Source organism: Bombina bombina, chromosome 7 (genome assembly GCF_027579735.1).
Source record: "Bombina bombina isolate aBomBom1 chromosome 7, aBomBom1.pri, whole genome shotgun sequence".
Taxonomy (NCBI): domain Eukaryota; kingdom Metazoa; phylum Chordata; class Amphibia; order Anura; family Bombinatoridae; genus Bombina; species Bombina bombina.
Window position 1 is genome coordinate 587,467,759 of NC_069505.1, and position 144,179 is coordinate 587,611,937.

Genomic DNA, 144,179 nt, shown 5'->3' on the forward strand with positions numbered 1-144,179 from the left:
ACGAGCACGTTTTTGAGGCTGGCCGCGTCCGTAAGCAACTCTGGTATCGAGAGTTGCAGTTACGTTAAAAATGCTCTACGCTCCTTTTTTGGAGCCTAACGCAGCCATTCTGTGGAGTCTCAATACCAGAGTTATTTTAGAGGTGCGGCCAGAAAAAAGCCGGCGTTAGCTACGCGGGTCGTTACCGACAAAACTCTAAATCTAGCCGCTAGGAATTTATACAGATTTGAAGCCGCCTCTGTGAGCCATAACAGGGGCAATAGAGTCTTTATGAATTCCTTGAAATTACCCTCACATTTTCCAATTTTTTGTTTTGTTTTGTTTTTTATAAACATACACCTTGTCGGCATGTAGACGTATATAACCTATTTTTTAGCATACAGAGAGTCAAAAAGTTAAATATAGTGTATATACTGAAATATGGTTGTAAATGCGGTATTTTGCAAGAGAAACCGTGCAGAACACTCTGGACATATGGGGGTAGGAGACCAGCCATATAACAATAAAAAAAGAGGAAAAAAGTTAACTTATATAGTGCCTATTCACAAGAGGGATACTGTATGCCTGTGATATTGTTTATATTTGAATACTGCAAATTAATAGGAATTGATCAAAGCGAAAGTGACCTCCAAATAAATTGGTATAGTATTAATGCAACCTTCCCTGTGTCTTCTGCAACTGTGTGTCATGTACTGTGTATTGTGTGTTATGTACTGTGTATTGTGTGTTATGTACTGTGTGTTATGTACTGTGTGTTGTGTACTGTGTGTTATGTACTGTGTTATGTACTGTGTGTTATATGTTGTGTAATGTGTGTTATGTACTGTGTATTGTTTACTGTGTGTTTTGTACTGTGTATTGTGTGTTATGTACTGTGTATTGTGTGTTATGTACTGTGTACTGTGTGTTATGTACTGTGTTATGTACTGTGTGTTATGTACTGTGTACTGTGTATTGTGTGTTATGTACTGTGTATTGTGTGTTATGTACTGTGTATTGTGTGTTATGTACTGTGTACTGTGTACTGTGTGTTATGTACTGTGTGTTATCTTAAAAAAGATAAGGAATAGGGCTCAATGGGATATGTCATGAATTGATCAAAGCGAAAGTGACCTCCAAATAAATTGGTATAGTATTAATGCAACCTTCCCTGTGTCTTCTGCAACTGTGTGTCATGTACTGTGTATTGTGTGTAATGTACTGTGTATTGTGTGTTATGTACTGTGTGTTATGTACTGTGTGTTGTGCACTGTGTGTTATGTACTGTGTTATGTACTGTGTGTTATATGTTGTGTAATGTGTGTTATGTACTGTGTATTGTTTACTGTGTGTTTTGTACTGTGTATTGTGTGTTATGTACTGTGTATCGTGTGTTATGTACTGTGTACTGTGTGTTATGTACTGTGTATTGTGTGTTATGTACTGTGTATTGTGTACTGTGTGTTATGTACTGTGTATTGTGTGTTATGTACTGTGTACTGTGTACTGTGTGTTATGTACTGTGTGTTATCTTAAAAAAGATAAGGAATAGGGCTCAATGGGATATGTCAACCTCTGGAAGAGTGAAATACATTAAGCCTGTGCTATTGTTATATAGAGAATGCATTTGAATCTTTAACTATAAAACAGAAACATATTTTCTTCTCTCTTAGTCCAACCCTGCCAACTGGGCATGGGCCCTATGCCCAGCAAAAGGAGACTATTTCAATTACTAAGGAACTACCACAATGAAAACAACGCAAACCTTGCAGAGGCGACTTTATATAGTATTAGAAGTAATTGTGTTCAAAACATTGGGTCATAGTTAATGGGCACTTTTGGTTTATGTATTTGTTAACGATCATAGTAGATTATTTATATATATAAGGGAGGTATATCTGTATCTTATCACAGTATAAAGAGTATTTTCGCAAATAATTAATAACCCACTACTTATATTGTATGGCTAATTGGGGTGTAGCAGAATGGGTATTGTGGGCATTTAATTCTAAAATAAGGCTTAGGATCATCACTGTGTAGTAAACAGGTAAGCTGTGTAAACATATCAAACTTGGAGCTAGAATTCCACTATGTTAGTGAAACTGTGTTGAACAACAAAAATAAAGGGAAAAGTCCTAGGCATAGAATGATTGTTGCTTCTACTTCTAACCTACTCCAACTTTACCAAAGTTCCCATAATGTTTTGGAAATACTGATATTTTACTGACAGGAAAAACTATATATAGTGTCCAACTGGACTAGCAAAAAGATAGTGAATACTAAAAAGAGTATAAAGTAAATTAAATCTCCCTGCTCTAACTTAATTTTAAAAAAATGTGTGCTAAATAGAAATATAGGTTAGTGGCTTTCATACAATCTGGTAAATGTGTGAGTAAGAGCTGTCATAGAGATATATTAGTATAATAGACTGGAGAGGCTAGCCTATAAGTATAGAGTAAAATAGTCCTATTTCTCATGGGACTTGCCATCCTAAAGGATCATTAGTGTCAGCTAATTGGAATAATATAGTTCAGGCTTAGCTGATGGACATAAATTCCCCTGTATGTCATATAATCAATAATCATATTGCCCTCCAAAGCCATAGTAATACATTCTCCCTGATATATATATGGCTATGACTAAGCTCAGACTTCCATCCAATGGTGAGAGTTGGGAATTATATTAACGAAGAGGTGATGGTCCTGGCAGCTTCCGTATCTCACAGTGCTATACCGGAAGTGAACTGGTGAGTAAAGGTCAATCCCTCCAGGGAAACGGAGAGCCGTAGCCGCGGCGAAACCAAGCCACCAAGCAGAGAAAACAGAGAGAACAAAGAGGCAGGCTCTGCACACAGGAATCCAGAGTACAAATGATTCTTTAATGAAAAAAGTTAAAAGCTAAAAAATACAATAGCAGCCACATACGCTGAGTGCACAAAAAATGATGAACAAGGCACGTAGACAAACTGACACTGATGTCTAACTATTTTCACGCATTCTCACAACGATTATTCATAGACATATGGTATGTGATAGGTAGGTACTTTAAATAGGGGAAGCCAGCCTATGATTGGTTAATCAATATATTGGATTTCAACAAAAGATAGCTGCTTCTTTCATGAAAGACCTTAAACAAACAACCTATACTACATACTCACAAACATATATTAAAAACAAAACAAACCTAACCTTAAAGGGACACTGTACCCAATTTTTTTCTTTTGTGATTCAGATAGAGCATGCAATTTTAAGCAACTTTCTAATTTACTCCAATTTAAAATGCTCTTTATTCTCTTGGTATCTTTATTTGAAATGCAAGAATGTAAGTTTAGATGCCGGCCCATTTTTGGTGAACAACCTAGGTTGTCCTTGCTGATTGGTGGATAAATGCATCCACCAATCAAAAACTGCTGTCCAGAGTTCTGAACCTAGAAAAAAGCTTAGATGCCTTCTTTTTCATATAAAGATAGCAAGAGAACGAAGAAAAATTGATAATAGGAGTAAATTAGAAAGTTGCTTAAAATTGCATGCTCTATCTGAATCACTAAAGAAAATTTTTGGGTACAGTGTCCCTTTAATAAACATTACAAAATATATTACAGTGAGACATAATATAGATGTTAATACATATCTCAAATAGGTGAATTTGCAAAATTATATAAATAAATAAATAAATAAATAAGAAAATACCACCTATATATGTGTATGTTGTTATATGTGAAAAGGGGGCAAAATAAACTAAATGAAAGACATAATATGACATTAAGTCCAAATAATCAAAATATCAAAAAATATATAAAAAAATATGTATATGTATATTATATTAATACAAGACCTATTAGATGTCAATGAAATAGTTGATGTCACAATCACGATTCATACTAGATGGGGAACAAGTATGCAACTTAAGCATCCAAAACAGCTCTTTCTTTTCCAGCATTTTAAATGTATTTCCTCCTCTGATAGGAATAGTGGCAACATCAATTATATTTATATTCATATTTGCTACATTAGTAAAGGGATATCCATTAAAATGATTGGCAACTGCTGAACTCTTATTATAATTCTTGACATCTCTATTATGTTCATTAAACCTTTTGCGGATCTCCCTAGAGGTTTGACCTGTATATTGTGACTGACATAAATTACAGGTAAGCAGGTAAACCACGAATGTGGTACCACAGTTTGCATAGAAATGTATGTCATAGACATTCCCTGTGCTGCTGCTAGAAAACTGATTACCCTCCTGTATATGTGCACACATATGGCAATTACGTTTTCCACATCTGAAATTGCCAGTTTTATACAACCAATTTTGTTTGTTAGTATTAGCTCTAGTTACTAAACTTGACGATAGTTTTTGTCCTAGAGTCATGGATTTCTTAGGCACAAATCTGATATTATTAATAAATGGTTTTAAAACCTCATCCAAATATGCAAATGTTTTTTTTTTTAAATTTTGACCACCTCATCATATTGTTTAGAATAGGCGGTTGTAAACACTATAGCATCTTTAAAGCTGGAGTTAGAGTTTTTATCCTCGCTATGGGCTTTTGATAGTGACTTATATTTTTTTACTTCTCTTCGACATTTTTCAAGGGTATTGGCATTATAACCTCTATTTATTAGCCTATTTTTCAGTTCTAAAGATTGAGACTCATAAATTTCATCTGACTGCGTATTTCTATGAAGTCTGATGAATTGGCCACGGTATATTGCTTTTACCACATGTTTAGGATGCTGAGAAGCAGCGTGCAAAATACTATTGCCTGCTGTTTCTTTTCGGTAGGTCCTAGTAACTATAGTATTGTTGCTAGCCTGTAGGGTTAAGTCAAGGTAATTGACACTGCTGGTACTATATGTACCAGTAAATTGAAGGTTAAACAGATTCTTATTAATATAGCCTAAAAATTTCTCAAACTCCCTTTCATCCAAAGGCTTTTTGACGATGACCAGCAGGTCATCAATATAGCGGACATATATAAGAATGTCCTCTAACCATGGATTTTGAATACTGTAGATATGTGAAAGCTCCCACCAAGAGACATATAAGTTAGCAAAGGCGGGGGCAAATTTTGCCCCCATGGCGGTGCCACAGATTTGGTTGTAAAACACACCGTCAAACCAAAAATAATTATGGGAGAGAAGAAACATCAAAACATCTCCCACATATTGTTTGACGTTGTCAACCAGATCCATCTCTCTGTTCAGAAAAAAACTCTACAGCTTTTATGCCCAAGTGTTGTGGGATACAAGTGTCGAGGGCACATACATCAATGACTGCCCACGAAAAATTGTCATTCCACATGACAGTATCCAAAATTTTGATAAGTTGTGAACTGTCTTTAAGATAAGACAATTGTTTTTGTGCCAAGGGTTGTAAAACTCCATCTAACCATGCCCCCAAAGGTTCAAATAAGGAACCCACCCCTGAGACGATGGGTCTACCCGGGGGGGGGGAAACAGAGTTCTTATGAATCTTGGGGACATGGTAGAACACTGGTGTATGGGGGTGAGCAGGTATAAGGTTATAAATATCATTCTCCCTAAAAACACCCAAAGTGACACCTTCTAAAACCAGTTTTTCCAACTTTTTCTTGTAGACATAAATAGGGTTTCCAGACAATTGCCCATAAACATTGGTGTCCCTAAGTTGCCTATGGGCCTCTGAAAAATAGGCATCTTTATCAAGAATAACTATGCTACCACCCTTATCCACATTTTTAATCACTATATCAGTGTTATCTTGAAGACTTTTGATAGCTTTATTTTCCTTGAACGACAGATTATGGGTGGTAGCATCGCTATTTACTCGTTTTTCCAAGTTAAATATATCCTCCTCTACCATCTTCTGATACACATTAATAATGGCCCCTCTATATTGTATCAGATAAAAATCCGATTTGATCTTTTGCGGATGCACAAGCTTGTTAGACAAAGTGGATTCATTCTCCCCACTATAAAGATCAGTCAAAGTGACCAGTGCCTGAGCATCCACAAAAGACAAATGTGAATTATCAACAAAGGGCTCAGAGGATGTGTCCTGTGTATTGATGTAACTTCTCTGTGTATTGTCAGACTCTGTGAGAGCAAAAAACCTTTTTAAGGCTAATTTTCGGATAAATTTGTTTGTATCTAGGAGAGTATTAAAGCTTGAAAAATTCCCTGATGGGGCGAAACCTAATCCCATAGATAACACTTTAATTTCCTCTTTATTGAGGCTATATTTAGACAAATTAATTATACTAAAATTGGCATGATTAGTATGGATAGAGTTAACAGAGTCCTCACAGTTAGGGTAACTACTGTTGATTAATGTCCCTTCTTTGTTTGCTTTCCTTTCCCTTTTGTTCCTCCATCTTTGTCGTTTCCATTTTGTTGAGGTGCTCCTTGTCGCGTTTTCAGACTGACCGTTGGTGGTATATCTTGTATATCCTCCACCTCCCCAGTCTCCTGTAAAAAATCACAAGAAGAGGAGGGAGAGATAGAGGGAGAAGAGAGAAGAGAAGAACAGTTGGAAGAATAAGAGGTGCCAGAGAAGCAAGATTCCGAATCAGTGATCTCTCCTTCTGAATCATTAAAGACAACTTTTCTCTTTTACTTTTCCACTTTTTTAAGGATGGATTTTGGTACATTCTTGCCATCTTCCTCTACTATTTGGGGAGACTTGTAATTCTTTCCCTTTGACTTCTTATTTTTATTTACTCGCTGTTGTCAGCAAGTGGCTGCCCAGTTATAAACTTTCTGCTGCTCATAGTCCTCCTTATTCCTCTGGAATTTTGCTCCCTTTCTTTCTGCTTGTTCTCTGTCATGTTTGGCAATAGACTCAATCATCCTTTTATTTAGTGATGAAAACTCTGAATGGTTTTTAAATTGTGCCAATTCTTCTTTTTGTATAAAAATAGTTTCTTCCATTTTATTTCGTTTTTTATTTTTAACTTTTACAAGGATATTCAGGAGTGTGAAAGAACATTTGTTTAGGGCATCATTCCATTCATCCATGTCCTCTATCAGGGCCATTTTTAGGGGCGGGCGAAGCGGGCAGCTGCCCGGGGCGCTAGCCACACTGCAGGGCTCCTCCCGAGCACTGAGCCTAAATGCTGATTTTCCTTAAAGAAATAGTACAGTTCGTATGCTATTAGTATAGCTTACCTCCCCTTAAATAATAATAATTAAAAAAGTTTCCTTTATTTCTTTCTGCCCCCGTGTCTGCTCTGCCAGAGGGTGCTGCTGTTTTTTTTTCTGCAACCCTTGTTGGTAGACACGGGGTTAACTGTGCTCTCTTCCTCTGCCTGCTAAAACTCAGATTAAGTATAACGGAGCAGGAGGTCACGTGGGCGGCTGCTCCGTGCTAGTTGCTATTGTTCTGTGTGAGCTGCTTGCCGGGGAGTAGTTTATAGCTCTCCTAAAGCAGGAAATGGTAGATGATCAGTAATATGGGATCTTCAAGTGCACTTTGCATACTGGTGGCAAGGCTGAGCTGCTAAAAAATTTAATGTTTTTTTTTTTTTAGACTTCTCTCTTCTATATTAGCTAAAACCAGTTATCAGCAATGTGAGATATATACAGTATATATATATATATATATATATATATATATATATATATATATATATATATATATATATATATATATACACACACTTATATATGCTAAAATGAGTTATCAGCAATGTGATATACAGTGGGGCAAAAAAGTATTTAGTCAGCCACCAATTGTGCAAGTTCTCCCACTTAAGAAGATGAGAGAGGCCTGTAATTTTCATCATAGGTATACCTCAACTATGAGAGACAAAATGTGGAAACAAATCCAGACAATCACATTGTCTGATTTGGAAAGAATTTATTTGCATATTATGGTGGAAAATAAGTATTTGGTCAATATCAATAGTTCATCTCAATACTTTGTTATATATCCTTTGTTGGCAATGACAGAGGTCAAACGTTTTCTGTAAGTCTTCCCAAGGTTGTCACACACTGTTGCTGGTATCTTGGCCTATCCCTGCATGCAGATCTCCTCTAAAGCAGTGATGTTTTGGGGCTGTCACTGGGCAACACAGACTTTCAACTCCCTCCAAAGGTTTTCTATGGGGTTGAGATCTGGAGACTGGCTAGGCCACTCCAGGGCCTTGAAATGCTTCTTACGAAGCCACTCCTTCATTACCCGGGCGGTGTGTTTGGGATCATTGTCATGCTGAAAGACCCAGCCACGTTTCATCTTCAATGCCCTTGCTGATGGAAGGAGGTTTGCACTCAAAATCTCACGATACCCGCCCCATTCATTCTTTCATGTACACGGATCAGTCGTCCTGATCCCTTTGCAGAGAAACAGCCCCAAAGCATGATGTTGCCACCCCCATGCTTCACAGTAGGTATGGTGTTCCTTGGTTGCAACTCAGCATTCTCTCTCCTCCAAACACGATGAGTTGTGTTTCTCCCAAACAGTTCTACTTTGGTTTCATCCGACCATATGACATTCTCCCAATCCACTTCTGGATCATCCAAATGCTCTCTAGCATACTACAGACGGGCCCGGACATGTACTGGCTTAAGCAGGGGGACACGTCTGGCACTGCAGGATCTGAGTCCCTGGCGGCGTAGTGTGTTACTGATGGTAGCCTTTGTTACGTTGGTCCCAGCTCTCTGCAGGTCATTCACTAGGTCCCCCCGTGTGGTTCTGGGATGTTTGCTCACCGTTCTTGTGATCATTTTGACCCCACGGGGTGAGATCTTGCGTGGAGCCCCAGATCGAGGGAGATTATCAGTGGTCTTGTATGTCTTCCATTTTCTAATTATTGCTCCCACAGTTGATTTCTTCACACCAAGCTGCTTGCCTATTGCAGATTCATTCTTCCCAGCCTGGTGCAGGTCTACAATTTTGTTTCTGGTGTCCTTCGACAGCTCTTTGGTCTTCACCATAGTGGAGTTTGGAGTGTGACTGTTTGAGGTTGTGGACAGGTGTCTTTTATACTGATAACAAGTTCAAACAGGTGCCATTAATACAGGTAATGAGTGGAGTACAGAGGAGCCTCTTAAAGAAGAAGATACAGGTCTTTGGGAGCCAGAAATCTTGCTTGTTTGTAGGTGACCAAATACTTATTTTCCACCATAATATGCAAATAAATTCTTTCCAAATCAGACAATGTGATTGCCTGGATTTGTTTCCACATTTTGTCTCTCATAGTTGAGGTATACCTATGATGAAAATTACAGGCCTCTCTCATCTTCTTAAGTGGGAGAACATGCACAATTGGTGGCTGACTAAATACTTTTTTGCCCCACTATATATATATATATATATATATATATATATATATATATATATATATATATATACAGTATGCTACAATGGGTTATCAGAAATGTGATATATAAATATATATAAATATATATATATATATATATATATATATATATATATATATATATATATATATATATGCTAAAATTAGTTATCAGCAAGGGGCCTGTTTTTTCACATGGACTTGTGATTTTCAAGAATTGTGTGTGTGTATGAATGTATATATATATATATATATATATATATATATATTTACACACACATATACTATTCCAGCAAAATATTCTCACACCCCAGGTCTCAGGGTTATAATCCCCCTATAACAACTATAACAACATTTACTGTCTCCCAGGTTTATTTCATTATGCTGTATATATGTGTATAATATATAAATATATAAATATATATATATATATATATATATATATATATATACACACATATATACACATACAGGAGCTGTAAAATGTGTGTGAGTTCCCGTAAGATGAAACTCTACCTCTTTGTGAATAGCTTAGAATGCGATATTCAGCTTTTACTCTAAATATGACAGATATTTTATAGGAAGACATGAGGCCTTACTTTTGTTTTTAGCAGTTTATATTTTAAAGCAGGAATATTTTATGTTAGGATATTTTTATAAACGTGCTTAAAGTAGAACCGGTGTAAAAAGACTGAAATATTTTTTCAAAATCTAGAATATATAATAATCTATATATGTCTAGCACTGTTTGTATATGTAGGTATATACATATATATTCCAATATGGAACTAAATAGAAATTACATCTATGAGTCTTCAAAGCAAACAGTAGCACCAGGGTAAAAAAATTACAAAGTCAATTATATTTAAAAATCATAAAGAAGCTCAGGCATTACACTTGACACTGTTTAGCTTCATAGTGCTCCTACTGATATTTAGAGTATATGCAGTTGCAAAGGCTTCTGCACCCTACTTACTTCTGGGACTTATAGTAACACTGTTATATATAGTTAGGTCAAAACTATTAGAATTAAATTATAAGGTGTATATGCATCTATTTTACATGGATAGCATTTTTTTAGTCCATTTGAGGGTCAGTATACTGTAAAATTGCTTTTCCCTTAAAGGGATACTGCACTGTAAAATCGTTATCCATTTACAAGAACACTATATGACAGCACTATTTCCTGCCATGTTGTGCTTCAGATGCCTACCTAGGTATCTCTTTAACAAATAATATAATGGGAACAATGCAAATTTGATAATAGAAGTAAATTGGAAACTTTTTTTAAATTGTATGCTCTGTCTGAATCACTAAATTACATTTTTGGGCTTCATATTACTATTAATGTTCTTGGAAAAAATTGGGGACTTATCAGCCTGGTGCTTATACATTAATTTAAATGTGCAATTAAATGGGAATGTATGAAAATCCTTAGCTGATGATTTATAGACACAAGGAGATTAAATGCATTTTACTAAAATATAAAAATATTGGGAGCCATATTGCACTTTAGAATAGGGGGGGCGCATTTTGGAATTTTGCCCTGGGAGCCACGTTCCCTAGAAATGGCCCTGTCCTCTATATCATCAAATTAAAAGGAGGGGAATTTTTTTATTCGCAAGCCTCTTGGTATTCGCCTAGTTTCAATGTACTTGTTAAAGGCTATAGTATACCACATTAATCTTAAATCTGTGATCAGGGAGTTATGAATAATCTTTTCACCTCTGGGTTTTCAACAACCACATCCTCCGTAGAAAATATTGCGTTAAAATATTCTTGTCTGGTTTTTATGTCAAAAAAATCCTCATGGTTAGAGGCTACACATATAAGTGGATAGTCTGTAAGGTTAGGTTCGACAGTGTCAGTGTCTATTCCTGCCATGTTAGAAATATGTATATATGTCTATGTGCACACAACAGCAATTGAGCCTGCCAGGTAAAGATATCTTGTGAAGACGTTTCAAATGGAGCAGATAAGACAAAAGCACATATTATTAAGCCGTGCTGATTCTAAATTGTCTTGAGGACTGATGTCAAAAAACGTGTAAGGCCACAGTAAGCACCACAATATTTACAGCATATATATAAAACGCCCAGCAAAGACCATAGATGGTGATTGACAGTGTATACTTTAAGCTGAAACAACGTAGCGGTTACTAAATGCGGCTTATCTTACATAACAAGAATTCAACTGAAGTCCACAGGTTATAAGTTAAAGCACTTACTTCAAGTCCTAAGAGATACAGGGCAGGATCGTCTGGAGCGGTTTCAAAATCAGGACACTGATACAAACAAAGAGGTGACGGTCCTGGCAGCTTCCGTATCTCACATAGCTATACCGGAAGTGAAGCCGGTGAGTAAAGGTGAATCTCTCCAGGGAAATGGAGAGCCGTAGCCGTGGCAAAACCAAGCCACCAAGCAGTGAAAACAGAGAGAACAAAGAGGCAGGCTCTGCACACAGGAATCCAGAGTACAAATGATTCTTTAATGAAAAAAGTTAAAAGTTAAAAAATACAATAGCAGCCACATACGCTGAGTGCACAAAAAATGATGAACAAGGCAGGTAAACAAACTGACACTGATGTCTGAATATTTTCACGCCTTCTCACGACGCTTATTCATAGACATATGGTATGTGATAGGTAGGTACTTTAAATAGGGGAAGCCAGCCTATGATTGGTTAATCAATATATTGGATTTCAATAAAAAGGTAGCTGCTTCTTTCATGAAAGACCTTAAAAAAACAACCTATACTACACACTCACAAACATATATTAAAAACAAAACAAACCTAACCTTAATAAACATTACAATATATATTACAGTGAGACATAATATAGATGTTAATACATATCTCAAATAGGTGAATTTGCAAAATTAAATAAATAAATAAGAAAATACCACCTATATATGTGTATGTTGTTATATGTGAAAAGGGGGCAAAATAAACTAAATGAAAGACATAATATGACATTAAGTCCAAATAATCAAAAGATCAAAAAATATATCAAAAAGTATGTATATGCATATTATATAAATACAAGACCTATTAGATGTCAATGAAATAATTGATGTCACAATCACGATTCATACCAGATGGGGAACAAGTATGCAACTTAAGCATCCAAAACAGCTCTTTCTTTTCCAGCATTTTAAATTTATTTCCTCCTCTGATAGGAATAGTGGCAACATCAATTCTATTTATATTCATATTTGCTACATTTGTGAAATGATATCCATTAAAATGATTGGCAACTGCTGAACTCTTATTATAATTCTTGACATCCCTAGTATGTTCATTAAACCTTAGAAATGTATGTCTATGACATACATTGACATTGACATGAAATACATTTCTATGCAAACTGTGGTACCACATTTGTGGTTTACCTGCTTACCTGTAATTTATGTCAGTCACAATATACAGGTCAAACCTCTAGGGAGATCCGCAAAAGGTTTAATGAACATATTAGGGATGTCAAGAATTATAATAAGAGTTCAGCAGTTGCCAATCATTTTAATGGATATCATTTCACAAATGTAGCAAATATGAATATAAATAGAATTGATGTTGCCACTATTCCTATCAGATGAGGAAATACATTTAAAATGCTGGAAAAGAAAGAGCTGTTTTGGATGCTTAAGTTGCATACTTGTTCCCTATCTGGTATGAATCGTGATTGTGACATCAATTATTTCATTGACATCTAATAGGTCTTGTATTAATACAATATACATATACATATTTTTTGATAAATTTTTTGATCTTTTGATTATTTGGACTTAATGTCATATTATGTCTTTCATTTAGTTTATTTTTCCCCCTTTTCACATATAACAACATACACATATAGAAGTGGTATTTTCTTATTTATTTATTTAATTTTGCAAATTCACCTATTTGAGATACAGTGGGGCAAAAAAGTATTTAGTCAGCCACCAATTGTGCATGTTCTCCCACTTAAGAAGATGACAGAGGCCTGTAATTTTCATCATAGGTATACCTCAACTATGAGAGACAAAATATGGAAACAAATCCAGACAATCACATTGTCTGATTTGGAAATAATTTATTTGCATATTATGGTGGAAAATAAGTATTTGGTCACCTACAAACAAGCAAGATTTCTGGCTCTCACAGACCTGTATCTTCTTCTTTAAGTGGCTCTTCTGTCCTCCACTCATTACCTGTATTAATGGCACCTGTTTGAACTTGTTATCAGTATAAAAGACACCTGTCCAAAACCTCAAACAGTCACACTCCAAACTCCACTATGGTGAAGACCAAAGAGCTGTCGAAGGACACCAGAAACAAAATTGTAGACCTGCACCAGGCTGGGAAGACTGAATCTGCAATAGGCAAGCAGCTTGGTGTGAAGAAATCAACTGTGGGAGTAATAATTAGAAAATGGAAGACATACAAGACCACTGATAATCTCCCTCGATCTGGGGCTCCATGCAAGATCTCACTCCGTGGGGTCAAAATGATCACAAGAACGGTGTGCAAACATCCCAGAGCCACACGGGGGGACCTAGTGAATGACCTGCAGAGAGCTGGGACCAACGTAAAAAAGGCTACCATCAGTAAAACACTACGCTGCCAGGGACTCAGATCCTGCAGTGCCAGACGTGTCCCCCTGCTTAAGCCAGTACATGTCCGGGCCCGTCTGAAGTATGCTAGAGAGCATTTGGATGATCCAGAAGCGGATTGGGAGAATGTCATATGGTCAGATGAAACCAAAGTAAAACTGTTTGGTAGAAACACAACTCGTCGTGTTTGGAGGAGAGAGAATGCTGAGTTGCAACCAAAGAACACAATACCTACTGTGAAGCATGGGGGTGGCAACATCATGCTTTGGAGCTGTTTCTCTGCAAAGGGAACAGGACGACTGATCCATGTACATGAAAGAATGAATGGGGCCATGTATCATGAGATTTTGAGTGCAAACCTCCTTCCATCAGCAAGGGCATTGAAGATGAAACGTGGCTGGGTCTTTCAGCATGACAATGATCCCAAACACATTGCCCGGGCAACAAAGGAGTGGCTTCGTAAGAAGCATTTCAAGGTCCTGGAGTGGCCTAGCCAGTCTCCAGATCTCAACCCCATAGAAAACCTTTGGAGTGAGTTGAAAGTCTGTGTTGCCCAGCGACAGCCCCAAAAGATCACTGCTCTAGAGGAGATATGCATGCAGGAATGGGCCAACATACTAGCAAAAGTGTGTGACAACCTTGGGAAGACTTACAGAAAAACGTTTGACATCTGTCATTGCCAACAAAGGATATATAACAAAGAATTGAGATGAACTTTAGATATTGACCAAATACTTATTTTCCACCATAATTTGCAAATAAATTCTTTCCAAATTATACAATGTGATTGTCTGGATTTGTTTCCACATTTTGTCTCTCATAGTTGAGGTATACCTATGATGAAAATTACAGGCCTCTCTCATCTTCTTAAGTGGGAGAACTTGCACAATTGGTGGCTGAATAAATACTTTTTTGCCCCACTGTATGTATTAACATGTCTATTATGTCTCACTGTAATATATTTTGTAATGTTTATAAGGTTAGGTTTGTTTTGTTTTTAATATATGTTTGTGAGTATGTAGTATAGGTTGTTTGTTTAAGGTCTTTCATGAAAGAAGCAGCTACCTTTTGTTGAAATCCAATATATTGATTAACCAATCATAGGCTGGCTTCCCCTATTTAAAGTGCCTGCCTCGTTGTTCTCTCTGTTTTCACTGCCTGGGAATTATATTGAATCTCCAAATAGTTCACTATAGAGCCACTTAACCTGTCTAATAAAATATCAAAGTAAGGGAGATTCTTATAAGGAATTAGAAAAATTGAACATACATTCCTTAGCATGTCGTATGATCAAAAGTCATATTGCCCTCCAAAGACATAGTAATAGTTGGGATTTATATTGAATCTCAACATAATTCACTGTAGAGCCACTTAACAAATTAAAGAAAATTAGGTAGGTTCTTATAAGGATTTAGGTATGTTGAACAAGACTTCAGCAAAACACCATCTAACCTTACAGTCACATATATATGTAAATATTGGTAAGAACATACATATCTTAATATATAGCTTACTAAGTGGAAGTCTTCTAAATAGCACTAGCGCATGTCCAAGACAAATCTTAAAGTAGCTTTAAACCTGTATTGACCTTATAGCCATATATAAACAAAGCGCAGATAAGTCCCATATGGAGCAATATTTATATGTAGTTTGGACCATTTGTCAATATGGGAGTACACATATTAATAATATAGTTACAAAACATTGTAAAACTGAATGCTGTAGGTAGAAGTATATAACTATAAACATTGTTCAACTAAAACTGTCCCATTAGCCGGTATAAGATACTAGAAGTTCAGACCTGGCTTAGTCCTCATACATACTGTATATATCATTCTTTCCAAATAGTTGAGTGAAGCAGAATGATAAGCAGTGTAGTATGCAGATAGAATTATGATCTACAAAGCATATCGCCCTCAGTTGCCTAAAATATCACCCAATTCCAGACTTATTGCTCTGCGTCTTCTGATGAAATTCCCCATGCTCCTTCCAATTGTCCTGAGACTCAATCACAGCAAACGGTGAATGGAGTCTCCCCAAAGTTGGCATTAAGATATAGATCAAAGACCGGTGGATCCGCTGGTTGAGAACTTTTGCCCGTTTTATAGGAGTGGTCATGTCGAAGGCCATCATACCTCTCTGTTGCCCTGAGTAGCACACCGATCCCCACTGAACATCAAAATCCCGCTCAAGGTTTAGTTGGTTAGCTGTGGAGATCTCACCTTTCGATCTATCCTCCGACCCTAAGTCTAATGCACTTTCTGAAGCTTGCAATACAGCACACTGTATGTCAACATGCCTGGTTCCCTCCCATGCCACCATCACACTCGCTCCAAGCTGCATGAAGTGGTTACACAACAGGCGGTCCAGTAGTTCTATGAAGAAGAGTTCGAGGGTTCCATTGTATAACTGCTTAACTTCTCAAGTATCCCCACCGGGTCACCTGCTCCTTGTATGGGGAAGTTTTTGGTAGTTATTAGCTGATCCGCAGTTAGGCTGTTACAGAAGCTGGAAGATGGCTGCTCTTCAAAAGCCCCGACAAAAGTCGCCATAAAATATGTCAAAATTCTTTGCAGGAAAGTTTCTATGTTTCTCAAGCAAATTTCACTGGTCCTTGGTCACTCAAATTTTATAAATTGAGCTGGGTTGAGCGGTCAGAAAAATGTTTAAAGATAATATATAGCCGGAGCTATGCTGGCATGCAACCGCTCAGTTCCAGAACTTGCTCCGCCCCCTTCCTACTTTTTAACAAAAAATACAAATAAAACAAAGAACATTTGATAATAGAAGTACTTTGGAAAGTTGTTTAAAATGTTATGCTCTAATCTAATCATGAAAGAATGTTTGGGGGTTTTATGTCCCTATAAGGTAAAGATTATTAGAGAAACTACATGCTTTCCCTTCTTAAACTGTATCACTATAGTGCACTGATTTCTTTATGTGAGTTATGTTAGTCTCAGATTGTTCAGTATGGTTACAAATTAAAAAAAAGAGCATTGTACATGTTCTGTAAGATTAACATATTAGACAGGTGCTTTTCGATTGGGATAAATGCAAAACATCACTAATTTTGCTGTATTCTTTGCATTAATTTTAAAAATGCAAACAAAAGGCCTCTTTAAAAAATGAACACATGCATGAGACATACAAATTTAATTGATTTGCTGAAGCCGTTAAAACTAAACATAATCATTCAGATCCTTCATTAGGAACTGAATGCGAAAAAGGGAACTGAGCGTAGCACCTACCACTACTAGGAGAGCTGCCTTGTAAGTCTATTGACCATAATTCGGACCATAATTTGGTGATATTATCAAATTTCAAAGTAATTTGTGGACTGAATCAATATTTTTGTTTTGTGTTATCTATTGCCAATAGTAGTCATTAACAGCAAGTGTATCTTTTGTTCTTAACAATCTTGACACCATTAAACAAATAGCTGCTTTTTATTAAAGGTACAGGAATCATAAGTACAAATTTGACATTATTGTGCAGAGTGTGCACAATTATAGAGGCTTACTGGACAATCACTTCTCTAAACTTTATTTTTCAACAAGATTTTAGCCCCTGAAACCATCAGGGAATTAAAATATTCCAAAACGGGGAGTGGAGCCAACTTCTGAAGTGGCAGGACGCGTCTCAGTGAAGCTTCTGGTATTTGAATTATTTTAATTTGTGTTTTGAGATAATTAACCAGTAAATTTCTTTGCATTCGACAGAGAGCGGATCTGACGTCAGCAGCCCTGACGCACGCAGCTGACGTGTGTGAGCAGTGAGCACGGCTTGTAGGCCTCGAGCCTCCGGGAGTTTACCACTGCCAGCTTGTTTGTTCCAGCAGCCCACCGGGCTATCCTCTAGACAGCAGGAGGAGTACCCAGCGGGCAGAAGTCATCAGCGCTGTAACGACTCAAGCATCTCTGACCGGCTCACCCTGCACCTCAGCTTGGCGAGGACGACGTAGCTCGTGGCGGCCTGGTTCCGCCTGAGATAGCCGTGGTAGAAAGGAGTGGAGAAGCAGCAATGTGTCGTCCAAAGCACACTGCTATGTGCTTGATCCGGTAACTCTATATTGGCCCTGATTAAGTCCCCTGGCCAAGGACAGTTTGTTTCTGTCTGTTAAACAGGACTGTTGCCTTAAAAATTTATTACTGACCCTTTGGTAAATAGTGGTTGCCAGTGTGTTACAGCACAGGAGCGGGGCCAGGAAGGCTAAAAGTACTGTGGAGATCTTTTCCTTATCAGCAAAAGTGTATTGCGAAGAGTAACTTTTTTTAGTACACAAAGTTAAAAGTCCTAAAATTTATGTGTCTTGGAGTATAAGTCTAGGTGTGTAAGAGGGTAGGTGAAGTTTGTCTATGCTCCCTCAGAAAATTGGTAGAAAGGGGGAATAAAAAGAAATGAGAAGATAAAAACTTGCCATACAGCTATACAATCTGGAAACAGATTAACTGTGTAACTACCAAGTCCTCCCTCCCAAGCCCACATATCCCAGTGAAGATAATCAGGACTTTGCTGGTTTGAGTTTTAACAGCAATCTAGATAAAGCTTATATCCTTCCCCCCATCTGATATACTGCAATAACAGAAGTGGGTATCTATGTTCCTTTTTCTGAATGATATAAAAGGCTAATCCAGTCTGGGCCCTAGAGAAGGAGGGTGAAACTTAACTACATTTATGCATATATATGCAAATCAGCCGCATATCAAAGGCTACTGACCTGGTTAACCTGGAAAGCTAGGAAGCGGTGTGACCGTATGGACTTAAGTCCCCCCTTAGGGAGATTGTCATTCCAGTGAAGCTAGCCTCAAACCAGAAGGTCTGTGCTTGACTTAAGAGAAGAAAGGGGGAAGGAAGGATTGTGTTCTGGACAGATGGCTGCTCAGAGCAGTGATTTACTGCTTCTATTTGTTCTCACATGTTGATGCAATGATCAAAATGTATTAACCGACAGTTGGAATTGAATGCTTTTTCAAAATCATGTTGTTTTATACTCTATCTGCTTATATCATTGGAAAATATTCTGTGTGAAGCAAAGGTCTATAGCTATATAGAAAATATTGCGGCTGGTCAATCAAAGATAGATTTTTTCTATTTATTTTAGTAGGCACACTAAAGGTTATCTTCTAGGTTGAGGAAATATATCTACACCGTGATAGGTAGACATAGATTTATTTCATCCTGTATTTATTAGAACAAGTCTAGGTTGTCTTAGATAACATAACTGAATTTGTGCTAAAAACGTGAAATCAAGAAAAATTAACTAGTTGATCTGTGCTGTTTTTTTTCTGACTAATAGGTGGCTCACTATAAGTGGCAACTTTTGGCATAAGGTACTGTCTATATACTCTGGGAATATAGTCATTTGCAAAATAAGTCTCTCCAAAAGTGCTAATTCCTTGTTTTAATTTTAGTTACGTAGTAACTTTGGTTATGAAACATATTGTTTTCTGAATGTCAAGGTTTCCAGTTGGGTGATTGTATTAATTAAGAACTCCCTGAGTCAAAGAGTTTAGCTAACTTTCTGGGGCTTACATTAGAAGTGAACTGCCAAGCTTTCACACTAACACTCTGGTCTAAAGGTGGAATTTTCTCTGTTAGCATAAGTTTATAGAGTTCATCCCACACCTGTATACACATCCACTTAATTGCACCAATTTCCACTTGCGGATCTTCCTTTTTTTGCATTTCACATTTCACTTTTTTTTTTTTCTCTCCAAGTAAAACACTAAAACCTATACCTCACTTATATCCTTTTTAAATTTTTGCACCTCACCCCATTCTTCACCTTTTTGCACCTTTTTTTTTTTTTAACACCTTATATGGAGAAATTCCTACACATAGCTAAAAATAAATCACCCACAATGCCACCTAAAAAAGATAAACACAAAGTTAAAACCCACACTTCGTTATCCCAAGATAGCATAACAGAGGAACCCGCTATTCTTCAGACAAACTTAGACGTTCAACAGCTTTTAGAGCAGTTCTCACTATCAATGTTACCTCACTTAGAGTTGATTAGACAAGATGTAGCAACTCTGTCAATGGAAGTAAGGCAGTTCAATAATAGGTTAGATGAAGCAGAGGCTAGAATCTCTGAAATTGAAGATAGACTGAACTCACGAGAGCAAGATTCTAAACATTACGACTTTACAATTAAAAAATTACAGGATAGACTGGACGATCTAGAAGATCGATCCAGACGCAACAACTTGAGAATAGTAGGTGTCCCTGAAACCCAAGAATTTGCTGATCTTAATAATTTTATGGATGAAACTTTACCAAACTTATTGGAGATGCCTATTAGCCGAGCTAAAATAATGATTGAAAGAATTCACAGAATAGGACCCGAAAAAAAAGACCTGATGGTACTATAATAAATAGATCTATAATTGTGAAATTCTCGCACTTCCAAGACAAAGTTGCTATCATGAGTTATTACAGGAAGAAGAAAGCCACAGTTTTTGTAAACGATAAAAAAAAATTCTATTTCAAGATTACTCAATTGAGACTTCTAATCGCAGAAAGGAAATTGCTCCGTTCTGTTCTAAATTAATAGAGAAAGGCTTTAATGCTTTTCTATTATACCCAGCCAAGATTAAAGTACTGAAGTCTGGAACATGGTATGTTTTGTCTAACAAGGCGGAAGCCAATTCCTTTCTGGATAATATCCAGGATTAACTGGAGACACCTGATTAGGAATTAAACATATCCACTCTTAGGTAAATCCCTTGATGTAGGAAATGGCAATACCGAAGAGTCAGAATAAAAGGGTTTCAAAGAGCTTTTATTTGAAAGGAGGGTTTATTCCCCCTCCTTTTTTTTTTTTTTTTTTCTCTCTTTCCTCTTCCTGGCTTCCTCCCAGTTTTTACGAAAGGCCATTGGTTATCTTGTGTGTGGTACATAACTAAAATATGAGTGACCAAGTGATCAATTTGGTTTCGTGGAATGTTCGCGGAATAACAACTCCCATTAAGCGGAAAGCCATTTTAAAGCACTTAAAGGGATGTAATGCGCAAATTGCCTTTTTACAAGAAACATATCGCTTAGCCAATGAAGCCCTCAAACTTAAATCAGGCTGGGTCGGTGAAGTAGTGGCGTCCTCAGGTACCAAAAGGAAGAGGGGAGTAGCAATACTGTTTCACAAAAATTTAGACTATAAAATACTATACAAACATATAGATGAAGAGGGCAGAATGATTATAGTTCAGGCAGTTATAGCCAACCATAAATACACGCTCTGTAATATTTACGCTCCAAATAATGGAGACAAAGAATTCTGGAAGAGTCTAACAAGAAAATTAACAAATTATTTAGACGATGGTCTGATTATTGCAGGTGATCTAAACTTAATTATGCAATACCCCTTGGATCGCCTACATAGAGTTAATAGCATGAATAAAAAAAAAATAAATAAAAGTTATAAGGCTGAGACAAAGATCTTAAAAAAATTCAAAAAAACGCTAAACTTGGTGGACATCTGGAGATTGCAAAATCCTGATTTGAAAGAATATACATGTGAATCTAAAACTCATAAAACTTTCTCACGTATTGATTATTTTCTAATAGACAAAAAAATAGCAGGTAGGATACCAAGGGCAGATATTTCTGCAATCATTTTGTCAGACCATGCCCCTATCATATTACAATTGCAAACTAACCTGGTAAAAAGATCTTATCTTTCATTCAGCTTTCCAAAATACCTTATCAATAATTCTAAATTCAAAAACTGGCTAAATGAAAAATGGAAAGAATATATCCATATTAATCAAAATTCAGTACAAAATCCTGAAATTATATGGCAAGCCTCTAAAGTGGTGTTGCGGGGAGAAATAAAGGCATACCTGTGTCATTCTAAAAAAAAGAACAATGAGCGCAATACACAACTTGCTAATCAATTAGTTAACGCATATAATACTTATTTAAGGGATTTGTCAAGTGGAGGTTGGAGTGCATACCAGCAAGCAAAGAGGGAAAGGGAAATTTTCTTACAGCAGAACGCTGTGTCAGAAGTTGTAAAAACATCTGCAAAATATTACAGATATGGGGGGAAAATGGGCAAATGCCTCTCCAATTTGGTAAAAGCAACTAAGGGCTCAAGATCTATCTTGGCAATTAAAAGTGACAAGAAAAGACTAACCCAACTTAATGATATTAGCGCTGAATTCTTAAAATATTATAAGCAAATCTTCTCATCCTCCGTAAGTAATGAGGATAATAAGAAAAAGTTCTGGGAGTCATGTAATCTACCAAATCTAAGAGAGGAAGAGCTAATAGAAGTAAATAGTCCAATTTCACAGGAGGAAGTTGAGAAAATAATTAATCATTTAGCGTGTAATAAAGCAGCAGGGCCTGATGCACTCCTGAATGAATATTATAAAATTCTACATAATAATATTGTAATACATCTGGTTGATTTATTTAACTATTTTTACATTAAAGGGGTAAGTCCATCTAAAGAATTTACTAAGTCAACAATCATTTTAATTCCCATAAAAGGTAAAGACCCTGAATCTCTAGACGCTTATCGCCCAATTTCACTGCTTAATTCCGATTATAAGATATTAACAGCAATAATAGCAACAAGACTTCAGAAGTTATTACCAAGCTTAATACATAGTGACCAAACAGGTTTTATGAAGGGCAGGTCCTCTTTTACCAATTTAAGGAAACTGCTCCTAACAGTGGATTATTATAACGCTCAAGCGAAAGATAACACATTTTTAGGTGATGATAAGGCAGTGATCGCCATAGATGCCGAAAAAGCTTTCGATGCGATAGAATGGCAGCACCTTTTTAGTTCTCTAGCTTGTTTTGGCCTAATAGGTAATTTTCTTAAATTTATTTATAAATTATACGATAACCCATTTTCAGCTCTAGTGGTAAATGGTTTACTCTCTGAAAGTTTTCAACTGAACAGAGGGACTAGGCAAGGATGCCCGCTATCTCCACTGCTGTTTAATTTATGTATAGAATCATTAGCATCAGTGCTGAGGAACAACATGCAAGGTATTAAAGTAGGCTCCAAAGAGCTTAGAATATCCCTCTATGCGGATGACTTACTGGTGTTTATCAGTAAAGCAGATGAAAATATTCCAAAACTTATGAAATTTCTTGATAGTTTCAGTACTTTCTCAGGATATAAGGTAAACTTACAAAAATCTGAAATACTATGGGTTCAAAAATCAGGTAACTACAAAGGTGAACGCCTATTTAAGGAAGTGGAAAGTTTGAGGTACTTAGGGATTAATGTTAATATATCTCCAGAAAAATGGTAAGAGGAAAATTTTGTAGGATTAATCAACAAAGCGGAAAATGACTTATCAAGATGGACTAATTTCCCGCTTACACTAGCAGGTAAAATAAACCTAGTTAAAATGACTATTCTCCCTAAATTCCTATATATAATGCAGAACATGCCTTTGTTCATAAAATCTTCCGATCTTAAAAGAATGAATAAAGCTTTTAGGCTTTTTTTGTGGGGGAAAGATAAAGTCAAACTATCTCTAGATAAACTCGTTCTCGAGAGAGACTCGGCGGGATTTGGTTTTCCCTGTCTTCAAAAATATAACTGGGCTTGCCTGGTTAAAATTATCCCAGGCTGGCTAGTGGATGTGGGACATTTTCAAATAAAGGAGTTAGAACAGGACTTTTTCTGGCCTTTCTGCCTAAAAGCTCTTATACATTTAAATACACCTAAACTACCTACCATGTTGAAAAGGATGTGTACTTTTAAAAACCCTATTATCGCATGGCATAAGATATGCAAGTTTATAAAAAACGATTATAGCTACTCTAAATATCTACCTATTATAGGTAATCCTGAATTTACAGAGGGGATAAATAATAAGATCTTTAAAAACTGGCAGGTTAAGGGCCTGGCCTATTTTGATCAATGTATTAACCGAGAGTTTGGAAATCTTCACTCATATGAAAGTATTAAAACTAATTTTCAAGTTGATAACAAAGACTTCTTTGGATATTTACAAGTTAGACACTACTTGAATTCTAAGAAATCTAGTTTTGATAACATAAGTTGGGAGGGCTTGTATACAGGGATCGCCCTCTTCCGTGCAGATGTGCATTCCATCTCCTACTGGTATAAGCTGCTAATACAAAAAGAAGGAGAGAAGCATCTTACTTGCTTGGCACAAAGATGGTCATCCGATATGCCAGGGATTGATACTGATGCAATAAGCAAAAGTTTTTTGAGGGCCTGGCAAGCTACTCCGTTACTAGCTTGGAGAGAGTCGTAGCTAAAATTGATTAATCGTACATATGTAACGCCCCACGCATTAAATCTCTGGAATAAAAATCATTGTTATGCCTGCTGGAGATGTAATTTCCTAAAGGCTAACTTGATCCATTGTATTTGGAGTTGCCCAAAGGTTGCATCCTTTTGGGCTAAAATTTCATTTTGGCTCTCAAAAATATTCAGGCAACAGATTCACCTTAAACTAGATGACATCATTTTGTTACATGAAAAGACCCCCTTGATACCTAATCTGAATACAACGTTTATAAATTTTTCAGTTTTATGTGCCAGGAACACCATTTTTGCTTCCTGGAAATCGAAGAGTTCCCCAAGTTTTGTGCAATTTCTAAACAATTTGCATTTAAAATTAACTATTGAACAGCATGATACATCAATCGATTCAGAACAGGAGATTAAAAGATTCCTTAATAAATGGATTAATTTTTTACAAAGCTTACCTACAGGTATACAGAAACAATATATATTCCCGTTTAGAAACTCTGTTCCTGTTCTGGAAGCATGTCTTAGAGGTGAACTCCCTAACTGAGGCCCTGTGGGGTATTGGAGACGAGAGGCAAGGCTCAGAAGAGGAAAGTCCCCCCCCCCTCCTTTTTTTTTTTTTTTTTTTTTTTTTCTTTTTGTATTTTGTTTGGTTCTGTTTTGTTTTGTCTTGTTTTGTTTTGTTATGTTCTTTTGTGTTTCATTTTGTTTTGTCTAGTTTTGTTTAGTTGTTCTAAGCTTTGTTCTTTGATGAATTAGCTATGGTTCTGCTCTGGTCGGTTAGGACTTTAGCCGACCAGTTATGAGAATAACTGTGTAATATAACACAATATTTCTTTAGACCAGATCATACAAGAAGTAAAAAGTTTAAGAGACTGGATTACAGAGATTCTGTGTCTAATGTATTTTAGTTGAATCCTAGTCATATTTAATTGCGTCAAAGACAATGTATATTGTGTTTACAACCTCAGCCGCAGGAGCTGGGGTTACAAGTTTCTTTTTTCTTATTGTCTATTTTTTTTTATTGTACACCCTGTGTGGTGTTAATTGTGATTGTAATTAATTATGTATAAAACAATAAAAACAATGTTAAAAAAAAATAAAAAAATTAACCAGTAAATTCTACCTAATTGAGTAAAGATATCTATAGCTCAATATCTGCAATATACCGGAGTTGATTTCCAACAGCAATCCTGACCTATGCTCTTCAGAAAGCCACGTGGACCTGCATCTACCTAATCCCTGGAGATATAAACCATACGTTCAGTACCGTGTGTTTGGGGCTGCCACATGAATCCCCCCCCCCCCAGTTCTCTGGGTTACAAGGTAGTTTATAACTACCACATCTGAAACTATTTTTCTCTACCTAAAGAGGGAATCATCTATTCTGAAAACGTCCGTTAACAGCATTGAGCCACTGGATACTTGCCTTGAATATGGAGGCTCTGGACAAGTGGCAAAGCAGGATGGGGCAGTTACTAGAAAACCATTACCAAAGCTTAAAAATTGAGTTATGTAACCTTCTCCTAACATCACAACCCATGCAAAACGTCTAATCAGCAAGAATGAACAGGCCAATAGATAAATATGGCAACAGCACTCTGCCAACTTCAGCAGAACATCAACAGAAAGATCATGTGCCTTTGGGAACCTTGGCACATGAACCGTGGCCATATGCAGATCGAGAGCAGATCATACCCCAAAGTGTGATTGCAGTAGAGTCTTCACTTGACATCATGGAGGGGGATGCTCCTGCACACGACTCCTGCTCTATTGTGGTGTCTGACTTCAAGAAAAAGAGAGGGGAAATCGCTAAAACCCCAGAACCGATCTTGCCTAAATTAAAAGAAGCGTTTAACCCACTTCTGACTTTTGCTGGCACAAACAGTGCGGGTGGCAGTGAGCTCTGCTTCACTCCTGAGACTTGGGCGTGTGTACGGGATGATCGGTCCCTGGAGACTTTTAGACGGCGGAGATACCACATGGAACACTGTATTTCAGAAAGAGCCCATCTGGTCCTACGACTCAGAGTGGGATAGAGATTACCTGATTCCCAAGACTAACGTCTGTCTTACCCTAGCGCAACAGGAGAAGATATAGGGTGAGATATTGTAGAGTGAGATATTGTATGTCAGTGACACCCTTGCTAGTTTTAATCCTTAGAGCCTTATAAAGCCCTTGGCCCTGGAGAACTTTCTGAGATGTCTATCTGGATATAGTCTGCTCCTTTATCTCCTAGCCCAGGGGTGTAAGATGATCTGCAATATATTTGTTAAATGTTTAAACTACATATGCTTTGTTCTGCAGATGTTCTATGTTGTTATGTTTTTTTATGTTATGGCTTTGTTCTGCAGTCATTATACCCATTCAGAGAATCCAAGATGTTTATTATCTATGTTGCTACATTAGCGAACTACCACATATTTGTGGTATACTGTCTCCCTACAATCGTTTAGCCATTACAATTTGTGTAAGACTTTATATAGCTAAGTACCTTAGTGCCCAATTACAAGAGACACAGTATTGTTATTGCTTTAAGAACAGGAGAAGTGGACCAAGCGCTACACCCAGGGCCTTAAGCTTACTAACTATATAGCCTCCTAGTAGGCTAACAATACAAAGGTTAAAATGGGGAGAGAGTAAGCGCTAAAAAGCTTAAAAGGCTAGTAAAAGGTACATTTTAATACATATAAAAATTTACAAATGGCAATCAGACGCATGGATCCATGTCTGACTTAACAAAAAAAATATATATATCTATAATAAACAAATCTAAAAATATCTAAAAATATCCAATGGAGTATAGCATGTGACGCTGACTTAGTGAGCCAGTGATGAGGAGTTAGGACATGTACATTCAATAATATAAACAACCTAAGTGAGTGATTGAGTGCACACAATAGCTTTCAACAAAGAAAAATAGCATTCACAAAAAATAGTGTTCACAAAAATTGGCGTACATAAAAAATGTTCAAATGTTCAACCGGTTATATGTAAGTGAATCCAGTAGTGTTTCCTCCAAAGTGACGTGTAGAAATATAACGTGAAGTCAATAATAGTAGAATGTAAACGTTGAGTGGGTCAAATTATTGTGGTTCAGCTGCTAAATTAAAAAATTGTAAATCCGTGAGGTGTATAAAAATAAAAATAAAAATAACTTGTGAAAAAATCCACGTGGAAAACTTGAATTCAAATGATAAACAAAGGTCAAAAATCAAAAGACAAAAATCAAAAGACAAAAATATCAAAAGACAAAAATAGAAAATCAGTGATAATATTAAAAAGCACTAAAGATCTAGTGAAAACAAATCCTTAATTCAGATGTTAAAAATCCTTGGTAAGATCCATAACAAACAAATACATCGATAAAATACCTAAAAGGGAACAAAAGAGAAACAAATAGTGCAACACTGTATATGATATATAATATAGGTAATTAAAACCAAGCTCACCAGTATGCCAACACGTTTCGGCCTAGACTAGGCCTTTCTCAAGACTATCTTGAGAAAGGCCTAGTCTAGGCCGAAACGTGTTGGCATACTGGTGAGCTTGGTTTTAATTACCTATATTATATATCATATACAGTGTTGCACTATTTGTTTCTCTTTTGTTCCCTTTTAGGTATTTTATCGATGTATTTGTTTGTTATGGATCTTACCAAGGATTTTTAACATCTGAATTAAGGATTTGTTTTCACTAGATCTTTAGTGCTTTTTAATATTATCACTGATTTTCTATTTTTGTCTTTTGATATTTTTGTCTTTTGATTTTTGTCTTTTGATTTTTGACCTTTGTTTATCATTTGAATTCAAGTTTTCCACGTGGATTTTTTCACAAGTTATTTTTATTTTTATTTTTATACACTTCACGGATTTACAATTTTTTAATTTAGCAGCTGAACCACAATAATTTGACCCACTCAACGTTTACATTCTACTATTATTGACTTCACGTTATATTTCTACACGTCACTTTGGAGGAAACACTACTGGATTCACTTACATATAACCGGTTGAACATTTGAACATTTTTTATGTACGCCAATTTTTGTGAACACTATTTTTTGTGAATGCTATTTTTCTTTGTTGAAAGCTATTGTGTGCACTCAATCACTCACTTAGGTTGTTTATATTATTGAATGTACATGTCCTAACTCCTCATCACTGGCTCACTAAGTCAGCCTCACATGCTATACTCCATTGGATATTTTTAGATATTTTTAGATTTGTTTATTATAGATATATATATTTTTTTTGTTAAGTCAGACATGGATCCATGCGTCTGATTGCCATTTGTAAATTGTTATTGCTTTACCTTGGTCCCATAATTCCCGATAATTTATTATAGCGCCCTTTGGGTTTACCACATAACACCACACCAGCATATTGATCTCTATTACCATACCCCATATTCCCTAATGGGTCTATCCCCATAAAGCACAATACAGTCCTTGGTCCTGGAAAACTTTGTGAGACTTAAATCTGAGAAATAGCTTGCTCTTCTACATTCTTTTACATTTATTATCACATTTGGACCCTATACATCTCATCTATCTCTTAAGCCCAGGGGTGTAAGATGATTGGCGATATACCTGTTAAATGTTCAAATTAACTTAAAAATGCTTTGTGCTACAGATGTACTATATTGTTATGTTCTATTATGTTTTGGCTACATAGAGTGTGACGGACTGGTACCCCAAATGAGTACCTCCGTCAGAACACTTCCCTTGTCCTGGACATCCCTTTATCCCTTTATCAGTCTAAAGTTATAGAGGTGAACAGAACTGAGGCAACACTCAGGGGTCTGAACACAAAATAGAAACTTTATTTAAAAGCAGCACACAAATTTATACACCCTGGCATTCCAGAATCACAGAGCTTCAGGTTACAGAGGGCATTGGTTAAACAGTAAAGCAAACATATGAACAATACATCAAACCTCTAACAATTGTCTATTCGCAGGTAAAACAGATTAACATATCAAGTTAATTAACTGTGGAAGAAGGTTTACTCAGACAATCTGATGTTGGGCAGTCTAGTTAACATAATCACACAGGAACACAATCAGTTTACCCAGACAGACTCCTGAGACACAATCAGATCTGAAACATAAATAAAATACATCTTATTACAAAATATAAAAACAGCTCTTATTAACTTTTAAGCCCTTTATGCCCACTTGGTTTATAGAGTCACAATTGCTCCCACAAGTGGCACTCACACCCTGTACCCATCCTGTATTTATGGATACAGTGTGACATGGACATAAGACAGAGTTATGAACGTACATGGGGTGTCCAGCATATAAAATTCCACATTTCCATGCAGTCTCTGGGTATCCTTAAGCCCATGTACCCCCTGCCCAAAGAATGTTCCATAACAGGCCCTCAGATCTTATTGACTCACGTCACACAGAGAATCCTAGATGTTTGTTATTCAAGTTGTTAAATTAGTGAGCTACCACATTTTGGAGATATACTGTCTTCCTATAATTGTTTAGCCATTTCAATATGCGTAGGACCCTATATAGTTAAGTACCATGGTGTCTAATGACAATAGACACAGTATGGTTATAGCTCTATCTTGGTTCCATAGTTCTGATAATCTATTATAGGCCTTAGAGATACCACATAACACCACACCAGCACAGTGAACCCTATTACCATACCCATATTTCCTGATGGGCCCATCCCCATAGTACACCTTACCTTACAGTATTCCAACCATCTATAATCAGGGACCCACACTGTAATGAAGGCTGAAGGAGCTAAATCTCCAATTCTGTCCAGGTTTCTGGTTTATAAAGTTGGAGGGTGAGGCTAGAGTATATGTTAGTTGGTCCATCAAAAATACTCTTTTGGGGGAGTGTACTGTCTGCGGCACATCTTATCCCCTAATCAAAGACCACTCGCATTTCTGTTTGGAGGCAATTGATGGCCTACCAGAACATCCCTTATTAAGACTTCTCTTATCCCTTTTATAACTATTTTAGAATGTAAGGATATACAGTAGCCTGGAATTTTTATATCTGATTTAAACAACATGTATGACAGAGCTAGCCTTTTGAAGGATGAGTGCAGAGTCACCCTGTTTATAATATAAGGTCACTTTAATCTTTCTATAGCTCATTTGTCTCTTATGTCATATCTTGTTCGACGGTTCCCCACTTATCATTATTATTATATGTGTTATATATATATATATATATATATATATATATATATATATATATATATATATATATATATAAATAAAAAAAAAATATAGAGAAAATAACTCATTGTGTAAACCATTTACAAATCTAAACAAGTCAGAAGACTTGCTTTAAACCTAGAAACTCTCTGACTACACTGTTTCCAATGCAGCAAAGGAATCTGGGTAAGATATGCAAATGAGGTTCACAATGACTCACCTTTTTACTTTTAGCCTGCTTTTTAAGACAGACTTCCCTTTATACCATAGCACTGCTGCATTACACAGCTTTTATGCTTAGCTAGGGTTAGTACAGAGACTCAGACCAATCCCAGGACAGCTGTTTCGTGGTTATTGGCACTCATCAGCTGGGAGTAGGTTGAGTCACTGCTTGGTAAAGTTCATTTCTGGGGGAAATTCAACAACAATTAAAACTATGGGGAGGTGAAAAGTGATTTTAAAATCCTCCACTAAATACAAAATATAGAGAAAATAACTCATTGTGTAAACCATTTACAAATCTAAACAAGTCAGATGACTTGCTTTAAATCTAGAAATTCTCTGACTATACTGTTTCCAATGCAGCAAAGGAATCTGGGTAAGATATGCAAATGAGGTTCACAATGACTCACCTTTTTACTTTTAGCCTACTTTTTAAGACAGACTTCCCTTTATGCCATAGCACTGCTGCATTACACAGCTTTTATGCTTAGCTAGGGTTAGTACAGTGAAAAGCTGTTTCGTGGTTATTGCCACTCATCAGCTGGGAGTAGGTTGAGTCACTGCTTGGTAAAGTTCATTACTGACTGTGCCCCTGCTGGGTGGTCAATTCCCCCCCTAGTGACATTAGTGGGTGGATGGGTCTGGAGGGAACGATGGCCTAGCCTCAGAGAGCGCCCTTGGGGCCTAGGCGAAGGAGGTACTATATCAAGATCACTTATCTCTTTTTCCCCAGGTGTCCTGCGCCCTGGAGATGAAGCCCCATCCCTGAACCACAGTGGAGGAAGAGAAGATCTGCGAGACCTATCCATAATGAAGCAATGAAAATCTCTCAGCTACGTGAAGATCTGTGATGTTTCTGAACAGAAAGAGGGCCTCAATCTCCCAGAATCCCCTTCTTAACTGTGAGTAGAGACCCCTCCCTTAGATCTGCAACATTGTTGCAAATCTAACACTCAGCTCCACACACACTCCTCCTCCCTGAAACCTTAGGCTAAACTGGAGCCCTGCACTTTCATTAAGTACATAAATATTCAATGCAATGAACAGCATCGCATAGTAAAAATCAGTGACGTACCTAATGTCTACAGGGCCCCCGGTGCAAGAATTTATTTTGGGCCCCGTTAAAAGCATCTCACCAGTTTCGGGACATTCACTACATATTTACAGCAAAATTACCACTTTCATGAACACCAAGCGAATGCCTAACATAACAAACTCCCCTAACCCATATACACACACATTCTCCAGAGCATACACATATGCATGTAAACACACACTCTCTAGAGCATACACATATACATGTACACACAAACACAAACTCCTCAGAGCATACACATATACACACACACACACACACTCTCCAGCGCATACACATATACATGTACACACAAACACACACTCTCCAGAGCATACACATATAAATGTACACACAAACACACACTCCTCAGAGCATTCACATACACATGTACACACAAACACACACTACTCAGAGCATACACATACACATGTACACACACTCTCCAGAGCATACACATATACATATACACACAAACACACACTCCTCAGAGCATACACATACACATGTACACACAAACACACACTCCTCAGAGCATACACATATACATGTACACACAAACACACACTCTCCAGAGCATACACATATACATGTACACACAAACACACACTCTCCAGAGCATAAACATATACATGTACACACAAATACACACTCCTCAGAGCATACACATACACATGTACACACAAAACACACTCCTCAGAGCATACACATATACATGTACACATAAACACACACTCTCCAGAGCATACACATATATACACACACACACTCTCCAGAGCATACACATATACATGTACACACAAACACACACTCTCCAGAGCATACACATATACATGTACACACAAACACACACTCTCCAGAGCATTCACATATACATGTACACACAAACACACACTCTCCAGAGCATACACATATACATATACACACAAACACACACTCTCTAGAGCATACACATATACATGTACACACAAACACACACTCCTCAGAGCATACACATACACATGTACACACAAACACACACTCTCCAGAGCATTCACATATATATGTACACACAAACACACACTCTCCAGAGCATTCACATATACATGTACACACAAACACACACTCTCCAGAGCATACACATACACATGTACACACAAACACACACTCTCCAGAGCATTCACATATACATGTACACACAAACACACACTCTCCAGAGCATTCACATATACATGTACACACAAACACACACTCTCCAGAGCATACACATATACATGTACACACAAACACACACTCTCTAGAGCATACACATATACATGAACACACAAACACACACTCTCCAGCGCATACACATATACATGTACACACAAACACACACTCTCCAGAGCATACACATGTACATTTACAAACAAACACACACTACTCAGAGCATACACATATACATGTACACACAAACACACACTCTCCAGAGCATACACATATACATGTACACACAAACACACACTACTCAGAGCATACACATATATATGTACACACAAACACACACTCTCCAGAGCATACACATATACATGTACACACAAACACACACTCTCCAGAGCATACACATATACATGTACACACAAACACACACTCTCCAGAGCATACACATATACATGTACACACAAACACATACTCTCCAGAGCATACACATATACATGTACACACAAACACACACTCTCTAGAGCATACACATATACATGTACACACAAACACACACTCTCCAGAGCATACACATATACATGTACACACAAACACACACTCTCCAGAGCATACACAAATACATGTACACACAAACACACACTCCTCAGAGCATACACATATACATGTACACACAAACACACACTCTCCAGAGCATACACATGTACATGTACACACAAACACACACTCTCCAGAGCATTCACACATACACAATTACACACAAACACACCCTCTCCAGAGCATACACATGTACATACAAACACACACTCTCCAGAGCATACACATACACATGTACACACAAACACACACTCTCCAGAGCATACACATGTACACACAAACACACACTCTCCAGAGCATACACATATACATGTACACACAAACACACACTCTCCAGAGCATACACATGTACATGTACACACAAACACACACTCTCCAGATCATACACATACACATGTACACACAACACACACTCTCCAGAGTATACACATACACAATTACACACAAACACACACTCTCCAGAGCATACACATACACAATTACACACAAACACACACTCTCCAGAGCATACACATATACATGTACACAGAAACACACACTCTCCAGAGCATACACATATACATGAACACACAAACACACACTCTCCAGCGCATACACATATACATGTACACACAAACACACACTCTCCAGAGCATACACATATATATGTACACACAAACACACACTACTCAGAGTATACACATACACATGTACACACAAACATACACTCTCCAGAGCATACACATATACATGTACACACAAACACACACTCTCCAGCGCATACACATATACATGTACACACAAACACACACTCTCCAGAGCATACACATATACATGTACACACAAACACACACTACTCAGAGCATACACATGTACACACAAACACACACTCTCCAGAGCATACACATATACATGTACACACAAACACACACTACTCAGAGCATACACATACACATGTACACACAAACACACACTCTCCAGAGCATACACATATACATGTACACACAAACACACACTCTCCAGAGCATACACATATACATGTACACACAAACACACACTCTCCAGAGCATACACATATACATGTACACACAAACACACACTCTCCAGAGCATACACATATACATGTACACACAAACACACACTCTCTAGAGCATACACATATACATGTACACACAAACACACACTCTCCAGAGCATACACATATACATGTACACACAAACACACAGTCTCCAGAGCATACACATATACATGTACACACAAACACACACTCCTCAGAGCATACACATATACATGTACACACAAACACACACTCTCCAGAGCATACACATATACATGTACACACAAACACACAGTCTCCAGAGCATACACATATACATGTACACACAAACACACACTCCTCAGAGCATACACATATACATGTACACACAAACACACACTCTCCAGAGCATTCACACATACACAATTACACACAAACACACCCTCTCCAGAGCATACACATGTACATACAAACACACACTCTCCAGAGCATACACATACACATGTACACACAAACACACACTCTCCAGAGCATACACATACACAATTACACACAAAAACACACTCTCCAGAGCATACACATACACATGTACACACAACACACACTCTCCAGAGTATACACATACACAATTACACACAAACACACACTCTCCAGAGCATACACAATTACACACAAACACACACTCTCCAGAGCATACACATATACATGTACACACAAACACACACTCTCCAGATCATACACATATACATGAACACACAAACACACACTCTCCAGCGCATACACATATACATGTACACACAAACACACACTCTCCAGAGCATACACATATACATGTACACACAAACACACACTACTCAGAGCATACACATACACATGTACACACAAACACACACTCTCCAGAGCATACACATATACATGTACACACAAACACACACTCTCCAGAGCATAGACATATACATGTACACACAAACACACACTCTCCAGAGCATACACATATACATGTACACACAAACACACACTCTCCAGAGCATACACATATACATGTACACACAAACACACACTCTCCAGAGCATACACATATACATGTATACACAAACACACACTCTCCAGAGCATACACATGTACATGTACACACAAACACACACTCTCCAGAGCATACACATACACAATTACACACAAACACACACTCTCTAGAGCATACACATATACATGTACACACAAACACACAGTCTCCAGAGCATACACATATACATGTACACACAAACACACACTCTCCAGAGCATACACATATACATGTACACACAAACACACACTCTCTAGAGCATACACATATACATGTACACACAAACACACACTCTCCAGAGCATAAACATATACATGTACACACAAACACACACTACTCAGAGCATACACATACACATGTACACACAAACAAACACTCTCCAGAGCATACACATATACATGTACACACAAACACACACTCTCCAGAGCATAGACATATACATGTACACACAAACACACACTCCTCAGAGCATACACATTTACATGTACACACAAACACACACTCTCCAGAGCATACACATATACATGTACACACAAACACACACTCTCCAGAGCATACACATATACATGTACACACAAACACACACTCCTCAGAGCATACACATATACATGTACACACAAACACACAGTCTCCAGAGCATACACATATACATGTACACACAAACACACACTCTCCAGAGCATACACATGTACATGTACACACAAACACACACTCTCCAGATCATACACATATACATGTACACACAAACACACACTCTCCAGAGTATACACATACACATGTACACACAACACACACTCTCCAGAGTATACACATACACATGTACACACAAACACACACTCTCCAGAGCATACACATGTACACATAAACACACACTCTCCAGAGCATACACATACACATGTACACACAAACACACACTCTCCAGAGCATACACATATACATGTACACACAAACACACACTCTCCAGAGCATACACATACACATGTACACACAAACACACACTCTCCAGAGCATACACATATACATGTACACACAAACACACACTCTCCAGAGTATACACATACACATGTACACACAAACACACACTTTCCAGAGCATACACATACACAATTACACACAAACACACACTCTCCAGAGCATACACATGTACACACAAACACACACTCTCCAGAGCATACACATGTACACACAAACACACACTTTCCAGAGCATACACAAGTACACACACAAACACACACTCTCCAGAGCATATACATGTACACACAAACACACACTCTCTAGAGCATACACATGTACACACAAACACACACTTTCCAGAGCATACACAAGTACACACACAAACACACACTCTCCAGAGCATACACAAGTACACACAAACACACACTATAGAGCACACACAAATTTATGTACACACTCTATATAATCCTATACATGTATATATATATAAATATTACACACATACACACACATTCCCTCTTACACACAGCACATGGCACTAGCTTGGCATGTCACATGACACCGCCACGGTCTGGTACAGTTTCTCACAAATAAATATAAACAGAGAACTTTTGACTGTGACAGTATTAGGACTTTTGGGGCCTTTAATAAAGACTGGGCCCTGGGCAGCTGCCCCTTTTGTCCTGTGTTAAAGACGGCCCTGGTGGTATAGCTTTATATAGTTTTGCTATTTTTGCATAGTTGTATTTTTTTCTTCTTCAACATATTATTTGTAACACAATTTTTTTTACACTATATAATATAATTATCACTTGTGTAGGCTTGTCTACTTTGCTTCTTAGTAGTTGCTAAAATAGTACCGCTATACAAAAATTATAGGCAGCAATTTTTATGTAGTATTTCTTAAAGCTGTGTGTGCGTTTGTGTGTTTTCTAACTCAGTGTCAGGTTAGCACACATGAGAACAGTGAACAGTATTGCGCACAAGTAGGGTGGTAGGATTTTTCCACTTTTTTTTCTCTTCTATATGAGAATACATGAATGCGCACACGATATTCTAAGTTCGGCTTTTTGAATGCAACGGTTTAGAGAGTGAATGAAAAATTGTTTACTTCCAACTCATAATACAAGCGCAACCCGACACATGCAAAAAGCTTACTTCTAGCGCAGTTAATGCTCGAGCAGGAGCATTAATTTGAATGCCACTTGTAATCTTGCCCAATAGAGATAAGGATATGTGACAGATACAATGAATTGGCAGAGGTGTAACGCAGTAAGAGATATTGAGTGTAGGAAGACAGGAGTACAGTTAAGATTTGTGTGTGTTCATAGTGGTAGATTTTACAGGAAGAAGTATGGGAAATGCCTAGGGGCAAATTCTATAGACCACATCTGAGTAGGACTGAGAACCAACAGCAGAGAAGAATATAAGGTGAAAGTTTGGGTAAGAAGAGTTAACACAAAGGTTAAGTAAAGATCTGAAACCAGAGAAGTCACTAAACCCAGAACTAGGAAGGTTAAGAGAAAGAAGAATATATGTATTTCTGCTGTTCGTATATCAAATGACTCAACAAATCTGCAAAATTTGAATGCATTTTCATTCATCTGAAGCCTGAATACACATCTCTAACAAGCACCACTACATCACAAACATCTTATGCTATCTTCCCAATTATAATACCCCTTCAACACCCAAGAGACTATGACACGCCAATATCATATGCAACCCCTCTCCTGTATGATCCTTCTATAAGTAATCTTCCTCTATAGGTAAAACTCAGCTAAAATCTTTCCCTCTTTCCAATAGCGCTTACACATACTGCTAAAGTCTGTCTCCCTCCAAATGTCTAACCTCAAAAAATAAATAGAATTTTAATTATAAAAAAATAACTGCCCCTGAAAATGGACTAATCAGCAATCCAGTTGAAGCTAGCGTGGGGGAAGGGTCACACAGTGAAACCAAAGCAAGGCTAGTTGAAATTAAGGTTAGGTGACTTAGAGAAGGATGATCACATGATGGTTGATTGTGTTGGGGCCGGAGTAGTATTGCAGATACTGGAAGACTATACCTAGCAATATGGAACATAAAGGGTGGTTGCTACATTGACAAATATGTAAAACAGAGGTCTTGTTGGGTACATAAAACAGAGCAGATACAGTGCCTAATACCTATGACTGTTATTTACAACAGATAAGAATCTGCATTTGATAAAAAAAACAAAAAGGAATAGAATAAGCAAAGAAAAATTAACAAATTAAAATGAAATAATAAATATTGTAATAATGGTCTTCTTGATTTATTTAAATATCCACCCTTCCTTTGTTTGTTTGTTTGTTTTTTTAATTTCTTTATTAAGACTTCAAAAAGATGTACATATAAGGTCACAGAAATCAAAAACATTTTACAATGAAAAAATAAGTACCCATCCTTCCTTAGTAGTCATTGTATCCATAAACATGTAAATCTTTTTTTAAACATATATTTATCATTATCAAAAAGTTAAAAAAGGCTTTTGAGATAGTTACACATCTGTTTAGGGGTGTAGAAGCAAAAATTATATTTAAGAAGGTAGTGTTGGTATGTTGGTGTCTACTCATGAAAAAGTTTTAAAAGTATTCCATTTACGCCTCAGTGCTGACTTCACGTCGTTATTTTTTAGGGTGTATATCAATGGGTTCAGTAAGGGGACAATAGCAGTGTTAAATAGAGACAGCATCTTATTGTCATCCAAAATGTCCTTTGCAGAGGGCTTTATATATTGGCAGGTGAGAGACACATAGAGAAGAATAACGACTGTGAGGTGTGAAGAACAAGTGTAGAAGGCTTTACGTCTTCCAGAACTAGATCGTATCTTCAGGATGGCAGTGATGATAAAGACATAAGAGATAAAGGTGAGCATGAAGGGGGTCAAAACCATAACAAGTAAACCTTCAGTGTAAACAAAGATATAAAACAATGTTGTGTCATTGCAGGTGAGTTTCAGAAGTGGCATAACATCACAGAAGAAGTGATTAATTATATTGGATCTGTAACAAGTGTATTGTGCCAATAACAGAAGATATGGTACGCTTTCTAGGAAACTTAAAACCCAACAGAAAATGGCCAGCAAGACACAGACTGTACGGCTCATGGTCATGTGATAACTCAGCGGATTACAGATGGCCTCATAGCGATCATAACTCATAGCAGTCAGTATCAACAACTGATTAACTGCTAATGATCCAAACATATATACTTGCACAATGTAGGAAAGGTATGAAACACTATTTTGTTGAGATATAAAGGTTAAAAGAACCTTATGTAAGGTAAGAGTAGTGTAGGACATGTCAAGGACAGACAAGTTGCCCAGAAAGAAATACATGGGCGTATGCAGCTGAGGATCCTGGCAGACCAGCTGAAGAATAGTCATGTTACTGCCAAGTGTCGTGAGATAGATGAGCAGAACCACAAGAAAGATTGGAGCCTGGAGCTGAGGAACGCCTGAAATCCCCTTGATAATAAAATAAGTCATCTTTGTCTGATTCATCTCTTCTATATACAGTATGTTGATAAAACTGAATGACAACAAATAAAGGCATGATTTTTAGTAAAAGTGGATTTTGAATATAAAAACATTCGGCTAGATTACGAGTCTTGCGTTAGCCTTAAAAAGCAGCGTTGCTTTTTAACGCCCGCTGGAATTACGAGTCTTGCAGGTACAGGTGTACTGCTCACTTTTTCGTCCAGACTTGAAAATACAGCAAATCCATTTACGTCAATTGTGTATCCTATTTTTTCAATGGGACTTGTATAGCGCCAGTATTATGAGTCTGACAAAAAGTGAGCGGTAGACCCTCTCCTGTCAAGACTGATACCGCATTTTAAAGTCAGTAGTTAAGAGTTTTATGGTATAACGCCGTAGCATAAAACTCTTAACTAAAGTGCTAAAAAGTACACTAACACCCATAAACTACCTATTAACCCCTAAACTGAGCCCCCCCCCCACATCACAAACACTAATATAACATTTTTAACCTCTAATCTGCCGAACCGGACATCGCCGCCACTATAATAAATATATTAAACCCTAAACCACTGCACTCCCGCCTCACAAACACTACTTAAATTGTATTAACCCCTAATCTGTCATCCCTAACATCGCCGACACCTACCTACATTTATTAACCCCTAATCTGCTGCCCCCAACATCACCACCACTATATTAAAGTTATTAACCCCTAAATCTAAATCTAACCCTAACCCTAACACCCCCCTAACTTAAATATAATCGGCTAGATTACAAGTTTTTGTCGGTAAGGCTTGCGGTGCTAACGCTCAGTTTATGCTCACCGCTCACCTACAAACAACGCTGGTATTACAGGTTTTTTTAAACCCGGCATTAGCCGCAAAAAAGTGAGTGGAGAGCAAAATTTTGCTCCACATCTCACCTCAATACCAGCGTTGCTTACGGTAGCGGTGAGCTGGCAAAACGTGCTCGTGCACAATTTCCCATAGGAATCAATGGGGGAGAATCGGCTGAAAAAAAAACTAACACCTGCAAAAAAGCAGCGTTCAGCTCCTAACGCAGCCCCATTGATTCCTATGGGAAAATACTTTTTATGTCTACACCTAACACCCTAACATGAACCCCGAGTCTAAACACCCCTAATCTTACACTTATTAACCCCTAATCTGCCGCTCCGGACACCGCCGCCACCTACATTATCCCTATGAACCCCTCATCTGCTGCCCCCAACATCGCTGACACCTACTTTTTATTTATTAACCCCTAGTCTGCCACCCCCAATGTCACCGCCACCTAACTACACTTATTAACTCCTAAACCTAAGTCTAATCCTAACCCTAACAACCCTAATTTAAATATAATTTAAAATAATCTAAATAAAATTACTACAATTAATTAAATTATTCCTATTTAAAACTAAATACTTACCTATAAAATAAACCCTAAGCTAGCTACAATATAACTAATAGTTATATTGTAGCTAGTTTAGGGTTTATTTTTATTTTACATGCAACTTTGTATTTATTTTAACTAGGTACAATAGTTATTAAATAGTTATTAACTATTTAATAGCTACCTAGTTAAAATAAATACAAATTTACCCGTAAAATAAAACCTAACCTAAGTTACAATTACACCTAACACTACACTATGATTAAATTAATTCCCTAAACTAACTACAATTAAATAAAATTAAATACAATTAACTACAATTAAATACAATTAATTGCCCCAAAGTAATCAGCTCTTTTCCTGTAAAAATAAAATACAATACCCCCCACCATTAAAACCCACCACCCACACACCCAACCCTACTCTAAAACCCACCCAATACCCCCTTAATAAAACCTAACACTAACCCCTTGAAGATTACCTTACCTTGAGATGTCTTCACCCAACCGGGCAGAAGTGGTCTTCCAGATGACCAGAAGTCTTCATCCTATCCGGGCAGAAGAGGACCTCCAGACGGGCAGAAGTCTTCATCCAAGTGGCATCTTCTATCTTTATCCATCTGGAGCGGAGCGGGTCCATCTTCAAGACATCCGACGTGGAGCATACTCTTCATCCGATGGCCAACGACTAAATGACGGTACCTTTAAGTGACGTCATCCAAGATGGCGTCCCTTCAATTCCAATTGGCTGATAGAATTCTATCAGCCAATCGGAATTAAGGTAGAAAAAATTCTATTGGCTGATCCAATCAGTCAATAGGATTGAACTTGCATTCTTTTGGAACAGCCAATAGGATTGAGCTTGCATTCTATTGGCTGTTCCAATCAGCCAATAGGATTGAAGTTCAATCCTATTGGCTGATTGCATCAGCCAATAGGATTTTTTCTATCTTAATTCCGATTGGCTGATAGAATTCTATCAGCCAATCAGAATTGAAGGGACGCCATCTTGGATGAAGTCATTTAAAGGAACCTTCATTCAGTCATCGGATGAAGAAAGAAGAGGATGCTCTGCATCGGATGTCTTGAAGATGGACCCGCACCGCGCCGGATGGATGAAGATAGAAGATGCTGTCTGGATGAAGACTTCTGCCCATCTGGAGGACCACTTCTCCCGGCTTCGTTGAGGACTTCGGCCCGGTTGAGTGAAGACTTCTCAAGGTAGGGTGATCTTCACGGGGTTAGTGTTAGGTTTTATTAAAAGGGGATTGGGTGGGTTTTAGAGTAGGGTTGGGTGTGTGGGTGGTGGGTTTTAATGTTGGGGGGTATTGTACTTTTTTACAGGTAAAAGAGCTGATTACTTTGGGGCAATGCCCCGCAAAAGGCCCTTTTAAGGGCTATTTGTAATTTAGTATAGGGTAGGGCTTTTTATTATTTTGGGGGCTTTTTCATTTTGTTAGGGGGATTAGATTAGGCAAAGTAAGTTTTAAAGAGCTTGTAATTATTTTATTATTTTCTATAATTTAGTGTTTGTTTTTTTTGTACTTTAGATAATTGTATTTAATTGTATTTAATTATAGTGTAGTGTTAGGTGTAATTGTAACTTAGGTTTTATTTTACAGGTCTTTATTTTAACTAGGTAGCTATTAAATAGTTAATAACTATTTAATAACTATTCTACCTAGTTAAAATAAATACAAAGTTGCCTGTAAAATAAAAATAAATCCTAAGCTAGCTACAATGTAACTATTAGTTATATTGTAGCTAGCTTACGGTTTATTTTATAGGTAAGTATTTAGTTTTAAATAGGAATAATTTAGTTAATGATAGTAATTTTATTTAGATTTATTTAAATTACATTTAAGTTAGGGGGGTTAGACTTAGGTTTAGAGGTTAAGAACTTTAATATAGTGGCGGCGACGTTGGGGGCGGCAGATTAGGGGTTAAGAAGTGTAGGTAGGTGGCAGCGACATTGGGGCAGCAGGGTAGGGGTTAATAAATAAAATGTAGGTGTCGGCGATGTTGGGGGCAGCAGATTAGGGGTCCATAAGTAAAATGTAGGTGGCGGTGGTGTCCGGAGCGGCAGATTAGGGGTTAATAATATAATTCATGTGTCGGCAATGTTGGGGGCGGCACATTAGGGGTTAATAAGTGTAATATTAGGGGTGTTTAGACTCAGGGTTCATATTAGAGTGTTAGGTGTAGACATAAATGTATTTTCCCCATAGGAATGAATGGGGCTGCGTTAGAAGCTGAACGCTGCTTTTTTGCAAGTGTTAGGTTTTTTTTCAGCCGGCTCTCCCCCATTGATTCCTATGGGGAAATTGTGCACGAGCACATTTTACCAGCTCACCTTTAACGTAAGCAGCGCTGGTATTGAGGTGAGAGGTGGAGCAAAATTTTGCTCTCCGCTCACTTTTCCAAACCCATAATACCAGCATTGTCTGTAGGTGAGCATAAACTGCTCGTTAGCACCGCACACCATTACCGACAAAACTCGTAATCTAGGCGATTGATATTTAGAATAGCTGCTACTGACTGCTCATCATTTAATCTAGATAGATAGATAGAAAGATAGATAGATGATAGATAGATAGATAGATAGATAGATAGATAGATAGATACGATAATAAATACAGATGGATAGACAGACATATTATAGATAGATGATAGATAGATTATAGATAGATGATAAATAGATAGATAGAAAGAAAGAAATATAGCTATATAGATGATAGATGATAGATAGATAGATAGATAGATAGATAGATAGATGATAGATAGATAGATAGATAGATAGAAAGAAATATAGATAGATGATAGATGGAAATATAAATAGATAGATAGATAGATAGATAGAAAGAAAGAAATATAGATAGATGGATAGACAGAAATATAAATAGATAGATGATAGAAATCAAAAGGAAAATGAATAACTATAGTCTATTTTCCACTTGTAAACTTTGCAAATTGGCTGTAAAATAAAATATCTTTATATACTTTATTGGAGGTGCATGTTGTAAACGCCACTTAATACAGTTTATTACAGCAATGGAAATAAAGCTTATATTAATCGTTTTATGTAAGTTTATTCAAAAATGTAATTCAAGGAAGTAATTTAAATGTTTTAGTATTCTGACTTCATTGATAATATCAAACTAATGAGTTAATATGTTATGCAAAATAGTTCTGTATGAAAGTGTATAGGACAATAAAAAATACAAATAAAAAGTAAATTCACAGCCAACTGTATCAAGTAAATAAAATACAATGTAAACTACTAAATTAAATGATCTTATTTAACACATATAATAAAAAAAGAGTATGTACAACCTTTGAGACGTATATACTTAAAAACAAAAATTTTCAAATGATAATTTAGGATAATACGAATGGAATGCATGGAAAGAAAAACCTTTAAAATGAAAATGATAATGCACTTCAACTTGCTAAATTCTGGACTAAATGTGGACTCTGGTTTCTTAACCCATCAAATTTTTTTGTAATGTACTTTCATATACAGTAGTCAATTACATTGTATATTCTACACTCTCTATGCAAAGGTATGCAGGTAAGCCTATGCCCACACTTTTGTCATTATTCCCGTTTATTATCTCTTTCCCTTCTGCTTTTTTTAACTATCTTATATTCCCCTGTATACCTAATTTCCCATCTTTATTCATATTGATTCTATGTTGATATATAACTTTATGTCAGTATTATCTTTGTGTATAACTATATATTTCCCCTGCCTGTTATCTTTTTACTAACACTGTCTGCCTGTCTCCAAAACCCCATCATAATTTTTACAACACCCCCTCCTCCCCCTGCAATCAGACCTCTGTAACACTTTCTGTCTTTTTTGTCTGTGTTTTAAGATATAATCTGTAAATTCCATCAAATTGGTCAGTATTGCTTCAGACTTGAAAAAGGAAGACATTCTTCCGAAAGTTTGTCATCTTATAGTTAGTCCAATAAAAAAGTATCATTGCTCAATGCAATACTCTTGCTATTTTGATATCTAAATCTCTGGACTAACACGGCTACTCCAATCAACGTGTATATATATATATATATATATATATATATATATATATATATATATACAGTGGGGGGAAAAAGTATTTAGTCAGCCACCAATTGTGCAAGTTCTCCCACTTAAGAAGTTGAGAGAGGCCTGTAATTTTCATCATAGGTATACCTCAACTATAAGAGACAAAATGTGGAAACAAATCCAGACAATCACATTGTCTGATTTGGAAAGAATTTATTTGCAAATTATGGTGGAAAATAAGTATTTGGTCACCTACAAACAAGCAAGATTTCTGGCTCTCACAGACCTGTATCTTCTTCTTTAAGAAGCTCCTCTGTCCTCCACTCATTACCTGTATTAATGGCACCTGTTTGAACTTGTTATCAGTATAAAAGACACCTGTCCACAACCTCAAACAGTCACACTCCAAACTCCACTATGGTGAAGACCAAAGAGCTGTCGAAGGACACCAGAAACGAAATTGTAGACCTGCACCAGGCTGGGAAGACTAAATCTGCAATAGGCAAGCAGCTTGGTGGGAAGAAATCAACTGTGGGAGCAATAATTGAAAATTGAAGACATACAAGAACACTGATAATCTCCCTCGATCTGGGGCTCCATGCAAGATCTCACCCAGTGGGGTCAAAATGATCACAAGAACGGTGAGCAAACATCCCAGAACCACATGAGGGACCTAGTGAATGACCTGCAGAGAGCTGGGACCAATGTAACAAAGGCTACCATCAGTAACACACTACGCTGCCAGGGACTCAGATCCTGCAGTGCCAGATGTGTCCCCCTGCTTAAGCCAGTACATGTCCGGGCCAGTCTGAAGTATGCTAGAGAGCATTTGGATGATCCAGAAGTGGATTGGGAGAATGTCATATGGTCAGATGAAACCAAAGTAGAACTGTTCGGTAGAAACACAACTTGTCGTGTTTGGAGGACAGAGAACACCATAACTACTGTGAAGCATGGGGGTGGCAACATCATGCTTTGGGGCTGTTTCTCTGCAAAGGGAACAGGACGACTGATCCATGTACATGAAAGAATGAATGGGGCCATGTATCGTGAGATTTTGAGTGCAAACCTCCTTTCATCAGCAAGGGCATTGAAGATGAAAAGTGGCTGGGTCTTTCAGCATGACAATGATCCCAAACACACCGCCCGGGCAACGAAGGAGTGGCTTCGTAAGAAGCATTTCAAGGTCCTGGAGTGGCCTAGCCAGTCTCCAGATCTCAACCCCATAGAAAACCTTTGGAGGGAGTTGAAAGTCCGTATTGCCCAGCGACAGCCCCAAAACATCACTGCTCTAGAGGAGATCTGCATGCAGGAATGGGCCAACATACCAGCAACAGTGTGTGACAACCTTGTCAAGACTTACAGAAAACGTTTGACCTCTGTCATTGCCAACAAAGGATATATAACAAAGTATTGAGATGAACTTTTGATATTGACCAAATACTTATTTTCCACCATAATTTTCAAATAAATTCTTTCCAAATCAGACAATGTGATTGTCTGGATTTGTTTCCACATTTTGTCTCTCATAGTTGAGGTATACCTATGATGAAAATTACAGGCCTCTCTCATCTTCTTAAGTGGGAGAACTTGCATAATTGGTGGCTGACTAAATACTTTTTTTCCCCACTGTATATAGATATATATATATATATATATATATATATATATATATATATATATATATATATATTTATTCTAAAGCTATAATAATGTGTGACACACACAATATATTAATATAGAATGATAGCTGTGCACTCTATATGAAATCAATAAGTACAGGAATCAATAATAAATATTATGAAAAATTGTGAAAATGCAACAAATATGCTATGACATGCAATTAATATACTGTTATATTGACCCTGTGATGGTTAAAAACTGCAAAACAAAGATTAAGTCCCAAAATAAATAAATGTCTTATCCTTTGGAAGATTCTCTGTGGATTCCTTCTCACTGTGAGGCTAATGGCTGCTTGTTGGAACAAACTCTCAAGGATCCGATAGAGGGTAGTAGTATGGCAAATGATTTCAAGGAAAACAAGTGCACAGAAACACTCCTCATAGTGTAGAAAGGTTTAATCCAATTAAACAGATAACACAATCCCCCTGAGTAATCATGTGACGTAAGGTATACGTCCTATACGGTAAGTTTAAAGGTGTCCAGACCGGGCAAACCAGAACAGCAATCTGATGGATACATGATACTTGGTGTAGCTGCTCTCTCTCTCTTCTGAGATCATCCCCTTCTCAATTGATCTCAGAAGAGAGAGAGAGCGGCTACACCAGGAGGCAAGGGCTTTGCTAACGCAGACACAAGTATCCTGTATCCATCAGATTGCTGTTCTGGTTTGCCTGGTCTGGACATCTTTAAACCTACTGTATAGGATGGATACCTTACCTAACATGATTGAGATCCTATCTTGTGAGTAGTCATTACTCAGGGGGATTGTATTATCTGTTTTTTTATATGTGTAATTGGATTAAAACTTTGTACACTATGAGGAGTGTTTATGTGTGCTTGTTCCCCTAGATATATATTTTATATATATATATATATATATATATATATATATATACAGTACATATATATATATATATATATATATATATATGTTGATTGGAGTAGCCGTGTTAGTCCAGAGATTTAGATATCAAAATAACAAGAGTATTGCATTGAGCATTGATAGCTTTTTATTGGACTAACTATACATTTATAAGATTACAAGCTTTCGGAAGAATGTCTTCCTTTTTCAAGTCTGAAGCAAGTCTGACGCAATACTGACCAATTTGATGTAATTTACAGATTATATCTTAAAACACAGGATAAAAAGACAGAAATTGTTACAGCGGTCTGAATGTGTGGACATAGGCTTACCTGCGTACCTATGCATAGAGAGTGTGGAATATACAATGTAATTGACTACAGTATATGAAAGTACATTACAAAAAATGTTTATAATGGGTTAAGAAACCAGAGTCCACATTTAGTCCAGAATTTAGCAAGTGCATTATCATTTTCATTTCAAAGGTTTTTCTTTCCATGGTCTTTTTGAAGTTGCCTCTAAGAATCTTGATTTTGAGGTTTTGGATCAATCAAAAACCACTGTGAAAAAAATACTGTACCCCTGTTGGTCACCATTTCACCCAACCTGACCACTCCATCCAAAATGCACTGTGGTTTGATAGCTCCATCAGGGAAATGAAAAGAACAGGACGTAAACTCTAGAGAAAGTGGCACAGAACACATAATCCAGAGGATAAAGCCGCTCTTACCAAACATCTAAATAAATATCAATTAAGATAACTCAGAAAAATCTTCATTTTAATCACGCGAAATTGCATTCTCCCACAATAGACCCAGGCAACTGTTTCGTACAGTAGAAAGGCTCTGCAAACCAGCATGCATGCTTATCCCCACCAACTATTCTCAGGATAAATGTGAAGCATTTGCGAACTTCTTCAGAGACAAGATTTCCTCAATCCGAACCACTATCACAGCAGGCCAAACAGTTACTCACCAGAAAAGGAGATAGAGAAGTGCAACACGCATCTGAGTGTAGACGGTAAATACCAATTTATTAATAGCCCCTTCCCAGAGTTCTACTCACAGGATAAATATTAAAAAAGTACACATCAGTTGTATACAACCATGCAGCTTGCTTCAGCGTCTGACGTCTCCGCCTCTTTCTGAGTTGTCCAAACAGATCCACTCATCAGTGTGCTTCACATATTATTCATGCAAAAGTCCACCGTTGATAGTATGACACAGATCCAAATGGACACAGTGCTACACGTATTGTAAGTGAAATAGTAAACTGCAATGTAGCAATAAAAAATCACGGTCTCTCAGCTCACCAAAATGGTCACAGTATTGTGAACCTTTTTATTGCTACATTGCAGTTTACTATTGCCGCATAAACAGTTGCTTAACAGACCTCATAGAATGGATGAATGCTAGCTGTCTCAAAGTGAACCCGGACAAAACAGAGTTACTCTTGGTGAGGGGACCCGGGCATCAAAAATATCCCACGATTACCCAACTGGCCTGGAGCTTGGAGGCTCTGAACTTGTTAGTTCGGCAAAGATATGAAACCTTGATGTGCTGACGCTGGACTATCTTTTAAACAGCAGATTTCCTCCGTAATAAAATCTGCCTACTTTCATCTGAAAAACATAGCCAGGATACAACACTTAATTCCACCGGATGATATGCCAACATTAATCCATGCATTTGTATCCTCTAGGATAGATTACTACAATGCACTTTACTTGGGCCTCCCAAAAAACTCCATCGCCTTCAGACAGTACAAAACGCAGCAGCCAGACTATTGACCAATCAAACTCGCTCCTGCCACATAACACCTGTTCTCCACTCCCTGCATTGGCTTCCAATTAAATGGCGAACATATTTTAAAATTGGCCTGCTGACCTTCAAAGCCTTAAACAACCAAGGCCCACAGTACCTGAAAGAGCTCCTGACACCCTACATCCCATCCCGCTCACTTAGGTCAGCCAACACATCCCTCCTCTCAGTGCCAAGAATAAGGACAAACTCAGGCTCCAGAGGATTCGGCCATGCTGCCCCTACTTTCTGGAACTCTTTACTGTGCGCAATCAGAGAGGCACCGTCCTTACAGACTCTTTAAAAATATATAAAAACCCACCTCTTCCATTTGGCATTCAGTCCGCTTATCTGACCATCAGAAACTCCTAACCTTTATGTCTTTGTGTTGGTATATTTGTAAAGTGCTTTGAGTCTCAAAGGGAGAAAAGCGCTATATACATCGCAAATTATTATTATAATTATATAAATCGAAAGACAATTCTTTACTGCTTTTTCTCTTCTCCATGCTCCATGTGGCACACAGAGACACACAACAGAAAGGTTGAGTACATTTTTCACCATTTTAACTGGTTGCCGGTGTGATTTCTATATTGTCAGCATCTGTTAGTTAATACAGCTGAGTTTAATTACAAATTACAGGAGCATCACAAACTTGGAATGCAATTATTTCTTACAATTTTGAGAAGGTGCCAATAATTTTGTCCAGTCCATTTTTGGAGTTTTGCGTAGACTGTGTCAGATTTGGCTTTTTTTTCTCCACTTTTTTGTGTCATTCCAATACAAACAAAACAAATAAACATGAGAATGCCTAAAGATTTGTAATTGCAACAATTTTCTGGGTGAAGTGGTGCATTATCTGATAGAAATGCAGGGGTGCCAATATTTTTGGCCATGACTGTATACAGGGAGTGCAGAATTATTAGGCAAGTTGTATTTTTGAGGATTAATTTTATTATTGAACAACAACCATGTTCTCAATGAACCCAAAAAACTCATTAATTTCAAAGCTGAATAGTTTTGGAAGTAGTTTTTAGTTTGTTTTTAGTTATAGCTATTTTAGGGGGATATCTTTGTGTGCAGGTGACTATTACTGTGCATAATTATTAGGCAACTTAACAAAAAACAAATATATACCCATTTCAATTATTTATTTTTACCAGTGAAACCAATATAACATCTCAACATTCACAAATATACATTGCTGACATTCAAAAACAAAACAAAAACAAATCAGTGACCAATATAGCCACCTTTCTTTGCAAGGACACTCAAAAGCCTGCCATCCATGGATTCTGTCAGTGTTTTGATCTGTTCACCATCAACATTGCATGCAGCAGCAACCACAGCCTCCCAGACACTGTTCAGAGAGGTGTACTGTTTTCCCTTTTTGTAAATCTCACATTTGATGATGGACCAAAGGTTCTCAATGGGGTTCAGATCAGGTGAACAAGGAGGCCATGTCATTAGATTTTCTTCTTTTATACCCTTTCTTGCCAGCCACGCTGTGGAGTACTTGGACGCGTGTGATGGAGCATTGTCCTGCATGAAAATCATGTTTTTCTTGAAGGATGCAGACTTCTTCCTGTACCACTGCTTGAAGAAGGTGTCTTCCAGAAACTGGCAGTAGGACTGGGAGTTGAGCTTGACTCCATCCTCAACCCGAAAAGGCCCCACAAGCTCATCTTTGATGATACCAGCCCAAACCAGTACTCCACCTCCACCTTGCTGGCGTCTGAGTCGGACTGGAGCTCTCTGCCCTTTACCAATCCAGCCACGGGCCAATCCATCTGGCCCATCAAGACTCACTCTCGTTTCATCAGTCCATAAAACCTTAGAAAAATCAGTCTTGAGATATTTCTTGGCCCAGTCTTGACGTTTCAGCTTGTGTGTCTTGTTCAGTGGTGGTCGTCTTTCAGTCTTTCTTACCTTGGCCATGTCTCTGAGTATTGCACACCTTGTGCTTTTGGGCACTCCAGTGATGTTGCAGCTCTGAAATATGGCCAAACTGGTGGCAAGTGGCATCTTGGCAGCTGCACGCTTGACTTTTCTCAGTTCATGGGCAGTTATTTTGTGCCTTGGTTTTTCCACACGCTTCTTGCGACCCTGTTGATTATTTTGAAAGAAACGCTTGATTGTTCGATGATCAAGCTTCAGAAGCTTTGCAATTTTAAGAGTGCTGCATCCCTCTGCAAGATATCTCACTATTTTTGACTTTTCTGAGCCTGTCAAGTCCTTCTTTTGACCCATTTTGCCAAAGGAAAGGAAGTTGCCTAATAATTATGCACACCTGATATAGGGTGTTGATGTCATTAGACCACACCCCTTCTCATTACAGAGATGCACATCACCTAATATGCTTAATTGGTAGTAGGCTTTCGAGCCTATACAGCTTGGAGTAAGACAACATGCATAAAGAGGATGATGTGGTCAAAATACTCATTTGCCTAATAATTCTGCACTCCCTGTATATATATACACACACACATACATATACCGGTACATATTTATACATGAACAAATATATATGTTAAAGCCCTTTGCAGTGTTTTTTTTTAACTGAGGCCTCATATATTAATATATAATAATATTAAATATTTTTTATCAGACAGTGTTATTATGAGTATAGCTGTACTTTTAGATGTCATTTTTATGTTTTTTTCTCCACTTTACGTTCTGACTAATTTTAAAGTTGTACACGGTCAAAATGATCCTAACATTATAGAGATCTATTGCTTTTCTAAAAGAATATAAAATTATAATTTAGAGGAAATACCTGTAATGATAATATCAACAATTAGTGAAAAGAGTATTATTCTGAGACATTCATAATCCAAAAATAATAATAGGACCATACTCATAAATCATACAGGTAAAAGTGAACACTGCTGTTAAAACAGATTACAAATTGTCTCTACTGAACAAAAAGTTTATAAACCTTTTTGACTATGGACTTAAAAATATTGTACTTCTTAAGAGAAAGGATCTTGGGAATCTGTAAAAACATATTTATGCTAAAGATGAATCATTTTTTTTTCATGTTGTTAATATAAAAGCACCCAAGAAAAGTTTCTTACTAAATGTGATTAATATGGAAACATACATACAGACAGTAATTAAAGAATTCTATGTATTATACAGCATAATATACCTTGAATGAGATGCACACCTTCTCTACAATTTTGGTAAAATTTGGGGACAGTTTTTGCTTTGTGTTGCAGGGAGCTGGTAGGGATTTTTCTTTTATGTGAAAAAAAACAATGGGCAGACACTCACGTAGTTCAGATCAAATCCACTTTACTAAGGGCAGCAGTGCAATCAGAGCAACGTTTTGGGGATTGCACCCCCTCCTCAGGCTCTTTTAATCTGTCTTTAGAAAATTCCTTATTGATTGATAGTTGTTGGTAAAATGTAACTTGCAATTTAAATGTTGTGCAGAAAGAAAAAAAATGTATACAGTAAATGTAGTGCTGAACACACTCACCTGTTTCTGTATGTTTTAATCTACTTTTATGTCCCCTTTTAAGATCAGAGGTTTTAATAATCTCACATAAAGTCTGATAGCAGGTGCAAAAAATTAATGAAATCCCAGACGTTTTAATAATCTTTAATAGATCTGAGAGTTTATCCCAAGAGCGACCAAAACTCTAGAGTTTTATGAAGCATTTTTTTTTATGTTTAACATTTTTTCTATTGTGTTTTTTATACCTTAAAGGGGCAGTCTATACCAGAATTGTTATTTTTTTAAAAGATAGATACTGTGATCCCTTTATTACCCATTCCCTTGTTTTGCATAACCAACACAGTTATAATAATACACAATTTACATCTGTAATTACCTTGTATCTAAGCCTCTGTCGACCGAGTCCTTATTTCAGTTCTTTTGACAGACTTGCATTTTAGCAAATTGGTGTTGACTCCTAGGTAACTCCACATGCATGAGCACAATGTTATCTATATGACACACATGAACTAATGCCCTCTAGTGTTGAAAAATGCATTCCGATAAGAGGCGCCTTCAAGGTCTAAGAATTTAGCATATGAGCCTACCTAGGTTTAGCTTTCAACTAAGAATACTAAGTGAACAAAGCAAAATTGAGGATAAAAGTAAATTGGAAAGTTGTTTAAAATTACATGCCCTACCATGCGCCTAGATTACAAGTTGTGCGTTAGGGTTAAAAAGCAGCGCTGAGAGGTCCCAACGCTGCTTTTTAACGCCCGCTGGTATTACGAATCTTGCAGGTACAGGTGTACCGCTCACTTTTTTGGCCAGACTCGGAAATACTGCAAATCCACTTACGTCAATTGCGTATCCAATATTTTCAATAGGACTTGCATAGCGCCGGTATTACGAGTCTGCCAAAAAGTGAGCGGTAGACCCTTTCCTGTCAAGACTCGTAGCGCATTTAAAAGACAGTAGTTAAGACTTTTACACTACAACGCTGTAGCATAAAACTCTTAACAAAAGTGCTAAAAAGTACACTAACACCCATAAACTAGCTATTAACCGATAAAACGAGGCCCCCCCACATCTCAAACACTAAAATAAAAATTTGAACCCCTAATCTGCCGAACCAGACATTGCCGACACTATAAGAAATATATTAACCCCTAAACCGCCGCACTCTCGCATCGCAAACACTAGTTAAAAATTATTAACCCCTAATCTGCCGGCCCTAGCATCGCCGACACCTACCTACATTTTTTAACCCCTAATCTGCCGCCCCCAATGTCACCGCCACTATATTAAAGTTATTAACCCCTAAACCTAAGTCTAACCCTAACCCCCCCAAACTTAAATATAATTTAAATAAATCTAAATAAAATTACTATAAGCAACTAAATAATTCCTATTTAAAACTAAATACTTACCTATAAAATAAACCCTAAAATAGCTACAATATAACTAATAGTTACATTGTAGCTAGCTTAGGGTTTATTTGTATTTTACAGGCAACTTTGTATTTATTTTAACTAGGTACAATAGTTATTAAATAGTTATTAACTATTTAATAACTACCTAGTTAAAATAAAGACAAATTTACCTGTAAAATAAAACCAAACCTAAGTTACAATTACACCTAACACTACACTATAATTAAATAAATTAAATAAATGAATTACAATTAAATAAAATTATCTAAAGTACAACCCCCCCCCCCACTAAATTACAGAAAATAATAAAATAATTACAAGATTTTTAAACTAATTACAACTACTCTAATCCCCCTAACAAAATAAAAAAGCCCCCAAAATAAAAAAGCCCTACCCTACTCTAAAACCCACCCAATCCCCCCTTAAAAAACCTAACACTAACCCCCTGAAGATCACCTTACCGGGAGATGTCTTCACCCAACCGGGCCGAAGTCTTCAACGAAGCCGGGCGAAGTCTTCATCCAACCGGGCAGAAGTGGTCCTCCAGACAGGCAGAAGTCTTCATCCGGGCGGCATCTTCTATCTGCATCCATCCGGCGCGGAGCGGGTCCATCTTTAAGACATCCGACGTGGAGCATCCTCTTCTTTCCACGGCGACTGAAGAATGAAGGTTCCTTTAAATGACGTCATCCAAGAATTCTATCAGCCAATTGGAATTAAGGTAGAAAAAATCCTATTGGCTGATGCAATCAGCCAATAGGATTGAACTAGCATTCTATATAAATCTCTCTCTTTATGGCTAAGATTCATCGATGACGTGTTCCTCCTGTGGGAGGATACTGAGATGAAACTGATAGAATTCATGCAAAAATTAAACAACAATGAATGGAACCTAAAATTTACCTACACTTATAGTAAAAATGAGATTACATTCTTAGATTTACGCATCATTAATGATAACAACTGCCTAAAAACAGCCACATTTCGCAAAGATACTGCAGGAAATTCACTACTATCATTTGACAGTCATCACCCCAAAAAACTAATACAAAATATTCCCTATGGCCAATTTCTGAGACATAAAAGAAACTGCTCAGATATTGAACAATTTAAAATTGAAGCAGGGACTCTAAATAAAAGATTTAAAGCAAGAGGTTATACACAACAATGTTTAAAAAAAGCATTTAACAAGACCAAAAGCAAGAACAGGGACGACCTGCTATATGAAAAATCAGATGATACATCGGAATCATCTTTAGTTCGATTCATAGGAGCTTACAATCAAAAATGGCAGGACATTCGTTCAATCCTAAATAAACACTGGCACATATTGTGGATTGACAAATCAATTGGGAAATTTGTAGGAGAATCTCCACTAATGACTCCAAAAAGAGCACCTAACTTAAAAGATTTTCTGGTTCAGAGCCACTTTGAAAATAAAAATACAGGGAACTGGCTAACCAATAAAAAGAATGGGAATTTCAAGTGCTTACACTGCTCAGTTTGTACTAACATGCTAGTAGGCAAGAACTTTTGTGACAAATTTGGGTCCTTCCATACAATTAAGGGTCGTATAACTTGTAAAAGTGAAGGAGTAGTTTACATGGTCTCCTGTAACTGCCCCCAATATTACATAGGTAAAACCTATAGGGAGCTCAAAGAAAGAATAAAGGAACATAAAAGGGATATTAAAAACAAATGTACAAAAACTAGCAGTGTAGCACGTCACTTTGCAGAGTGTCATAATAGTGACAAAAGACTTTTAAAATTCAGAGGTTTGGAAATAGTGGACTTGAAAGGTAGAGGAGGAAATCTAGATAAGATTCTATTGTGCAAAGAAAGCAAATGGATCTTTAACCTAAAAAGTCTAAAACCAGATGGCTTAAATGAAGAGTTAAATTTTGGCTCATTTTTGGGAGACTGAAGCAATAACACAGAATATCAATATTTGGTATCTAACCGAAATATTACGAAAAATTCGCAAATTATATTAACAAAAATTTGATAAAAATTTAACAACAAGTCATTTCCTACAAAGGAATATAAAATAAAATATTAATGTTGTAGACCCTGTACTGTATGAACTAACAAAATTGGAATATCTTATATAGAAAATGTGTGATTTTATTAATTTGTATGAGTGTTAATAGCGTAGCAATATAGATAGTTACATTTGTCTAACATTTCACCTGAATGGCTTAAATATAGTGTTTTTCTAAAAAAGTCAATTGAAGGCGGAGCATATTGTTTAAATGTTATGGAGAGCAATCTCCAATCATGCACAGCCGGAAGAAGCCCGAATGGAACCCGGGTGAAACGCGCGTAGCTGCTTGTTTGTTTGGTTGGAGTGGTGCAGCAGCTGAGCACCGTCCAACAGCTGATTCCCCAAGATAATCATACTCCGGTGAAAGTTAAGGCGTGCGGATGCACTGAAAGAGCCAAGAAAGTACGGAGGAAAAAGAAAAGGTGATATCTCCAAACCCGATTTTTATCGAAACAATTGGAAGCAACGAGCAGGTAGATATGGCACCATAATATGTCACTATCGAAACATCGAGGAAGCAGGTACTTGTTTATTATGTCTCTACACGCAACATAGAACTGTCACAGCGAGTTAAATGTGGTATGGAAGAGTTGCCATTTTTTTGCTGAAAGTGATACAGTTACAAATTTGCATTGGGAGTAAGAAGATACAAGTTATACCTGCTGTGTTAGTGTTACACAATAATTGGTGCTGTCCTTGCATTAACGTTGGTTTTCCAATCCTGGGATTACAAATGTGCCATAACAAAGGCATTTGAAATTATCCAATACCGGTTAATTAACGGACTAACTTACTAACTTCCACTAACAACCCGGGTTGTGGACTTTGAACCTTATAATTTGGGGGTCATGCTTATGATTTATTGTAATGCTGATATTGATATATAAATCTTATAATTACGCATTTTCAAAGAGTATGTGAATTATTGATTCAATAATCTTTCCTTGTCTAAAAGTATATATATTTTTTCAGACATAGTTGGGTGCTGGAAAAATAAGGGTCTATTTCTTCTTGTTTAAATGTATATTAACTAAATACCCTTATCCGTGCACTATACTGAGAAGTGTGGTCCTATATAGGACACACAATATCTTATCTCAGTATATAGAACTGTGACATTTATTAAACTAGGGGTGCTGGCACAACTTATATAAATATATATATATATATATATATATATATGTGTGTGTGAGATTCTTGTGTGTATCATGGCGAGTGCCTCACCTGCCTCTGACCTCACCGCATGTCACTGCACCTTACAGTATTCCAACCATCTATAATCAGGGACCCACACTGTAATGAAGGCTGAAGGAGCTAAATCTCCAATTCTGTCCAAGTTTCTGGTTTATAAAGTTGGAGGGTGAGGCTAGAGTATATGTTAGTTGGTCCATCAAAAATACTCTTTTGGGGGGAGTGTACTGTCTGCGGCACATCTTATCCCCTAATCAAAGACCACTCGCATTTCTGTTTGGAGGCAATTGATGGCCTACCAGAACATCCCTTATTAAGACTTCTCTTATCCCTTTTATAACTATTTTAGAATGTAAGGATATACAGTAGCCTGGAATTTTTATATCTGATTTAAACAACATGTATGACAGAGCTAGCCTTTTGAAGGATGAGTGCAGAGTCACTCTGTTTATAATATAAGGTCACTTTAATCTTTCTATAGCTCATTTGTCTCTTATGTCATATCTTGTTCGACGGTTCCCCACTTATCATTATTATTATATGTGTTATATATATATATATATATATTTATATATAAAAATATATAGAGAAAATAACTCATTGTGTAAACCATTTACAAATCTAAACAAGTCAGAAGACTTGCTTAAACCTAGAAACTCTCTGACTACACTGTTTCCAATGCAGCAAAGGAATCTGGGTAAGATATGCAAATGAGGTTCACAATGACTCACCTTTTTACTTTTAGCCTGCTTTTTAAGACAGACTTCCCTTTATGCCATAGCACTGCGGCATTACACAGCTTTTATGCTTATCTCGGGTTAGTACAGAGACTCAGACCAATCCCAGGACAGCTGTTTCGTGGTTATTGCCACTCATCAGCTGGGAGTAGGTTGAGTCACTGCTTGGTAAAGTTCATTTCTGGGGGAAATTCAACAACAATTAAAATTATGGGGAGGTGAAAAGTGAGTTTAAAATCCTCCACTAAATACAAAATATAGAGAAAATAACTCATTGTGTAAACCATTTACAAATCTAAACAAGTCAGAAGACTTGCTTTAAATATAGAAATTCTCTGACTATACTGTTTCCAATGCAGCAAAGGAATCTGGGTAAGATATGCAAATGAGGTTCACAATGACTCACCTTTTTACTTTTAGCCTACTTTTTAAGACAGACTTCCCTTTATGCCATAGCACTGCTGCATTACACAGCTTTTATGCTTAGCTAGGGTTAGTACAGTGACTCAGACCAATCCCAGGAAAGCTGTTTCGTGGTTATTGCCACTCATCAGCTGGGGAGTAGGTTGAGTCACTGCTTGGTAAAGTTCATTACTGACTGTGCCCCTGCTGGGTGGTCGATTCCCCCCCTAGTGACATTAGTGGGTGGATGGGTCTGGAGGGAACTATGGCCTAGCCTCAGAGAGGGCCCTTGGGCCTAGGCGAAGGAGGTACTATATCAAGATCACTTATCTCTTTTTCCCCAGGTGTCCTGCACCCTGGAGATGAAGCCCCATCCCTGAACCACAGTGGAGGAAGAGAAGATCTGCGAGACCTATCCATAATGAAGCAATGAAAATCTCTCAGCTACGTGAAGATCTGTGATGTTTCTGAACAGAAAGAGTACCTTGTCATTTATTCTGTTCTTTTGTTCATCTAACAAGTTTATTGAACTTTGGTATTATGTTTATCTTAAGTATACATTGTTTAAAATTTAGAGTATACTGTTCAATGTTTACCGTATCTTTTACTTTCCTTGCATTTAACAAATTTCTGCCTAGTAGTTTTTAACACTTAGGGCTGTGTCTATCTACAAGATTTAAACAAGTTATTAACTTTCAATTATTAATAACCTAAGTCTAGATGGGGCCTCAATGTTTATAGGCACATACAGGGTTAAACACCCTTACAGCATATCTTGTTAATCAATTAGGTTTTTTAACCAATAGACTATCCTCATTTGCCTTAAATAGGTTGATTGAGTTTTAAACTGCAGCTATGATTACGCCCTGAGCGGCGAAACATGTCAGCAGCAGCCGTTTTTCAAGTATGCAGTGTGAACTTCACATGATCGTGTATTACATGGATTTTTAAAAGAAATAAAATCGAGTCTTGGATATTGGAGAAGTTGTCTGCATTCTTTTTGTTCTTTTTGTTCCTATATATATATATATATATATATATATATATATATATATATATATATATATATATATATATGTTGATTGGAGTAGACGTGTTAGTCCATAGATTTAGATATCAAAATAACAAGAGTATTGCATTGAACAATGATAGCTTTTTATTGGACTAACTATACATTTATAAGATGACAAGCTTTCGGAAGAATGTCTTCCTATTTCAAGTCTGAAGCAATACTGACCAATTTGATGTAATTTACAGATTATATCTTAAAACACAGGATAAAAAGACAGAAATTGTTACAGCGGTCTGAATGTGTGGACATAGGCTTACCTGCGTACCTATGCATAGAGAGTGTGGAATATACAATGTAATTGACTACAGTATATGAAAGTACATTACAAAAAATGTTGATAATGGGTTAAGAAACCAGAGTCCACATTTAGTCCAGAATTTAGCAAGTGCATTATCATTTTCATTTCAAAGGTTTTTCTTTCCATGGTCTTTTTGAAGTTGCCTCTAAGAATCTTGATTTTGAGGTTTTGGATCAATCAAAAACCACTGTGAAAAAATACTGTACCCCTGTTGGTCACCATTTCACCCAACCTGACCACTCCATCCAAAATGCACCGTAGTTTGATAGCTCCATTAGGGAAATGAAAAGAACAGGACGTAAACTCGAGAGAAAGTGGCACAGAACACATGATCCAGGGGATAAAGCCGCTCTTACCAAACATCTAAATAAATATCAATTAAGATAACTCAGAAAAATCTTCATTTTTATCACGTGAAATTGCATTCTCCCACAATAGACCCAGGCAACTGTTTCGTACAGTAGAAAGGCTCTGCAAACCAGCATGCATGCTTAGCCCCACCAACTATTCTCAGGATAATTGTGAAGCATTTGCGAACTTCTTCAGAGACAAGATTTCCTCAATCCGAACCACTATCACAGCAGGCCAAACAGTTACTCACCAGAAAAGGAGATAGAGAAGTGCAACACGCATCTGAGTGTAGACGGTAAATACCAATTTATTAATAGCCCCTTCCCAGAGTTCTACTCACAGGATAAATATTAAAAAAGTACACATCAGTTGTATACAACCATGCAGCTTGCTTTAGCGTCTGACGTGTCCGCCTCTTTCTGAGTTGTCCAAACAGATCTACTCGTCAGTGTGCTTCACATATCATTCATGCAAAAGTCCACCATTGATAGTATGACACAGATCCAAATAGACACAATGCTACACGTATTGTAAGTGAAATAGTAAACTGCAATGTAGCAATAAAAGTAGTGGCAACTCAACTGAAAGCCCATCTATCAGGCCTGAATATATTCGATCCTTTCCAGTCAGGCTTCAGATGCCGCCACAGCACTTAATCAGCACTAGTCTGAGTGCTAAATGATCTCCTCATGGCCAGAGACAAAGGTGATTACTCCATTCTAATCCTCCTGGATCTCTCAGCTGCATTCAACACCATTGACCATAGGATTCTAATAGAGCGCTTGCAGCACATCTGTGGTCTAGGAGGCACAGTCCTTAACTGGTTTAAATCTTTCCTCACTGGTAGATCACAGAGAGTAATATCAGGATCAAGCTCATCAGCACCAACAGAACTGGTTCCACAAGGATCCATCCTGTCTCCCATGCTATTCACAATTTACTTACTACCACTGAGAGACATCATTAACCGACATGGCCTAAGGTATCATTGTTACGCTAATGACACACAACTCTACTTCTCCTTTGCTCCAGATACTACAGACCCAGCATGTCGCATAAACAGTTGCTTAACAGACCTCATAGAATGGATAAATGCTAGCTGTCTCAAAGTGAGCTCGGACAAAACAGAGTTACTCTTGGTGAGGGGACCCGGGCATCAAAAATATCCCATGATTACCCAACTGGCCTGGAGCTTGGAGGCTCTGAACTCGTTAGTTCAGCCAAGGTACAAAACCTCGATGTGCTGATGCTGGACTATCTTTTAAACAGCAGATTTCCTCCGTAATAAAATCTGCCTACTTTCATCTGAAAAAAATAGCCAGGATACAACACTTAATTCCCCGGATGATATGCCAACATTAATCCATGCATATGTATCCTCTAGGCTAGATTACTGCAATGCACGCTACTTGGGCCTCCCAAAAAAGAACTCCATCGCCTTTAGACGGTACAAAATGCAGCAGCCAGACTACTGATCAATCAAACTCGCTACTGCCACATAACACCTGTTCTCCACTCCCTGCATTGGCTTCCAATTAATTGGCGAACATATTTTAAAATTGGCCTGCTGACCTTCAAAGCCTTAAATAACCAAGGCCCACAGTACCTGAAAGAGCTCCTGACACCCTACATCCCATCCCGTTCACTTAGGCTAGCCAACACATCCCTCCTCTCAGTGCCAAGAATAAGGACAAACTCAGGCTCCAGAGGATTCGGCCATGCTGCCCCTACTTTCTGGAACTCTTTACTGTGCACAATCAGAGAGGCACCGTCCTTACAGACTTTTTAAAAAAAGATAAAAACCCACCTCTTCTATCAGGCATTCAGTCCGCTTATCTGACCTTCAGAAAATCCTAACCTTTATGTCTTTGTGTTGGTATATTTGTAAAGTGCTTTGAGTCTCAAAGGGAGAAAAGCGCTATATACATCACAAATTATTATTATTATTATTATTATTATATAAATCCTCAGACAATTCTTTACTGGTCTTTCTCTTCTCCATGCTCCATGTGGCACACAGAGACACACAACAGAAAGGTTGAGCACATTTTTCACCATTTTAACTGGATGCCGGTGTGATTTCTATATTGTCAGCATCTGTTAGTTGATACAGGTGAGTTTAATTACAAATTACAGGAGCATCACAAACTTGGAATGCAATTATTTCTTACAATTCTGAGAAGGTGCCAATAATTTTGTCCAGTCCATTTTTGGAGTTTTGCGTAGAATGTGTCAGATTTGGCTTTTTTTTTCTCCACTTTTTTGTATCAATCAGGTTGAGTACATTTTTCACCATTTTAACTGGATGCCGGTGTGATTTCTATATTGTCAGCATCTGTTAGTTGATACAGGTGAGTTTAATAACAAATTACAGGAGCAGTGGCGTAGCGTGGGGGGGGCCACAGGGGCGGCTGCCCCGGGCGCATAATTCTTAGGGGCGCAAAATTTGCGCATTCAGTGCCTCACATTGTCCCTTCTGTACTGCAGGCAGATGCAGCACTAAGGGAGGAAACATTCAAGAAAGGTCTTCTTCTTTTTTTTTATAGATTAAAATGTATTTTATTGTTTGTTAACTTCAGAGGAGGGGCTGGGGGTGTAAGCGCTCTTTCGGCTCTCATGGCTCCGCGTGCGATGTAAGGAGTGAAGTGTGGACAAAGAGAGACTGCACTGTGCACACAGAAAGTGGTTAACAGCTTCCTGTGTGCACAGTGCAGTACAGCAGTTGAGCAGGAAGATCCGTCACCCACCTCTGAAACACAGTGAGTTACGAATCTCAGGCAGCTGAATTCTTTGGATTCCTGCATGGGCATACAACATGCAGATGTTTTGCTAGTATTATTGTGGAGGTTCATCATCCCCAACTATCCAGGTCATATGAACGCAGACTCAGTAGAGGCATTTCAGTAACAAGTCTCCTGACATTGTTCTGTTGTAGTCAGTGCACAAATCGTGCTGGTATTATTTGTTTCTTTGGTGCATGAAAAGGGAAGAAAACTTGTACTAAAGTTTAGCTTTGTTGACAAATAATCCTTTAATAATTAACGACTCATTTTTCAACAAAGCTGAACTTTAGTACAAGTTTTTTTCCCTTTCCATGCACCAAAGGAACAAATAATACCAGCACGATTTGTGCACTTGCTTATGAAAATAAGCTGTCAGGGTACGCAGCTACATAACACAGCACAGATCTTCTCACCCTGCACAGGTTACCACGGCAATCTATTAGCCTTTGGAGACAATGGCGCTAAAAAACTCTGACTTCTCACACTCTGCTCTGTGAAATATGATCCTGCTGCCTTCTACAAGATCACAGTGTGTGAGAACGACGTTATGTTTTTAGCTCCGGTGTCTGCAGAGGCTAATTGACTAGGAATCCTCTGGTTAACTGTTTAGTTACAGAGTAAGTTGTCTAAGTCTTGGCAACTGCTGAATCTTCATCTTTTAATTTTATTTCCCTTTGAGCGCTCTGCACGTACTGTAACTGTAATAGAAGTAAGCATAACCACATAGAAGTATATAGTGTATAAACTCTGATTATGCTTCCATTGTTAATGCTCAAGATTTGAATTGCCTACCTAAAAATGTTGTGAGACTCAAGTCACAGGCTACTCTAACACTTATACTCCACTATATGTCTGCTTGAGTGTATATAGGTTGCTGAGTATCACAGTGTATGCATGTGTGTGGGTATAGGTGTATGCATATGTGCATGTGTGTGGGTATAGGTGTATGCATATGTGTATGACTGTGTGGGTATAGGTGTATGCATATGTGCATGACTGTGTGGGTATAGGTGTATGCATATGTGCATGACTGTGTGGGTATAGGTGTATGCATATGTGCATGACTGTGTGGGTATAGGTGTATGCATATGTGTATGACTGTGTGGGTATAGGTGTATGCATATGTGCATGACTGTGTGGGTATAGGTGTATGCATATGTGCATGACTGTGTGGGTATAGGTGTATGCATATGTGCATGACTGTGTGGCTATAGGTGTATGCATATGTGCATGACTGTGTGGGTATAGGTGTATGCATATGTGTATGACTGTGTGGCTATAGGTGTATGCATATGTGCATGACTGTGTGGCTATAGGTGTATGCATATGTGCATGACTGTGTGGGTATAGGTGTATGCATATGTGCATGACTGTGTGGCTATAGGTGTATGCATATGTGCATGACTGTGTGGGTATAGGTGTATGCATATGTGCATGACTGTGTGGCTATAGGTGTATGCATATGTGCATGACTGTGTGGGTATAGGTGTATGCATATGTGTATGACTGTGTGGGTATAGGTGTATGCATATGTGCATGACTGTGTGGGTATAGGTGTATGCATATGTGCATGACTGTGTGGGTATAGGTGTATGCATATGTGCATGACTGTGTGGGTATAGGTGTATGCATATGTGCATGACTGTGTGGGTATAGGTGTATGCATATGTGCATGACTGTGTGGGTATAGGTGTATGCATATGTGCATGACTGTGTGGCTATAGGTGTATGCATATGTGCATGACTGTGTGGCTATAGGTGTATGCATATGTGCATGACTGTGTGGGTATAGGTGTATGCATATGTGCATGACTGTGTGGGTATAGGTGTATGCATATGTGCATGACTGTGTGGGTATAGGTGTATGCATATGTGCATGACTGTGTGGCTATAGGTGTATGCATATGTGTATGACTGTGTGGGTATAGGTGTATGCATATGTGTATGACTGTGTGGGTATAGGTGTATGCATATGTGCATGACTGTGTGGGTATAGGTGTAGGGGGCGCAATACTTGCCTTGCCCTGGGCGCTGGCAACCCACGCTACGCCACTGTACAGGAGCATCACAAACTTGGAATGCAATTATTTCTTACAATTTTGAGAAGGTGCCAATAATTTTGTCCAGTCCATTTTTGGAGTTTTGCGTAGAATGTGTCAGATTTGGCTTTTTTTCCTCCACTTTTTTGTGTCATACCAATACAAACAAAACAAATAAATATGAGAATGCCTAAACATTTGTAATTGCAACAATTTTCGGTTTGAAGTGGTGCATTATCTGATAGAAATGCAGGGGTGCCAATATTTTTGGCCATGACTGTATATATATGTACACACACACACATACATATACCTGTACATATTTATACATGAACAAATATATATGTTAAAGCCCTTTGCAGTGTTTTTTTTCTAACTGAGGCCTCATATCTTTGAGCCCTTATAACTTTGGCAAATTTGCATTTGTATTAAATATTTTTTTATCAGACAGTGTTATTATGAGTATAGCTGTACTTTTAGATGCCATTTTTATGTTTTTTTCTCCACTTTACGTTCTGACTAATTTTAATGTTGTACACGGTCAAAATGATCCTAACATTATAGAGATCTATTGCTTTTCTAAAAGAATATAAAATTATAATTCAGAGGAAATACCTGTAATGATAATAGCAACATTTAGTTCATGAAAAGAGTATTATTCTGAGTCATTCATAATCCAAAAATAATAATAGGACCATACTCATAAATCATACAGGTAAAAGTGAACACTGCTGTTAAAACAGATTACAAATCGTCTCTACTGAACAAAAAGTTTATAAACCTTTTTGACTATGGACTTAAAAATATTGTACTTCTTAAGAGAAAGGATCTTGGGAATCTGTAAAAACATATTTATGCTAAAGATGAATCATTTTTTTTTCATGTTGTTAATATAAAAGCACCCAAGAAAAGTTTCTTACTAAATGTGATTAATATGGAAACATACATACAGACAGTAATTAAAGAATTCTATGTATTATACAGCATAATATACCTTGAATGAGATGCACACCTTCTCTACAATTTTGGTAAAATTTGGGGACAGTTTTTGCTTTGTGTAGCAGGGAGCTGGTAGGGGTTTTTCTTTTATGTGAAAAAAAACAATGGGCAGACACTCACGTAGTTCAGATCAAATCCACTTTACTAAGGGCAGCAGTGCAATCAGAGCAACGTTTCGGGGATTGCACCCCCTCCTCAGGCTCTTTTAATCTGTCTTTAGAAAATTCCTTATTGATTGATAGTTGTTGGTAAAATGTAACTTGCAATTTAAATGTTGTGCAGAAAGAAAAAAAATGTATACAGTAAATGTAGTGCTGAACACACTCACCTGTTTCTGTATGTTTTAATCTACTTTTATGTCCCCTTTTAAGATCAGAGGTTTTAATCATCTCATATAAAGTCTGATAGCAGGTGCAAAAAATTAATGAAATCCCAGACGTTTTAATAATCTTTAATAGATCTGAGAGTTTATCCCAAGAGCTACCAAAACTCTAGAGTTTTATGAAGCATTTTTTTTATGTTTAACATTTTTTCTATTGTGTTTTTATACCTTAAAGGGGCAGTCTATACCAGAATTGTTATTGTTTTAAAAGATAGATACTGTAATCCCTTTATTACCCATTCCCTTGTTTTGCATAACCAACACAGTTATAATAATACACGTTTTACATCTGTAATTACCTTGTATCCAAGCCTCTGCAGACTGAGTCCTTATTTCAGTTCTTTTGACAGACTTGCATTTTAGCGAATCGGTGCTGACTCCTAGGTAACTTCACATGCATGAGCACAATGTTATCTATATGACACACATGAACTAATGCCCTCTAGTGTTGAAAAATGCATTCAGATAAGAGGCGCATTCAAGGTCTAAGAATTTAGCATATGAGCCTACCTAAGTTTAGCTTTCATCTAAGAATACTAAGAGAACAAAGCAAAATTGAGGATAAAAGTAAATTGGAAAGTTGTTTAAAATTACATGCCCTACCATGCGGCTAGATTACGAGTTGTGCGTTAGGGTTAAAAAGCAGCGCTGAGAGGTCCCAACGCTGCTTTTTAACGCCCGCTGGTATTACGAATCTTGCAGGTACAGGTGTACCGCTCACTTTTTTGGCCAGACTCGGAAATACTGCAAATCCACTTACGTCAATTGCGTATCCAATATTTTCAATGGGACTTGCATAGCGCCGGTATTACGAGTCTGCCAAAAAGTGAGCGGTAGACCCTTTCCTGTCAAGACTCGTAGCGCATTTAAAAGTCAGTAGTTAAGACTTTTACACTAGAACGCCGTAGCATAAAACTCTTAACTAAGTGCTAAAAAGTACACTAACACCCATAAACTAGCTATTAACCCATAAACCGAGGCCCTCCCCACATCTCAAACACTAAAATAAAAATTTGAACCCCTAATCTGCCGAACCAGACATCGCGACACTATAATAAATATATTAAGCCCTAAACCGCCACACTCCCGCATCCCAAACACTAGTTAAAAATTATTAACCCCTAATCTGCCGGCCCTAACATCGCCGCCACCTACATACATTTTTTAACCCCTAATCTGCCGCCCCCAATGTCACTGCCACTATATTAAAGTTATTAACCCCTAAGTCTAACCCTAACCCCCCCAAACTTAAATATAATTTAAATAAATCTAAATAAAATTACTATAAGCAACTAAATAATTCCTATTTAAAACTAAATACTTACCTATAAAATAAACCCTAAAATAGCTAAAATATAACTAATAGTTACATTGTAGCTAGCTTAGGGTTTATTTTTATTTTACAGGCAACTTTGTATTTATTTTAACTAGGTACAATAGTTATTAAATAGTTATTAACTATTTAATAACTACCTAGTTAAAATAAAGACAAATTTACCTGTAAGATAAAACCCAACCTAAGTTACAATTACACCTAACACTACACTATAATTAAATAAATTAAATAAATGAATTACAATTAAATAAAATTATCTAAAGTACAAAAAACCCCACAAAATTACAGAAAATAATAAAATAATTACAATATTTTTAAACTAATTACAACTACTCTAATTCCCCTAACAAAATAAAAAAGCCCCCAAAATAAAAAAGCCCTACCCTACACTAAATTACAAATAGCCGTTAAAAGGGCCTTTTGCGGGGCATTGCCCCAAAGTAATCAGCTCTTTTACCTGAAAAAAAATTACAATCCCCCCCAACATTAAAACCCACCACCCACACAACCAACCCAACCGGGCCGAAGTCCTCAACAAAGCCGGGCAAAGTCTTCATCCAACCGGGCAGAAGTGGTCCTCCAGACGGGCAGAATTCTTCATCCAGACGGCATCTTCTATCTGCATCCATCCGGCGCGGAGCGGGTCCATCTTTAAGACATCCGACGCGGAGCATCCTCTTCTTTCCACGGCGACTGAAGAATGAAGGTTCCTTTAATTGATGTCATCCAAGATGGCGTCCCTTCAATTCCGATTGGCTGATAGAATTCTATCAGCCAATTGAAATTAAGGTAGAAAAAATCCTATTGGCTGATGCAATCAGCCAATTGGATTGAAATTCAATCTTATTGGATGATCCAATCAGCCAATAGGATTTTTTCTACCTTAATTCCGATTGGCTGATAGAATTCTATCAGCCAATTGGAATTGAAGGGACGCCATCTTGGATTATGTCATTTAAAGGAACCTTCATTCTTCAGTCGCCGTGGAAAGAAGAGGATGCTCCGCGTCGAATGTCTTGAAGATGGACCTGCTCCGCGCCGGATGGATGAAGATAGAAAATGCCGTCTAGATGAAGACTTCTGCCCGTCTGGAGGACCACTCCTGCCTGGTTGGATGAAGACTTCGCCCTGCTTCGTTGAGGACTTTGGCCCGGTTGGGTGAAGACGTCGCCCGGTAAGGTGATTTCAGGGGGTTAGTGTTAGGTTTTTTTTAAGGGGGGATTGGGTGGGTTTTAGAGTAGGGTTGGGTGTGTGGGTGGTGGGTTTTAATGTTGGGGGGGTTGTAAAAAAAAATTAATGTAAAAGAGCTGATTACTTTGGGGCAATGCCCCGCAAAAGGCCCTTTTAAGGGTTATTTGTAATTTAGTGTAGGGTAGGGCTTTTTTTTATTTTGGGGGCTTTTTATTTTGTTAGTGGGATTAGAGTAGGTGTAATTAGTTTAAAAATCTTGTAATTATTTTATTTTTTCTGTAATTTAGTTGTTTTTTTTGTACTTTAGATAATTTTATTTAATTGTAATTAATTGTATTTAATTTAGGTAATTAATTTAATTGTAGTGTAATGTTAGGTGTAATTGTAACTTAGGTTTGGTTTTATTTTACAGGTAAATTTGCCTTTATTTTAACTAGGTAATAACTATTTAATAACTATTGTACCTAGTTAAAATAAATACAAAGTTGCCTGTAAAATAAAAATAAACCCTAATCTAGCTATAATGTAAGTATTAGTTATATTGTAGCTATTTTAGGGTTTATTTTATAGGTAAATATTTAGTTTTAAATAGGAATTATTTAGTTAATTGTAGTAATTTTATTTAGATTTATTTAAATTATATTTAAGTTAGGGGGGGTTAGGGTTAGACTTAGGTTGAGGGGTTAATAACTTTAATATAGTGGCGGCGACAATGGGGGGTAGATTAGGGGTTAATAAGTGTAGGTAGGTGGCGGCAACATTGGGGGTAGCAGATTAGGGGTTAATAAATATAATGTAGGGTTCAGCGATGTTGGGGGCAGCAGATTACAGGTTAATAATATAATGTAGGTGGCGGCGATGGCAGGGGCGGCAGATTAGGGGTTAATAAGTGTAAGATTAGGGGTGTTTAGACTCAGGGTTCATGTTAGGAGCTAAACGTTGCTTTTTTGCAGGTGTTAGGTATTTTTTCAGCCGACTCTCCCCCATTGATTCCTATGGGGAAATCGTGCACAAGTACGTTTAGCCAGCTCACCGCTAACGTAAGCAACGCTGGTATTAGAGTGAGATGTGGAGCTAAATTTTGCTCTACGCTCACTTTTTTTGCGGTCAACGCCGGGTTTCTAAAAACCCGTAATACCAGCATTGTCTGTAGGTGAGCGGTGAGCATAAACTGCTTGTTAGCAACGCACCCCTGTTACCGCAAAACTCGTAATCTAGGTGTAAATCATGAAAGTTTATTTTGGACTAGACTGTCCCTTTAAAGGAAAAAAAACAAAAAACTTTTTTGCTCTATTGACTTCTATAGGGGAATACGTGAACGTGCACGCTATAAGTTCGACTTTTTGCACTCGTCGGGTTAGCGTGAGAGCGGAAACAGTTTACTTTTGGCTCATAATATGAGCACAACCTGGCGCGCACAAAAACCTTACTTCTAGTGCAGTTAACGATCGTGCAGGAGTGTTAAATAGTGTACCACTCATAATTTTGCCGATTATATACCCATAATAAAGTTATAAGTGTATAAACTATAAAGAAAATTGAAACAAACATTTTAAATCCCTTCTATTCTCTATTTGTAATGTACAATATTGATGATGACCAATATATTTGAAATCTTTTCTTTCACATAAGCATTAATATACTTCATGACGTACAATTACAACTTAAGATTTTTATTAGTAAAACATATCAAATCAGTTAAAGGTTCAATAAACTCAGGCCAATTAGAGATTAATATATTCAAAGCAACAGCAGGAATAACTGTTAATACAGGTTGGGCTCTCTCTTATAAAGTTATCTGATGAAGCGATTAAGCGAAAGCCAGAATAGGGTTTTGTAGCAAGCCCCATAGATAGGGTGGCCATATTGCCACTTTAAAACAGGACACTTATGAAAAATATATATGTCAGGGTTGTTTAAAGAAATGTTTTGAATAATGTTGCATTATAAGAACCCTGACATATGTATTTTTCATATGTGTCCTGTTTTAAACTGCAATATTGCCACCCTACCCTTAGAAGTCTATTAGGAGAGGGGTTAGGCGCAACCTCTCTATCAGACCTCCAGATGTTGGCGCGCCTGAGGCTTTTACTCAAGGGATAACTTTTTACTTCAACATGTAATATGATGGCAAGAATAGGTAATAGAACAATATGTATTATTCATCTATTTAAGTGGATTTAACCTTTAATTTATCTTTTTACACTACAATTGTATTTCCTTTCAGAGCCTGCTCTGTCTGCAACAAACTCACAACCATTCACAGCCTGTTTGTTTCTAATACTTTTAAACTCTTAGCAATTACTGAAACCTGGATATCTTCTTCTGACACTAGTTTTCATCGCTACTCTCACACATGGTGGTCTTCACTTTAGCCATACCCCAAGGTCAGGGGAGAGACATGTTGGTGGATTAGGGATCCTGCTCTCCTGGTCTTGCTCTTTTTAGTACCTGGCTCCACTCCAATCTCTAGCCTTCTCCTCCTTTGAAGTTCACTGCATTTGCCTGTTCTCCCTCTCATTCAGAGTAGCAGTCATCAATCATCTTTCTGGACCAACTTTTCTTGACAAATTTGCCACCTGGCTTCCTCACTTTCTCTCTCCAAATTTACTGACTATAATACTTGAGGACTTCAACATCCCCATTGATAACCCATCTGCCCCTGCTGCCTCTAAACTTCATTCACATTCTTCAGTCTCTCACAATCCACCCTATCCCCTACTCACTATGACAGACACTCTATTGACATGGTATTTTTCTACCTCTCCCCTACATCTGACTTCGCCCGTTGCCCTTTTCCCATTTCAGATGACCACCTGCTCAGCTATAATCTCTATGTATGGGCAAAACCCACTTCTCCATCTCATCCCCCACACCTGTAGAAGTCTGCACGCTATGGATCTGCTCCAATGTTCCAAAATTTAATTAACATCTCCTCCCTCAAATTTCCACTATAATCTGCCCTAGTCTTGCTACACTATAACGATACTCTCTCCTCTGCAGTAGGCACTCTTGCTCCTCCCTAAATGTGCAAAACCCCACACCATATATTATAGCTACTTTCAAAAATGCTCCCACACTGCTAAGTGTGTGTGGAGGAAATCTCGCTCTGAACCAGATTTCTTTCACTATAAGTTAATTCTTCATTCATACAGGGAGTGCAGAATTATTAGGCAAGTTGTATTTTTAAGGATTAATTTTATTATTGAACAACAACCATGTTCTCAATGAACCCAAAAAACTCATTAATATCAAAGCTGAATATTTTTGGAAGTAGTTTTTAGTTTGTTTTTAGTTTTAGCTATTTTAGGGGGATATCTGTGTGTGCAGGTGACTATTACTGTGCATAATTATTAGGCAACTTAACAAAAAACAAATATATACCCATTTCAATTATTTATTTTTACCAGTGAAACCAATATAACATCTCAACATTCACAAATATACATTTCTGACATTCAAAAACAAAACAAAAACAAATCAGTGACCAATATAGCCACCTTTCTTTGCAAGGATACTCAAAAGCCTGCCATCCATGGATTCTGTCAGTGTTTTGATCTGTTCACATTGCGTGCAGCAGCAACCACAGCCTCCCAGACACTGTTCAGAGAGGTGTACTGTTTTCCCTCCTTGTAAATCTCACATTTGATGATGGACCACAGGTTCTCAATGGGGTTCAGATCAGGTGAACAAGGAGGCCATGTCATTAGATTTTCTTCTTTTATACCCTTTCTTGCCAGCCACGCTGTGGAGTACTTGGACGCGTGTGATGGAGCATTGTCCTGCATGAAAATCATGTTTTTCTTGAAGGATGCAGACTTCTTCCTGTACCACTGCTTGAAGAAGGTGTCTTCCAGAAACTGGCAGTAGGACTGGGAGTTGAGCTTGACTCCATCCTCAACCCGAAAAGGCCCCACAAGCTCATCTTTGATGATACCAGCCCAAACCAGTACTCCACCTCCACCTTGCTGGCGTCTGAGTCAGACTGGAGCTCTCTGCCCTTTACCAATCCAGCCATGGGCCATCCATCTGGCCCATCAAGACTCACTCTCATTTCATCAGTCCATAAAACCTTAGAAAAATCAGTCTTGAGATATTTCTTGGCCCAGTCTTGACGTTTCAGCTTGTGTGTCTTGTTCAGTGGTGGTCGTCTTTCAGCCTTTCTTACCTTGGCCATGTCTCTGAGTATTGCACACCTTGTGCTTTTGGGCACTCCAGTGATGTTGCAGCTCTGAAATATGGCCAAACTGGTGGCAAGTGGCATCTTGGCAGCTGCACGCTTGACTTTTCTCAGTTCATGGGCAGTTATTTTGCGCCTTGGTTTTTCCACACGCTTCTTGCGACCCTGTTGACTATTTTGAATGAAACGCTTGATTGTTTGATGATCACGCTTCAGAAGCTTTGCAATTTTAAGAGTGCTGCATCCCTCTGCAAGATATCTCCCTATTTTTGACTTTTCTGAGCCTGTCAAGTCCTTCTTTTGACCCATTTTGCCAAAGGAAAGGAAGTTGCCTAATAATTATGCACACCTGATATAGGGTGTTGATGTCATTAGACCACACCCCTTCTCATTACAGAGATGCACATCACCTAATATGCTTAATTGGTAGTAGGCTTTCGAGCCTATACAGCTTGGAGTAAGACAACATGCATAAAGAGGATGATGTGGTCAAAATACTCATTTGCCTAATAATTCCGCACTCCCTGTATACATCTGCCCTTTACTTAGTCAAGTAAACCTACTTCTATTCTCTTATATCTACTCTTCCTCCAAACCTAAATGACTCTTCTCTACTTTTAACTCACTTCTCTACCCACCTGCCCCACCCCTTTGTCTGTCTTTAGCTCTTAATACTGCACCAACTACTTTTTAAACAAAACACATACTATCCAAAGCAACATTCTGACACTAGCCTTCAATATTCCAACTCCACCCCCAGTCACCCCCTTTGCCATTTTACATGTTCCCCCCAGCCATTGAGAATTAAGTTTGTTCTTTACTGTCTTCCTTATGTCTCAATACTTGTCTGCTTGACCCTATCACTTCTCATTTAATACCTTCTCTGTCTTCCACCCTCAGTCCTGCCCTTACATCTTAAACCTATCCCTTTCTACCGGTTTATTCCCATCTTCTTTCAAACATGCAAAGGTCACTCCCATACTAAAAAACCTTCCCTTGACACTAATTCTTCTGCAAAGTACTTCCCCATATCTCCCCTTCATCTAACATCAAAATTCCTGCGGAAAAATAAAAAGGGTTAAATAAATATCTGAAGCCAGAGAAGTCATTAACCCCAGAATAAGGTTAAGCGCAAGAGGAATATTCAACACAAGAGAACAGATATAGGGGAAGTTCAGAAAACAATTTTTCATACTCAAACACATGTTCAAAGATAATCTCAGAAGAGACTAATTCTAATGCCATAACACCAGTGAGTTGATTAAAAACAAAGCACAGCTGGGCCAACAGGTGTGTGGTCTAAAGATATTATTTCATCAACAATAAGTTTTCTCTAACACAGTGTTTTTCAATTCCAGTCCTCAAGACCCACCAAAGGTAATATCTGATCTAAAGCACAGGTGAAATACACAACTAGTTGTTGACCATAGTTACTAAAACTGCTCCTTCCCATCAACCTTTAACTCCCTTCTCGGCCTGCCTCCACCTCCGCCCACTACCAAACTTACTGCTCAGAATATTGCTGATCACTTAAAAAGAAAATTGACACCATTAGCAAAGACATCTACACCTTACACCCCTCAAAACCAGCCCCACTACCCACCCCTTCTATTAAAAAAAACTCTCTGCTTCTTTCCTCCTGTCTCCATACTCCTATCTTCAGCTCATCTAACACCCTGTGCACTTGATCCTATTCCTTCACAACTTCTTACCTCTCTCTCTGCTTCACTAACCCCTATCCAAACGCACCTCTTTAAACAGTCTCTTACTGCTGGCACATTTCCTGATACATTCAAGCAGGCATCAATCACACCAATTCTAAAAAAGTCTTCTTCCCCCATTCCTCCACCTTTTTTGGTGTCAAACGGCATGACCAAATTATCAAATCAATTTTGTCAAGCAATCATTCATTTTTCATGCATTTCATCCAATTATGTATTCAGATGTTTGTATATCAAATGACTCAACAAATCTGCAAAACTCAGGCAAAATTTTTTATTCATCCAAAGCACCACTTCATGGCAAAAATCTTATAAAATCTTCCCAAATGTAATACCCCTTCAACACCTAAGAGACCATTACATGCCAACATCATATGCAACCCCTTTCCTGTATAATCATCCTATTAGTGATATCCAGCTATAAGTAAAACTCAGCTAAAATATTTCCCTCTTTCTTATAACACTGACATTACACATACTGCTAAAGTCTGTGTACTTCTAAATCTCTAATCCCAAAAATGAAATAGATTTCTTTTTAATTAAAAAAAAAATAAAAATTAACAGCCCCTTAAATTGGACTAATCAGTAATCCAGATGGAGCTAGCAGGGGGTGAGAGTCACAAGGTGGGTATGAAGCAATGCTAGTTGAAAATATGGTTAGGTGACTTAGAGAAGGATGATCAAAGGATGGTTGATTGTGTTGGGGCGGGATTAATAATTGGAACAGATACATGAAGACTATAGCTAGCAATAAGGGAACAAAAGTAGTGGTTGCTACATTGGCAAACATGTGAAACAGGGGTCTTGTTGGGTACATAAAGCAGAGCAGATACAGTATTACCAGGGAATGAAAAAATGCCCAAGATTGCTATTTACAACAGATAAGAATATGCATTTGATTAAAAAATATGGAATAGAATAAGCAAAATCTTCTTGATTCACTTCAATACCCATAATTCCTTAGTAGTCCTTGTTTCCATAAACATGTAAATCTTTTTAAAATATTTATTTGTAGTTATTAAAAAAGCTGATAGGCTTTTGAGATAGTTACAAAACTGTTTAGGGTGTAGAAACAAGAAGAAATATATTTAAAAAGTAGTGTTGGTCTGATAGAGTTTACTTATAATAAAGTTTTAGAAGATATTAATTTGCGCCTCAGAGCTGACTTCACATCGTTATTTTTTAAGCTGTATATCAATGGGTTTAGTAAGGGGACAACAGCAGTATTAAACAGAGACAGCATCTTATTATCATCCAAACTGTCCTTTGCAGATGGCCTCATATATTGGCAGGTGAGAGACACGTAGAGAAGAATAACGACTGTGAGGTGTGAAGAACATGTGTAGAACGCTTTACGTCTTCCAGAACTAGACCGTATTCTCAGGATGGCAGTGATGATAAATACATAAGAGATAAAGGTGAGCACAAAGGGGGTTAAAACCATAACAAAAAAACCTTCACTGTAAACAAAGATATTAAACAATGTTGTGTCATTGCAGGTGAGTTTAAGAAGAGGTATAACATCACAGAAGAAGTGATTTATTATATTGGATCTGTAACAAGTGTATTGTGCCAATATCACAAGATAAGGTAATCTTTCTAGAAAACTGAAAACCCAACAGAAAATGGCCAGCAGAACACAGACTGTATGGTTCATGGTCATGTGATAGCACAGCGGATTACAGATGGCCACATAGCGATCATAACTCATAACAGTGAGTATCAACAACTGATTACCTGCTAATGATGCAAATATATAAAATTGAAAAATGTAGGAAATGTATGAAACAGTATTTTGTCCTGATATAAAGGTGACAAGAACCTTATGTAAGGTGACAGTAATGTAGGACATGTCCAGAACAGACAAGTTGCCTAGAAAGAAATACATTGGCTTGTGCAGCTGAGGATCCTGGCTGACCAGATGAAGAATAGTCATGTTACCTCCAAGTGTCATGAGATAGAGGAACAGAACCACAATAAAGATTGGAGCCTGGAACTGAGGGACATCTGAAATCCCCTTAATAATAAAATAAGTCACTGTTGTCTGATTCATATCTTCCATATGTATAGATAAACCTGAATGATGTCAAAAAAGTAGATGATATATGTATTTTGGTTTTAGAATAAACATTAATATTTTTAGTAGCTGTATGGAAAGCTTAGCATTTAATTTATAATCTAATAGAATAGATGATTATGATAGATAGATAGATAGATAGATATAAAGATAAATAGATAGATAGATGATAGATAGATAGATAGATAGATAGATAGATATGGACAGATAGAAAGAAAGAAAGATAGATAGATAGATAGATAGATAGACAGATAGATATGGATAGATAGATAGATAGATAGATAGATAGATAGATAATAGATAGATAGATAGATAGATAGATAGATAGATAGATAGATGATAGATAGAAATATAGACAGATAAACAACCATACAACAAAATAAATTATTTATTTTACAGAAAAGGAATAACCAAGAAGCTATTTATAGAAATAAGTGTCAAATATAGACTTAGCAGATGGAAAATTAATAAATGTAATAGTCATTTTACATAATATATAAAAATATAAATCTATATTTATTTAAGTATATAGTAAATTTATATTAGAAAAGCAAAAGCATAAATTGTTTAGGACTTAATTGATATCTAAAAAGTTAATATAATAAAGAAAATAGTTAAGTATTAAGGTGTAAACAATAATAAAAATTAATAAATGAAAAAAGAATTGTACCAATTTATTTATAAAATGTCTGCTGTTGAATTAACTGACCAAATATTACAAAAATATCAAGTTTAAAAAAGAGAAAAATTAACCTTTAACAGTGAAATATTTAATAACAGAAAATATGACAAACAGGATATAAAATTATAATTTGAAGAAGCCGTGTGTCATACCAGTCTGTTGTATGCTGTATTGTTTTAAATTAAGATTTTATTACAATTAAGGATGGGCAAATATTTTGCAGCATTCGAAAAATGAAACAAATTTTAACACATTTGTTTTTTGTTTTGCATTTCAAATGTTTGTACAGTATTCTAACATTTGTTTAATGTAATAGTATTTCTAATGCTCTCTTTAAATTAAATATTTGAATTCTGCAATATTCAAAATAGAAAAATTTGACTCAATATATTTGTATCTATTTTGTATCAATTTACTAAAGTCCCTACCACATGAACTATTGAACTTCTGAATAGTATTTGTTAAATCAAAAGTTACATTCGAAATTTCAAATGTGGATATTTGATCCAATTATGAACATTAAAAAATGAAAGTAACATTCGAAAATCGGAAATAACATTTGACTAATGAATTTTAGTTTTTTTTTCATTCTTATAGACATTTGTTCATCCAAAATGAATGTCCATATGACTATTCATTCTACAAAGCACATTGTACTTTCGACACATTCACCCATCCTTAATTACAATACATATATTTTACCCTTCTCGTAATCAGCATTTGCCTGGTTGACTGCAAATGAGCCCTTAATCATACAGAACACCTTTTCAGTAGAACATGTGTTTGCTTAATAGTATGTGAGTATGAACAGTTATTTATATTATTTAATCAATTATTTAACAAACAACAGCATATATTTGTGTTTCTTTCTAATATTAGTCACAAAGTTAAAACTAAACACTGAGTGTACACTGTAGTTTTAAGAATATTGTTTTTAGATTCACATTGTTTTTTAGCACAATCATATTTTTTAATTATATTCGGTTGGTTGATCTAAATATTAATAATAATTTAAAAATAGGGAATAATATTAAGACATCCATAATTTAATAATAATAATGATAGGAATGCACTCATAAATCATGCAATCAGATGTGAGTACTGCTGTTAAAACAGATGACAAAATGTATATTACTTCTAAAATAACTTAAGGTATTAAATATTAAAAAAAAAGTCATATGTAAAGGTCATCGATAAAGCAAAATGTTTACATCAACATTTTGTTATTTAAATTATTGTTGATAATTTGGTTAAGATTTTACAATAAATTGAATTGGAGAGAAGATAAAAATCAATGGAAAACAACAATATAGACTTTATGATTTACAGAACTATCATATATTAGTGCTAGGGTGCATTTTTATTTTCAGAAATAACAATAAAAAATAACAATATATAAATAAGTGATATATTATAAAAAAATAAAGCTAATGAAATAAATCACCTTTCAGATAATATTTTTTATTGATCCCAAACATTATCTAAAATGGATTATCTGGTTTGAAATCTTTTTTTTATGTGTTTATATTTTTTATGCTGTTAGAAAAAACAAAATAAAATTGTCTTATTTATTGTGATCCAAAGTAAAACACTGATACTGTCAGTAATTGAAGAATTCCTTCTAATAAACAACATAATATACCTCAAATGAAATGAAACCTCCACAACAATTTCAGTCTAAATTGATGACAAATCGATCAGTTCTGTATCAGTTGTTGCTTTTGTGTGGCAAGGCACTGGTAAGGGTTTTTTTTTCTATGATCAGAAAGATAATTTTTTATTTATGATTGCTGGTAAAATATAACGTGCAATTTCCAAGTTTTGACAAAATAAAAAACAAAACAAATAACATTATAAAGTAAAAATAGAGTTGACCGCACTAACATGTTAATCAATTTTTCAGTCTACTTTTCTGTTCTCTTTTCAGTAAAGAGGTTTAAATAATCCCTTATCAAGTCTGGGAGCAGGTGCAGAGAGATGCATAAATCCCAGATGTTTAAATAATATTTGATACATCTCAGAGTGTCTAAAACTCTAGAGGTTTATGAAGCATTTATTTTATATTTGAAATGTCCCCAGAGAATGCTGAATTACCATAATACAAGTTATGAGTTTATTATTATTATTAACTATGTTGTGTAAACATATCACACAAATTGTTTACATTTTTTAAATTGTTTTCCTCTTTTTTTCCCCTAATGTTTTAGAAGGTACAGTATTGATGATGCCTAATATTATTATTTTTTTGGTTTAAAGTGACACTAAACCCAATATTTTTTTCTTTCATGATTCAGATAGAGCATCCAATTTTAAGCAACTTTCTAATTTACTCCTATTATCAATTTTTCTTCGTTCTCTTGCTATCTTTATGTAAAAAGCAGGAATGTGATGCATAGGAGACGGCCCATATTTGGTTGAGAACCTAAGTTATGCTTGCTTATTGGTGGGTAAATGTAAGTCTCCAATAAGCAAGCACTAAACATGGTGCTGAACCTAAAATGGGCTGGCTGCTAAGATTTACATGCCTGCTTTTAAAATAAAGATAGCAAGAGAACAAAGAAAAATTGATAATAGGAGTAAATTATAAAGTTGCTTAAAATGTCATGCTTTTTCTGAATCATGAAAGAAAAAAATTGGGTTCAGTGTCCCTTTAAGCATTAATATTAATTCATGATGTGTACGATTAAAATTTCTTATGAGTTTCATTTGTAAAATATATAACATTTGAATTTTGTTAAATGGACGATGTACTCAAGCAAGCAGATGATAAGAGTTTATTGAATTCAAAAAGTAACTACAAAGCAAAAATACAAAAACAGTGAAACTATACACTAAGGGTATGGATTTCTCAAAAATGGCACCATAACAAATTTGTTGCTATGGTAACCCAATCTTAGATTATAAAAAAACTAGTCCTAAAGCCTCCTCCACCTCTCTCTTTTGCTGTCTCTCTCCCCCCTCTCTTTTGCTGTCTCTCTCCCCTTCTCTCTTTTGCTGTCTCTCTCCCCCCTGTCTTTTGCTGTCTCTCTCCCCCTCTCTCTCTCCCCCCTCTCTATCTCTCTCCCCTCTCTCTATCGTGCAACTGCGCCCTGCCACGCCCCCTTCATGTCCGACCATGCCCCCTTCACGCTGGCCATGCCCCTTCATGGCCCTTCACGCCCAGCCACGCCCCCCGGTCACGCTCTGCCACGCCCACTTCTGCAGTGGCGCAGATCTTCAGTTAGGGACTCAAAGGCCAGGTGTGTTTGTCCTCGTGCTGTCTCTACTGCGCATGACAGCTTCGGACAAACACACTTTTATTATATAGGATATTCAAAGTTACCTGTAATTTGCTAGAAAGGAAAAAAAACACAGCAGTTAGTTGCAGTGTTAGGAGTTTGGTGAGCGAGGTTAACTAAGGTCACCCATTTTTTATTTTTAAAATATATTTTTATATTTCTCTCTATATTTAATATTTAGTGCTACCCCAGGCATAGGCTTAGTTGGAGTTATACACTTGGTTATATAATATTTGTAAGTAAAATAAAATTAAAAACATAACTCCAACTATGTCTATGTCTAGGGCAGCATTAAATATAACATATAAAACAATATAAAAGAGAAAGTCTTGCATTGTTTGCAAACTTTAATAATTCAATGGAAAAGAGGCTTCAAAAAGCGTATTTTTACTCTTTTACACCTAGCTGAGCATGCCGTAATATTTGAGACTTTAATGATAGCTTCCGACAGTCTTTTACCTGTTTGCACCTTGAATGGAAACTCGGTGTAAAATTTCCATTTTCGGCTTCTATTATTTTCTATGGGACACATATTTGTATTTAGCAGTTGGACCCCCGCTTTGCCAGCTTGCACAAACCAAATTGCAGCTCGATGGAAACGATCTCTGATTTGGTAGCCTGGTTTCTCAAGTGATCAAAATGCTATATCATTTTGTTTGTTAAAAAACTACTGCCGTGAACAAGTTTTCAACTGAAAATCTTCTAAAACAGGACCTTTTGTGTCTTAAACATTCTACACCAGAATTGTAATTGTTTTAAAAGATAGATAATCCCTTTATTACCCATTCCATAGTTTTGCATAACCAACACAGTTATATTAATACACATTTTACCTCTGTGATTATCTTGTATCTAAGCCTCTGCAAACTGCCCCCTTATTTCAGTTCTTTTGACAGACTTGCATTTTAGCCAATCAGTGCTTACACCTAGGTTACTCCACGTATGTGAGCTCAGTGTTATCTATTTGACTCACATGAACTAACACCCTCTAGTGGTGAAAAACTGTCAAAATTCATTCAGCTTAGAGGCGACGTTCAAGGTATAAGAAATTAGCATATGAACCTCCTAGGTTTAGCTTTCAACTAAGAATACCAAGAGAACAAAGCAAAATTGGTGATAAGTAAATAAAAGAAGTTTAAAATTGCATGCCCTATCTGAATCATGAAAGTATACTTGGGACTAGACTGTCCCTTTAACCCCTTAGTGACCACAGCACTTTTCAATTTTCTTACCGTTTGAGACCAGAGCTATTTTTACATTTCTGCGGTGTTTGTGTTTAGCTGTAAATTTCCTCTTATTCATTTACTGTACCCACACATATTATATACTGTGTTTCTCGCCATTAAATGGACTTTCTAAAGATACCATTATTTTAATCATATCTTATAATTTACTGTAATTTTTTTTATAAAATATGATTTTTTTTTTAAAAAACACACTCTAACTTTGACCCCCCAAATCTGTTACATATCTACAACCACCAAAGAACACCCATGCTACATAGTTTCAAAATGTTGTCCTGAGTTTAGAAATACACATTGTTTACATGTTCTTTGCTTTTTTTTGCCTCTACAATGTTCTGCACTACTCGTTTCAACAGGCAGAGCAATGTGCCAGAATGCGAGCAGCTCCATTTAATAAGCAAAAGGAGCGTTCTACTCTGTTCCCACACTACCCGACACAAATCTGTGATCCGGTGGTAAACCCGGTAGGATACCGCATGGAGACCTTGGCTAGCAACAAGAGACACTGTACTGTATTGACACTAGTACAGCATCTGAAAACCTACAGCACAAAGCAGGTCTTGATGGGAACCTTAGGTAGACTTTCTCATATCAATAACGTTTTTACCTATGATATGAGAACGGACATTGCCTTTTAACATAATCCAATTAGATTTCCCCTCATATGATGGACATTATTCCGGAGTTTACCTGAGGGTACAAGATGTAAAACATACTTGAGACTGATTGGTACAGAATGGGGTAAAATTTCATTGTGTATACGTATTATTATTATGCTCTATAATTATTGCATTTAAATATCTCTCTTATTGGGGGCTTCCTTGATGTGTGCTCTCACGTGAATGTTGATATAATTTTTCTTGTTTGTGGTTGACCGTTCATTAACTGAATATAGCCTATACTCCATTTTCTCTTGGGTTGTAAAGTTTTAGTTCTCAGGTATGTGTATTCCCTCATAATTCTATATAGGATGCCCAAGCCTCCCAAATGAGAAGGTAGAATAGAAAAGGCATTAGTGTGTGATAGAGGAGAGTAGATCCGGCAGCTCAAGCACGTTGAATGACCTCCGTCCGGTGATACCGGAAGTAAAAACTCAGCTGTGTGTACCCAGAGCCTGGAGTGCCATAGCCCGAGGTAGCGCAACCCAACTACCAAAGTATTATAGGAAGGAAAAAACGGCAGGCACTGCACACGAATATGATATGCAAATAAAAATCGTCCACTTTATTAGTGTTGTACATGGTAAATACCAATCCAAAGAGTACAATACTGTGCGGTACAGGTCCTTAAACAGGCATACAGACAGGTGGTGTGGACAAAGGCAACGATCTGACGCGTTTTGCGCCCCCTACAGGAGCTTACTCATAGATCAGTATCACCTGTTTGAGGACCTGTACCGCACAGTATTGTACTTTTTGGATTGGTATTTACCGTGTACAACACTAATAAAGTGGACGATTTTTATTTGCATATCATATTCGTGTGCAGTGCCTGCCGTTTTTTCCTTCCTATAATAGAAAAGGCATATTTCTAAAATTACATATATTTTTTATTTTTTTTGTGTACCATACTGCCCCTAAAGAGCTTAAAAGGTAGCGGGAAATGATTCTCCAACATAAGGTACAAGACACTGTGAGGGCAACAAATAACAAAAAGGTATTAGGAAAATACTATTCATGATCCTATTTGATTTCCCCTTTATATAGGTTTACCAGAATTTATCTTGGTACAGTCTCTTAGTTAAGCATACATCTGTGAAGGCACTTAAAGGGTAACATATTTATTTAGACATATCTCCTGGTTTTGCATACAGATTTTTTATGTCTTAGCTGATATTTATAGTCTCTTTAGTTATTGCCTTTTGTTCCTAATTGTCTTAGCTGATATTTATAGTCTCTTTAGTTATTGCCTTTTGTTCCTAAACTTAATCTAAGAGAGAATTGACTCTCAATCTGCTTTTTATAAGCCCTGTTATAGGTCCATACTCCTTCGGGTACGGTTACAGAATTTATAATAGTCTGGTATTTATCACTTCTAAATTGTTCCCAATTTTTGCACTTTGAAGGAATGGAACTACCTGAGTTTTCATTTTATGTCATTATGGTAGGCTTAATACAGATACCACAACCTATTTACCACATTTAAAAACTAACGCCGAGATTACGAGTTTGGCGTTAACAGGAGTGCGTGGCTAACGAGGCTTTTATTTCTAACGCTACCTTAAGCCAACGCTGGTATTACAGGTTTTTTTAAACCTGGCGTTAGCCGCAAAAAGGTGAGCATAGAGCAAAATTTAGCTCCACATCTCACCTCAATACCAGCATTGCTTACGGTAGCGGTAAGCTGGCTAAACGTGCTCATGCACAATTTCATAGGAAACAATGGGGCTGAGCTAGCTAAAAAAAAACCTAACACCTGCAAAAAAGCAGCGTCCAGCTTCTAACGCAGCCCTATTGTTTCCTATGGGGAAAGAAAAAATATGTCTGCACCTAACATGAACCCCGAGTCTAAACACCCCTAATCTTACACTTATTAACCCCTAATCTGCCACCCCGACATCGTCGCCACCTGCATTATACTATTAACCCCTAATCTGCCGCTCTGGACACCGCCGCCACCTACATTATAGTTATAAACCCCTAATCTGCTGCCCCCAACACCGCCGCCACCTACATTATAGTTATTAACCCCTAATCTGCCCCCCAACGTCGCCGCAACTATATTAATATTTTTACTCATCCATTTTTTACTCATTTTTTATCCATTTACTAAGGTATCCATTCATGTATCCACCATGAGAACTATCTATGTTTAATTATTCACCAGTTTTTCTCAGTAATCTTATCCCTAATTACTGTTATATTATATTAATGTTTAATTATTTTATTTATTGATGTGCGCCAATCAGTGTTACCGCAGAGTTAACAATATTAGCCTCTGTAACAAGTTGAATACACAAGAGTCAAACACACAATTGCTACAACTCACTGAAGCAACACTGATTGGTTTAGACCTCAGTCCTTCTAGGATTGGTGAAAATTTGGTTTAAAAGGCTCACACTGTTATACTCTATCAGCCTCCGATGAAGCGCATCCACGCATGCGCGAAACGCGTCAGGCGTTCCTAACTGTGACCCTGCATACCTGTACCTGTACCTGTTTGGTCTTCAAATAAATTTATGATTTCCAGCATTTCCACAGTGAGCAAGCGTACCTCTTTCTTTACCTGCTTAAATTAATTAACCCCTAATCTGACGACGCCAACGTCACCGCTACTATAATAAAGTTATTAACCCCTAAACCTAAGTCTAACCCTAACCCTAACACCCCCCTAACTTAAATATAATTTAAATAAATCTAAATTAAATAACTACAATTAAATAAATTATTCCTATTTAAAACTAAATACTTACCTATAAAATAAACCATAAGATAGCTACAATATAACTAATAGTTACATTGTAGCTAGCTTAGGATTTATATTTATTTCACAGGCAACTTTGTATTTATTTTAACTAGGTACAATAGTTATTAACTATTTAATAACTTCCTAGCTAAAATAAGTACAAAATCACCTGTAAAATAAAACCTAACCTAAGTTACAATTACAACTAACACTACACTAGCATTAAATAAATTACCTAAACTACCTACAATTAATTACAATTAAATACAATAAACTAAATTACGAAGAAAAACAAACACTAAATTACAGAAAAAAAATAACAAGTAGTTTAAGCTAATTACACCTAATCTAAGCCCCCTAATAAAATAAAAAAGCCCCCCAAAATAATTAAATTCCATACCCTATACTAAATTACAAACAGCCCTTAAAAGGGCCTTTTGCGGGGCATTGCCCCAAAGTAATCAGCTCTTTTACCTGTAAAAAAAAAATACAATACCCCCCCAACATTAAAACCCACCACACACACACCCACCCAAAACCCCCTTAAAAAACCTAACACTGCCCCATTAAAGATCACCCTACCTTGAGCCGTCTTCACCCAGCCAGGCACAAGTGGTCATCCGATCCGGCCAGAAGTCTTCATCCGATGGGGCAGAAGAGGTCCTCCAGGCCGGCAGAAGTCTTCATCCTATCCGGACAGAAGAGGACATCTGAACCGGGAGAAGGCTTCATCCAAGCGGCATCTTCTATCTTCATCCATCCTAGAGTAGGGTTGTGTGGGTGGTGGGTTTTAATGTTGGGGGGTATTGTATTTTTTTTTACAGGTAAAAGAGCTGATTACTTTGGGGCAATGCCCCGCAAAAGGCCCTTTTTTGAGGGCTATTTGTAATTTAGTATAGGGTAGGGCATTTTATTATTTTGGGGGGCTTTTTTATTTTATTAGGGGGCTTAGATTAGGTGTAATTAGCTTAAACTTATTGTGATTTTTTTTTCTGTAATTTAGTGTTTGTTTTTTTCCGTAATTTAGTTTCTTGTATTTAATTGTAATTAATTGTAGGTAGTTTAGGTAATTTATTTAATGATAGTGTAGTGTTAGATGTAATTGTAACTTAGGTTAGGTTGTATTTTACAGGTAATTTTGTACTTATTTTAGCTAGGTAGTTATTAAATAGTTAATAACTATTTAATAACTATTGTACCTAGTTAAAATAAATACAAAGTTGCCTGTGAAATAAATATAAATCCTAAACTAGCTGCAATGTAACTATTATTTATATTGTAGCTATCTTAGGGTTTATTTTATAGGTAAGTATTTAGTTTTAAATAGGAATAATTTATTTAATTTTGTTAAATGTATTTATTTTAATTTAAATTATATTTAAGTTAGGGGGGTTAGGGTTAGGTTTGGACTTAGGTTTATGGGTTAATACCTTTAATATAGTAGCGGCGACGTTGGGGGTGGCAGATTAGGGGTTAATAAATGTAAGTAGATGTCGGCGATGTTAGGGACAGCAGATTAGGGGTTAATAAAATTTAACTAGTGTTTGCGAGGCGGGAGTGCGGCGGCTTAGGGGTTAATACATTTATTAAAGTGGAGGTGATGTCCGGTCGGCAGATTAGGGGTTAATAATTGTAGGTAGGTGGCAGCGACGTTGGGGGCGGCAGATTAGGGGTTAATAAATATAATGTAGGTGTCAGCGATGTCCGGTTAGCAGATTAGGGGTTAAATTATTTTATTATAGTGTTTGCGATGTGGGGGGGGGGGCTCGGTTTAGGGGTTAATAGGTAGTTTATGGGTGTTAGTGTACTTTTTAGCACTTTAGTTAAGAGTTTTATGTTACGGCCTTAGCCCATAAAACTCTTAACTACTGACTTTTAAATGCGGCCGAAGTCTTGACAGGAGAGGGTCTACCGCTCACTTCTTCCAAGACTTGTAATACCAGCGTTAGGCAAGTCCCATTAAAAAGAAAGGATACGCAATTGACATAAGGCGATTTGCGGTAGCCTCGAGTCGCGGAAGAAAAGTGAGCGGTGAGCCTGTACCTGCCAGACTCGTAATACCAGCGTTAGGTAAAAAGCAGCGTTGGGACCTCTCAACGCTGCTTTTTAAGGCTAACGCCAAACTCGTAATCTTGCCAAATGTTAGGGCTGCCCCATTAGAAAAGGTATAAGAGCAAACTCCACTCTCTATCATCTATACATAGTGCACTACGCTTTTATATATTAACTAATTTGTAACTATGTACCCCTTGGCTATGGCATCCCCTTCTAGCTTGGTGCTCATTACAATGTCCCCAATTAGATATCTCATATTTACAAAATTTCCCTGTATGGGAACATCATCGAGTATGTAGTGTCATGACTAAGGGGTACATCTCAGTCATTAACTCTCTAATTAGTTCACAATCCTCTCTTCTAGTGGTACCTATATATGACACAAGGAGCGCCCCTTAAACCATCTAGCATGGGTATATGGCACATCTCCATTTTGAGAATCCACCCTAGTGATTATACTTTCTCCATTGGTTATGTTGTCCGTATACTGTTGTGTATATTGTTATGCATTGTAGTCTGGTAACGGCTTTGCATTTGTTTGTGGCTTTATCCCTTTGTTGCCCTTTCACTGCTCCATGTCTCCACTTATGCTTCCTAATGGTTGTAATGTTCAATATATCAATAGTCCATGAGTGACCACCCATAACATCAGAATTCCTCCTCTGTAGTGCCCAAAACTTTCTAGGGTCCATGAGTGGCCCCTTGTGTTACTGGAGGAAATTACACTTGCTAAAAAAAAAAAGGTTCTAACTTTAATATGTACTATAACATTTCTAAATTTTTTATTGTTAAGATATTTTCATAATGTAACAATCAGCAATATGTCACTTCCAATATTTGATGTACATGATTATATAATTGTACTAGTTAATAACCTCAATAAAAATATTAAAAAAAAAAAAAAAATAGTTAACTTTTTTACTAACTTTTTCACAAACTTTAGGTTTCTCACTGAAATTATTTACAAACAGCTTGTGTAATTATGGCACAAATGGTTGTAAATGCTTCTCTGGGATACCCTTTGTTCAGAAATAGCAGATATTTATGGCTTTGGCATTAATTTTTGGTAATTAGAAGGCCGCAAAATGCCGCTACGCACCACACTTTTATTTTGCTCAGCAGTGAAGGGGTTAATTAGGTAGCTTGTAGGGTTAATTTTAGCTTTGGTGTAGTGTAGTAGACAGTCCAAAGTATTGATCTAGGCCAATTTTGGAATATTTCATGCCACCATTTCACCGCCAAATGCGATCAAATAAAAGAAAAAAACGTTCACTTTTTCACAAACTTTAGGTTTCTCACTAAAATTATTTACAAACAGCTTGTGCAATTATAGCACAAATGGTTGCAAATGCTTCTTTAGGACCCACTTTGTTCAGAAATAGCAGACATATATGGCTTTGGCATTGCTTTTTGGTAATTATAAGGCCTCTAAATGCCGCTGCACACCACACTTGTATTATGCCCAGCAGTGAAGGGCTTAATTAGGTAGCTTGTAGGGAGCTTGAAGGGTTATTTTTAGCTTTAGTGTAGAGATAAGCCTCCCACCATCCCTCCTTGACCCCTCTCAAACAGCTCTTTTCCCTCTCCCACCTCACTATTGTCTACTCCATCTTTAGTACTGGCAGAAAGTCTGAAAGTATAAAAATAAAAGTTTTCATTATTATTTTTTTTTATTTTATTTTATATATTTTCTGCAGGGTAGGATCCCCCCTTACCACCCAAACTCCTTGAGCCCCAAGAACAGCTCTCTCCCCCTCTCACTATTTGCTGCCATTTTGGGTACCGTCAGCTGTCTGCCAGTACCCACTTTGCAATAAAACGTGCCCTTTTTTAAATCTTAATCCCACTTTGTCTGTAGTGTAGCTGCCCCCCTCAGTAAGCTACCTCCCTCCCCCTCTCAGATCCCTTTTCCAACATTATTCCACCCTCCCTCTCCCACCTTCCTCTCCCACCCTCCTCTACCACCAACATTTTTAGTGGTCATGCGCGCACATGTGCGAGGCACCCGTCCACACCCGTGAGTTAGATCCCCCACCAACCAGAAGTTCCCAGAGATGGGCCACCCACCTGCCTCTCTGCAATGGCTCCCACCCACCAACGACCAGCATCATCGCTGGCTGATGCAGAGAAGGCCATAGAGTGGCTTTCTCTGCATCGGATGCTTAAAAAAGGGTATTGCAGGATGCCTCAATATCAAGGCATCTCTGCAATACTCTAAAATCACGATCGCTTCAAACCCCTGATGAAGTACATGTTACATCCTTGGTCATTAAGTGACAGATTTTGTAGGACGTACCCTGTACGTCCTTGGTCCTTAAGGGTTTCAGTATCTATTTCATAAAAGTATGTTGGAGGTCATCTGAAACTGATACAATAACCAATTCACACCTCTTAAGGTTACTAGTCATTTATCCCCTTTGTTCAGTCTGCAACACAAATACTCATTTGCATGAGTGACTTTAACCTATTATCATCAGAATAAATCCCCAACACTGGTTAACAATATAAATGCTATATATATCTTGCCAGGATAGACATACATCTATAGTCACTTCAGAACAGCAACATCAACAAATGAAGTGATTTGATATTTAATTTGTAAATATGTATTGTAAGTCTCACTCGTACTATCGTGCTTGTTTCTAATAGTACTGGCATTATTAAAATTGTGTTTTTTTAAAGGAGATTACTTAATCATGATTTTTATCGTTAACTATTGCAATCTGTTTCCATCCGCTCCACTGCTAACCTATTTGAATGGATCTTTTCGGTTTTCAGGAGGGTCAGCATGTGCTCTGTCTTCCTATTGCAATATGTTTTCTTTGTAACTTTCACAAGTCTTGTGTTAAAGAATATTTATTTCTATAGTTTGTCTTTTGTTGTGACTGAAAACAAAATGGCAACAATGAGTTTCTATGCAAAACAGTTATAATATTTATTATTATAAATTGTTATCCTGCTGCCTGGCTACTTTGTATCTTCCTAAGAGACCCTTAAACAAGATTGAACCATTGTCACTGGGTTTTTACAGGGCAAGAGAGGGCCTTTCAAAGTGTATGTGTGTATGATACTGAACAGTCATGAATGGCCTGCTCGTTCCAATTTATAAGTTCAGTAATGTAGGCGCAGGCAGTTACACGTGGATCGCTATTTAACGAGCATTAACTGTTCTAGAAGTAAGCTTTTTGTGCCTGTCAGGTTGAGCTCGTATTACAAGTTCAAAGTAAAAGTTATCGCTTGCGCTCTAACTCGATGCATGTAAAAAGCTAAACTTACAATATCTCACGCTCGATAACCTATTGCCTTATAGAAGTCAATAAAGCAAAAAAAACACTCTACTCACGTGCAAACTTGATCACATATTCTCAATTGCACTAAACCAACATGAAAATATGAATATTTCCCATTCCTATGTTCCTCACATAGAAGAATACGTTCTATTTATACTTAAATAAATATTTCTACATATATGTGATGGTATTTTGGTACAATATATATCTATACCTATATATATATATATATATATATATATATATATATATATATATATATATATATATATATATATAGTATATATATATATATATATATATATACATATATATATATGTCATGCCGACCTGGCTGTTGCCAGGGACGCGGAGGTTGCTGCTATGGCTGTTGCCAGGGATGCAGCAGTTCCTGTGAGCGTGCGGCAATTACATCATCACCGCACGTCTCATCCTCTGAAGCCGGATCCTTTGAGCTGCTTGGCGTGAATCGGCGCCTATGTAAGTACCTGCAGGGCTTACATACACTGCCCAAGTATAGGTCTTGCTTCTTCTGCTCCTGGGTGCTGTGTTATTGAATTGCTGTATTGCTATACTGTTATTGAACTCTGCCTGTCTGACCACTCTGCTTGCTAAACCCCTGACTTGCTGGATTGCTATAATGTTACTGAACTCTGTCTGTCTGACCACTCTGCTTGCTTAATCCCTGAATTGCTGGATTGCTATACTGTTATTGAACTCTGCCTGTCTGACAACTCTGCTTGCTTAACCCCTAAACTACTGGATTGCCATATTGTTGCCAAACTCTGCCTGTCTGACCATTCTATTGGTTTACCCCTGAACTGTTACACTGCTGGATTTCCGTTGATGCTGATACCCGCTTGTTCCTGCTCTTTCTATTGGTTCACCCCTGAACTGCTTTACTGCGGGATTGCCTTCCTGTTGCCGGCCTCAGCCTGTCTTGAACATTCTCTATCTTCTTCTTATTGCCCTGAAAGACTACCCTGTCTACCGTAAGTATTGCTTACCTCATTTCACTAACTTACTCTGCTCTGGGATATTTCCTATCATTCCACTTGATTCCCGGGATAAGAAGACTACTAGCCAAGTTTGGTCTGATAGAGAGATATCCAACGAGCATTACAATATGCTTGGGCCATAGACCCAAATGAGGTCACAAGAGCAATCTCTCTTCAGGGACAGATACCTTGCACTAGAGGCTATAACCAGTATGCTCTCCTCACTGGTTGCAGAGAAGAACTCTGCTCCTGGTGTTACACAGCCGGTCCCTGCTGCTAGTGCTGCAGCTTCTTCCCCTGCTTCTGGAAGTATACCCCGAATACCATTACCTGACAAGTTTGGTGGTACTACCGACTGTAGGAGTATTCTCAACCAGTGCAGGCTGCACGTTAGCAATGATCCTCACACCTTCCAGTCCCATCAGTCAAAGGTCACTTTTATCATTTCATTATTGAAAGTCAAGGCCCTAGCCTGGGTCTCTCCCCTTTTAAAACAGATCACTGAACAATGCTGATGCCTTAATTTCTGCTTAATCTTCTGTGTTTGGGACCTCCGGCCGTGCTTCTGCTGCAGAGTACTCTCTCTTGGATCTCCGCCAGAGCAATAGATCTGGGGCACAATACGCCATCAAGTTTCGCACCTTGGCATTTGAGACCAGTTGGGATGGCAGTGCTCTCAAGGTGGCCTTTAGGAAAGGTTTGCATGAGTGCATCAAGGACGAGCTTGCTTATCGTGATGTTCCTTCTTCCCTGGATGAATTCATAAGACTTTGTATCAGTCTAGATTCTCAAGAGAGACAGAACTCGTAGAACCCTTCCCTCCCGTCCTTGTACTAATCCGGTCTCTAGACTATCCTCTTCCCCTTCAGCACATCCAGTTACCTTTGTTGAAGAACCCATGGATCTCTCCTCCCTCAAGCCCACATAATCTGAAGGACAGAGAAGGAGATTGAGACTGTGTTTTTACTGTGGTTCTAACTCACACCAGCTAAAGAACTGTGATATTGTGCCGGGAAAAGCCAATGCTTAGAGGATAAACCTGGGGTACCTCTATGCATGGTCTCTACTAAATCCCCTCACTCCTCTCGGATCCTGGTACCTGTTACCCTTATCTTCCTTCAGAATTCTGTCCACACTCAAGCCTTCATTGATTTAGGGGCAGATGGAAATTTTCTTGATCAACGTTTTATTATTTAGGCAGGGTTGACTCTTCTGCAGAAAAAAACAATGGCTCAAAATAACTACTCTGGATGGCACTCCCCATGGATCAGGTTTAATCCATTTCGAATCAGCACCCCTAACCCTGACTGTGGGAGTCCTTCATACCGAACAGTTGCAGTTCGATATCATTCATTCCCCAGCACATACTGTCATCCTTCATCTTCCTTGGCTTTGTATACACAACCCACAATTCGACTGGACCGATGGACAGTTGGCCTCCTGGGGTACATCCTGCTTCCACTCCTGCCTGGCTAAGGTTACTCCTCTGCACCACATCACCATAGCCAGTCTACTGACCCCTTCAGGTCTTCTCTCAGTATATGCAGATTTTATAGATGTGTTTGAAAAGAAAGAAGCTGATCAGCTGCCACCCCATTGTCCTTACGATTGCAAAATTTACCTTTTTCCTGGAGCCCCACTTCCTAAAGGGAGGACTTATCCTCTCTCCAAAGCTGAAACCAAGGCCATGGAGGATTATATACAAGAGAACCTAGCTAAAGGTTTTATTCACCCTTCCTCTTCTCCTGCCGGGGCTGGCTTCTTCAGTAAGAAGGATGGTGGACTCAGACCCAATATTGACTACAGAGCCTTAAACAACATTACTATCAAGAATCACTATCCTATTTCTTTAATCACTGAACTTTATGACTTGCTCCAAAATGCTCGCTACTTCACTAAGTTGGATTTACGTGGAGCGTACAATCTTATTCGTATCTTCCCAGGGCATGAATGGAAGACTGGAAGTAGTAATGCAGCATCTGTAGCAACTCCTCAAAACAAATGCAATATTTACTCCAAAGGGATAAAAAGCAAAGTTTTCATTGAACCATAACAAGCAGCTTAAGAACAGTAATTCATGTTTCACATGAATGGGGTATCCAAATGTGCAAAAACAGCAGACATGTTTTGTGCAGGGCTTCTGCACTTGTTCACCCATGAATGGAAGATCAGGGCATTATGAATACCTCGTAATGCCTTTTCGGCTGTTTAATGCCCCTGCAGTCTTCCAAGCATTTGTCAACAATGTTTTCCATGACCTCCTCAATCGCACTGTCATCATCTATCTGGATGACATCCTTATTTTCTCCTCTACCCTTGAGGAGCATCATGAATATGTGAAACAGGTACTTCTTCGCCTCAGAGACAAGTGTCTGTTAGCCAAACATCATAGGGCTTCTGTTCGTGCCTTTTCAGTAGGTGAACGTGTTTGGGTCTCTACTCGACATATTCGTCTACGTCAACCGAGTCACAAATTAGAGCCTAGGTTTATCGGCCCTTACAAATTCCTTAAAAGACTGTCTCCTGTTGTCTACAAAGTGGCATTGCCCAGAACCCTGTGCATACACCCAGCCATCCACATCTCACTACTCAAGCCCTACATCAAGAACAGATGCACTCAGCTCCGACCTCCTCCTCCTCTGTTCTTGATTCATGGTGACCCTGAGTATGAGGTTGCTAAGATCCTGGACTCCAGATACAGGCACAGGCAACTACAGTACCTCGTTCATTGGAAGGGTTACTCTATGGCAGATTGTTCATGGGTTCCTGCTTGTGATGTGCATGCTACATCTTTGGTCTTTAGATTCCATGCTGCTCATCCTTCAAAGCCGACTCTGGTTCCCGGAGGAAACCCTTGGGGGGGGGCTATGTCATGGCGGTTGCTGCTCTGGCTGTTGCCATGGATGCGGCAGTTCCTGTGAGCATGCGGCGATGACGTCATTCCGTGAGTACTGCTTATCTCATTTCACTAACTTACTCTGCTCTGGGATATTTCCTATCATCCCACTTGATGCCGGGATAAGAAGACTACTGGCCAAGTTTGGTCTGATAGAGAGATATCCCATGAGCATTGCAATATATATATATACACACCCACATACATATTTAAACATGTGTATGTATTTATTTCCATGTTAAAGCACATTGCCTGCATATAACATTTTTTGTGCAATATATTTTTTTAAAAATTTTATTAGATGGTGTTATTATGAGTGTAACTGTACTTTGTAATGTTTTTTTGATGTGTTTTGTGACACTTTTTTGGTTCGCAAAACAGTTAACCAGAACTCTGAGGGTGCGGTAAGCCGATACGTGTTAACTTTAATTGTACTCAAGTGTTTGCGTTTAATTTCAACACCTGCAATTGCATGAACATAACTGTTAGCACTTGACTCGTAATCTTAGTACCTTCCCCTCCAATGCACATAATCCTCTATCAAGCCATTGAACTTGATTATTGTATCTGTAGTATCTCTCATATAAAATCAAATACTTTTGACCAGCTGTAAATAGTGGCCTAAATGAAAAAGTTGCACGAAACAAATCAAAAATAATAAAAGATTATCAAAAAAAAATTGTATAAAAAAATTATAAGGTTTTAAAGTTATGAGGTCTCAGGTGTGTGTTAAGTATTTATAAGTAGATTTTCCTATATACATCTGTATCTATCATCTATCTATCTATCTATCTATCTATCTATCTATCTATCTACTTTACATATATATATATATATATATATATATATAAATCAAACCACTGCACTCCCTTGCTGTGCAAATCCGCAGGTGCTCAGTCCATAGAAATAGACACGCTGAGGTCTACTTATCAAGCCGTCAACTTACTTGCCTTCAACGGCACCAGTACACTCGCCTAAGATCGCCTAACATTGCTGCCGCGGACCTGAATACACTCTCCAAAGTTACCAAAAAAGCAGTCAAAAAGTTGTGCACCAAGTACGGGACGATGAGCAGCGGACTGTTGTTAACTAACAGTCATCGATCTCGCTGCTCTTTGGCTTTTTTCCAGCTTTATTGGTATACTGTCACTAAACACTGCCACTATACTAAACTGTATTACCCCTACACCGCCGCTCCCGGAGCCCACCGCCACTCTAATAAACTTATTAACCCCTATCCTGCCGCTCCCGGAGCTCACCGCCACCTACATTATGTTATTAACCCCTAATCTGCCACCCCCTACACCGCTGCCACCTATATTACACTTATTAACCCCTAATCTGCCGTCCCCAACATTGTGGACACTATATTAAATTTATTAACCCCTAACCCTAAGTCTAACCCTAACCCTAACACCCCCTAACTTAAATATAATTAAAATAAATCTAAATAAAACCTACAATTAATAACTAATTATTCCTATTTTAAACTAAATACTTACCTGTAAAATAAACCCTAAGCTAGCTACAATATAACTAATAGTTACATTGTAACTAGCTTAGGGTTTATTTTTATTTTACAGGTAAGTTTGTATTTATTTTAAATAGGTAGAATAGTTATTAAATAGTTATTAACTGTTTAATAACTACCTAGCTAAAATAGATACAAATTGATCTGTAAAATAAAACCTAACCTAAGTTACACTAACACCTAACACTACACTACAATTAAATAAATTATATACAATTATCTAAAGTATAAAAAAAAACCCACTAAATTACAGAAAATAAAAAACAAATTATCAGATATTTAAACTAATTACACCTAATCTAATAGCCCTATCAAAATAAAAAAGCCCCCCCTAATAAAAAAAAACCCTAGCCTAAATTAAACTACCAATAGCCCTTAAAAGGGCCTTTTGTGGGGCATTGCCCAAAGTAATCAGCTCTTTTACCTGTAAAAAAAAATACACACAATCCCCCCAACAGTAAAACCCACCAACCACACAACCAACCTCCCAAAAAAATTACTAACTAAAAAAACCTAAGCTCCCCATTGCCCTGAAAAGGGCATTTGGATGGGCATTGCCCTTAAAAGGGCAGTTAGCTCTTTTGCGGCCCAAAGCCCTAACCTAAAAATAAAACCCACCCAATAAACCCTTTGAAAAACCTAACACTAACCCCCTGAAGATCGACTTACTGGGAGACGTCTTCATCCAAGCCGGGCGAAGTGGTCCTCCAGACGGGCAGAAGTCTTCATCCAAGACGGGCAGAAGTGGTCCTCCAGATGGGCAGAAGTCTTCATCCAGACAGCATCTTCTATCTTCATCCTTCCGACGCGAAGCGGCTCCATCTTCAAGACATCCGACTCGGAGCATCCTCTTCTTCCGATGACTATCCGATGAATGAAGGTTCCTTTAAGTGATGTCATTCAAGATGGTGTCCCTTAGATTCCGTTTGGCTGCTAGAATTCTATCAGCCAATCGGAATTTAGGTAGAAAAAATCCTATTGGCTGATGCAATCAGCCAATAGGATTGAACTTCAATCCTATTGGCTGATCCAATCAGTCAATAGGATTGAGCTCGCATTCTATTGGCTGATTGGAACAGGGGGGTTAGGGTTAGACTTAGGTTTAGGGGTTAATAAATGTAATATAGTGGCGGCAACGTTGGGGATGGCAGATTAGGGGTTAATAAGTATTATGTAGGTGGCGGCGGTGTAGGTGGTGGTAGATTAGGGGTGTTAGGTGTAAACATAACTTTTTTTTCTCCCATAGAAATCAATGGGATTTCGGGCAGCAGCTAACATAAGCTTTCGCTGCTTTCAGACTCCCATTGATTCCTATGGCATCCGCTGCCTCCAGGGAGGTGGATTGAAAACCAGGTACGCTGGGCTGGAATAGTGCCGAGCGTACCTGGTAGGTATTTGATAACTAGCAAAATTAGTCAGATAGTGCCGAATTTGCATACGGAACATCTGTAGTGACGTAAGCATCGATCTGTGTCAGACTGAGACCGGTGGATCGTATGTTATGCCACAAAATTCTACTTTTGCCGGTCTGTAGGGTTTGATAACTAAGGGGAATCAGGTTCGCCACAAATACGCTGCGGAATTCCAGCGTATTTGCGGTTGACGGCTTGATAAATAGGGGCCACTGTATAGTAAACCAGACACTCTTATAGTAAACCAGGCCTTAAAGGCTTTGGTTAATGAAGGGGAAGTATGTGATAGCCGGACCCGGATCAGGTATGACATCACTTCTGTTTTGATGATTTGTTCTGTGTTTCCATGTGTGACATTGTAAATATTTAAGTAAAACTTTTTGAGATTACCTGTGTACCGTTTTGACAGATTCATACCCTTGACAAAGGTCCAATGTGAGGACTGAAACGTTCTGAATACCGGATTGTACCGGATAATAAAGAATTTATTCAAATTAAGCAAGAGTGCCTGGTTTACTATACAGTGTGTGTGTGTATATATATATATATATACAGGGAGTGCAGAATTATTAGGCAAGTTGTTTTTTTGAGGATTAATTTTATTATTGAACAACAACCATGTTCTCAATGAACCCAAAAAACTCATTAATATCAAAGCTGAATATTTTTGGAAGTAGTTTTTAGTTTGTTTTTAGTTTTAGCTATTTTAGGGGGATATCTATGTGTGCAGGTGACTATTACTGTGCATAATTTTTAGGCAACTTAACAAAAAACAAATATATACCCATTTCAATTATTTATTTTTACCAGTGAAACCAATATAACATCTCAACATTCACAAATATACATTTCTGACATTCAAAAACAAAACAAAAACAAATCAGTGACCAATATAGCCACCTTTCTTTGCAAGGACACTCAAAAGCCTGCCATCCATGGATTCTGTCAGTGTTTTGATCTGTTCACCATCAATATTGCGTGCAGCAGCAACCACAGCCTCCCAGACACTGTTCAGAGAGGTGTACTGTTTTCCCTCCTTGTAAATCTCACATTTGATGATGGACCACAGGTTCTCAATGGGGTTCAGATCAGGTGAACAAGGAGGTCATGTCATTAGATTTTCTTCTTTTATACCCTTTCTTGCCAGCCACGCTGTGGAGTACTTGGACGCGTGTGATGGAGCATTGTCCTGCATGAAAATCATGTTTTTCTTGAAGGATGCAGACTTCTTCCTGTACCACTGCTTGAAGAAGGTATCTTCCAGAAACTGGCAGTAGGACTGGGAGTTGAGCTTGACTCCATCCTCAACCCGAAAAGGCCCCACAAACTCATCTTTGATGATACCAGCCCAAACCAGTACTCCACCTTGCTGGCGTCTGGGTCAGACTGGAGCTCTCTGCCCTTTACCAATCCAGCCACGGGCCCATCCATCTGGCCCATCAAGACTCACTCTCATTTCATCAGTCCATAAAACCTTAGAAAAATCAGTCTTGAGATATTTCTTGGTCCAGTCTTGATGTTTCAGCTTGTGTGTCTTGTTCAGTGGTGGTCGTCTTTCAGCCTTTCTTACCTTGGCCATGTCTCTGAGTATTGCACACCTTGTGCTTTTGGGCACTCCAGAGATGTTGCAGCTCTGAAATATGGCCAAACTGATGGCAAGTGGCATCTTGGCAGCTGCACGCTTGACTTTTCTCAGTTCATGGGCAGTTATTTTGCGCCTTGGTTTTTCCACACGCTTCTTGCGACACTGTTGACTATTTTGAATGAAACGCTTGATTGTTCAATGATCACGCTTCAGAAGCTTTGCAATTTTAAGAGTGCTGCATCCCTTTGCAAGATATCTCACTATTTTTTACTTTTCTGAGCCTGTCAAGTCCTTCTTTTGACCCATTTTGCCAAAGGAAAGGAAGTTGCCTAATAATTATGCACACCTGACATAGGGTGTTGATGTCATAAGACCACACCCCTTCTCATTACAGAGATGCACATCACCTAATATACTTAATTGGTAGTAGGCTTTCGAGCCTATACAGCTTGGAGTAAGACAACATACATAAAGAGGATGATGTGGTCAAAATACTCATTTGCCTAATAATTCTGCAATCCCTGTATATATATATATATATATATATATATATATATATATATATATATATATATATATATATATATATATATATATATATATATATATATATATAAAGTCAATAAGCCAGTAGCCCAGCACTCCAGCCTCTGTGGTTTAGTTCTGACCTGGGTGCAATCCTCAAAAGTCTGTGTTTTATATTTGTAGGAAAGAAGGGCACCCACAGGATTTTTAGTTTTGTTAATTGATAATATTTATTCTGAACACATCACAATCTTCACATACAAGATCAAAGTGATAGAGTTATAGTCAACGTTTAGGCTCTAGTCTGAGCCTTCTTCAAGACAAGTTATATCTTAATGCGGCAAGCCAACCGTGCTTCCAGACAAAAATATGCTTATTTTTGTCTGGGAGCATAAAGATATAACTTGTCTTCCTATTTAAGGCTGGCTGTTATGCTGCACATTTTCTTCACATTTTTTTCTGTTTCCTGTACTCCAGTACCTATTTGGAGGAAGACCTTACCTTTGAACCTGCTACCAAGTTTTTTTCCTGCCTTGTGCAATTCCTGCACTTCAGCTTTCATCAGGAGAAAGACTTTATCTTTGAATCTGCTACACTGTTTACAAGTTTGTTTCCTGCCTTGTGCAATTCCTGCATTTAATTTCTTACCAGGAGAAAGACTTTATCTTTAAAATCTGCATAACTGTTTGCCAGTTTGTTTTCTTCCTTATCCAGATTCCTGCATTTCAGTTCCTACCTGGAGAAAGACTTTAATTTTGAATCTGCATCTCTGCTTACTCATGTGTTCCTTTCCAATCCTGGCGTATGTGGACATACCTAAATAGTATATATTTAAAATAACCTGCAAGTATATGCTCATTTGAAGTATTTTGTTTTTTAAATAAATCTGTTATCTTTTCAATCCATATGACTTCTACTTATCTTCATTTAAAGCAACTGTTCCCGAAAATGAGGCTCTCACAAAATATCCTGAGAGAGAACATGACAGAATGTGGAGACCTTAAAAGAAAGCCTTTGAGGATTATTGCTGTATTGGAACCTTGTCTCAAATTACCTCTCGATCAAGAAAAGGTTGTAAAGAACCCTTAACAAAAGAGGAAAAGACTCTGTGAAGACAACTTAACCTCTGTTTCTATTGTGAGGGAACTGGTCACTGCATCTCAGGGTGTCCAGTAAGACCCCTAGAGGATCAAGTCAAGATACAGCCAAGTCTAAAAAGGACTCTGATGCTAAGGGAACAAATTATACTTCCACTAGCAAACTGAAAGATACCCCTGGAGACGATCAGGCTTACAAGAACAAATCTGTTCAATAAGCAACCATTTCTAACAGACTACAAGAAATGGTACCTGATTCAAAAAAGATGGTCGATGGGAGTACAGCTTCAACTACATCCACTATTCATGCCATATTTTCTGTTCCTGCATCCACCAAATTCAGGAACTCTGCAAAAATACCTCCTGAAAATCCCACATATTACGTTGTCTCTGTTTTGACTGGATATTTTCCCAACGTAATTCGCTCTTCAGACATAAAAGTGACATAAAAGACTGCCAAATCTAAAGATCCACACCTCCCAGCACCTCCTTCACCCAGCTACTCATTAACTGAGAAATAATTGGATGATATGGTTGATTTGGATATATATGACACAGATAATGAATTCCTTGACTCCAAAGGAAAGGTCGTATCTTACCCGCAGGCACTCTACCCCTCAGCCAGTGCTTTACAATCTGCTTTGCATAATCAGGAACCTCCAAAATGATCTAATCTTTGTATTAGATCAGTGTTTCCCAACCACAGTCCTCAAGTACCCCCAACAGGCCTGGTTTTCATTATAGCTGAACCAGTGCATAGGTGAACTAATCATCTGATCAGTAACCCTGGTTACTAACTGGCTCTCATCCATCAGCTGATTATTTCACCTGTGCTCTAGTTCAGCTATAATGAAAACCAGGACTGTTGGGGGTACTTGAGGACCGCGGTTGAGAAACACTGTATTAGATCAACTCTTGCTTTGCCTACAGTGGAATCTTCTATGGGTCCACACATTCATGCAGCTGTTCCAAGGAAAGAATCAATTTCATCTGAATGTATTAGGGCTTCAAATAGAACACTTGTTCGTAAAACCGATCTTCAGATGGTTGAACAGGCTTTGAGTGCCCAGAGTGCGCTCTTTGGACCAAGCCTTCAGAAGAAAAAGAAAAGGTCTGGGAAGCATTCCAACTGACAGGGCCATGGGGGATTTGATCCCATGGCTCTGAGTTTTCTAGCCTGTTTGGTTGTGTGTTTAGCCATAGCCAGTTCTAACAGTCTGTGAGTTTCAAATACAATATCATGCAACTTAAAAGATCTGCCAAACGTGTATTTGTATAATTTTATTTTAACCTGTGCAAAACACAGGTGCTCTTAATTTTGGATATACTCTGAGCCAATCCTGTGCAAAACCTCCCTATTTAAGACTGGCTGTTAGGCTGCACATTGTATTCACATTGTTTCTGTTTTTTCACAAGCCATAACCTGTTTCCTGTACTCCAGTACCTATTTGGAGGAAGACCTTACCTTTAAACCTGCTACCAAGTTTGTTTCCTGCCTTGTGCAATTCCTGCACTTCAGCTTTCATCAGGAGAAAGACTTTATCTTTGAATCTGCTACACTGCTTACAAGTTAGTGTCCTACTTTGTGCAATTCCTGCATTTCAGTTCTTACCAGGAGAAATACTTTATCTTTCAAATCTGCATCACTGTTTACCAGTTTGTTGTCTTCCTTATCCAGATTCCTGCATTTCAGTTCCTACCTGGAGAAAGACTTTAATTTTTAATCTGCATCTCTGCTTACTCATTTGTTCCTTTCCACTCCTGGCGTATGTGGATATAACATCAGTGGCATCAGTAGGGTGTGAAGGGGGTGCGGACCACACCTGGGTGATACTCTAATGGGGGTGACGCCACACCACACCATCAAGCTATGTAATGTACTATATAAATAAAATAATACTTAATTATTTCAGTAGACGTCAGTAAGAGTTAGTGTTAGTCGTGCACTGCACTGTGCACAGCCTAAACTGTAATTAATATACTCTAGAGTGCACTGTGCAGTGCTGCACCGCCCACCCAGCAGCCCCAAATACATTCATGTCTGTATACATGTCATGTGATAGCTGGCCTGGCTGGCGTAAAGAAGAATTCAGTGCACCGTGGCTGCACCCCCCCCCTACACACATGGCACATGGCAGCTTTCATGCCAGTCTCACTCTTATCATGGCCCTCATCATGGCCCCAAAGTACCACTGGCACCGTCCATCTCATAGATCCCCTCAGCCATCAATTGCCCTCACACCCTCCCAGATCAGTCTGTCCCTCTCCTCTAGTTAGACCGGTCACGTTCCTCATATTGCTGAGTGACACATGTTGCACCACAAGGAGGAACGTGACCGGAGATGAACAGGCTAGGGGGGAGTAGCAAGTGCTATGCACACAGTGAGGAGGAAGAGAGTGGGATGACAGGCAGCTCTGGCTGGTGGCAGCAAGCAATTTTGGATTATTATTATTTTATTATTATCAGTTATTTGTAGAGCACCAACAGATTCCGCAGCGCTATAAACAAAGGGTGAGTACAACAAAACAATTATAGGGTAGAGGGCCCTGCCAAGAGTTGCACTGTTGTAGTTAGCTCTTAAGAAGGTGATCTACAAACAGCTGGACTTTTAGGCTTACATGCTAAAAGGGTTCAGGAGATTGCAGTGGAGGAGAGGAACTGGTATTAGGAAAGGTTAGCGTAGGTTGTATGCGTCCCTGAACAGTAGAGTCTTTAGGGAGCACTTGAAGCTTTTAAAACTAGAAGAGAGTCTTGTGGAGCGAGGCAGAGAGTTCCACAAGATGGGAGCCAGTCTGGAGAAGTCCTGTAAACGGGAGTGTGATGAGGTGACAAGAGAGGAGGAGAGTAGGAGGTCATGAGCAGAGCGAAGGGGACGGGAGGGAGAGTATCTGGAGACAAGGTCTAAGATGTAGGGGGGAGCAGTGCAGTTGAGGGCTTTGTATGTAAGAGTGAGAGTTTTGTGTTTGATCCTAGAGGCAAGAGGAAGCCAGTGAAGGGATTGGCAGAGAGGCGCAGCAGATGAAGAGCGACGTGTAAGGAAGATGAGTCTGGCAGAGGCATTCATTATGGATTGTAAAGGAGCTAGGCGGCAGGATGGGAGACCAGAGAGGACAGAGTTGCAGTAATCAAGGCGGGAAAGAATGAGAGAGTGGATTCAAATCTTAGTTGTGTCTTGTGTAAGGAAGTGTCTAATTTTAGAGATGTTTTTAAGGTGGAAGCGGCAGGCTGTAGCCAAGGACTGAATGTGAGGAGTGAAGGAAAGATCTGAGTGAAATGTGACCCTGAGACATCGGGCATGCGGGGTAGGGGTAATGATGGAGTTGTCGACAGTTATAGAGATATTGGGGGTGGAGATTTTGGAAGAAGGGGGGAAAATGAGGAGCTCGGTTTTGGAGAGATTTAGCTTGAGGTAGTGAGAGGACATCCAGGAAGAGATGTGAGAAAGACAGTTAGTGACACTGGTTAGCAAGGAGGGAGATAGTTCTGGTGCAGAGAAGTAGATTTGGGTGTCATCGGCGTACAAATGATATTGGAAACCGTGGGACGTAATTAGGGAACCTAGTGATGACGTATAGATTGAGAAGAGAAGGGGACCAAGGACAGAGCCTTGCGGTACTCCGACAGAAAGTGGTGATGGGGCAGAGGAGGCCCCAGAGAGGGCAACACTGAAGGTACGGTTTGACAGGTAGGAAGAGAGCCATGAAAGGGCTGTGTCACAGATGCCGAAGGATTGGAGGGTTTGGAGCAAAAGAGGGTGGTCGACAGTGTCAAAGGCTGCGGACAGATCAAGGAGGATAAGCAGAGAGAAGTGGCCTTTTGATTTAGCTGTAAGTAGGTCGTTGGTGACCTTAACAATAGCTGTCTCTGTGGAGTGATAGGGACGAAATCCAGATTGCAGCGGGTCAAGGAGGGAGTTTAACGTAAGGAAATGGGATAGGCGTGCATATACTAGTTTTTCGAGAAGCTTTGAAGCAAGAGGGAGGAGGGAAATAGGGCGGTAGTTGGATGGGGAGGTAGGATCAAGGGAAGGTTTTTTGAGGATAGGTGTGACCAGTGCATGTTTCATCAATGAGGGAAATGTACCAGTGCTGAGGGAGAGGTTGAAAATGTGTGTTAGTATAGGGGTAAGGGTAGCAGAGAGAGAGGGGAGCAGCTGTGAGGGGATAGGGTCAAGGGGACAGGTAGTGAGGTGAGAGCGTAGTATTAGTGCCGAAACTTCTTCCTCAGTAACAGGGGAGAATGAACTAAGTTTCGGGTTATGAGGGTTGTGGTTGAGTGAGAGTATTTGAGGGGGGGAGAGAATGGAATTGTGTTGAGAGCTGATTTCATGTCTGATGGAGTCAATTTTGTTAATGAAGTGACTGGCAAAGTCTTGAGCTGATAGAGAAGTTGTATTAGGAAGTGGGGGAGGGCGGAGGAGAGTATTGAAAGTGGAGAACAGACGTTTTGGGTTTGAAGAAAGATTAGATATAAGAGTAGAGAAGTAGTGTTGCTTGTGGAGATTAAGGGCAGAGTAGTAGGAGTTCAAGATGAATTTGTAATGAAGAAAATCAGCTGAACTCCGTGATTTTCTCCAATGCCGTTCAGCAGTACGGGAACATCTGCGTAGGTACCATGTCAGAGGAGTATGCCAGGGCTGGGGATGAGTGTGTGATTTCCGAGCAGTGGTAAGAGGGGTGAGAATGTCAAGGACGGATATAAGGGTGGAATTATAGTGGCAGATAGATTGTTCAGGGCAGGAAAAGGAGGAGAAGGATGAGAGGAGCGGTTTAAGGAAATTAGCGAGTTGTTTCTGATCTAAAGACCTAATGCTTCTGTGAAGTTTGGTGTGAGGAGTAGAAGGTGGGAGAGTTGTAGGAAGGGATGATATGTTGCAGGTAAGGAGATGGTGGTCAGCGGCAGGCTGTAGCCAAGGACTGAATGTGAGGAGTGAAGGAAAGATCTGAGTGAAATGTGACCCTGAGACATCGGGCATGCGGGGTAGGGGTAATGATGGAGTTGTCGACAGTTATAGAGATATTGGGGGTGGAGATTTTGGAAGAAGGGGGGAAAATGAGGAGCTCGGTTTTGGAGAGATTTAGCTTGAGGTAGTGAGAGGACATCCAGGAAGAGATGTGAGAAAGACAGTTAGTGACACTGGTTAGCAAGGAGGGAGATAGTTCTGGTGCAGAGAAGTAGATTTGGGTGTCATCGGCGTACAAATGATATTGGAAACCGTGGGACGTAATTAGGGAACCTAGTGATGACGTATAGATTGAGAAGAGAAGGGGACCAAGGACAGAGCCTTGCGGTACTCCGACAGAAAGTGGTGATGGGGCAGAGGAGGCCCCAGAGAGGGCAACACTGAAGGTACGGTTTGACAGGTAGGAAGAGAGCCATGAAAGGGCTGTGTCACAGATGCCGAAGGATTGGAGGGTTTGGAGCAAAAGAGGGTGGTCGACAGTGTCAAAGGCTGCGGACAGATCAAGGAGGATAAGCAGAGAGAAGTGGCCTTTTGATTTAGCTGTAAGTAGGTCGTTGGTGATCTTAACAATAGCTGTCTCTGTGGAGTGATAGGGACGAAATCCAGATTGCAGCGGGTCAAGGAGGGAGTTTAACGTAAGGAAATGGGATAGGCGTGCATATACTAGTTTTTCGAGAAGCTTTGAAGCAAGAGGGAGGAGGGAAATAGGGCGGTAGTTGGATGGGGAGGTAGGATCAAGGGAAGGTTTTTTGAGGATAGGTGTGACCAGTGCATGTTTCATCAATGAGGGAAATGTACCAGTGCTGAGGGAGAGGTTGAAAATGTGTGTTAGTATAGGGGTAAGGGTAGCAGAGAGAGAGGGGAGCAGCTGTGAGGGGATAGGGTCAAGGGGACAGGTAGTGAGGTGAGAGCGTAGTATTAGTGCCGAAACTTCTTCCTCAGTAACAGGGGAGAATGAACTAAGTTTCGGGTTATGAGGGTTGTGGTTGAGTGAGAGTATTTGAGGGGGGGAGAGAATGGAATTGTGTTGAGAGCTGATTTCATGTCTGATGGAGTCAATTTTGTTAATGAAGTGACTGGCAAAGTCTTGAGCTGATAGAGAAGTTGTATTAGGAAGTGGGGGAGGGCGGAGGAGAGTATTGAAAGTGGAGAACAGACGTTTTGGGTTTGAAGAAAGATTAGATATAAGAGTAGAGAAGTAGTGTTGCTTGTGGAGATTAAGGGCAGAGTAGTAGGAGTTCAAGATGAATTTGTAATGAAGAAAATCAGCTGAACTCCGTGATTTTCTCCAATGCCGTTCAGCAGTACGGGAACATCTGCGTAGGTACCATGTCAGAGGAGTATGCCAGGGCTGGGGATGAGTGTGTGATTTCCGAGCAGTGGTAAGAGGGGTGAGAATGTCAAGGACGGATATAAGGGTGGAATTATAGTGGCAGATAGATTGTTCAGGGCAGGAAAAGGAGGAGAAGGATGAGAGGAGCGGTTTAAGGAAATTAGCGAGTTGTTTCTGATCTAAAGACCTAATGCTTCTGTGAAGTTTGGTGTGAGGAGTAGAAGGTGGGAGAGTTGTAGGAAGGGATGATATGTTGCAGGTAAGGAGATGGTGGTCAGAAAGAGGAAAAGGGGAGTTTGAGAAGTTTGAGAGAGTGCATCGATAGCTAAAGATAAGGTCAAGAGAGTGACCATCTTTGTGAGTGGGAGAATCAGTCCATTGTGACAGACCGAAAGAGGAAGTGAGTTGCAGAAGTTGTTTCGCAGATGAGGCAGTGGGATTGTTAAGGGGGATGTTGAAGTCGCCAAGAATGAGGGCAGGGGTGTCTGAGGAAAGGAAATAGGGTAGCCAGGCGGCCAAGTGATCTAGAAATTGAGTTGCGGAGCCAGGGGGTCGGTATATGACTGCAACACATACAGAGAGAGGGGAGAATAAGCGAATCATGTGGGTTTCGAATGAGGGAAAAGTGAGGGAAGAGATAGGATGTATTTGTTGAAAGGTGCAACGAGAGGAAAGTAAAATACCTACACCACCTCCTTGTCTATTACCAGACCTAGGAGTGTGGCTGAAGTGGAGACCCCCATGTGACAGAGCAGCAGTGGATGCTGTGTCTAGGGGAGAGAGCCAGGTTTCTGTTAGGGCCAGAAGGTTGAGGGAGCGGGAGATGAAGAGGTTGTGTATAGAAGTGAGTTTGTTGCAAACAGAGCGAGAGTTCCAGAGTGCACAAGTGAAAGGGGTAGAGGCTTTAGATGAAAGAGGAATGTGAGTAAGGTGTGCATAGTTTTGTTTTCTGAGTCTATGGGATGGTACACATGGATGTGCATGGCTTGTCAGTGGTTGGGGACCAGGATTAGGGGAGATGTCACCAGCAGTAAGTAGAAGCAAGAGGGAGAGTGACATGAGATGAGATACAGATTTGCAGTAGTGAGACTGCTTTTGGGATGAGCTGCAGGGGGTAGAGAGAGTGTTTAGGAAAAGGTAAAGTTCATGAGTAGAAAAGTAAGGTGAGTTTAAGAGATATGGGCTAATGAACAGTGCAGGTGGAGAGGGAGAAGGAGTAATTGAATAGTGTAGTTTGTTATAGAGACAAAGGGTAGCAAAAAGGAATCAGTGAGGAGTCAGTACATCTGGACTGGGGTCCGGAATCCAGATCTTACTGGTAAGTAAAGTAGTTAATAAAACAGTCACACTGTCTGACATTCTGATACATCTTGGTGACTGACTTGGTCTTGGTCCATTATCTGATAATGACATATCATGACACAGCCTCCCCCTTAGGAGTACTACAAGCCGACCGAGTAATACTGTCTGATAGTATAAATAATAACAACCACCATCACGGTATGAGTAGTAGATTTTTCTTAATTGTATTTATAATTTATTTATTTATTATGGTAGGTGGTAGGTATTTAGGAAGGAAGGTCACGGTGCTTAGTGATAAGAAGTCATAACCCCCCCTCCGTACTAGTCCTGCTTGCTTCAATTGTTTTTGTACAGTACAGTGATTTTAATTTGAGTCCTAGTGCACTAACCTACTGCATGGGTTATAAATCTTATGGTGCATCCCCTACTTGCTCTGAGTTTCCCAAAATTCTCAGTACCATGAAGTAGAAACCCTACCCCATAAATAATTGGAATGAATCAGCTTAGAGCATATACATTAATGCAGTAGACCAGTATTTTACACTTTCAGAGGTGCAGAGCCACAGCATATAACAGTTTTTAACTTATTTATTTAGACATACCCAAGATAGAAATCTGTTGTGCTGCCCACCTCCAGTTACAATCAGCAGTTTTAGACTGTTGGGTGGAATTGTGTGTTAGTTACAGTTAGTTAGAGTCAGGCCTAATAAAATTGCTACCCAATGTTGCCAGTAAGCTGGAAGGTGCAGGTGATACTGGTAGAGGTGACCAACTTCTGTGACTTATTTCTTCTTTTTTTAAATCCTCCCCTCACCCATTTACCTCTCTCCTGGTGGTGGTCCAGGCAGAGAAAAACACATGTAAAAAAGAGACTGCACAGAAAATGTATGCATATTACTGACACCTTTGATAATTGATTGAGGACGCTAAAGATTGTAGGTGCCTAGAACTACTAACTCCATCTAAAACTGCTACTGCTTAATGGTTCTGGACTAGAGAGGCATGGTGCAGTCATGTGAATGGGGTATTTTAGGTTCTTATGGAGAGAACTGCTACTGCTTTATGGTTCTGGACCAGAGAGGCATGGTGCAGTCATGTGAATGGGGTATTTTAGGTTCTTATGGAGAGAACTGCTACTGCTTTATGGTTCTGGACCAGAGAGGCATGGTGCAGTCATGTGAATGGGGTATTTTAGGTTCTTATGGAGAGAACTGCTACTGCTTTATGGTTCTGGACCAGCGAGGCATGGTGCAGTCATGTGAATGGGGTATTTTAGGTTCTTATGGAGAGAACTGCTACTGCTTTATGGTTCTGGACCAGCGAGGCATGGTGCAGTCATGTGAATGGGGTATTTTAGGTTATTATGGAGAGAACTGCTACTGCTTTATGGTTCTGGACCAGAGAGGCATGGTGCAGTCATGTAAATGGGGTATTTTAGGTTCTTATGGAGAGAAAATGTGTTTACTCTGGAGCTCAGCCTCTAGGTTTCTGTCAACATGTTTTAAAGCCAAAAATGTTTATTAAAGCTCCTTTACCCTTATATTGGCATTTGTGTGGCCTCAGGTCCAGGATATATATAAGCTTTGTAAGCATTGCCAGCAGAAGAAATTACACTTCCATTGGGATATAGAAGAGAGCTGACCTTCAAAAAAATACTGGACAGCCAAACAGATAACGGGGGGGGGGATTTGCACTGAGGGGGACACAGGGATTAAAAGGCAGTAGGGTCTTGTGGCAGAAAAAAAGGCAACCACATTATCTTTATTTATATAGTGTTTATATATATATATATATATATATATACAGTATATATATATATATATATATATATATATATATATACACACACACACATTTTAGGCAATAGACTGTATATATATATATATATATATATATATATATATATATACACTCATACATACACACACACATTTTATATTGATGATGATATTGAGGAGGATATTACTTTTTAAGTTGTTGTCAGTGTACTACAAACACATACCTCATGGTGATGAGGTGATGGGAGCTGTTTCCAAAATCTGATTTGATTGAGGACAGTTAAAGTTCTTAAATATTCCACTGTCACTGGCAGTGGCAGACAGAAGCTTGCTCTCTCTCACTGAGCCACATAATTACCCACTGACTTGCTTTGCTGCTTGCTGGTAGGGACCGGGTGGTACTTTGACAGTCACAATGATGAGATGACAGTCCCACTCTCAGCCAGCCTGAGTCACACACTGTTGACACACACAAACTGAGGGGTCTATCTATCAAGCTCTGAAAGGAGCTTGACGGCCCGTGTTTCTGGTGAGTCTTCAGACTCGCCAGAAACAGCAGTTATGAAGCAGCGATCACAAAGACCGCTGCTCCATAACCCTGTCCGCCTAATCGCAACAATTCAACCCGATCGAGTACGATCGGGTTGATTGACACCTCCCTGCTGGCGGCCAATTGGCCGCGAGTCTGCAGGGGGCAGCATTGCACCAGCAGCTCTTGTGAGCTGCTGGTGCAATGCTGAATATGGAGAGCGTATTGCTCTCTGCATTCAGCGAGGTCTTACGGATCCGATCCGCACTGTCGGATCAGGTCCGCAAGACCTTTGTTAAATAGGGGCGTGTGTCTAAATCATGGCTCAGCCTCTCACTCAAAATGACTTAAGTATGTGTGCCGCATGAGTCATTAGATCACGTGACTTGTATGTGTGTGTGTCACACACGCTGTAACGCTTGCTACCATGCCTACCCCAGCCGGCACCACGGCACACCACGTGACCCACAGCCAGTCAGCCACTGATGATGCTGTAACGCTTGCTAGTTGCAACTGCAAGACATACACTCACCCCTGGCTCAGAGAATCTAACCTCACTTAGTTGTTTCCGTGCCTGCCTACCGCAGCCGGCACCAGTCCACGGCACGGCACACCACCTGACCAACGGCCACTGATAATAATAAAAAAAAGCAGAAGAAATGTCCAGTTTTCCTCCATACACATTACCGGACAGAAAATTAAAATACCGGACTGTCCGGTCTAATACCGGACACCTGGCAACCCTAGTGTACACAAAGTGAAAACATATTGAGATCTGATATTACCTGAAGCTCAACCCATTGTAATAGGCTGTGGTTTAAACGCACAAAACCAGCTACTTCATATACACAAATAAACCTGAAAATGCAAGTCATTGAAAATATAAAAACAATTTTACAGTGTACTGTCCCTTTAAGGCTATATAATCATGTATTGCAACACATTGTTTTCACATCTTCTGTTTGGTTCTATGTATTCTCTACCACCAGGGATTGCACTGAGATTTGAAATATAGATTTCAGAATGACATTCTTACCATCTGCTCTCTTTCTGTTTAGAGTATTAATATAATGGGTTTTTTTCTTCCCTGTATCACAGTTTTCTCTTTCTTTTTTCCCCCTATTACATTTCCTACTTAATAACCTGTATTTTATATTTATTTCCTTTTCTGACTATCACTGGTACAAAAGGTCACTAAAAGTCTGAATGATAGTTTATATTAAATGAATGCTTCTACTATATTCAATGATAGTCAGGAAAATTCTTAACATTTCCTAAAATATTTACGGCTAGATTTAGAGTTTTGCGTTAGAAGGGGTGCGTTAGCTACGCGTGTTTTTTTCCCCCCGCACCTTTTAAACAACGCTGGTATTTAGAGTTCTCTGAAGGGCTGCATTAGGCTCCAAAAAGGGAGCGTACAGGCATATTTACAGCCACTTCAACTCTCAACACCAGCGTTGCTTACGGACGTGGCCAGCTTCAAAAACGTGCTCGTACACGATTCCCCCATAGGAAACAATGGGGCAGTTTGAGCTGGAAAAAACCTAACACTTGCAAAAAAACAGCGTTCAGCTCCTAACACAGCCCCATTGTTTCCTATGGGGAAACACTTCCTAAGTCTGCACCTAACACCCTAACATGTACCCCGAGTCTAAACACCCCTAACCTTACACTTATTAACCCCTAATCTGCCGCCCCCGCTATCGCTGACCCCTGCATATTATTTTTAACCCCTAATCTGCCACTCCGTACACCGCCGCAATTTACATTATAGCTATGTACCCCTAATCTGCTGCCCCTAACATTGCCGACCCCTATATTATATTTATTAACCCCTAATCTGCCCCCCCCCATGTCGCCGCTACCTACCTACACTTATTAACCCCAATCTGCCGACCGGACCTCGCCGCCACTATAATAAATGTATTAACCCCTAAACCGCCTCACTCCCGCCTCAAAAACCCTATAATAAATAGTATTAACCCCTAATCTGCCCTCCCTAACATCGCTGACACCTAACTTCAAGTATTAACCCCTAATCTGCCGACCGGACCTCACCGCTACTATAATAAATGTATTAACCCCTAAAGCTAAGTCTAACCCTAACCCTAACACCCCCCTAAGTTAAATATAATTTAAATCTAACGAAATAAAATAAATCTTATTAAATAAATTAATCCTATTTAAAGCTAAATACTTACCTGTAAAATAAACCCTAATATAGCTAAAATATAAATAATAATTATATTGTAGCTATTTTAGGATTTATATTTATTTTACAGGCAACTTTGTATATATTTTAACCAGGTACAATAGCTATTAAATAGTTAATAACTATTTAATAGCTACCTAGTTAAAATAATTACACAATTACCTGTAAAATAAATCCTAACCTAAGTTACAATTAAACCTAACACTACACTATCAATAAATAAATTAAATAAACTACCTACAATTATCTACAATTAAATCAAATAAACTAAATTACAAAAAAAACAAAACACTAAATTACAAAAAACAAACAAACACTAAATTACAAAAAATAAAAAAAGATTACAAGAATTTTAAACTAATTACACCTACTCTAAGCCCCCTAAAAAAATAACAAAGCCCCCCAAAATAAAAAAATGCCCTACCCTATTCTAAAAATAAAAAGTTAACAGCTCTTTTACCTTACCAGCCCTTAAAAGGGCCTTTTTGCGGGGCATGCCCCAAAGTAAACAGCTCTTTTGCATTTTAAAAAACATACAATACCCCCCCCCAACATTACAACCCACCACTCACATACCCCTAATCTAACCCAAACCTCCCTTAAAAAACCTAACACTAAGTCCCTGAAGATCTCCCTACCTTATCTTCACCACGCCCGGTATCACCGATCCGTCCAGAAGAGGCTCCGAAGTCTTCATCCTATCCGGCAAGAAGAGGACATCCGGACCGGTAGACATGTTCATCCAGGCTTCTATCTTCATCCATCCGGCGCGGAGCGGGACCATCTTGAAGCAGCCGACGCGGATCCATCCTCTTCTTCCGGCGACTCCCGATGAATGAAGGTTCCTTTAAGGGACGTCATCCAAGATGGTGTCCCTCGAATTCCGATTGGCTGATAGGATTTTATCAGCCAATCGGAATTAAGGTAGGAAAAATCTGATTGGCTGATTGAATCAGCCAATCAGATTCAAGTTCAATCCGATTGGCTGATCCAATCAGCCAATCAGATTGAGCTCACATTCTATTGGCTGTTCCGATCAGCCAATAGAATGTGAGCTCAATCTGATTGGCTGATTGGATCAGCCAATCGTATTGAACTTGAATCTGATTGGCTGATTCAATCAGCCAATCAGATTTTTTCTACCTTAATTCCAATTGGCTGATAGAATCCTATCAGCCAATCGTAATTCGAGGGACGCCATCTTGGATGACGTCCCTTAAAGGAACCTTCATTCGTCGGGAGTCGCTGGAAGAAGAGGATGGATCCGGGTCGGCTGCTTCAAGATGGTCCCGCTCCGCGCCGGATGGGTGAAGATAGAAGACCCCGCCTGGATGAAGATGTCTACCGGTCCGGATGTCCTCTTCTTGCCGGATAGGATGAAGACTTCGGAGCCTCTTCTGGACTTCTTCTTGCCGGATAGGATGAAGACTTCGGACCCTCTTCTGGACGGATCGGTGATACCCGGCGTGGTGAAGACAAGGTAGGGAGATCTTCAGGGGCTTAGTGTTAGGTTTTTTAAGGGGGGTTTGGGTTAGATTAGGGGTATGTGGGTGGTGGGTTGTAATTTTGGGGGGGGGGTATTGTATGTTTTTTTAAAATGCAAAAGAGCTGTTTACTTTGGGGCATGCCCTGCAAAAGGCCCTTTTAAGGGCTGGTAAGGTAAAAGAGCTGTTAACTTTTTATTTTAGAATAGGGTAGGGCATTTTTTTATTTTGAGGGGCATTGTTATTTTTTTAGGGGGCTTAGAGTAGGTGTAATTAGTTTAAAATTCTTGTAATCTTTTTTTTATTTTTTGTAATTTAGTGTTTGTTTTTTTTTGTAATTTAGTGTTTGTTTGTTTTTGTAATTTAGTTTAGTTGATTTAATTTTAGATAATTGTAGTTAGTTTATTTAATTAATTTATTGATAGTGTAGTGTTAGGTTTAATTGTAACTTAGGTTAGGATTTATTTTACAGGTAATTTTGTAATTATTTTAACTAGGTAGCTATTAAATAGTTATTAACTATTTAATAGCTATTGTACCTGGTTAAAATATATACAAAGTTGCCTGTAAAATAAATATAAATCCTAAAATAGCTACAATATAATTATTATTTATATTGTAGCTATATTAGGGTTTATTTTACAGGTAAGTATTTAGCTTTAAAGAGGATTAATTTATTTAATAAGATTTATTTTATTTCGTTAGATTTAAATTATATTTAATTTAGGGGGGTTTTAGGGTTAGGGTTAGACTTAGCTTTAGGGGTTAATACATTTATTATAGTAGCGGTGAGGTCCGGTCGGCACATTAGGGGTTAATACTTGAAGTTAGGTGTCGGCGATGTTAGGGAGGGCAGATTAGGGGTTAATACTATTTATTATAGGGTTTTTGAGGCGGGAGTGAGGCGGTTTAGGGGTTAATACATTTATTATAGTGGCGGCGAGGTCCGGTCAGCAGATTAGGGGTTAATAAGTGTAGGTAGGTAGCGGCGACGTTTGGGGGGGGCGATTAGGGGTTAATAAATATTATGTAGGTGTCGGCGATGTTAGGGGCAGCAGATTAGGGGTACATAGGGATAATGTAGGTTGCGGCGGTGTGCAGTCGGCAGATTAGGGGTTAAAAAACTGAATTATTGTGGCGGCGATGTGGGGGGACCTCAGTTTAGGGGTACATAGGTAGTTTATGGGTGTTAGTGTACTTTAGAGCACAGTAGTTAAGAGCTTTATGAACCGGCGTTAGCCCATAAAGCTCTTAACTCCTGACTTTTTTCTGCGGCTGGATTCTTGTCGTTAGAGTTCTAACGCTCACTTCAGCCAAGACTCTAAATACCAGCGTTAGAAAGATCCCATTGAAAAGATAGGATACGCAATTGGCGTAAGGGGATCTGCGGTATGGAAAAGTCGCGGCTGGAAAGTGAGCGTTAGACCCTTTCATGACTGACTCTAAATACCAGCGGGCGGCCAAAACCAGCGTTAGGACCCCTTAACGCTGGTTTGGACGGCTAACGCAGAACTCTAAATCTAGGCGTTAGTGAGGTTAAGTGCGATAATATTTCAGGCCTGTGTTGCTCACATTACCAACCTACCTAGCTCTACACAGCTGTCACTTTTGTATGAGAAGTAGATGCCTGCAATATTATAGCATAATTACAGCCAGACCTGACCGCAGTGCTTGTAAATAATCTTTGTATACTTAAAAGCTCGATACCACCTGTGATTTAAAGAGAAATCTACTACACCAGTCTTTTAGGTGCTCCTAAACAGCACAGCAAAGTTACAGCACTAACAGTTCCTGCATGTGTCATGTTCTTACTGCAGACATGCTACACTATGATGACATCTAGGATAGGATCGCAGCATGTTCTGCCATGTGTTTTTTTTGTTTGTTTTTTCAAATGCACCTTTAAAGAATATGAGAATGTATTTTGTTAATGAATGTTCTTGTGGTAAATAAAGCAACTTTTAATGCTTGTGGAAGTTTGGAAGTTGTCTTTATCAGCCAGTGATCAGTTGAGTTGCATACAAGCAAGCATTTTCTGTTAGTTGCTCCAGTTTTCTTGTTATGCTCTTATGTTTTCTGTTCAATTTATCTTGTGCTTATCCAAGTGGTCAAACCCTGCTTCTCTGGACTGCAATACAACTGATGTTCCTTTTATATGTGGCCATTGGTCTTATTATGGGTCTATAGCGCTGGTTTCAAACTTGTCCTCGTGCCGCCCTAACAGGCCAGATTTTCAGGATATCTGAACCAGAGCACAAGTGAAATAATCAGGTGATTAGTAAACATGGTTATTTTACCTGCTCTCATCCAAGGTAATCTTGAAAATCTGGCCTGTTAGGGAGCCTGGTGGTCTATAGGTATAGACGTGATATCACTATTGGATTTGTTTAGGCTCCAAGTTTTGGTGAATTCCTAGGAAAACATATATACCATGTCCTTACATCCAAACCCTGAGAGGCAAGACAAATATAGAATTTGTGCTTTAAAGGACATGAAAGTATGAAACCTATTTTTTTTCTATTAAAGTTCAGATAAAGCATATCATTTTAAACAACTTTGCCATGTACTTCTATTAAAAAGTCAATATTTATTTCAACAGATTAAAAGAATATACATTCCAAGGATGGGCCAAAGGAGTCATGATACAAGGTAGACAGATGCAGTATACGCGTTTTGGCATTACTGATCAGTAGTGAGTACGGCTAACGCCAAAACGCGTTATACTGTATCTGTCTACCTTGTATCATGACTCCTTTTGCCCATCCTTGGAGTGTATATTCTTTTAATCTGTTGAAATAAATATTGACTTTTTTAATGCAAGCTGCTCCTCCTCATTTTCTTCGGATTGGATTCATTTGCCTGATTCGGAGCAGCTTTCCCTCATTGGTGGCGCTTTTCCCTACTTGGAGGTTCCGTTTACGGCTTATTATCCTACCTGTCTCCGCCCTGCAGTAGTGGAGGAGAGCAAGAGTGACGTATGAGACACCACGTGATCGGATTAGGATCAGTAAGGTGTGGACGGAGGCCTTGGCGTTCATGCGGGAAGATACAGAGGAGCCGCGATAGTGAGCTGATGTACCTGTTCTTCCTTGTCTCCGTAATGTACCACAGGACAAGGGATTAACTACTACGGAACTCACACTGCAATCACGGCAATAGGAGTGAGTGAGTCTAGCTTATTACAGCACTATTTCCATTCAGGTAACTTTGTTTTACTTATATGATTGCGGGACTACAGCAACAGTGAAGCTATACAATAGCGGTATGACATTGGGAATTAGTGTGTAATTTACCACTCACCCACATAGTGGGTCTCACAGTTCTGGGAATAGCTTATTATATGCCATCATTCTAGCCACATACAGTATTCGCTCAGCCCAGCATTCTACTTTTGTTTGTTTTTAATAGTTTATAAGTGTCCTGGCAAATCATGCAAAGGAGAAGCTTGTCATGGAGATAAAGTCTGCAAAGTACTTTGGGATCATGTTTGACAGCACACCTGACATATCACATACTGAACAGATGTCAGAAGTGATCAGATATGTAAAAATTAGCAATAGCAAAGTTGAAGTAAAAGAAGTATTTCTAGGATTTTTCCCTTTAAAGGGGAAAAAAGCTGCTGACCTCAGTTCTGACATTCTCAAAAAAATGGAAAGTGATGATTGGACATAATGATGTGCCACACTCAGGGCTATGATAATGCTGCCACTATGGCTGGAAAACATGGAGGTGTACAGTCCATTCTTAAGGGAAAGAACAAGAAAGCTATTTTTAATGGATGTGTGGACCATTTACTTAACTTGTGCGGGCAGCACTCTTTTGATGAAAATGCATCATGTGTGACATTTTTTGGAACTCTTCAGACAATGTTTTCTTTCTATGCTGCTTCCACCCATTGATGGGATGTATTAATTGACCATACAGGAGTGTCAGTGAAAAGGCTATTGACAGCACGCTGGAGTGCTCATCATGCTGCAGTTAAGCCAGTAAAAGAAAAATTTGATAAGTTTGTGGAGGCAATTGAAGTTCTTTGTGATTCAGATGAAAATTTGGAGACAAGAGGAGCATCACAAGTTCTTTTGAATGCTCTCTGTGATTTCACTTTTCTGTGCTACCTGTACTTCTGGTCTGATGTACTTCAGGAAGTTAATGATGCACAGCTGTACCTGCAGACTAAGGGCTTAAGTCTCGATAAAGTGGTGACAAAGCTAGAGACACTAAGACTTTTTCTGTACGAGGAACAAAGTCACCTAGTGGAACATGCAATTGAACATGCTTTTTTAAGATCTGATGAATATGGAATTGCAGTAGAGAGAAGAGCCAGGTTCAAGAAGAGGATGCCAGGGGAGCAGGCAAGAGATGCTGGACTCAGTCTGCAAGAAGAAATTAAGAGGGGGATGCTTGAGTGCATTGATTACTTTCATTCTGAACTCCAAAACAGATTAAGAGCCATCATGGAAGTAGCAGGCATGTTTGAGGCGGTTCAAGCCAAGAGTCTCATATCTGCCACTGAAGAAGAATTAAAGGTGTCCACTTTCTATGATGAGGTATCTGAGAGTGAGCTTTTCCTTGAAATACCAAAGCTGAGAAGGCACCTGAAAGCAGCACAGATTGGTCTGGAAGAAGTCAAAGACTGGGACACATTAGAAGTTTTGACATTCATAGCTAAATGGGACTTCATAGAATCTCTTCAAACACTGAGCCTAAAATTATTTCTCACAATCTGTGTGTCAGGAGCTTTTCAAAGCTAAAACTTATAAAGAATTATCTGCGATCTACAATGGGACAGTCAAGGCTTTCTGATCTTTCGATATTATCCATTGAATGTGAGTTAGCGAAAGACATTGATTTCAATGAAGTAATTAACAATTTTGAAGGTTTAAAGGCCAGGAAAGTTCTGATTTAGTTGAGATGTTCACTAAATACTTGTGTATTTGTTCCTGTTTTATTTCTATGTTATTATTTAATTTATTTTAGTAAAGTTTAATCTTACACATGGGAGTGTATTTGTTTCTGTTTTATTTTTGTGTTATTTAATTTATTTCAGTAAAATGTAATGTTACACATGGGAGTATATTTGTTTCTGTTTTATTTTTGTGTTATTTAATTTATTTCAGTAAAATGTAATGTTACACATGGGAGTATATTTGTTTCTGTTTTATTTTTGTGTTATTTAATTTATTTCAGTAAATTTTAAAGCTACATTTTGAAAAAAAAAAATTAACTTTCAAATTTATTTTGTTTATGTATTATTTGAAGGTGTATGTCACTACTTTTGCTATTACATTCAGTAATACCTAAATAAAGTTAGTAACCCCTATCCCGCTGCTCCCCGACCCCGCCGCAACCTAAATAAATATATTAACCGCTAAACCTCTGGTCTCCCACATCACCACCATTAACTAAACATATTAACCCATAAATCGTCAGCCCCCCGCATTGCCATAAACTAAATTAAGCTATTAACCCCTAAACCTAACAAGCCGCTAACTTTAAATTAAAATAACAACATCCCTATCTTCAAATAAATTTAAACTTGTAGAACCTGTAGTATTAAAATAAACTATTTTAAACTATTAATTAACCTACCCTTACTATTATCCTACAATTAAATTAAACTACCAACTAAATAAAATAAATTACATATTAAAAAACAATTAAAATAAAAAAGCCCCCCCAAAAAATAATTAAAAAACCCTAGACTACAATAAACTACCAATGACCTTTAAAAGGTCCTTTTGTGGGGCATTGCCCCAAAGAATTCAGCTCTTTTACCTGTAAAAAAAATTCAAACCCCCCAACAGTAAAACACACCACCCCCCCAAATAAAATAACTATCTAAAATAACCTAAGCTCCCCATTGCCCTGAAAAGGGCATTTGTATGGGCATTGCCCTTAAAAGGGCATTTAGTTATTTTACATGCCCAGATCCTAATCTAAAAAGAAAACCCACCCAAAAAAACATTAAAAAAACCTAACACTAACCCCCGACGATCCACTTACAGTTCTTGAAGTCCCGCTTGAAGGATCCATCCAGCCAGAGAAGTCCTCATCCAGGCGGTAAGAAGTCTTCATCCGGGCGGCCTCTTCCATCTTCATCCAGCGGGAGAAGTCCTCATCCTGGTGGCAAGAAGTCTTCATCCAGATGGCATCTTCTATTTTCATCCATCCAGCATGGAGCGGGTCCATCCTGAAGACATCCAGTGCGGAGCATTCTCTTCATACGGTCGACACCGTAAACTGGAACTTCATTGCAAGTGACGCCATCCAAGATGGCGTCCCTTGCATTCCTATTGGCTAAAAGATTTCAATCAGCCAATAGGATTAGAGCTGCTAAAATCCTATTGGCTGTTCCAATCAGCTAATAGGATTGAGCTATCATCCTATTGGCTGTACTAATCAGCCAATAGAATGAGAGCTGCTCAAATCCTATTGGCTGATTTCAACAGCCAATAGGATTTTAGCAGCTCTAATCTTATTGGCTGATTGAAATCTTTCAGCCAATAGGAAGGCAAGGGACGCCATCTTGGATGGCGTCACTTGCATTGATGTTCCAGTTTATGGCGGCGACCGTATGAAGTGGATGCTCCACGCCGGATGTCTTCAAGATGGACCCGATCCGCGCCAGATGGATGAAGATAGAAGATGCCATCTGGATGAAGACTTCTTGCCGCCTGGATGAGGACTTCTCGGGCTGGATGAAGATGGAAGTGACTGCCTGGATAAAGACTTCTTGTCACATGGATGAGGACTTCTCCGGCTGGATGGATCCTTCAAGCGGGACTTCAAGAGCTGTAAGTGGATCGTCGGGGGTTAGTGTTAGGTTTTTTTGGGTGGATTTTATTTTTAGATTAGGATCTGGGCACATAAAGAGCAAAAGGCCCTTTTAAGGGCAATGCCCATACAAATGCCGTTTTAAGGGCAATGGCTTAGCTTAGGTTATTTTAGATAGGTTTTTTGATTGGGTGGGTGGTGGGTTTAACTGTTGGGGGTGTTTGTATTTTTTTTACAGGTAAAAGAGCTGATATCTTTGGGGCAATGCCCCACAAAAGGCCCTTTTAAGGGCCATTGGTAGTTTATTATAGGCTAGGGTTTTTTTGGGGGGTAGAGGACTTTTTTTTATTTTAATAGTAATAGGGCTATTAGATTAGGTGTAATTCTTTTTTATTTTTGATCATTTGGTTTTTTATTTTTCGTAATTTAGTGTTTGTTTTTGTAACTTAGTGTTTGTTTTTTTCTGTAATTTAGTACTTTTATTTTTATTTTTTTATTGAGGATATACAGTACAAATATCTCCAAATATAGTGCAATACAAATAAGTTACATATAGATCAACTTATATATATAATTACATGACAGATTGAGTATATATGTCCATTCATAACTACAAAATCAATCATATTACAGTGTAACCATGTACAGTAAGAGGTACCAACAGAAATCGTAGCTACTAAATTATATCATACTTTATATACCGGGTTAAACTTACTTAAATGCGGTTAAATATAATCTCTAGTTAGCACTCAATACCTATAGCATCCTCATTTTTATTTATAATTGCAAGTTAGATTGCCCTCTTCAAACTAAAGAGGCCACTGGTTGCTTTCTATTAACTATAAGATACATTTTTGAAAGGAGGCGAGCAAAACTATTAACTATGTAATAATACTATCCTGTTCATGAGCAAGTACAAACAATCAATATGGTAAACTTTTCCAAGTTGGCATACCATTAAATGTGGATATGACACAAAATTGTTCAAAAGGAAATATATAACGCCACTGCACAGAAAAACATGTCTAAATGTGTAAATGACTCAAGGTGAAATGGTCTGTACAGAAAGGGTAATAAGCACATAATTTAACTCATAACTATAGGGGAAGAGGGAGTATTGTTGTGGAATTACCATAAAGCATCTAAAAAATTGATTTAAAGGGACACTGAACCCACATTTTTTCTTTCATGATTCGGATAGAGCATGCAATTTTAAGCAACTTTCTAATTTACTTCTGTTATCATTTTTTCTTCGTTCTCTTGATATCTTTATTTGAAAAAGAAAACATCTAAGCTAAGGAGCCAGCAAATTTGTGGTTCAGAACCATAGACAGCATTTGTTTATTGGTGCTGTCCAATCAGCAAGGACAACCCAGGTTGTTCACCAAAAATGGGCCGGCATCTAAACTTAAATTCTTGCTTTTCAAATAAACATACCAAGAGAATAAAGAAAATATGATAATAGGAGTACATTAGAAAGTTGCTTAAAATTGCATGCTCTATCTGAATCACAAAAGAAAAAAATTGGGTACAGTGTCCCTTTAAGGAAATTGAGGGTATTAACCATCTAGGGCATATCACCACTATTTATAAATAATAAGCAATAAGGTCAATATCCAGCCTCTTTTATACTTAAATCAACTATTTCCCATTACAATTGATGGTCACACTTGGGCCATTAATATTAAAAATAAGGGTAATTGGGGTTAATATTGCTGAATATTATTTAACTGACTACAAGTAATAAGTATATACTCAAGGTATTGTAGTATACCATGTAATATAACCGGGAACAGAGTTTTTGATTAGTATTTAACTGAGTGGGCTACCAAAGATAAGTATATACTAGGTTTATTGTAAGATATAATATAACAAATATTTGAGTCCAGTATAATATATCATCTTGTATTTTAGCCTAAATATTTCTAGATATCTGGCAGGAGGATGTCTAATATCTCTGCATCTCTGCACCCTTTAATTTAAACTAAACAAATTTGAAGAGAAAAAGGAGGACAAAAATATACCAACGTGAGCTAAATAATGGACACTAGATGTCAAATGTCTCCAATCCCGTTATAAATCTTCTCAGTGAACTATATCTAATCCTATATTGCCACCTAGTGGAGGAAAGTGGTATATAAACTTTGTAACTGAAATAGATTACCTTTAGTCTGAAACCTATTAAAATGGTGATCGTATCAGTACAAGACAAAAAGCATGTGTATTTGTAATGAACTGTATCATCTGAGGTAATAGCATAGATAGGTATATGTAGGAAAGGGTGTCAGAGACCTTAAAGTGGATACAGAGCAATACAATAAATATACAGACTTCTTGTATGTTTCCAGTTAGAAAAAACAGGAATATCTGAGATATATAATATAGCCCGTATTTGTAAGAATTAGAAAATGAGGGTATACCATGTGCATAGTCTGATGAAGGAACATGGGCGGAATATAACCTTACTTAACTTACTTAACTTAGAATCCTCATAGGGAATGTAGTCTAATGTAGGCACAGTAAGATGACCTGCCCCACTCCCGCTATCAGTAAAAGTCATCATAGTGCCTTGCTGATTCTACATATAACTGACATGAAACATACGTGAAAAAGTGAGAAAACCCACAATAACAAAGGGGTCATTTATACATGTGTGCTGGATAGTAGAGCAAAGCTAGTCCTGTAGCATAACCTTATTTCTCAGCAATAAAGTTTAGGCATCAGACCCCTCAGTCGTCATGTGTACAGGCTGCCTTGGATAGTGGATTTGCAATTTTGCAGCAGTTCAAGCAGGCAATCAGCCCACTCCGGTCTTTGTAGATCCAGCAGCAGTATAAAACAGCAGTGTATGGTGTATCTGAGCAGGTGGGTATGCTGCCGTATTTGCAAACATCCAGATAGCACCTCCCGGGTCAAAAGTACTAACGCTCTTCCACATTAGTAGTGGAGTAACAGGTAGATCTTCCCTCTCCACGAAGCTCTTGTCTGGGTTCAAAAGGTTTTTTTAAAATGAGGGCAATCAACAAAGAACAGTGCTGAAAGTGTCCGTGTTCCACTCAAATGATCTAGCAGTAACACTCCAGACATGTTTGATGCTGTGGCTTACAAACCGATCCAGCTGAGAGGTTTCTCTACAACAGGTGGACGCGGGTCTCCAGTCAGTAGAAAGGGCCACATTATACACTACAGTGGAAGCTAGGGATTTCTGTAGGTTCCCCTGCAGCTCCAAAGCAGGGAAGTCGGTCTGAATGGTATCTCTCATCTTAATCTCTCTTTCAACCTCTTCAGATCTTTATTGCTGTGAGGTATAGGTCGGCTGCAAACTCTGCCTTTCGTTAGATAAGGAAGGATGGAAGGTGTCATGTAGTTCTTCTGATATGGCTGAGTAAAAAGCTTTCAATAATCTGCTCAATGGGATCAGGATAGCGGTCTCCATAGTAGTTCAGCACTTTTCGTTACCAATGATCTTGCGATCGTAAAGGGGAAGTGTGCCTTAACAACTTGAGGGATCAAAATCACAATGCAGGTCTCCCTGCCACGTGGCCAATCTCCAAGTAGTTTAGCTAAGGAACATAGGAAAATCCACATTCATGAAAGTACTCACAGACCTCTCTGGGGTTTCTCAGGACACCTTAGCAGGTATCTTTAGTATAGTAATGCAATAAGAATAACCCCTACTTGTCCAGCAGAAATCAGGAGCTCCCCACAAACACGTCAATCCCCAAAAGCTATAGGCTCCGCCCCCAATTTAGTACTTTTAATAATGTTTAATTGTATATTTAAATAATTTGAGTAGGATTAGGTTTTTTAATATGTAGATTATTTTATTTAATTGGTAGTTTAATTTAATTGTAGGATAATAGTTAGGGTAGGTTAATTAATAGTTTAAAACAGTTTATTTAAATTCTACAGGTAAGTTTACATTTATTTGAAGATAGGGATGTTGTAATTTTAATTTAAAGTTAGAGGCTTGTTAGGTTTAGGGGTTACTAGCTTAATTGAGTTTATGGCGATGTGGGGGGATGATGGTTTAGGGGTTAATAGCTTAAGTTAGTGGTAGTGATGTGGGAGGCCAGGGGTTTAGGGGTTAATATGTTTATTTAGTGGCGGCGGTGTCGGGGAGTGGCGGGATAGGGGTTAATAACTTTATTTAGGTTGCGGCGATGTCGGGGAGCGGCGGAATAGGGGTTAATACATTTTACTTAGGTGTCGGAGATGTTGGGGGCGGCAGATTAGGGGTGTTTAGACTTGGGGTTTATGTTAGGATGTTAGGTGTAAACGTTACTTGTTTTCTACCATAGAAATCAATGGGTTATATTTCTTTGTCTTGCAGCATCAAACATAAGCTTTTGTTGCTTTTGGACTCCCATTGATTTCTATGGCATCCGCGGCCTCCAGGGTGACGGATTAACAACCAGATACGATGCTTCTGAATAGCCGCAAGTGTACCTGTTAAAAGTTTGATAAGTGTCGGATAGAGCCGAAGGTGTATTCGGAACATCTGTAATGACGTAAGCATCGATTTGTGTTGGATTCAGACCGGCCGGTCTGTAGGCTTTGATAACTAGGTCGGATCAATCTAGCAACAATTACGATGTGTAATTCCGGCATATTTTAGGTTGACAGCTTGATAGATAGGCCCCAATGTATGATAAAAGTATGATATACTTTCAAGTCCTAGAAATAGACACATTGGGGCCAATATATCATGTGTCTGGGGGACATATTCCGATGTAGCGATCATGTCCGCCAGACATCGATAAATGCTGACCGCATACACTGTTGGCATTTATCATTGCACAAGCATTCCTTGTGAAATGTTTGTGCAATTCCGCCCCCTGCAGATTCGCGGCCAATTGGCCGCTAGCAGGGGGTCTCAATCAACCCGATCGTATTCGATCGGGTTGATTTCTGTCCACGGCCTCAGAGCAGGCGGACAGGTTATAGAGCAGTGGTCTTTATAACTTCTGTTTACAGCAAGCCTGAAGGCTCGCGCGGAAACAGGGGCATCAAGCTCCATACAGAGCTTGATAAATCGGCCCCTATAAGTTCCTAGGTGCTTACCTAGGTTTATAATTCAAAAAAGCATGTGCACTACACTCTGACATGGCCACATATGCCTTTTTAGATGTATAGATTAATATATGGGGGCCCATTTATCAAGCTCCGTATAGAGCTTGAAGCCCAGTGTTTCTGATGAGACTTCAGGCTTGCCAGAAACACAAGTTATGAAGCAGCGGTCTAAAGACCGCTGCTCCATAACCTGTCTGCCTGCTCTGAGGAGGCGGACAGAGATTGCGTGAAATCAACCAGATTGAATACGATTGTATTGATTGACAACCCCTGGTAGCGGCCATTTAGCCACAAATTTGCAGGGGGTGGCGTTGCACCAGCAGTTCACAAGAGCTGCTGGTGCAATGACGAATGCGAAGAGCTTAATGCTCTCCGCATTCATCGATGTCTGTCGGACATGATCCGCTGATCGGATCATGTCGGACAGACATTTCATAAATAGGCCCCATGGTCTAGATTCTTTAAACCTACAGTATATTTATAGCTATTGTACAGTCCCTCAACAGTCAGTGGGACAGAAAATTACATACATAATTGTATATGTGTTTAATACAGATACATGGGGGCCGATTTATCAACTCGTCAATCTCAACGCATTCGCGATGGACTATGCGCTCGCCATATATCGCTGGCACGAATCTACATTCAACCACCTCATTTATCAACAAGTATATTAAAAACACGCGTGTCAAGTCTGGCGCAATTAGCATCGGACTGTTGATAAATAAGAGTCATCGATGTTGCAGATATCCTTACTCATTAAATTATCTACCCTGAATGTCCATCAAATGAAGAGAGTTTTGTCTGTTTTTTCCAACTTTATTTACACCATGTCATTACTGTCCATGAGCAAGCATATATCTCTAAAGCTAATCTTTTATTTTTCATCTGTTAATGTCCAAGAAATAGCTACATTTGTACCCAAACAAACAATAATATCTCATAGAAAGTTATTTTTCTATTTATTTTTTTATACAAAAAATTGTATATATGATATTTTCACATAAATTAATGTGTATTTGTATTTCTAGAAAATCATGATATGCCTATCTCATGTCTTTTTTTTTTTTCAATGATTATTAATACTAGAATTTGTACATATATCTTTGCACATACTTGTATATATTGGGGGGGTGTATGGGGAGTCCCTTGGGATCACAGCTGCAAGTTGTATCCGATGCAGTTCTGGAAAAACTCGTCCACTCCACTTTCCCAGACATGAATGGCATATGTATAAAAAGAAAGAGAGCAAACAATAGTGCAACTCTGTGTGAAATTAGCACCCAATTTATTAAAAATAGAAATGTGCTCACATTAAAAACCCTCAATAGTATATGAGGTAATTAAAAACATGTAATGCCAAACACTGCATTGAGAGTTCAAAATAACTTGGTGACGAAGAGTGCACTATGTGCAAACTTATGGTGTGTATTCTGACGCGTTTCAAAGGGAGCTTACAGATTCAGCCCTTCTTCCTCAGAGGCTATCACCATTTGCCATTGATGACAGAGTTATAAAGAATACGCGGGGCGGCGGCACGTCCCCTCTTTAGTCCTACATTCATAAAGTCCGGTGGAAATCAATTCCATAAAGACCACGTGAATAAAATGGCGTGGTAATTCATTTAGTTCATTGGTGAGTCTCAATTATGTTAGCAAGACTCTAGGAGTTCGGCATATATCAAGTAACAAATGGAAGTAGCAAAAGTGTATATCGCTAATTCAATTCACATACTACACAAAATTGTTATATAAATGATAAAACCCCAAACATTTGTCTAAAGGATTAGTGAAGAAAAAATAGATAATACAGAAGAAAAGAAGAAAGAGAAGTTATGCATAAATTGTTACACTGTGAAAAAAAATTACATGTTTTTAATTACCTCATATACTATTGAGGGTTTTTAATGTGAGCACATTTCTATTTTTAATAAATTGGGTGCTAATTTCACACAGAGTTGCACTATTGTTTGCTCTCTTTCTTTTTATACATATGCCATTCACGTCTGGGAAAGACTTGTGAGGAGTGGACGAGTTATTCTAGAACTGCATCGGATACAACTTGCAGCTGTGATCCCAAGGGACTCCCCTTACACTGCGCGGCACTTACCTCATAGGATTGAGGTAAAGGAGTGTAAGTAGACTCCCTAAGGGAACGGCTGTCTGTAGCTGCTACTTTCTGTTTCTGTTTATTTATACATAGTGTCAGTTTTCTATTTTACACTAGATTTTCGCTTATTCAAGTGCCTGTATTTACTGTCTTTAATCCGGGACAGCTATTTAGTCTATTTTATGGTATATATTTTGAATATTGTATTTTATATTTAAATAGATGTTTCAATGTTTTTATGTGTTACTATGCTATTACTTTTATTATTAACATTATTGTGATTCATCAATAATTAACTTGATTGTAACATACTCATATTTATATAGAGATATTTGATTTTTTTAAAAATCTTACATTTATTATTATTATTTTTTTACCTACGTATCCTTTGGAATATATGTGTAACAAGTGTATTATTTACAACGATACACTTGTATATTTACCGCATTTGGGCACAGATCTTTCTATATTAATACATATTTTTGTTGTATCTTTTTACATTATTACAGTGTCAATTGCATTTATATATACCACGTTTTTTTTTATTATTATTATTATTTGAGTGTTGTGCCACTAGAGATTTTCCCACACTTTATCCCCTTCCCCAAATTTTTGTATACAATATATATATGTGTCAGAAATCTTTTGCAAACATATTTACATGTCCATAAATTGTTTTTTTTTTGTTCTAAACAATGTTGTCTTTCATATCTCTGTGTTTATTTATACCACTATATGTATATATTGTAAATATATAATTATTCTGAGAAAGAATAGTTGCGAATATAACATGTAATCAAGGTATCATATGTATTAATTTGCAAACAATGGATATTTTAAGAGCTGGGCCAGTTTTATTCTGCACCTGTGTATCACTTCCTGATTTGAAGTTTAGTTTTAAACACCACTCCTACACAGGTGATAAACAGTGGGCTAGCAATTAAGATGACATTTCTTAATGAAAATGAAATTCAAGAGAAGGAAGAAAACACTGAAAATAGGATGACATTAAAGAGGTGACTTTAATTTCTACTGCATCTGATTCATGACAGTTTAATGTTAGGTAGACTATCCCTTCGAGCTATCAGTTTAAGATTATTTTGAATCAAACATCAATCGATTTTATAAAATCATTGTCAAAAATATTACATTGTGTGGCCTAATGTCATCATCAATGTTTATGTTTAATACTAATTTCACATATACATATTTGCAAAGTATAATACACAATGTAACAAATGGCACTTACAAGTTCTGATGAGTGATCAATGACACAAGTATAGAGCCATTTGATTTGTTCGTGATAGAAAATGTATATTTAAATCAGATTGGCTGATTTCATTAATCATGTGATTATGCATTTCCCAAAAAAAAGTGGTGAAAAATTTTACTAGTTTGTGGGTTGTTTAGGAGTTTGAGTATTTTGTCAAATTTGGTGTGAAGTATTGCATTAAATTTGGTGCGAATTGGAGAGTGGGACTTGTATTACATGCTTTAAACATAGTGCAAATAGATTTATCAAAAAAAGGAAGTTAGCTATATTATGTAATGTATTTATTTAATTTTTATCCCTATATCTACTAGGGCTGCTGCTGATGGAAAATGATGGAAAAATAAATAATAATAAACCAAAGATTTCTAAAAAGGCTTTTGAAATTAATCTGTCCCTTGAAATTACATGTGATTATAATATTGTTATTTATCATATTATTTAGATACTGAACATTCGTCTTTGTTGACTTTGTTTTAATCAAGTTTCTAATTTACTTTATTATCTAATATACTTCATTCTTTTGCAGCATGGAATATAACCTTTCTGTGTTTTTTCAGACTCCCATTGTGTTCTATGGCATTCGCAGCCTCAAAGGTGACGGTTTGAAGGATAGGTACACTGCGTCGGAATAGACACGAGCGTACCTGTTGAATGTTTGATAGAATGGCAAGAAGATCAAAAAGAGTCGAATGTGAAGGCGGATTATCAGTATTCTGCTTGAATAGAGTAAAATATGAAGGCAGATGATCAGTATTCCGCCCGAATAACACAAGCATCGATATGCGTCTGATTGATCTTGATGGAGCGTATATTATGTTGAACTTTTTAACATTTGACAATGTTGACACTTTGTTAACTACAGCGGATCAACTTTGCGTCTAATTTGCCACGGAATTCCACTGTATTATCAGTTGAAGCATTGATAAGTCGACGCCATGATATCTTGTAAACTAACGAGATCTGCAGTAAACCTGAAAACATGGAAACCATGACTGCAACCTCAAGAATTTGCATTTATCAATCACTCTCTTAATACCTTTGTTTTTATTTCATACTTGTGTTTTATTAAGTACATTATTATCTTTAGAAATGTTTTTTTAAAAAAAAAAAACAATCTTCTTACAGTTATTGAAATCTGGCAAAGAGAAACTCTGTTCTGTACAGTGAGAGTCAGGTATGGGGGACAATGTTTGTTCATCTGAAATATATTTATGTAATTTTTTGCTTCTATGTAGTTATTTATAAGCTTGGATGTGTGAGGAAGAAATCAAACAATAGGTACTTTCTTACTTTAGAAATGTAAATGGATACATTTAGTTTCCCCTTAAAAATTAAATGGACAGACAAGTATTCCATCTAGGGAGTCTCTCTGGTCTTCTTTGCGGCAGTTATTGTATAAGGACATATTGCTGCGTCACTCCATGCTCTACCTTTACCAATCAGGTCCTGTTAATGATCCAAATGAGTTTAGGGTGATTTATCTCTGCCACCTGTGAGATGGCGGAGAGAGTGACTAGCATTCTATTGACAATGACCATTGCTTCTTATTCTGGAGGTAAGATGGCTTGCATAAGTTAGCCTGCACCGCAATGGCTCTGAAGCAGCCACTGCTACTTAAAAAAAAGAGTCTTTGGTCTTGGACTTCATCTCTCAGGTTGTATGGTCAGCTGTGAGACAGCAAGGTTCCGATTATACATCCTAGGTTGTCAGAGACAGGAGATCCTAGCCAGCAGATCATGAAGATTAGAGGGAGCTTTGAGGAGAGCAGTCCAGAATTGGCAACAGGAGAGTTCTTGGCAGCAGGTCTTGAGGGGATCTTGGGTCAGCTCTACTGAAAACCCCGGAGTGCTGTCCTGAGTGATACAATATTGGTCCTGAGGTCTTATAGAATTGTAGTGTTTTAAAATATCATGATAGCTGGACTTGTAGTATAGTTCATATTTTTTGCCATTTTTGTATGTTTATTTTTTTGTAAAAGTATTTTAATTTTCATACACAATATAATATCTTTATCCCTTGCGTGTTCGATTTGTTGAATTTCCTAAAATAACAGCAGTCACAAAAATGTAGCCACTAAAGAAAAGTATAGACAAATATGTTTATGTAGTTATTGTTAAGATTGTGAGTCTGTGTGTTTAATCTCAGTGCTAGTGGCAATATTGGCCTGGTCTTTGATTCTAAAGAAAATATATATAGCAGCTGTAAAAAGCAGTATAAAAAGGGGTTGCATATATTATAATAAGGCAGAAAAACTGCAATTTAAACATTTTATGAAACAAATAAATGAAATACTGAAATAATACAGTAAAATGTATTGTTAAATTACAATAAAAATGTAATAGAATGATTCTGCAAAAATGTTAGTTTATAGAAAATGTCAAACAAATTGTACTAATAATTGCAAAATTCAAAAATGGCCTTGGCTAGTGTGCTATTTAGGGGCATTCTATGGGTGTAGCTGAAAGCTCTCGGTGTTATACACATTTGTGGTGTTATACACATTTTCCCCCTGCAGTTCTCACTGCTTTTTTCTAACAAACTGAAAGTTGGTGAGATTGTTTTAAAATAAATATAATAAATGCAATTGTATTATTCACTGTAAACTGAATGACCAAATTTATATGAGCTGTAATTTTTAAAGTGAATTTTCCTTTTCTAGCAACTAATTTAATTGCTACAGAAAACATCTTACAATTCACAGTGACAGTCCATTCTTTGAGAGTATTTCCTGAGGGCTGCCCTTGTGAGTAACTGGGTGGATTTGACATTCCATCCTATGAAGTTTTCATTATCAGGCCCATAGTAACAGATATTTGCTTCTGGCTATTAAATCACTACTGTATGCTATAAAGTTATAATAATATAAGAAAAAGTAAAACAGTAATTACATACTGTCTCTGCAAAACTCCAAGTAATAACCCAGGGAAATCTAACTCTTGGCTAGATTACCAGTGGAGCAACCGAGTGATAAGGGGTTTATTGTGAGGTTTTGCGCTTGTCGGCTTACCGCTGGTATTACGAGTTGAAAGTAAACGCGATCACTTGAGCGCAATCACAATTTACGATAGATTGATTACCGCAGCTTCCCAGCTCTGGTTAACTGTTGCACAAAATACATAAAAAATACATTACAAAGTACACCTACACTCATAATAACCCAATTTAATAAAAAATATAAAGAAAAAAATATTGCAGACAAAAGGTATAAAGGTTCAAATATTTGTGATCAAGGTGTTAGGGGGAAAAAAAGCAAGCAAAGGCCTTTAACATATAGATACATACATATACAATGGAGCAGTCAAGGTGCACTTTACAAACCAGCGATCTAAAGACCAGGTTGCCATAGTATCAGCAATATCCAAACAAAAAATCTGCACTCACTGGATTTAAATGTGAAAACAATTGTACTTTATTGCAAAGTGACGTTTCGGAGCCTTCACCCCTTCATCAGTCTGATGAAGGGGTGAAGGCCCTGAACCTTAACTTTGCAATAAAGTACAATTGTTTTCACATTTAAATCCAGTGAGTGCAGATTTTTTTGTTTGGATATATTTATATATATTTATATTTATGATAGAATGGAGAAAAAATAGTGAAGAGATATGAGAAAGGGAGAGAGAGAGTGTAAAGAGAAGATATGGCCTGAGAGAGAAGGTAGAGGGTAAAAAGAGAGATTAAAGAGAGGATAGTTAAGCGCGAGAAGGAAGAGATGATAATTATTTTTTCAAAAAAATCTCCAGATCGGCTATGACCTTCCATGCCCGTCAGCACTCTCTGCACTCAGCGACTTTCTTTTTCTATCCAGCTGTTGTCTTCCCCAGAACCTCCCATTGATGTTTCTTACTGCTATGAACTTTGTTAATTTATTACTGTATGTAGCATTATTTAATTTGTTGTGGTATAAAATAAAAATAATATTACAAAGTGTTTCATAATGGCTAAACATATTCAAAGAAGGGTTGAAGTAGTGCGTGTGGTTTGGGAGTAACATTTTGTCCTGGCTAGTAGCTTAGGACTTGAAATTTTGAGTCTTGATTTATATATACGCATATATTGGTATATATTTATATATATATATATATATATATATATATATATATATATATATATATATATATAAATATATGTGTGTACATATGTGTGTTCATATGTTTTTATGTATTTATATGTGTGTATATATGTATTTATATGTGTGTATATATGTATTTATATGTGTGTATATATGTATTTGTATGTGTGTATATATGTATTTATATGTGTGTATATATGTATTTATATGTGTGTATATATGTATTTATATGTGTGTATATATATGTATTTGTATGTATGTATATATGTATTTGTATGTGTGTATATATGTATTTATATGTGTGTATATATGTATTTATATGTGTGTATATATGTATTTATATGTGTGTATATATGTATTTATATGTGTGTATATATGTATTTGTATGTGTGTATATATGTATTTGTATGTGTGTATATATGTATTTGTATGTGTGTATATATGTATTTGTATGTGTGTATATATGTATTTATATGTGTGTATATATGTATTTATATGTGTGTATATATGTATTTATATGTGTGTATATATGTATTTGTATGTGTGTATATATGTATTTATATGTGTGTATTTATGTATTTATATGTGTGTATATATGTATTTATATGAAGCAGTGAACAAGTGTGCATGCGCACGAAACATGTCTGCAGGAGGATCAGTTCATTAACCTGACTGTTCTGAGTCACTGCTGGCTTTTTTATCAGGACTTTCTGTACTTGGTCCTTACTTCTATTTTTTTTAAGTATGTTTAAATAAATTTTGGCTTTTTTTTTTTTTTAAATATTTTATTTAAATCCTTTCCAGATTTTCCAGACACTATGATTTAATTAAAACAAGTACAGACATTATGAGAACACAAAGAGAAAAGTAAAAATAAAATACATAGTAAACAAGATAATTAGGCCTTATATCCTCAGGCAGTTTGATTCTCATAGGAAAAAAAGAAACAAGAAAAGATAAATTGCATTTTACATATCCTGAATTGGATTTTCATTTTCTGATTTTTCCCCCTTGTTCCCCTCTGCTCCCTTACCCTATCCTTTAACAAACAAAAAAAAAAAAAAAAAAAAAAAAAATTATTATTGTTACCACATGTCAAGCGTAACCAGTTCTGAGTTCCTGAAGGGGTAAATCAGGAATTCAACTTCACTAGGTGGTAAGTCTTTAATAAACAGTGACCATTTCAGGAATAATTTTCTAATATCTTGCTCATTATCTGGGTCTGTATCAATTTGTTCCAATATGTATTGTTTTTTTAAATAATTCTTAGTTTCAGTTATACTGGGAGTTGTTCTCTGTTTCCATTTTCTAAGAATAAGCTGTCTGGCTGCTAGTAGAGTCATATTAATAATTTTCCTATTATTTCCTTCATTGTTACTAGAGTTATGAAGTAAGAAGACTATTATTTTCAGTGATAAAACTATACAGGAGGGAGCTAGTATTTTGTTCAACCAAAATTGGATCTTCGACCAGAAGTTTCTAATTTTTGGACAAGCCCATAACATGTGCTGAAGGTCTGCCATCGGAAAAGAACATTTTGGGCAGGAATTGAAACTATTATTCCCACATCTAGATCCTTTTTCCGGAGTAAAATAGGTCATGTAAAGCAGTTTAAGATGGGATTCCCTCCAGGAGGAGGAGAGAGTGACACGAGCAGTCTCTTGTATAGATAAATAGAGTAGTGGGGGGTCCAGGGGTTGTTTAATCAAAGCACTCCACTTATTTTGAATTGTTTCAACATTTTTTGCTCCCTTTACTGATATCAGCATATAGTATCCAGATGCAATTGACATACGTCCCATTTTAGCGACAGCAAGCCAGTTCCCAACACTCTCTAGGGACCAATTCCACCCATAATCATGAGTAAGTTTTAAAGCGTAATGCCTTGCCTGGAGATAGGCAAAAAAATTCTTATGTGGTATGTTGAATTCTAGTCTAAGGGTTTCAAATGATTTAACACATCTTCTTTCAAAATCAAGAATCTGATATATATTACTAAGACCTAATATTTTCCATTCCCTGTAAACTCCTACCTGTATTCCGGCTTCAAACTGAGGATTACCCATGAATGGAATATGCCGGGAAACATGGTGCTCCACCTTTAATAAAGCACAAATCTTTTTCCAAGCAAGGATAGGATTATATATGGACTTTAACTTCTTAATTTCGTTCGGGATCTGGTTAGCGTCAGTATGTATAAGTGCTATTGGGTTTAGAGGATACGTTATGTTTTTTTCCAGATCATTGTCTGTTACATAGTTCTTTAAATGGACCCAGTCAATAACTGTGCGAGCCAAAAAGGCTTGACTATATGCTCGTATATCTGGGAGAGCCAGACCACCATATTTCACAGGAAGAGATAATTTTAAAAAAGAGATCCTAGGTTTTCTGCTCTGCCATATAAATGACCTAAGAATAGAGTTAAGGAAATCAATATCTTTCCGTTTAATGAAAAGGGGAATGTTCTGTATCATGTATAAAAGTTTAGGTAAAAGCATCATCTTGTAAGCGGCTATTCGTCCTGATAAGGATAGCGGAAAGTTTTGCCAGTTTTTGAGGGAGTCTTTAATTTTATTTATTGTTGGGGTGATATTAAGAGAATACCAAGTGCTAGGATCATGAGAAATATTAATGCCAAGATAACGAAAAGAACTATGAACTATACAGAAAGGAATTTTTGCCAACGAGTCCCCCGTCTGAACAATCCAAAATAATTCGGACTTTGTATTATTAACCTTATATCCTGAAAAGGATCCAAACTGTTGTACTATGTTTAGGAGTTTCGGTATATTTAATCTTGTATTAGCCATATAAATGAGAACATCATCTGCATACAGAGCGATTTTAATCTCCTTCCTTCCTATCTTTATTCCATCAATTTGATGTCGTATAGAAATAGCAAGAGGCTCGATGGCAAAATCAAAAAGGAGAGGGGAGAGAGGGCACCCCTGCCTAGTACCTCGTTGTAGTTTAATATCTTGTGACATACTGCCGTTCACCAGTATCCTTGTAGTAGCATTTTGATAAAGATTACTGATAAATTTGGTGAAATTCTCCTTTAATCCAAATTTATGTAAAGTGTAAACCAAATGATCATGGTGAATGGAATAAAAAGCTTTTTCAGCATCTATTGATATTATTACCTTATCATGAGTACCCTCTCGCCCCTCTACCTCCCGAGGCTCCAGTGTTCTAAGGTAATCAATAAGCAAAAAAAGTTCGCGTATTTTTGAGGAAGAGTTTCTATTCTGTATGAACCCAGCTTGGTCTGTATGAATAATGGAAGGCAGTATAGTTTGGAGTCTTTGTGCTATTATGGAGGTTAAGATTTTATAATCTGTGTTGAGTAACGCAATGGGCCTATATGATTCTTTTTTTGTTGGGTCCTTCCCTGGCTTCAATATTAAAGTGGTGAAGGAAGCAGTAAAGCTAGGGGTTGGATCTTTTCCTTCCGTATAAAAAGAGTTGAATAAAGTAGTTAAGTGGGGTATGATAGGGATGTTTAAAGCTTGGTAAAATTCATTCGGTAATGCATCTGGGCCTGGGGCTTTGTTGTGAGGCAGTGTTTGGATTGCTTTATTTACTTCCATTTCAGTGATTGGAGCGTATAAGTCCTGTAGGACTTCAGGATGTAATGTAGGAAAAGCAATTTTATTCCAGAATTCATCACGTGCCTGTGCGTTAGAAGTTCGTAAAGAATATAGATCAGAGTAATATTTAGAAAATAATTGTAAAAGTTCTTCAGTGGTATTGAATATCTGGCTTCCCGTATTTATGTTATCTATGGATTGAGAGCCTCTCTCGATTTTAAGAAGTTTTGCTAACAACTTTCCCGTTTTATTTCCAAACCGATATAATTTTGATTGGACCCTAGCATCATTCTGTGTTGTTTTGTAAAGTAAAAAAAGAGTCTCTATTTTGTAAAGCAGAGGTATATTTAGCCCAACTGTGTGAGGAATTTTCAATTAAGTGCATATTATATGCGTTAGAGACTGCTCGTGTCAACTCCCCCTCCCTTTGCTTGAGTTTTTTTGTTCTATTCACATTATATGCTATAATCTCCCCCCTTAATACTGCCTTAGCCGTCTCCCAGAATAATAAAGGACGTGAGATATAATCGCGGTTCAGGTCGGCATAATCTTTAAATTTAGCTTCTAGCCAGTTTTTAAATTTGAGATCTGTGGCTAGGAATGTTGGAAAGAAGAATCGTCTATTTGTTTGCCTTTGATCATGTGATTGGAAATCTAAACAAATAGGCGCATGATCGGAGATAGCTATAGGGAGTATTTGAGCCTGCACCTGTGATTTACATAGCCTCTCATCTAATAGGAACAAATCTATCCTTGAGAGAGATTTATGTGCTTTTGAGAGGCAGGTGTATTCACACGAATCAGGATTTTGAAGTCTCCAAATATCACGAACCTTTAAGTTTACCATTATTCTGGAGAAAAGTTTTGATTCCAATTTATCTCTTTTAGTTTTTTTAGGCACACGGTCTCGTCTTAGCCTATCTAGCGGATATTTAGGGGCCATATTGAAGTCCCCGCCCATTATCAGGTATCCTTCAGCACACATCAAGAGCCTAGCTTGTACTAATTCCCAAAAGGATAAATTAAAAACATTTGGAGTGTATATATTGCAAAGTGTGTATAGGATGTTATCAATTTTAATTTTTAGAAATATAAATCTCCCTTCAGAATCCGAATCTACATGTATTACCTGGTATTTGATGCTTTTACTTACAAGAATAGCTACTCCCCCCTTCCTCTTAATACTTGGAGAGAAGAACACCTCTTGAACCCATGAAGATTTGAGTTTGAGAACCTCAGCAGTTCTCAAGTGTGTTTCTTGCAGAAATGCAATAGAGGTGTTAATTCTCTTCAAGTATGATAATATAGTTTTCCTTTTAATGGGAGATGTAAGTCCACCTATATTCCATGAGGTAATCTTAACTCTACTTGGCATGTTTTATTTATGGGGAAAGAAAAAAAAAAAAAAAAAAATGGGGAGGGAGGGAGAAAGGGGAGAGCCCCTTTCCAGAGAGGTAAAACCTTCTTAGCTCTCTGGTACCCTTAGTAGAAGGATCCTTATTCATAGTAAAATAGAAAAATACTAAGTAAATAGAAATTAAACTTAATACATCATCGATATCAACTGAGGTTATTTAGTTTATAGCAAATTTTTCATCATAAAATTTTCCTGCTTCAGCTGGAGTATCAAAGATATACGACTGATTCTCTACATATACCCTAAGTCTAGCAGGATGCAATATGTTTGCCCTTATTCCCTGCTGAATGAACTTTGTGCAAATTGGAGTAATTTCCCTCCTTTTATTAACTGTTTCCATTGAGTAATCCTGAAAGAGCAGGATTTTGGCGTCCCCTAAAAATATAGGCTGGCATTTATGGAAAGACTGCAAAAATGTGACCTTATCTTGGTAATTTAGAAATTTAACAATGATTGGCCTGGGTCTAGCATTTGTCTTAGAGGAGTGAACAGGGCCAATTCTGTGTGCTCTTTCAATAAATGTTTTGGGGAAACTCTCGGGAATCTTTAAAAGCTGCGGGATTGTTACCATGAGTAACTTGAATAGATCATCATATTGCTTGTCCTCAGGAACCCCTATTATCCTAAGGTTGTTCCTACGTGCACGATTCTCTAAGTCTTCAATTTTACTTTGTAATTTTAAAAGTGTGTTAATTGAGGTTTCAGTCTTAACATTATATTCTATCATGTTATCCTCTAAGTCTGATATTCTTTGCTCTGCCTCTGAGAGCCTACCTGCGAATTGTCTAACTTCTGATGTTAGATGTACAATATCTGATTTAATCTCATCTCTTAGAGTTTCGAATTTAGGTGAGAGGGCTTCCAATATTTTGAAGACTAGAGATTGCATGTCTATAGATTCAGATGTTATTTGGGTATTGCTAGTGGGTGAGAATGTCTCAGCGGCAAGGTCCGAAGTAGCCTTATTCCGTTTGTCTCTTGATCTAGCCGCCATTGGGGAGGGTGTGTTTTTTTGGTGAAGGTGCAGGAATTTATCCATGTGCTTGTGGCTAATATGAAAGTGCAAGGGGTGTGATAGTGAATGGAAGGGGGATAAAATTAAAATACAAAGCCCCTCTCTGGGGTGTAGGGGATCAGAATAGTGTGAGTATGAAAGGGAAGGTGACGTGTGAGGGAGTGAATGGGATATAAAACATCTACAATGGGTGAAAGTGAATTATTTTATAGGCGGGTAGAGAAGAGAAAAAATAATAAAAAATAAAAAAATAAAAAATTTAGAAACAGTATATGTAATTGCCGCTGAGATAAATTCGCTCAATTAATGTAGTTCCAACAATAGTTCTATTATTGATATGTTATTATTGTTGATCTTATTAAATTTTAGGACCTGAACCTCTTTGGGTAAAGTAAATCTCTCTGAACCTTTCAAGGACTTAAAAAATGACCAGAAACAAATATCCTTAGCAAAGCAAGCTCGCCCTTGAGTGCTATATAATACAGTCCTGCAGAATGTAGCTTCAAACAGTATCAGAATTTACATCAGCATAAAACTGCAAAATACAATCCTAAAAATTGTTATTCTAAACAGTATCAGAATTTATAATAATATGAAACTTCAGTTTTACGAGATTTACCTCTATCTTTTACTTCCCTCTCTGGTGATTTTCAATTTATTCATACATGCAGGTGCACAAGCCTTTTGTCTCGTTACACAAAGGCAATATTATAAGAAAATATAAACGCAGACTATTACATCCCTATTAATAATACATTCAGTGTAGAGAAGGCTTGTGTGATGTCAGTATTTTTCAGTATAATGTTTCTGAGGGATCTTGAAAAGATAAACCTCCTTTAGTTTATAAATGAGGCAGAGATGTCTTATCTAAAAAAGAATTATACAGCTAAATATATCTAGCCTTACAGTTGATCCTAGGTATCTTAAAGACCCTTTATGTTAACTATGCTATATGTGATAAACCTGTAGGTTTATGCTTAATAGACAAAACAAAATATAAGCCAGTGTATTATAGGTAGTTATAAATATGCGGTTTCAAAAGAAAAGAAAAAATGTTATAAGTTACTTCTATATTTGCCCAGTTGAAGTCACCATAGGAGATGTATTTAATCTTGTTAAGAAAAAAAGGAAGAAAAAATGTCCAGTTTTTCTGTGAAAGATAATGAGCAACATCAATTATTTGTCCACAAGTTTAGAAAGTTCGTGAGGCTTTTATCAGCAAGAAAAAAAAGAAAAATAGCATCAAGTTAGTTGGTTACTTTACCAGTCTCTGATCTGGGCTTAAGATAGCCGGTATTAGAAGCAGGGTCCTCCTTGTTGGTTGCCCCCCCTGCGCAGCACCGGTGGAGGGGGGAATGCCACTCAGGCAGTGAGGAACAAACATTCACCTCCCAGATACCTTAGCTCGCACTCTGTACGGCATGCATTGTAGGAAGACAACCGGCGTTTACAGCAGGGCTCAAGCAGGTAACCGCAATCTCTACCCCTCTCGCAGCATCGGTGGGAGGGGTCATTGTGGGAAACAGCGGATGCGACCCGCCAGGTACCGGAGTTCAACGGTCTCTCCTCTTCTCCCCAGGACAGGCGCAAGGGACTGAGGCAAATTCGGAACCCGCCAGGGATCGTGCAGCCCAGACCTCTATCTCAAGGTAACAGAAGGAAAGAACCGGGAGCCATCCAGGTCCAGCCACAGTCAGTGTCGAGGGAAGCGCCCGGTCCCACAACGTCTAGGGGGCACCCGCAGGGGGCAGCCCAGGTCGCCCGGGTCCGCCTGTGGAAGATCCCGCACAGCAGTTCGCTCCGTGCGGCAGGGCAGGGCCCGATGGCAGAAGGCAGGTGTCTCACCAACAGCAGCGAGAATAGGCAGGTAGGGGGGCTGTTTGTTGTAGTAGACTTAGATATATGCAGAGGCCCTCATTCTTCTCAGTATTCGTATACCATACTGTTTAGGGCTTTATTTTAGAAGGAAAGTACTTAGTACCATGATAGGAGCTTCCAAATGCTGTAGCATGCAGCTATAGTGCAATGGCTTGGCACTAACAGAGTTCCAGTAGCGGTATGTTTCACGCTAAACAAGCCGTCCAAGGTCAATGGTTTAGGCGGGAGTAACTCGCCAAGAGCTTGTAAGGTAGATAGATCAGCACAGGTGCACAGCGTGACCACACACCTGAACTCCTCCCCCGGAACTCCTAAATTTTGGCTTTTATTCAACCTCCTGCCTGGGCTTATTTTACTTGGACTTTTCCTCTAACTTTTTGAGCGCACATCTCCGCTTTTGGATTTCTACATTTACTGCTTGCGTGTGTGGCAGACAGGCTTGGAGCTGCAGCCAATCGGAGGATCCGTAAAGGGGGTGTGTCCCCCGCCCACTCTCCATTGTGCCGGGTACGTGTTAAGAGGAGGACGCTCAGGGAGAGCGCAACTTCCGGCGAGATTTCTTGTATCAGTATATGTATTTATATGTGTGTATATATGTATTTATATATGTGTGTATATATGTATTTGTATGTATGTATATATGTATTTGTATGTGCGTATATATGTATTTATATGTGTATATATATGTATTTATATGTGTGTATATATGTATTTATATGTGTGTATATATGTATTTATATGTGTGTATATATGTATTTATATGTGTGTGTATATATGTATTTATATGTGTGTATATATGTATTTATATGTGTGTATATATGTATTTGTATGTATGTATATATGTATTTGTATGTATGTATATATGTATTTGTATGTGCGTATATATGTATTTATATGTGTGTATATATGTATTTATATGTGTGTATATATGTATTTGTATGTGTGTATATATGTATTTATATGTGTGTATTTATGTATTTATATGTGTGTATATATGTATTTATATGAAGCAGTGAACAAGTGCGCATGCGCACGAAACATGTCTGCAGGAGGATCAGTTCATTAACCTGACTGTTCTGAGTAACTGCTGGCTTTTTTATCAGGACTTTCTGTACTTGGTCCTTACTTCTATTTTTTTTAAGTATGTTTAAATAAATTTTGGCTTTTATTCAACCTCCTGCCTGGGCTTATTTTACTTGGACTTTTCCTCTAGCTTTTTGAGCGCACATCTCCGTTTTTGGATTTCTACATTTACTGCTTGCGTGTGTGGCAGACAGGCTTGGAGCTGCAGCCAATCGGAGGATCCGTAAAGGGGGTGTGTCCCCCGCCCACTCTCCATTGTGCCGGGTACGTGTTACGAGGAGGACGCTCAGGGAGAGCGCAACTTCCGGCGAGATTTCTTGTATCAGTATATGTATTTATATGTGTGTATATATGTATTTATATATGTGTGTATATATGTATTTGTATGTATGTATATATGTATTTGTATGGGCGTATATATGTATTTATATGTGCGTATATATGTATTTATATGTGTGTATATATGTATTTATATGTGTGTATATATGTATTTATATGTGTGTATATATGTATTTATATGTGTGTGTATATATGTATTTATATGTGTGTATATATGTATTTATATGTGTGTATATATGTATTTGTATGTATGTATATGTGTATTTGTATGTATGTATATATGTATTTGTATGTGCGTATATATGTATTTATATGTGTGTATATATGTATTTATATGTGTGTATATATGTATTTGTATGTGTGTATATATGTATTTATATGTGTGTATTTATGTATTTATATGTGTGTATATATGTATTTATATGAAGCAGTGAACAAGTGCGCATGCGCACGAAACATGTCTGCAGGAGGATCAGTTCATTAACCTGACTGTTCTGAGTCACTGCTGGCTTTTTTATCAGGACTTTCTGTACTTGGTCCTTACTTCTATTTTTTTTAAGTATGTTTAAATAAATTTTGGCTTTTATT

At 37.9% G+C, this 144,179-nt stretch overlaps 2 protein-coding genes across 2 annotated transcripts; both read right to left on the reverse strand.

Moving 5' to 3' along the window:
• Positions 1-38,992: 38,992 nt before the first annotated feature.
• LOC128636609 (olfactory receptor 8D1-like) lies at positions 38,993-75,444 on the reverse strand. Its single transcript, XM_053689602.1, has 2 exons — positions 75,323-75,444; positions 38,993-39,953 (listed from the first exon to the last, which is right to left on the reverse strand). The coding sequence occupies exons 1-2, from the start codon at positions 75,442-75,444 to the stop codon at positions 38,993-38,995; spliced, it is 1,083 nt and encodes a 360-aa protein (XP_053545577.1).
• Positions 75,445-76,414: 970 nt separating this feature from the next.
• LOC128636610 (olfactory receptor 6C1-like) lies at positions 76,415-77,356 on the reverse strand. The gene has a single exon (XM_053689603.1). It carries the CDS (start codon positions 77,354-77,356, stop codon positions 76,415-76,417), a length of 942 nt encoding a protein of 313 aa, XP_053545578.1.
• Between the last annotated feature and the right edge of the window lie 66,823 nt (positions 77,357-144,179).

Coding starts and splice junctions, on each gene's coding strand:
- LOC128636609 (XM_053689602.1), bottom strand. CDS start 75,444: ATGCCGTTTGACACCAAAAAAGGTGGAGGAATGGGGGAAGAAGACTTT. Junction 39,954..75,322: donor GTAAGAGACTGTTTAAAGAG/GTGCGTTTGGAT, acceptor GTTGTCATTCAG/TTTTATCAACATACTGTATA.
- LOC128636610 (XM_053689603.1), bottom strand. CDS start 77,356: ATGGAAGATATGAATCAGACAACAGTGACTTATTTTATTATTAAGGGG.